This window comes from Trichomycterus rosablanca, chromosome 18, assembly GCF_030014385.1.
Source record: "Trichomycterus rosablanca isolate fTriRos1 chromosome 18, fTriRos1.hap1, whole genome shotgun sequence".
Taxonomy (NCBI): domain Eukaryota; kingdom Metazoa; phylum Chordata; class Actinopteri; order Siluriformes; family Trichomycteridae; genus Trichomycterus; species Trichomycterus rosablanca.
The window spans coordinates 9865680-10009858 of record NC_086005.1 but is presented as its reverse complement, the minus strand read 5'-3'; the positions used below and the strand labels follow the sequence as shown (position 1 = coordinate 10009858).

General features: G+C 40.3%; 2 protein-coding genes across 2 annotated transcripts; both read left to right on the top strand.

Moving 5' to 3' along the window:
- The first annotated feature begins 7943 nt into the window (after positions 1-7943).
- On the top strand, positions 7944-18612 carry smfn (small fragment nuclease). The gene is made up of 7 exons (XM_063014739.1): positions 7944-8192; positions 11388-11471; positions 12077-12154; positions 12245-12356; positions 15428-15536; positions 16525-16578; positions 17780-18612. The coding sequence occupies exons 1-7, from the start codon at positions 7944-7946 to the stop codon at positions 17904-17906; spliced, it is 813 nt and encodes a 270-aa protein (XP_062870809.1). The 3' UTR covers positions 17907-18612.
- Positions 18613-44292: 25680 nt separating this feature from the next.
- On the top strand, positions 44293-117735 carry LOC134332738 (CXADR-like membrane protein). Its single transcript, XM_063014513.1, has 7 exons — positions 44293-44341; positions 104262-104416; positions 105470-105662; positions 110818-110985; positions 111664-111786; positions 114402-114543; positions 117396-117735. Exons 1-7 carry the CDS (start codon positions 44305-44307, stop codon positions 117733-117735), a joined length of 1158 nt encoding a protein of 385 aa, XP_062870583.1. The 5' UTR covers positions 44293-44304.
- The last annotated feature ends 26444 nt before the right edge of the window (positions 117736-144179 follow it).

Genomic DNA, 144179 nt, shown 5'->3' with positions numbered 1-144179 from the left:
ATGGGTTGAAATGGTGGATGGATGGATGGATGGATGGATAGATGGATGGATGGATGGATGGATGGATGGATAGATAGATAGATAGATAGATAGATAGATAGATAGATAGATAGATAGATAGATAGATGGATGGATGGATGGATGGATGGATGGATGGATGGATGGATGGGAATGGTGGACGGATAGATAGGTAGGTAGGTAGGTAGGTAGGTAGGTAGGTAGGTAGGTAGGTAGGTAGGTAGGGAGAGAGGTAGGTAGGTAGATAGATAGATAGATAGATAGATAGATAGATAGATAGATAGATAGATAGATAGATAGATAGATAGATAGATAGATAGATAGATGGATGGATGGATGGATGGATGGATGGATGGATGGATGGGAATGGTGGACGGATAGGTAGGTAGGTAGGTAGGTAGGTAGGTAGGTAGGTAGGTAGGTAGATAGATAGATAGATAGATAGATAGATAGATAGATAGATAGATAGATAGATAGATAGATAGACAGACGGTTAAAAATGCAATTTAAGGCACTCAGGTGGCGCAGCGTTAAAACACGCTAGCACACCAGAGCTGACATTTCAAACTTATCGGCTCGAAACTCAGCACTGCCATCCGGCTGGGCTCGGCACCTACAATTGGCTTGTTGTTCATACAGGGTGGGAAGCCGGATAGGGACTGTCTCATGGCTAATGCAGTTACGGCCACTGCTGGCTGCTGGCGCCTGCACAGAGACAGGGACAGAGTGCGTTGATCAGGGTGTGGCTCCCCGTACACAAAGCTGTTCCACATATGAACTCGCCTAGTGCAGGTGAAAAGATGCAGTCGGCTACTGCACACGTGTCGAAGGGGGCGTGTGTTAGTTTTGTTCTCCTCAATCACAGCGGGGATCGGCATCAGTGGAGAGGAAGTATAATGCAATTGGGCAATTGGATGCGCTAAAGTCAGGAGAAAAAAGGGAGAAAATGTATAAACAAAACATAAAAAATAAAAATAAATAAATAAATAAAATGCTATTTAAATTCTGAGTGGGTACAGTGCCTGTGCAAAGATGTGAAAAAAGTGCAGAATGTACATTTCTGAAGGGAAGTGGTAATCAATCAGTGTGGTGTGATGGAGGCCGCAGCTCTTGGTAAGAAGCTGTTTCTCCATCTGTTTGTGTGTGCTCGGCTTGCCCTGTACCGCCTGCCAGAGAATAACAAGTCAGACAGTGTCCACGATGTGTTACATCCATGCTAATGCTGCCAAACATTTTCTCCTTATACCAAAACATCCCTTTGCTGTCCTTTCATTTACATGTCGGTGGCACTGCAGTGCTAAGAATGGTCCACCGTCCAAACATTATCTGGTCAGTCGAGGTCCTATGAGGAATTGAGGGGTTCCATTTATGAATGGTGCACAAGTGCATGACAAAGTGTACAGAGCAACAGCTGGGCTACAGTCAGTTATTGTATATCTACAAACCCTCTTGTGTACGGTAGGTGTAGCTTATAAAATAGTCAATAAATATATGCATGAGGGCCGTACTGTGGTTCAGTGGGTAGCACTGTCATCTCACAGCAGAAGGTCTGGGCCTGGGTTCAGTTCCCAAGTCAGGGTCCTTTCTGTGTGGAGTTTGCATGTTCTCCTTGTGTCCTTGTGGATTTCCTCTGGGAGCTCCGATTTTCACCAACAAGTTCAAAGACGTGCATTCAGGCCTATTGGAGTGTGTGTGTGTGTGTGTGTGTGTGTGTGTGTGTGTTGGTATGTATGACTTATGGGGACAATATTCCTGAATACATACCAGCATTATGGGGACTCTGGGTTTATAAGGACACTTTTGGTGTCCCCGTAAATCCTGCATGTTTAATCCTGTTTTTTTTAAGCCTTTAGTGATTTTCACTTTATAAAAGTAGACTGGATCTGTAGGTAGTTCTGAGACACAACTACTACAGTAGTTAGATATTATAAATGATAAACGGTTCCATGGTTACTGGTTTATTTAAGAACGGTCCCGGTAAACCTCAGACCGGTTTTGTGTAAGCGCTTGTGTATCGACAAAATCGTGAGTTAGAGCGTCAGCTGGATACACACTCCCGCCAAAATATACACACAGCCGCGCGCCCGGAGGAGCCTACACACATACAGCGGAGCTTCAGAGGAGTTTCTCAGGAGGTGAATCTCCTGGTATGTATTTTATTTTGAATATATCCTCTAAAAACACCTATTTGTAAAAATAATACACATTAATTAGTTTGAAATGTGGTGATTTGCGTTTCTTAAAAGTACATGAAGCAGAACGCTGATTAACAGAACAGAAACAAAGGCGGACACTGCCATTTCAGATCTCTTCCCTACACACTCGCTCCATATACCCCTATAGTGCACTTAACATTCTTAAAGGGCCAGACACTATATGTGTAATTCACATAACATGGCAGGTGAGACGTTAGAAAACAACTTTCTTTCTTAGAATAGCCCCTTTTTAAGGAAAAATACATACATATTACATACATTATATATATAATTTTATATATTATCTTATTACTGTGTGGAGTTTGCATGTTCTCCCCGTGTCCGCTTGGATTTCCTCCCACAGTCCAAAGACATGCAAATGAGGGGAATTAGAGACAATATACGTACATATATATATATATATATATATATTGTGAACTGTACTATATATAACTTTTGAACTGATGAATCTTGTGTAATGAGTAACTACTGTTTCTGTCATGAATGTAACCCAAGTGTAAAACATGACATTAAAATCCTATTAAACAAGTAGTAAATAACAGTACAAAACCTTTCTCTTTAAATTATATTTGGCCAGTTGATTTCAAAAGGGTTCTTAAAAGGATTTAGGAATTAAGATAAAGATGGTTAGCTTTTTATGCAAAAGTCAAGTAACTAACAACAGAATGAGGTAAGAGTAGTATTGTCAGAATATCTGCTTGAGGAAATGTCACCTAATTTTAATTTTATTTATTTTTTGCTGACCTCTTTCAGGTCGTAGCATATTTGCAAAAGTAAATATCGAGAAAGGAAGTTTTATTTTACAGTACAAAGGACGGCTAATCACAGGAAAAGATGCTAACTCTTTTGGGGAACAAGATTTCAAACACAATAGAGAAATTGTTTGGTGAGCACTCAGATTTTTTTCAATGTAGGTTTATAAAAGTTCTGTTTCTTGCTTTCACAGAAAGTGTGAAGGTTAGATCATTTGTAGTTTTAAGGTTGGAAAAATTAATTGATTGATAAATTTTTTTTTTTTAATTACTACTAATTCTTTTGTTTTCAACAGCATTGATGCCACTGATGATGATGGATCCTTCAAGAAACGTAACAATTCAAGACCATCTTGAATCAGACATCCCGATAAATAAATATTTCACTCATTGCAGTCTATTCATAATTAGATCAGCTCAACATTGTGGCAGTTATGAGGGATATGTGTTTGTATACCTGACTTGAGACTGCTTTATAAGAACACAGTTTGGTTTGTGAGGACTTGGTACAAAAGTCAGCACAGTTTCCTGAAGCACAGAAACAGTGATCATTACAGTACTTGTAACACTTTGAGGAGTGATTTAGATGTCATTTCATATTTGTATTCATTATGTTTAAATTGTGCTCTGTACGATCTATGTACAGTCAGTAGGCTAAGTAGTTTGTGTATGAGTAGACGTGACACATGGCTGGTTTGTGAGGACATGATTGGGTTTGTAAGGACTGAACACGGCTTTGTTTATAGTGTATTTGTAGATCAAGTTAGTGACCATTAACGTTTTGCATGGTTTCATTAAGGATGACTTCCTACTGGTTTGTAAGAGCAGGGATTGGTTTATAAGGGGTTAATGGGGAACCTGAAGAGGTATAATGACATTTTGTCAGTATTTAAGAACTGGGTATAAATCAGTTGTGGTGTGCTCTACAAATAGACAAACATCCATTTCAAGAACATGGAGGATTTGATTTTAAATTCCATATTTCACTCAGACAGAGCAAATACATAATTATATGCCTTGGTTTATCAATAAATACTGACTGTAGGTTTAAATAATGCATGTTAGGGTTAATGTAAATTTAACTCTTTTACGTATTCAACAAATATGTTTTGTTGTTTATCTCTGTAGATGCCATTAGAAAAGCCTCTTGTAACATTGTTCTCTGAAAAGCTCTTTAATCCGCATTTACATGTAACTCTTAGTGCAACAGAGACATCTAGCAGCTCACCTAATGAGCTAAAAGTTATTTAACTTAATAATAATTGTGTTGTGTAGTTGTCTGAATCAGCCAAGTAGTTTGTGTATGAGTGAACGTGACTGATGGCTGGTTTGTGAGGACATGATTGGGTTTGTAAGAGCTGGATGTGGGATTGTTCAGAGTGTATTTGTAGATAGTCGGTGATCGTTACTTGGTTTTATTTAGGATTACTTCTAGCTGATATTTCTGCAACAGTCATGTTGGTGTACTCTACAACAATTGTGTTATCTCCTTTTTCTTACTAGATAAACGATGACCTTGTGTTTGCTTCAAGTAACGTAACAATTCAAGACCATCTTGAATCAGACATCCCGATAAATAAATATTTCACCCATTGCAGTCTATTCATAATTAGATCAGCTCAACATTGTGTGTGGTCCTATTCTGTACTTGACTTGGGCAGTTATGAGGGATATGTGTTTGTATACCTGACTTAAGACTGCTTTATAAGTAGTTTGTGTATGAGTACACATGACAAATGGCTGGTTTGTGAGAACATGACATGAGTCACGTCCACTCATACACAACTACTTGGCTGATTCAGACAACTACAGAAAATAGTTATGTTGTGGTAACCCTTATAAACCAATCCCTGCTCTTATAGACCAATAGGAAGTAATCCTTAATGAAACCATGCAAAACTTTAATGGTCACTAACTATCTACAAATACACTATAAACAAAGCCGTGTTCAGTCCTTACAAACCCAATCATGTCCTCACAAACCAGCCATGTGTCACGTCTACTCATACACAAACTACTTAGCCTACTGACTGTACATAGATCGTACAGAGCACAATTTAAACATAATGAATACAAATATGAAATGACATCTAAATCACTCCTCAAAGTGTTACAAGTACTGTAATGATCACTGTTTCTGTGCTTCAGGAAACTGTGCTGACTTTTGTACCAAGTCCTCACAAACCAAACTGTGTTCTTATAAAGCAGTCTCAAGTCAGGTATACAAACACATATCCCTCATAACTGCCACAATGTTGAGCTGATCTAATTATGAATAGACTGCAATGAGTGAAATATTTATTTATCGGGATGTCTGATTCAAGATGGTCTTGAATTGTTGCGTTACTTGAAGCAAACGCAGGGTCATCGTTTATCTAGTGAGAAAAAGGAGATAACACAATTGTTGTAGAGTACACCAACATGACTGTTGCAGAAATATCAATTAGAAGTAATCCTAAACAAAACCATGCAAAACGTTAAGTAACGATCACTAACTTTATCTACAAATACACTCTGAAGCTCAGCATTGTGTATAATTGTGTTGTGTAGTTGTCTGAATCAGCCAAGTAGTTTGTGTATGAGTGAACGTGACTGATGGCTGGTTTGTGAGGACATGATTGGGTTTGTAAGAGCTGGATGTGGGATTGTTCAGAGTGTATTTGTAGATAGTCAGTGATCGTTACTTGGTTTTATTTAGGATTACTTCTAATTTATATTTTTTTACAACAGTGTCGATGTTCTGTGTAAATTTTATTTTGTACTTTTTTGCTCTTCATAAATAAGGGGATGGATCAAATGATTATTGCATTTGCTTCTCAAAGTGTCTTGTGTCATGACCATCTGGAGTTAGACATCCCAGTAAATAAATATTAGATTTTTTAAAATCTGTTCCTAATTAGATAGGTTGAGCGTTGTGTCCTATTCTGTGCTCGACTAAGGCATTTGTGTGTTTTTGTATACCTGACTTAAAGCTGCTTCATAAGGTTTGCTGATTTAGTATTTCAGGATACTGTGTGTACTAATACAGTGATCATTACAGTACTTGTAACACCTACAATATAGATACATACATCCACATGATTTATCACCATTATTTGTTATCCACATGCCACTTTATTATGCATGATTTATATTTGATTTTTTATAGACCTAGCAGGGTTTTTTTAGGGGTTCTTAATTGGAGACTGTAAAAGGTATAAGGACATGTTCATCAGCACTTAAGAACAACTGAAAACATTAGTTTTGGTGATTTTGAAAGTGGATTTTACTATTTCTCTAGTGTGATTGGCGAATTTTTAACCTGATGACCAGGATGTTATTTGCCATATTTTTGAACTTGTCTACACAGTAGATAACAGTTTATTTTAGTTATGGAATAACTAAAGCTATAGAATAATGTTATTTGGTTCAAGTATTGAACCAGCTTTTAATACAAGAAATGGGTGTTACAGGTGTCTGTGGATTCTATATTCTGTTTGACTTTTTGGCTTTTTCATTGGTAGATGGTGTACCTGATACTACAGTGACAACAAGGAAAGTAGTTCGGAGGCCATGGACAACAAAGGAGGTCCTTGCTGTAATGAGGCACTTCAAATATCGGTCGTTTTCAAACCACAAAGGGTCGTTTGGCTTCAAAATTGGAGTGCGAGAAATGCAAGAAAGCAGAATTTCCCATTTTAGAAGGGCACATTTTTTTGTTTAAAAAGTGTCTTAGATACTGTTTTTAAGATAGTTGTTCCTGTTGAAAACTACTTCCAATAGTCTCCTCACAAAAATCCCTTTTGATGGTTTTGAGTTCCATATCAAAGGGTGTGAATACTTATGTACCTATTATGTTTAAATGTTTACATTTTTAAAAGATTTACAAAAATGTCTGAAAACATGTTTTCTCTTTGTCATTATGGGTTATTTCGTGTAGATTTTTTAAAAAGAAAACTAAACTCAAATCGGATTTCGAATATGTCTGTAACGTAACAAAATGTGGGAAAAGTGAAGGGGTGTGAATACTTTCTGATGGCACTGTATATTTATATATTGATGACAGATTGGCAAAAACAAAGCTGTCTTTAAAATATTGGTTACATTAGATTGAAAAGACAGGCAGATTATGTGTCCTTTTATGCCTTTGATTGTCCTCTTAAGACAGTATCTGCTCATGTTTGTGTTTGTGTATGTGGTGTGTGCTGATAAACCATGCGTGTCCTTTTAAACACTCTTCAGGTCATGTCTCTCTAAGGCTGTAAAATGTCAGGTATATGATATTTCCATGATTTTAAAATAAAAAGGTGATTCTAATTTGGATGTATCTTTAGCAGGTTTAAATACATTTTTGGCAGTTACTTGCACATTGATAGCATATGTGGAAAGTGGTGTCCCCATAAAGTAGGTACTGAGTCAGGTGTCCTCATATACCATAATTACCAGTATGTGTGCGTGTGTGTGTGTGTGTGTGTATGTGTGCGCGCGCGCGTGCTCTGTCCCAGGTGTTTGCTGCCTTTCCCAAATGATTCAGACGCACCGCGACCCTGACCAGGATAAAGCAGTGGTAAAACAGACATTGAGTAATTATAAGTAGCAGTGTGGTGTACATAATACATGGTGCGTATAAATGTAAAGGGTTTGAAATAAAGCGCTTGCGTTTTAGTGCACTACAAGAAGTGCACTGTTGTTTACTAGGCTCGCGGTTTGGAATACCGCCATTGACATGGCGACACCGCGACCCTGAACAGGATAAAGCAGTGTTAACACAGAATAATTAAAAGTAGCATTGTGGTGTACATAATAAACTGCACGGTGCGTGTAAATGTTTAAAAAACGGGTTTGAAACAATCACTTGTGTTTAGGTGCACTACAAAAAGTGCACTACTGTTTATTAGACTCGCGGTTTGGAATACCGCCGTTGCCATGGCGACCCACGGAAAGTTTTTACGACAGTTGGGACGTGAAGTGGGCGGCTATGGCGGCACTGGGGAGGATAGCAGCGTGTCCATACAGAAGCACTGTATTTACCAGAGCTCTTCTCGTTCGCACGTGTAATACTAAAATTAAAGAATTATATATTAATCCCAGAGCATCATATCATTATTATACACAGTGCCTGATTAATAATAAGAGCTTGGTGTTAAATACAGAGCAGTACAGGAGAAGAATGTCTTCATTATCAGTTAGCAAGATGAATCAGAGGATGGTGTGGGTCGATCTGGAGGTAAATAATTCAACTTTACTACGTTTATGTATCATATTGCAATTTATATGACTTGCTGACTCATTTATAAACCACATATGTTCACATATTGCTGATTAATTAGGTCAAATGCTTTTTATTTGCATTTATGTTACATGTTGGCAACGTACTTTCATAGAAAGCTAGATCACAGTGTTCCGCACAGTGCAGTTTTATTGCTGTATTTTTATTTGGAATAAAACAAATCAATGAAACGAATTAACATTACTGTTAAATGTGTCTCTTTTTAAATGTTGTCGAAAAATAAAGGGACTGTTTCACCAACCTTGAGGACTTTCGATTGTACGGAACACAGTGACAGTACTCTAGCTTGCTAATTCATTTACCTGGTTACTTAACATTTATACCCAGTTAAATAGGGCAGCTCATTCAGCTCGTTTTTGACAGTCTTGGGCCTTTGATGCATTCTGCAACTGTTCTTTTCTCTGACTGAATGACTAAACACATTACTACTGTGTTCAAAAATTTCACAAATATACACTGATCAGCCATAACATTAAAACCACCTCCTTGTTTCTAACCTCACTGTCCATTTTATCAGCTCCACTTACCATATAGAAGCACTTTGTAGTTCTACAATTACTGACTGTAGTCCATCTGTTTCTCTACATACTTTTTTAGCCTGCTTTCACTCTGTTCTTCAATGGTCAGGACCCCCACAGTGCAGGTATTATTTAGGTGGTGGATCATTCTCAGCACTGCAGTGACACTGACATGGTGGTGGTGTGTTAGTGTGTGTTGTGCTGGTATGAGTGGTTAAGACACAGCAGCACTGCTGGAGTTTTTAAATACTGTGTCCACTCTTGTAGATGTAAAGTCAGAGACGATCGCTCATCTATTGCTGCTGTTTGAGTTGGTCATCTTCTAGACCTTCATCAGTGGTCACAGGACGCTGCCCACGGGGCGCTGTTGGCTGGATGTTTTTTTGGTTGGTTGAATATTCTCAGTTCAGCAGGGACAGTGAGGTGTTTAAAATTGCTGTGTCTGATCCACTCATACCAGCACAACACACACTAACACACCACCACCATGTCAGTGTCACTGCAGTGCTGAGAATGATCCACCACCTAAATTATACCTGCTCTGTGGGGGTCCTGTGGGGGTCCTGACCATTGAAGAACAGCATGAAAGGGGACTAACAAAGCATGCAGAGAAACAGGTGGACTACAGTCAGTAATTGTAGAACTACAAAGTGCTCCTATGTGGCAAGTGGAGCTGATAAAATGGACAGTGAGTGTAGAAACAAGGAGGTGGTTTTAATGTTATGGCTGATTTGTGTATGTTTTTCCTGTACACTATTTATCCACATACCCCATATAGTACTGTGTATTGGTCATTGACTCTGTTCTTGTACTGTCCTACACACATTTGCTCATGCATACTTTATGTAGTATTAGATGGTTCTATGTCGTCTCTTGCAGTTCTGTGTTGTATGTAGCATATGTACTAGGGAGGCCTTTTTCATAACCCCAAAAAGAAGGATGTCAGACCCCAAAAAGGAGGGCATGACAGTGGGTAATTAAGATAGTGTCTACAGCACACAAAAATGAACCCTATTATTTGTCATATATACATATACACGATTACAGTACAATAAAAAAAATAATAATCCCAGCATGTATCCCAGCTGGTTTGGAAGCAGGGGTCAGAGCGTTGTGTCATCCATGGTACGGCAGACAGGGTTAACGGCCTTGCTCAAGGGCTCAACAGTGGCTGCATAGCAGAGTCTGGATTTGAACCAACAATCATCTGATTGATAGCCCAAAGATCTGCCCAGTAGACTACCACTGTACCACAGTTAGATCAACCTTAATTGGTCTAATTGTGATTCAACCAAATAAATGAGAACATTGCTATATACAGTATATTTTTTTTATGTATACTTTTTCCCCTCTTTTTTCCCCCCAATTTTTATCCCCTAGTCTAGTCGTGTCCAATTACCCTGAATGCGTCCTCCATACAGACTGCATTTTTCAACTGCACGAGTCGAGTTCATATACTTGACGGGCACTGTGCGCGGAGGGCCACACCCCCATCAGCATCATTCCTCAGCCCTGTGCAGGCGCTATCAGTCAGCCAGCAGGGGCCGCAGTCGCACCAGTTATGGGGACCTATGATCCGACTTTCTTACCCCTAAGAACAACAGCCAATTGTTGTTCATACTGCCGCCCAGCCTAGTCGGAAAGGCAGAGCTGAGGTTCGATACGATGTATTCGAAACCACAACTCTGGTAAGCTGGGCCGCTCAGGTGGCGCAGCAGTAAAGTACGCTAGCTCACCAGAGTTGGGTTTCTAGATACATAATATCAAAACTCAGCTCTGCCTTTCCGTCTGGGTTGGGCGGCAGTATGAACAACGTTTGGCTGTTGTTCAGGGGCTTAGGGGTAGAGTCGGAGCATAGGTCCCCATAGCTGGTACAACTGCGGCCCCTGCTGGTTGACTGATGGCGCCTGCACAGGGCTGAGGAATAACATTGAGCGGGGTGTGACCCTCCGTGCGCAGTGTCTCTCGGTGTATGAACTCGGCTCGTGCAGGTGAAAAATGCAGGCTGTACTGATTGCGTGCCGGAGGGGGCGCAAGTCAGTTGAGTGGCGTCCTCAGTCAGTGAAGGGTCGAACCAGTATAGAGGACGCATTCAGGGTAATTGGACACGACTAGAATAGGGATAAAAATTGGGGGGAAAAAGTGGGAAAAAATAGATAATTTAAAAAATAAAAAAAAGTGAGCTAGCGTACTTTACCGCTGCGCCACCTGAGCGGCTGAACATTGCCACATTAATGAATTTTCTACTCACTACATTTAGAGTCTGCATGTGATACTTCAGTATAGAAAGCATGAAATTCATCTTTCCTGCTCTTTGAAATGAAAGGGTGGTGAGCCGATCACTCACATTAAAACTTTCAGTGCTGGACGTTTCATAATAAAGTGGTGGATGGCCTATGTACTGTGTACATAATATGTACTCTACCTGTGTGTGGTTGAAATGGCAATACAAACCCACTTGACTTGAGTCTAAAAGAGTTAGGAAGAGTGGTGTCATACAAGGTCAAGAGTATTTGGTTCATGACTGAATTCATGTTTACTCGATTCTCTCATGGTACCGATGCACCAAGAATCTTAATGGTTACGATAGAAGTTTTATTTGCTTTTATTTCAGATGACTGGACTGGACATAGAAAAAGACGAGATTATTGAAATGGCGTGTATCATCACAGACTCAGATCTCAACATCATAGAAGAGGTAAGAACTTCTTACTGAGCTGGGGTATGACAATCATTTTTGGTGTATAATTAATGCTGACTCGTTTAACATGCTAATTTCATGCCGGCGGTCAGACTGCCACTACGGTTGCAGCCTCTGCTGGCTGGTGAAGCGGCTCGGACTGTAAGTACGAGTTACTGCGCTCTGTGTGACTCCGCCTCTGGCAGGTGAAAAGAAGAAGTCGATGTCTGTATCCGTGTGATGGGGAACATGATTGTCTGTGGCTCTCTTGGGTCAGGTCGGGGGTCTGCAACAGAGGAAAAAGTTACATTTGGGGATTAGGATACGACTAGATCGGGATGGAAAAGCATGTCATTTTGTGGCAAGAAAAGTGTAGATGTTCACTACTATAAAGCGGCTTAGGATTGTAAGATATGGCCAAAAGTAAGTGGACACACCAAGCGTTTGCTGCTCCTTTACTTCTATAGGAAAGCCTTCCACAGGATTCTGGAGTGCGTCTGTCAAGATTTGTGCTCATTTGGTGAAAAGACGCTCACATAAGCTCTTCGATAAACAGGAGTGTCCACTTTCTTTTGCTTATCCAGTGTATATTAATGCTCGTCTTTTTGTGTGTTGATTTTTAGGGTCCTAATTTGATCATCAACCAGCCGAACGAGCTGCTGGACGGCATGTCCGATTGGTGCAAGGAGCATCATGGGAAAGTAAGGAACAGTGCTGATCATCCCTGCATGTTCTATAGTGTGGTTTGGTATGTTAGATTTTCTGTGATACCCTGTTGTTTTGTGTGGCAGTCTGGACTAACACAGGCAGTGCGGGACAGTAAGATCACGCTGCAGCAGGCCGAGTACGAGTTCCTGTCCTTCATCAGGAAACACACCCCGCCCGGGCATTGCCCCCTAGCTGGTAACTCACATAATTACCATTACCTGCTTTGTGTAGTTTGCTCAGTATCACTACACGCTAGCCATCGAATGCTGAAATCTCGAGCTATTGAGTTCAAATCCCAGGCAGTGCTTTTGATTTGACTGGTTTCTAAAGGGTGATGTGTCGAACGGGTTTCCTTCCCAGTCCACAGTGACAGCTTCTATTTACCAGTGATGGGCTATTCAAATGGAGAGTTCATAGTATAGTCTCCACCCTTTGCAGGTGAAAAGATGTGGCTGGCAAGTGCGCGTGTCGGAGGGGGCACGTCATAGCCTCCACCTTCCTCTGCCAGCAAGGGGCTGGTACAAGCAACACAAAGAATTGAATCAGGGGAATTGGAAACTCTTCTCTGTTAATCCTGCACAGCTGCTAGAACCCACTAGTTCTAGGTAATGTTCCAAAACACATTGCTAAAATTTGGGATGGAACTTTTTATTAATTATCTAAATTTCCAAACCAGTACTATTAATCTGGGCTCCCAGTAAGCCACATTTTAACTGAAATAAACTAAGTAGAATGAAATGTACACACTATAGACCACTGAAGTCGTGTCGTCATTTTGTAGGCCACGCCATGTTGTTATGCCCATATATGGTAACCCGGGTCTAAGAGAAATTCTGAATGGGAAATATGAATGGAGATTTCGCAAATTGCCTCTCTCGCATCCTGTAGTCATAAAAAATGTTTCAAAGCTGTTACGTTTTGTTTTATGGAGATTCTTCTGTCTATTATCACTGGATCCTCTGAATTATGAAGTCGTTAAAGAGTCAAAATATTAGGGGTGGGTTTATAAAATCGATTTTTCGATTCAAATCGATCTTTATTTGAACGATCCGATATCGATTCATATAAACGCGAGATCGATCTTTTAAATACGCCCCTTTTTACGGTGCACACGGAAATCTGTTACCCCCTTTAATTTCGCATGACCAGCCAGTGTTTTTTCATGCAACGAGATCTGACCTGCACATCAGTTTAGCATGGCAGAAGCTCAAGTTATGACCACTACACAACTTCTTGCACTGATATTCGCTCGGCGACGGGTCGGTGCTGGATTCGGGAGGAACTCGGTGTTCGCTCTGCGATCAAAACTCGGCTCTCAATCAATGTGAGAAACAGCGAGGGGAAACACAGGGGAGAGGTTATAAACAGGTGGTGGAGCGCAAGACAGTTTCTATCAGAATACATCAGCACACGTGAGTTTTACAGTATTTCTGACCTGATCGTTCTCTACAAAACAAAATATTTATTAACCTCCAACTCACTATAGAACAAGCCATGCTGCTCGTGTTGCCAAATCCACTCAGATTCATTTATTTCATCAGCGCACAAACTTTGATTGCTCGCTACTTGTTGATGTGCATGTTTGGACGTGGTATCATTAAACCTTTCATCACTTCTCACGTGTGTTTTCGTGACAAAACGTAGTTTTGGAGACCAGAGAAGCTCGCCTGTGATCCCCCCTGGTGATAGATGGTGTAGTGTAAAACCCCCATCGCCGATCAGTCGTGTAGTGTGAACATTACAGCGACCAGGTGTTAATCAGAGTGTCGTGTAGTGTAAACTTGGCATAAGCTGTTCAACAGCCAGGTGTATGTTTACATTACATTTACAATGTTGTAGCGTGTCAGACATATAAAATAATAATAAAAAATGAATGTTACTGTTTTCTGTTTTGGATTAATTATTTATGTAAACAAAATACACAAATATTTGTAATAATAAGTGTACTTTGTACAATTATCACATTCGTTCTCTGAACATCTGTACATATTTAAACAAAACCTGTTAATGTAACTCAAATATGCCTAAATGTGTTGAATCGAAATTGAATCGAGAATCGAATCGGGACCTTGTGAATCGGAATCGAATCGATCCAGGAAATTAGTGGCGATACCCAGCCCTACAAAATATGAATATTGCTACATGTAAGCTAATGCTACTGCGCACTGAATTGACGTCACTAGACTGGAAGCCTCTTAATGTTTTCTTTTTTTTTTCTTTTATAAGCCTCTTAAATGAGCGCACGAAGCAGCACGATTCACCAGAGTAACAGTGCAGTGATATTCACAAGTTTTACTTAATATTTTTAGTAGGTAGCTACATTAAAGTAGAAAGCAAGGATGGTCGGGTGTTACGCCTTTGGTTGTACTTACCAAAACGAGCCGCTCGTTCCGTTGATTTGATTGGTTTAGTTCAGTGACGTCTAATTAATGTGCAGTAGCATTAGCTTTCGTGTAGCATTATTAGTATTACGACCCTTTTACAACCTCGTAATTCAGAGGATCCAGTGATGTACAGGAGAAAAATGTACACAGGACAAAACGTACAGGGTTCTGAACATGTTTATTTAGCACAGGATGCGTTAGAGTCGATTTTTTTAAAAACCCCGTTCATTTTTCCTATAGGAAATCTGAGTTAGTCCCGGGTCTCCAAATATGGGCATAACGAGGACTACAGAATGACGCACGACTTCAGTGCTCTATATGACCTTAGGTTTTCCAGCCACATCCTTTGCTACCGGCTGCATAAAATCAATTATGTCAAATAAAGAATGACATGCCTTTGTCTTTGTGGCAACAGTTTGAGGAAGGCCCTGTCCTGTTTATAAAGTCCATAAAGTTTACATTTGACAGGTTTAATTTGGAGGAACTTGGGTGCCTCAAAGAGTCTTGATCTCAAGCAGGCTGAACAATTTTGGGATAAATTGGAACATGGAATGTGTCGAGTGGACCCAGCTTCCCACAGACACACTCCAAAATCTTGCCTTTCCAGAGAAGTTAAGGCTGTTCTAGTCTTAAAGAGGAGACATGCTTTTGGAATGGGATGTGTAACCAGCTGATGGTCCGGTGTTCACTTACTTACGGCCATATAATGATTTGTCTGTCTGGTGAGGCTGGGTGGCTGGAAAATATGGACGCTTTGTAGAAACCATCATCTGATCACTCAGGTTTAATGCGGTAAAGGGTTTTTTCCGGTTCCGTTTCTGGGAGTGGAACGCTATTGAAATTGTCTGGCTGGTGTGTGATTGATCGAGCGTGTTTTCTCAGGGAACTCGGTACATGCTGATAAGAAGTTCCTGGATAAGCACATGCCCCAGTTCATGCATCACCTGCACTACCGCATCATCGACGTGAGCACGGTCAAGGAGCTCTGCAGGTACGTGTGATAAACCAGCTTCTCACGCCCGGGATCACATGACCTTCCGACCTCAGTTTCCGAACTCGTGCTTGGAAATTTGCATGTACCAATCACTATAAAACACATCCTAAATGAATACCCAAAGTACAACAGTGAAAGAGAAAGACTCTGTATGTCCAATACATTAAAACAAACTCTCACACAAGATAATACAGAAATAATCCTCAATTTTTTTAATATACACCGACTAGGCATAACATTATGACCACTGACAGATGAAGTGAATAACACTGATTATATCTTCATCATGGCATGTGTTAGTGGGTGGGATATATTAGGCAGCAAGTAAACATTTTATCCTCAAAGTTGATGTGTTAGAAGCAAGAAAATTGGGACAGCATAGGGGAGTGAGTTTGACAAGGGCCAAACTGTGATGGTTAGACGACTGGGTCAGAGCATCTCCAAAACTGCAGCTCTTGTGGGGTGTTCCTGGTCTGCAGTGGTCAGTATCTATCAAAAGTGGTCCAAGGAAGGAACAGTGGTAAACCGGCGACAGGGTCGTGGGCGTCCAAAGCTCAGTGATGCACGTGGGGAGCGAAGGCTGGCCCGTGTGGTCCGATCCAACAGACGAGCTACTGTAGCTCAAATTGCTGAAGAAGTTAATGCTGGTTCCTATAGAAAGGTGTCAGAATACACAGTGCATCACAGTGTGCGGTCATAATGTTATGCCCGACCGGTGTAAGAGCAATACAACTAGCATAAAACACCAGTTTCTGCCATGAACAGCATAAATATGATAACATGGCGTTATAAAAACAAACCAATCAGCTTCACCTGTCATAGCCATGTGCTGAATTCATCACACTGTCTGGCACTGGCACCCCCTGCTCGCTGTGTTTAAATGTGGCTCCACTGTGCATGTTGTAGATAGTCACATTATAAAACCATGTCTATGATCAGTCTGAAGATCTGAATGACTGAGGTGTCTTATTTCTGTTTGACCCAGACGCTGGTTTCCACAAGAATTCAAGCAAGCACCACAGAAGAAAGCTTCACACAGGTCAGTAAGTGTGTTCTGTAGCCAGATCTGTCGATTTTAGGGTTCTGAAAATATTAGCTATGAGGTGCATCTCCCGCCGGGAGTGTATGCTGCAACAGCCAAATGCATTAGCTACAGTATCTTTCGGCCAGGCAGAATGTAACTGCTGTAATTGCCGCCCCTGCTGGCTGCTTGAGGCGCCTGCAAAATAGATGGGTTATTCACAGATAGCAGTGCATAACTCTTATACGTGATGATACATGAAGGGTAAAAAGATGCAGGGTGGGGACACGTGATGGTCACTATTAGATTGGTTGGTTTGTTTGTTTATTAGGATTTTAACGTCATGTTTTACACTTTGGTTACATTCATGACAGGAACGGTAGTTATTCATTACACAAGGTTCATCAGTTCACAAGATTATATCAAACACAATCATGGACAATTTAGTGTCGCCAATTCACCTCACTTGCATGTCTTTGGACTGTGGGAGGAAACCGGAGCACCCGGAGAAAACCCACGCGGACACGGGGAGAACATGCAAACTCCACACAGAAAGGACCCGGGCCGCCCCACCTGGGGATCAAACCCAGGACCTTCTTGCTGTGAGGCGACAGTGCTACCCACTTAGCCACCGTGCTCTTAGATTGGCGGAGCGGGGGAAAGGTGTACGTGTGGATTTGTACAACAAGCTTAAGAAAGATCGGATTCTGCATTAATGTCTATGGTTTGGAACAGAATGTCCAGCAATTTTATGGTCAGGTGTCCACATACTTTTGATCATATATTTATCAACTAATATTAACATTATTTGCGCATCTAGGCTTGAAATGCAGCAGTTAGCGTGAGTCATTATGGCCTGGGTTTGATCCCTGCCTCCAGCTGTTTTATGTAAGGAGTGTTGAATGTTCTCTATGTTATGGTCAGTCAGGGTGTGAATGCGTGGGTGTGTGTTTCCTAACAACAGATTGCTGCTCTGTTCAGGATGTGCAGCCAGTGTCTGATTCACAGCAATCCTGACCAGAATAACGTGGTTGGCAAAAATGAAGACTAACGATGGGTCAGTCTAGTACCTTAGTTTTAATAAGTGACAATCAATGTCACCGCTTTATCCTGGTCAGGGTCACAGTGGGTCCAGTATCAGCAGATACTGGGGCACAATGCAGTATCACACCCTGGACCATATAAATGCCCATGATTTTTTTGTTCTTTGTATCTCTAGAGCGCTGGATGACATTCAGGAGAGCATCAAGGAGCTCAAGTTTTACCGAGCGAACATCTTTAAATCTGAAGACGACGACAGGAAAAGAAAACTAGTAGACAACGGAGATGCCAAACGCACGACTTAAATTATTTGCCCAGCACGATGGTTCATGATGGCAGGTTTTCATGCAAACCAGCCAAGAGCTTCACCAGTTTCCCACTCGCTTAATGACTTGGACTTGGTCTTCAGAGTACTGATGGTTGACCAGAAAAGCAGCAGCCAATCGGGCTCATCCTGGAGCTTGAGGGACGGTTTTTAGAGGGACTGTTGAGTTCCTGGCATGTAAACCCATTCCTCTCTTCTTGAGACCATGCGTTCACTATATGGTCAAAAGTATGTGGACACCCCTCTTAACGATTGAATTTGGTTGTTTCTGACACATCCATTGCAAATAGGTGTATAATAATGATAAGATAAATAATGCTTTAATATTGTGGACTCAACCCAACTGAACACTTTTGGGATGAATTAAACTTTTAATAATCTCTTCTAGCATCAGTGCCTGAACTCACCCACTCTACAGACAGAATGGGCACAAATTCCCACAGACACACTCCAGTAGAAATTGCACTAATGCTTCACTGAAGACTGATTGATATTAATGCTACAAAGAAAACAATTAAATATAAATGCACATGGTTTTGGAATGGGATATCCACCAAGCTTGCGGTCAGTGTCCCGATACTTTCGTCCATATAGTGTAAGAAGAACGTTTGTTTGTTTCTGTGTTCTGCCTTGTTTGTCTGACCTTACTGCTAAACCAAAAATGCAAATACAGGACTTTAAACTCGCTTCTCTTGTTGCTCTTCTTGCTTTGTTCTTCACTGTTTGAATTGATCACGGTGGTAGTTCTGCCATGTTCAGATTGATCCAGCAGGTGGCGCTGTAGGGACATCATGTACTGTAGTCCTGTTCCATTCTCTAAAACGATGATTCTCAATCAGTAGGCTATTGGCATACAGGGAATCTGTGGTGATGTCATATTAGTCTATTTTAAACCATATATAGCCTGTTTGAGAATGGACAAATTTAATTCACCCACATCAAAGTGCAAAGGTCAACAGGTGGCGACTACGAATGATTCCGATCCCAGTTGTTGATGCAGATCCTGCTGAAATAGACCCAGGTGATGAAGTTCCCACCACCAGTTCACCAGAAGTAAACCCACTACATCAACCAAAATCAGAGAATACCAAGATATTGTATTCTTTATCATGGGTTCATTGAATTTCCCATGAGCAAGAAGCCAGGTTCTTTTGTCATCCTCACTGAAAGTGTAAGAATAATATAATTAACTGTGTCAAGTGGGTCCCAGAAAAATTTTATTGAACACAAAGGGGTCTAAGGAAAAAATGGTTGAGAACCGCTGACTCTAAAAGTCACATGTTTAAATAAAATATTTTAAAGAACATTGTTTATGTTCTAAAATGTGCACAAACCTCCTGGTATTTAACAGAAGTAAAAACTTAATTTATATAAAATTATAACTGAAGTTCATAGGCTTATGCAAAAGTTTGGACACCCCCACCAGATTCATTGTTTTCACTGCAGGAAACGAACATCTGCACATTTAGATATAAAATTCTGAAAACCTTCACATAAGAGAGGTTACAAAGGGCTCCATATTAATGCCCCTGTCCAAGGTGTGATACCGCAATGTGCCCAATGGTTCTGGTGGACCCACAGTGATTCTGTTTGAACCTTTTCTTGATGCAGTTATTGAAACTGAGGTTCTACACGGACCCATCATTAAACCTCATAGCTGAACAAATAGCTGTGTAGATCAGAAGTGACAACACCCACTCTCTCATCCATCATATTTTCACCAGCATCTGTAAATGAATCACAACTACATTAAGCAGCAGATTGAATCATTCCAGTGAATAATTATTGACTCTGTTGAACAGAGACGTGAAGTTACAAATGAAAAGCGTCTGTGATACAGAACTCTTCATGTCTGCTCAACCATCACAAAGAGGTTCTTGAATTATACTGACACCAAAACATTATACAGTATTCATGTTTATCTGCTCGATGCTGTTATTCAACAACATACAAGTGAAGTATCGACAAACTAGTCTCGTTCAATCACAGATTCAGCTTCTTTTTTCTTTATTATAATTATATTCATTTCACTGTTAATTGAAGTAATATATATGCAATCTTTATAAGAAAAGAGATTAAAAAAATAAAGACTATACAGTGTTCTTAAACCCTGGAATAATGCTAATTATTATTAATACTGTTTTATTATTATTTTATTATTATGATTATTATTACAAGATGGATTGGACGGTGTTTGAACAGCCGTTGAAAGGTGCATGTTAGTTCGCTTTTAGTGCTGGTCCCAAGTCCAGATAAAATAAGGAGAATTGCTTCAGGTAGGGCAATAACAACTGTACTTGGTCTGGTATGCTAACCAGGATGATCCGCTGTGGTGACTCCTAAATATGGGAGCAGCCAAAAATTTATTATTAGTATTATTGTTATAAGTGTATTGATAATAATGTTTATTATTATCAATGTTGCTAATATCACTTTATTATTGTTTTATTAGAATTATAAGTATAAATAATATTACTATTATTCTTATTAATTTAATGTTTATTATTGTTACAGTTTTTTTATGCATTTTCTCCCCAATTCTCCCCCATCCAATTTTTACCCAATTGCGTTATGCTTCCTCTCTACTGGTGCTGACCCCCGCCCGACCGAGGAGAGCGAACTGACACGTGAGCAGTATCCGACTGCATCTTTTCACCTGCACGAGGCGAGTTCATATGCAGATCAGCTTTGTATACGGAGAGCCACACCCTGATTGCATTATCCCTCAACTCTGTGCAGGCGCAGTCAGTCAGCCAACAAAGGTCATAATGGCATCAGTTATAAGGTCCCTATACAGCTTTTTCCTCACTGTATGAACAACAAGCCAATCGTTGTTCATGTAGCCACCCAGCCCAGCCGGATGGCAGAGCTAAGTTTCAAACCGATGAGTTCGAAATGTCAGAGCTGGTGTGCTAGCGTGTTTTACCGCTGCGCCACCTAAGCGGCTCCTATTATTGTTACTGTTAACGAATATTTATTATTATTATTATTATTATGACTATTGTAAATGTATATTTATTACTATTGAAACTATAGATTTTTTTAAATTATTATCATTGTAATTATTTTAGTCTGCTATTTGTTTTTAACATGTATGTATTGCTGTTGTTATTATTCATATATTATTTTAAAGTGAATTAATATTTATTTTATTATTTATTTATTATTTATATATTTATTTCTTTTTTAATATTAATATTGCTATTGTTGTTGTTAATGTATTATTTCAATGTTTACTGTTTTATTTATTTTTTTACTTTTATTATTTTAATCTTTATTGTATTATTTTAATGTTATTTATTATTTTTTATTTTATTTATTATTATTATTATACTGTTAAAGTATTATTTTAATGTTTATTATTATTATTATTTATTTATTTTTAATATGTATTATTTTGATTATTTTTGTTTATTATTGTAGTTGTTATGTTATTGTAGTCACTAAAACAGGTATACAGATGAGATTAAAAGGGGTGTGTTTTTTGTTTTGTTTTGTTTTTTGGCAGTCTTCGGATTTCAATGCTTTCTGCACCGTTGAATTTTTGAGACTGAATGATTAAAACACAAAAACAAGTGACAGCAGTGATTATGCAGTGACTTTGAACCAAAACACATTCCTGTCCTGACCTGAACCATTAGGAAAATACTTGGGAAAACCCCAAAATTCGAAATTAATATGATAAACCTGAGCAGATTTTGGACGTCCAGTTCCAAATCTATGGACATCAGTGTGTTTTTACACAGGGGCGTAGTCATGCTTAAACAGGAAAGGACCTTCCCCAATTGGTTGCCACAAAATATAATTACATTGATATGCTGTAATTGATTTCTATAAAATTTTTTTTTTTACCTTTTATCCTGTACATTGAAATTATGGAGCACTGCCTCCTTCACACATGGCTAAATCTGAAGCTAGCAACCTAGTGTCCAGTCATCTATAAATATATGATGGAAATTGTGTATGTTTAGCATTCATTACTTTCCATGATGTTAGTGATGCACCTGTCATGCCGTTTTGTATCCACTGTAATGCTGATCTGAATTCCATTCATAGCTCATAAGGCTTCAGAGGGATATAAAGGTTCATTCTGGAGGTATTTATGGCACAGATGATATGAGGGGTTTTAAACTGTACTTTGACTCGGAAAGGTGTCAGATATGAGTTAGCATTACTGTAACGATGATTTTATTAGCCCTGATGGCTGCAGAGGACAAAGCGACACTCATCACTCACCTGTCTGAGGTCAACCAACATGTCTGACAGTTCAGACTTCAAAATCTTTAGGGCCACCTGACAACAGGGTTCTATAATTGGCATCTTGGATGGTGCATGTGCAAAATGATTATAATTACATGTTTGTTCTTTGCAAAATGTGTTCAAATGCTAATCAGAGGGTTGGCGCAATTAAGCTTCATTAAACATTTCTATCATTGATGTGTGAATTTTAAATTACGTGCTGCCACCCATGAGTCCTGGGTCCCTACAGTGTTTAGTAAACACACGTCGCTGGAGAATCAGTCCTGCATGATGAGGATAGACAAGATTAGGAATGAGTTTGAGGATGTTTTGGAGACAAAGTTTGGAGTTTGTGAGGGTAGATTGAGATGGTTTGGGCGCATGCAGAGAAACAATGAGAGTTCTATGGGGGGAGGGTGCTGAGGAGGACAAGGAGGCCAAAGAGGAGGTTTATGGATGTGGTGAGGGAGGACGTGCAGGTAGTTTGTTGTGACAGAAGAGGATGTTCAGGACAGGACAATGTTATGATGAATGATGAATCTCCTGAGGCGACCCCTAACAGATTCTTCAATGTTGTATTTTATTTAGGGTGACCATATGTCTCCTTTTTCCCCGCACTTGTTCTCTTTTCGAGACCTAAAAAATGCGTTTGGTTGGGATTTCGAAATCACTAAAAACATCTTATGCATCTTATCATCTACACTTTGACGAGTGCAGTGCAGCTCAGCACCGTGTACAGAGAGACACACCCTGATCCGCACTCTTTTCTCATCTCTGTGCAGCCGCCATCAATCAGCCAGCAGAGGCCATAATTGCATTAGTCATGAGAGAGACCCTATCCGGCTTAATCCCACCCATATCTGAACAACAGGCCAAGCGTTGTTCATGTGGTCACTCAGCCTAGCCGGCAGGCAGAGCTAAGATTCGATACGATGTATTAGAGATTCCAGCTCTAGTTCCAGCATGTGTTTTTACCTCTGCACCACCTCACCTATGTTTTTAGGTCTTTTTAGGAGTCTTTGCATTTCACCAGAACAGCTGCAGATCAATAGACTGCACATCTGTCTTGTTAAAAAAGTCTAACCCTGATTCTAAAACAGCACGAAAATGTACATGCACACGTACTAACACAGACGCTTTTATCAACACTGTGATGGCACTGCATTTGGTAGAAATTGCTTAGCAAGCACTAGAAGACACACCTTACTGTGGGGTTTCTACTGATGGGGGCAGGTAAATTAAAGTAAATTAAAGTTGGGCGGTACGGTGGCATAGTGGGTAGCACTGTCGCCTCACAGCAAGAAGGTCCTGGGTTCAATCCCCAGGTCCGGGTCCTTTCTGTGTAGAGTTTGCATGTTCTCCCCGTGTCTGCATGGTTTTCCTCCGGGAGTTCCGGTTTTCTCCCACAGTCCAAAAACATGCAGTCAGGTTAATTGGAGACACTAAATTGCCCTATAAGGGAATGTGTGTGTGCATGTGTGTCTGCCCTGCGATGTACTGGCATCTCGTCCAGGGTGTTACTATGTGCCTTGCGCCCACTGAAAAACTGGGAGAGGTCCAGCACACCCCCCCCCCCCCCCCCCCCCCCAATCCCCCGCACGTCCCTAATTGGATAAGTGGTTAAGACACTGAGTGTGTGACAATTTGTCTTCTGCTGCTGTGGATCCCTGATTGTGTTCGAGGAGGGTATATTGTTGCTCAAGTGCCTTCCGACGAGTGCACAGTCCTAGCAGACACCTTCTTTACGCCCATGCTTCTGCACAGACACCGCTAACCAGGGTCCTTGCACAGCATTTGAAGACCACACTCACTTAGTCTGGTCATTTCCCTGCCCAGCAGACACGGTGGCCAATTTGTGTCTGCTGCAGGCACTGCTAATTGTGCCCACTAGATGGCGCCTAGCCAACCTGGTTGTTCAGAACCTCGGTGCTGGTGTGCTAGCGGAAAATCCTGCTGCGCCACCTGGGCGCCTGGATTTTTGTTATCATTGTTTAGGGCTAAACATTGGGTGTGTTCGAAAACCTAGTGAGCTCTCTACATAGACGGCATTTTACGTCATCCTAGGCGTGCTCTAGAGGAGTAGGCTGTTTGAAATCCTAGATGTCTTAAAATCCTCTCTAGTAAGGCATCTTAAAATTTGAACGGTATTTTCAGTGAATAACGAGTGAGCATCCGATGCTGCTTTAGCGGCGAAGGCAATCCCACGACTTTCCTTACAAAAAAATAAAAAATATGGCGGACGATGCTGGGCAAAGAACGAGTTATTTTCAAATGTAAATAAATATTGATTTTTAATTTGTTTAAACGTGTACAAGTGTATTTATTTGCAAGTTCTGGCTTGTCAATGACAATTTAACTGTTTTCGGTACATGGAGAGAGATGTTAGTTGACATGCTAGCGCATTGTGTCACCTCATCCTCATGGTTTGAATGGCATGATGCTAACTGTGCTAGCTTAGTAAGCAAAAACTGATAGAATCACAGTCTAAGTAGTGCGTTCGAATAACCTGCTGTATAAGTCGATGACTTATTAGAATCCTCTCTACTGAGGCAGCTGCCTATGTAGGCAGTAAGACAGCAAGGTAGCTCACTAGGTTTTCGAACACACTCATTAAATGGAAGGGAATAGTATTACTTGGCCATAAATGCATTTGTTAGTTGCATTTGTCTTGTTAAAGAGTAGCTAGTTCAATAACATGAGTGCGTTATTGATGCATTTGTCAAATATTTAAACATCTACCCCATACACATTGCCATGGTGCTACCAATTAACCGACCAAGCGTACTCTTTTTTTTGAAAACCAATACACCAATATAGTCACCCTAATTTTATTGGCTCTCTGTGCAGATGGGGTAGTGACTCAGAACTCAGAATGAATGAATGAACGAATGAGTCCTGATATTTGCTTAATTTTTAAGTATTTGTAATGATATTGGCTGATATTACCACAAAGCAGATTAATATGGGTGTTAATGGTACATTTAACATAGCAGTTGGGTCCTAATGGCAGTAGAGATTCTGTTCATCTCTGCTCCATCGTTCTTCCTCCAGTCTCCAGATCTTAACTGGATGTAACCACAGACCAGGCTTGTCCAGGCTTGAGGACATCACAGTAAACTTAATGAGCAGAGACAGGACGCTCAAGTGGAAAGAATGAACTCCCGGTGGGAAAGACTCAATGTAAATGCTTTCATGATTAGCAGAGACAAGTGCTACTTGGCATCAAGCCTTAATGTTCTTCCATTATTTAATTTTAATACCAGCGTGATGGGGTGTGAGGAACACTTCATTCAACGTCTCAGACTAGCCTGTTTGTTTACAACGCGCTACTGAAGACCATTATTAACACTGAATTAATATCTACAGTGTTGTGTTCAGCGTTTAGCATTTTTCATTTATTGCTAAATGGTGAAGGTGTTAATTAAACGTCAGAAATGTGAATGTGTTATTGTGTTCACCTGAATACGCCAGAAACTTACTGTATGCTGTTTGTATTCTCTGTAAAAAGAACTTGGTCAGATGTAGACTGGAAGATTTAGCAGGAAACTGTCCATCATTGCGGCTCAGTTAGCTGTTTAGCCATGATTAACATTTTGATTGATTGATTAATGTAAGGTGTTAGTTACTGATATACACTGATCAGCCATAACATTAAAACCACCTCCTTGTTTCTACACTCACTGTCTATTTACTTACCATATAAAAGCACGTTGTAGTTCTACAATTACTGACTGTAGTCTATCTGTTTCTCTACATACCTTTTTAGCCTGTTTTCACCCTCTTCTTTAATGGTCAGGATCCCCACAGGACCACTACAGAGCAGGTATTATTTAGGTGGTGGATCATTCTCAGCACTGCAGTGACACTGACACGGTGGTGGTGTGTTAGTGTGTGTTGTGCTGGTATGAGTGGATCAGACACAGCAGCGCTGCTGGAGTTTTTAAATATTGTGTCCACTCACTGTCCACTCTATTAGACACTCCTACCTAGTTGGTCCACCTTGTAGATGTAAAGTCAGAGACGATCGCTCATCTATTGCTTCTGTTTAAGTTGGTCATCTTCTAGACCCTCATCAGTGGTCACAGGACGCTGCTCACGGGGCGCTGTTGGCTGGATATTTTGGTTGGTGGGCAGTGACAGTAAGGTGTTTAAAAAACTCCAGCAGCGCTGCTTTGTCTGATCCACTCATACCAGCACAACACACACTAACACACCACCACCATGTCAGTGTCACTGCAGTGCTGAGAATGATCCACCACCTAAATAATACCTACTCTGTAGTGGTCCTGTGGGGGTCCTGACCATTAAAGAACAACATGAAAAGGGGATAACAAAGCATGTAGAGAAACAGATGGACTACAGTCAGTAATTGTAGAACTACAAAGTGCTTCTATATGGTAAGTGGAGCTGATAAAATGGACAGTGAGTGTAGAAACAAGGAGGTGGTTTTAATGTTATGGCTGATCAGTGTATATATATATATATATACAGTATATACAACGTTCACATTATAGTTTATGAATTGATAAGAATTGATAATAAATTGATCACTTTGATTTGTATTTTTTTAGTCTGGGATTCCACTGCACCGGTAGTCCAACGTTCTCCCCACATGTGTAGATGGCACACACCAATCTCCTTGGTGGAAGATCAGAAGGAACAAAGTCTCATTGATTTTGCAGCTCTTGGTGAGTGAAGTTCAGGCTGAGTAATGAAGCACCAGAGCTCAGTGGGCTGAGTACCAACAAGCCGGCAGCTCGGAGAAAAGTGCTGATGCCTAGCTTTCCGTTTTATGTGATTGTCTCATCTTGTAAGTGAGGTTATGGATTGAATATTGACGCGCGCTCTCTGCCAGCCTGGAAGCGACGGAATTGAAATGGCACGGCTAGGGTAGCGCCGATGCTCTCAGAGCTGCAATGCAGGCCTCGGCCTCGGCTCGGGAGGTGAGGTGTTAAGAGAATGATGTGCCATGTTGGTGAATTTATCACACAGGAGAACCTGAGGTGACAGGAGGCCACAGCAAAGTCTTTTCGTTCAGACCCTTCCAAAAACTGCTGTCAGAGCATGTAGCAGGTTCACGGTTCAGGCAGACGAGGAAGATGCAAAGAGAATTTAAACCTTGAACCTCGGAATTTAGCTAGGAATCTTCATTAATCAAACTATTTGAAAATGGTTTATAATTAATGTACAAACAATGTCAGTCCAGCTCTCTTTATAGTCAAAATGTTAAGAAAATATTATGATTTAATAAAATATTAGTATTATTAATAATTGCAATATTAATTTCATTATATTAAGATAAAAGATATATAAAAGCACTTTGTAGTTCTAGAATTACTGACTGTAGTCCATCAGTTTCTCTAGATACCTTTTTAGCCTACTTTCACCCTGTTCTTCAATGGTCAGGACCCCCACAGGACCACTACAGAGCAGGTATTATTTGGGTGGTGGATCATTCTCAGCACTGCATTGACACTGACATGGTGGTGGTGTGTTAGTGTGTGTTGTGCTGGTATGAGTGGATCAGACACAGCAGCGCTGATGGAGTTTTTAAACACCTGAGAATAGTCCACCAACCAAAAATATATCCAGCCAACAGCGCCCCGTGGGCAGCGTCCTGTAACCACTGATGAAGGTCTAGAAGATGACCAACTCAAACAGCAGCAATAGATGAGCGATCGTCTCTGACTTTACATCTACAAGGTGGACCAACTAGGTAGAATTGTCTAATAGAGTGGACAGTGAGTGGACACAATATTTAAAAACTCCAGCAGCGCTGCTGTGTCTGATCCACTCATACCAGCACAACACACACTAACACACACTTTAATGCTAAACTTAAAAATGGTCCCTAAGTCAAATAAAAGGAAATTCTTGGTTCTGGTCCTGCTACCGGAACTGAACAATTTGGAACTGGAACTGAAATGTTTGGTGCTTTTACTGGTATTTTTGTATTAAAAATAAAAATATGTAGTACTGAATGGGGCGGCACGGTGGCTCGATGGGTAGCACTGTTGCCTCACAGCAAGAAGGTTCTGGGTTCGATCTCCAGACAGGCGGTCTGGGTCCTTTCTGTGCGGAGTTTGCATGTTCTCCCCATGTCTGCGTGGGTTTCCTCCGGAAGCTCCGGTTTCCTCCCACAGTCCAAAAACATGCAGTCAGGTTAATTGGAGACACTGAATTGCTCTATAGGTGAATGGGTGTGTGTATGTGTGTCTGCCCTGCAATGGACTGGCGCCCCCGTCCAGGGTGTTACCGTGTGCCTTGCGCCCATGGAAAAGCTGGAATAGTCTCCAGCATCCCCCGCGACCCTCATTAGATAAGCGGTTAAGAAAGTGAGTGAGTGAGTACTGGATGGGTAGTTGTGATATTGCAACTAGAATTTTTGATGCTGGAACCGATATTTTTGTCACTGGGACAAAGGTTTTTTGTACTTTAGTGTATTTCAAATGAAAGCACAGTTTCAGTTTTCTACCAAAGAAACTTCTGGAACTTTTCAGTGTAACACAAACTTGTTTACTCAGTTTAAACATTAACAGGATTGCAGACAAAACAAATGAGGGAACATAAACAAACCCAGTAACACGAGTAAAAAAGCAAAAGCAACAGTAATATCCAGAGAGTCATGAAAGCCAGAGCTGAGAAAAAAGAAGCTTGAATATTTTGATGAGAACGGCAGTGATGGCCCTCGCTGGAGACTCGGAGGCTCTAAATAATAAAGGTTTAGCGCGGTGGGTTTGCTTTACCTCTGATGGAATGTGGAGAGACAGAAGTGGTGGTGGTGCTGTGTGGGCAGGTGGAGGAACGGTCACTTCTACAAGTGCACTTCTGACTTTGACACCTCGTGCCATCTAAGCAAAAGCCAGGTCTGAAAAAGAAAAGCTTAGCGTGCTACCTCAGCAACCTCTGACTACATTGTTCTATTATTATCTGGACAAGCCCAGTGCTGGAACCAGCTAAGCAGAACATATTAACTGCAGTTCTGATTCTCAACTCTCAATTCTCAACTTTAGCTTGGAGGCTGTAGCTTTGTTTTCGTTGAGGAACTCGATGAAGAACAATCTGGTGATAACCTTCAGTGGTTTCCTCTTTGTCCAAAAATAGTCTTTTAACAAAAGTATGTAGACACTCGTTATCATTGCCCCTGTGCACAAAGTGAGGTCCATAAAGTCATGGTTGAATTCATTTGAACCAGCACAGAACCACAAAATCACAAACTATTCAACACCTTTGAGATGGTTTGGAATGTTAATTGCTAGCCAGGCCTTTCTTATTTAACATTACTGCCCAACCATACAATTGTTTGACTGATTGAGCAAACATTTCCACAATCACACTCCAAAATCTTTTAGAAAGCCTTCCTGGAGGAGTGGAGACTGATATACACTGATCAGCCATAACATTAAAACCACCTCCTTGTTTCTACACTTACTGTCCATTTTATCAGCTCCACTTACCATATAGGAGCACTTTGTAGTTCTACAATTACTGACTGTAGTCCATCTGTTTCTCTGCATGCTTTGTTAGCCCCCTTTCATGCTGTTCTTCAATGGTCAGGACCCCCACAGGACCACTACAGAGTAGGTATTATTTAGGTGGTGGATGATTTTCAGCACTGTAGTGACACTGACATGGTGGTGGTGTGTTAGTGTGTGTTGTGCTGGTATGAGTGGATAAGAGTTTTTAAACACCTCACTGTCCCTGCTAGACTGAGAATAGTCCACCAACCCAAAATATATCCAGCCAACAGCACCCCGTGGGCAGCGTCTTGTGATCACTGATGAAGGTCTAGAAGATGACCAACTCAAACAGCAGCAATAGATGAGCGATCGTCTCTGACTTTACATCTACAAGGTGGACCAACTAGGTAGGAGTGTCTAATAGAGTGGACAGTGAGTGGACACGATATTTAAAAACTCCAGCAGCGCTGCTGTGTCTGATCCACTCATATCAGCACAACACACACTAACACACCACCACCATGTCATTGTCACTGCAGTGCTGAGAATGATCCACCACCCAAATAATACCTACTCTGCTGTGGTCCTGGGAGAGTCCTGACCATTGAAGAACAGGGTGAAAGGGGGCTAACAAAGCATGCAGAGACAGACTACAGTCTACAGACTACAGTCAGTAATTGTAGAACTACAAAGTGCTCCTATATGGTAAGTGGAGCTGATAAAATGGACAGTGAGTGTAGAAACAAGAAGGTGGTTTTAATTTTATGGCTGATCAGTGTATCTGCAAAAATAATGCTTATAGTTCTTGAATAGGATAGGATGGTCAAATGTCCACATACTTTCAGAGCAACGCCAACACCATAACTCACCACAGCGAGCACACAAACACTGATAAGTTTTTGCCATGCAAATACCATTCGCCTTTGAAGGGGGGTACACCATCGTACCCAATGATAAAATGTCTCCTCATTTCACCCAGACTTGAAGGAAACAAAAAAATAAATAGTTAAAATTCTCAAATCTATCCAGCCCACTGCAGTCTTTGGTCAATTCCAATAAAAATCTGATTCTATTAGTCGCTTGTGACTTTCCCCAGCCTTCACTAAGCTTCTAACTTTCTCTCCCCTATCTGAATGAATAAAAGGTTAGTTTATTTATAGATGCCTGCGCGTTGGTGGCACCACTGGAGCTGTGGTTAGCAGACAGGCTTTCTGTTCCAGCCTCTGTGGGTGAAGAAATGCCCTCCAGCTGCTGAAACTCCTATCAATATTGGATTGGATGCAGAGACCACCTCTGCTCAATTTCTTCCTGCTAATTTGTGCCAGTGCAGTTACAGGACCAAACGCCCACTAGTGTGAAACCATGTGGTGACAGCAGATGAATGAAAGTGGCCTTATTTTAATTGCCATGTCAGCAGCCTGAACACCAGAACTCCAGAGTGTAAACTATATGGCCAAAAGTTTGTAGATGCCTGACTAGTAGCTGGTTTGAATTTCCATTCCAAGATCATGGGCATTGATGTAAGATGTCCACACACTTTTGGTCATATAATGGGTGTGTTTCTGTCAACCATCTCTTTTACAGTGTGTCCTTCAAGATTCTACCCACAAATTCTCTCATGAGTGTTTATACAGTGCTCTTTTCTTTCTGTCCAGTTCCGATGCCAGTGTGCACATTGCAGGTGCTTTCGATGGTGGACAGGAGTTAGCATGGGCGATTTGACTGACCTATGACTACTCAGTCTTGCACGCAGAAGGGTTTGATGGACATGGTGTTGTGAAAATCATCTGCAATTTGAGCTTTTCTGTGGTCTGTACCAGACACCATAGGCTTCATGTCTTCTGGCAACAATGAGTCCTGGTTGCCCAACAACCTGTCGGCGGTTCTTAGCTCATACCTCCTTGGACCACTGCTGGTGGACAATTACCTATAATTAAAGACCTTTGTTTCTATGGTTAAACCACACAAGCAAGGGTTAAACTACATACCCAAAAGTATCTGGACACTCTCCCAATTATTTAGTTATACCCATGGATTAAAGGTCTATAAACTCAGTCTAAGACAATGTTTTGATGGTTTGAGTTTGGTGCACTGGGACTCCAGTAGTGTGTACAAAGTCCTGACGTGTAGGTGGAAAATAACAAGCGAATGAGTTCTTGTCACCCCCAACTTCACTTTAATTTACTTAGAAATGTGTAAGCTGCATCTATAATCGAAATGGTGGACAAACATCAGTCCAGTGCAGCTTTTAATATTCTTTTTCATCTTTTTGATGCTTAAAGCGGTGACAAAAGCTGAAATAAGGACACGGTAATTTCAGTATGGCTCACATTTTAATTTGCTTCGGGCTCTGTGGCATTACTCTGGATTCTGAGTTATTTTTAAAGAGGATTTGGGTCGTCTTTGATTTGTGAGTGTCCTTTGTGTGACAGAAATGTCTTGAAGCTGATAGAAGTTCTTGCCGTTATTATTATTTTACTTTGCCTTTGTAGATTATTTTCTACTGTCTCTGGCAGAGAGATGATTTTATTCTGACTGCCAAAAGTGGGAGGATTTCAAACACTTGGTTGGTTTGCATAGATTTATAATGTTTTATATATGTATATACCCCGCTCAGGAATCGTGATGTTGTGGTGAAGGAACTTGTGTACTTCAGGGAACCTCAGGAACTTAATGCTGATAGAGGGGTCAGCTGAACATGAGAGGTCAGTCAAGCAATTCTGTAAACCCCTTATTAAAGAAACAGATATGATCATGTGTACATTGTCTGGTATAGGGTTACTGAGACTCATCCTTGGAGCCAGGCCTGGGGGGTGGTGGTGTTCTCAGTTTGGCACCTGATAACCCCATGTGGTTTAGCCAGAAATGGTGCAATGAGATCATCTTTTGTTCTGACCGCCAGTCAACCAGTAAAGAGCAGAGGTTGGGTTTAATGCCAGTCAGATGGTGGCATATGTTGGATAGGTTTAGACAGGCTGGACCTTGGCACCAATATGTATACACACAATATGGCCAGAAGTATGTGGACACCTGACCAAAAGCCTTTTAGCCAGTCTAATTTAAAACCATGGTCGTTATTATTGAGTTGTAGTGCTGCCTTGAAATTTTAACAGCCTCCCCTGTGTGGGAATTTGTGCCCAAGCTGACAAAAAAACATGTTTTTGGTCAGGCGATAATGTCGTTCAAGAAAACCTGGCTCGCAATCAACATTCCATTTTATTTCAGAGTGGTGTTGAGGTCTGGGTTTCATGCAGGCCACTTCATCCATCCATCTTAAAACATAACATTGTTTTCTATTGGTTTCATGTACCTGTTAGCAATGAATGCAATGGACAATTACTAGGGGTGTCCAAATACTTTTGGCCTAAAGTGTAACTTGTGTTTCCTCTAACCTAACAAAAACAAACAGAAGGTGGCCTGGCCTCTGTAATCTGTCCCTCTTTGTGAGTAAATCAGTGATGGTATGGGATTAGTGCCCAGTCCACCTGAGTGCATTCCTGCCTTACACCCAGTGTTACTGACTGTAATGCCAGACTCACTGTGACCCTGACCAGGATGAACTAGTTAGTACAAATGAGTGAATTAGGCCCAACGTTTGTGCTGTTGCTGCATGCCGGTGGTCGGAGTGTAACTGGTTGTGTTTCTAGATCAGAGAAGTGGGGTGATAAGTGGGGCACTGCCTCTCTTACTCCAAACGTGTAAAATCTACCCACATCGGTACCAGATACTTCTACAGAAACCGCATTTGCAAATCTAATGATGCGGCGGTCCCCGGCTCTGTGCCGTTTAATGAATTTTAATAACCCGTTTTAAAATGTAAGACGCAGTGCTGAATGATTGATGTAGCCATGGAACTGATACGGATGATCACGTGTGGTGTGGTTTGTGACGAGGCCGTGCTCACTAAGGAGGAACTAAAGGTTGAAATGCTTAAGGTTTCATACCATGTAACATTTACACAAGCTGAAGCTTCTGACATGCACACGCAGAACTTAATCACTGGAAGAACTGGTAATCCAGATGTTTATGGCTAATTAGTGCAAAGCCTCCGATGGCTGGAAATAATCCATGCAGGGTATTTGCATGTTTACTTCAATTAAATGGTTTTCACTCTAATCGGTTCTTTTTAAATATTTGTATATTTAAACATGAGGAAATACATGGAATATCAACTGCAAGTGAGTTCGTGTGGCATAATGCTAAATGCCGCTCTGCGTAATGGGAACCTAGTCAATAAGATGACACATTTAAGAAGTGTTCCAAATCACATAAATGGACAAATGATCCACTGTGGCAACGTTTAACAGGAGCAGCTGAAACTACAAACAGTAATACATCAAAGTTGTAGCCCTGCCTTGCAATTTTAACAGCCTCTAGTTGTTGGAAGGCTTTTAACATGGATTTAAAGAGTATGCGTGGGGATTTGTGCCCAAGCTGATAAAGGAACATGTTTTTGGTCAGGTGCTAATGCTGTGATTGGTGTTGAGGTCGGGGTTTCTTTTTTGGAGCTTGCTTTGTGCCCAAAACAGGAATCATCAATCTTCTGCTACCGGCAAGCTGGGCGCCTACACGAACAATGATTGGCTCATTCATAGGGTGGGTGCTGATGAGGATTCCTCATAACTGATGCAATTTCGACCTCTGCTGGCACCTGCACAGAGACGAGGAATAATGTGTGATCAGGGTGTGACTCTTCGTGTGTGAATCTGATCCAAATATGAACTCGTTTCGGGCAGGTGAAAAGATGCAGTCGGCTACTGCACATGTGTCGGAGGGGGTTATGTGTTAGACATGGCTCTCCTCATCAGGGATAGCATAGATGTTGGACAAGAAGGCGTGGCTTCTTTAGGCAATTTATCCTAAAGGTGTTTAATGACGCCGTTGTTCCTCCAAAGAGAAATTGATTAACCTTTTTTTATGAAGCACACTTAGAGTGAGCAGGAACACAGTCATTCATCCTGTATCAAGAAAGGTCAAAAATTTGTAAGGTGAGAGGTCATACTGATATTCTTTCTTGAGTTTATTTTGGGGTTTCTGAAAATATGCTGGGCAGCACTGTGGTTCGGTGGGTAGCACTGTCACCTTACAGCAAGAAGGTCCTGGTTTGGTTCCCAGGTGGAACGGTCCAGGTCCTTTCTGTCTGAAGTTTGTCTGTATGGGCTTCCTTTCATTGCACAAAGACATGCAGTCATGTAAATTAGAGATACTAAAACTGCCCTATGTGGGTGTGTTTGCTCTGTTATGGACTGGCAACCTGTCTTGGGTTCTTCACCAAGTGAAATGCTCCTACTAAGGCCCTGCATAGGATAACACAGTGGTAAAACAGACAATGAATGCATGAATTAATATATACTTACAATCTACGCTTTAAGCCCATCCTGGTGTAATGCTCTACCTGTGTTTCTAAAATCTTCTAATTAATAGCAGACCTTTTCTATGCTGGTTTTTGAATTACCGCTGACCAGCCAGACTTTTTTTACCTCAGCGCAAAGAGACCACTGTTCCATTTATATGTTGGGATTGCTAATTTAAAGCACCCATAGGTGTAGGTGAGTACGTAAACGGTGATGGTATACCACTTTGCAATGTTCTTGCCTTGCACCTAGTGTTTCCCGTTACTGCATTTAGTAAAAATGAGTGACGGTTTAAGTTTTAATTAGATTTAAAAAAACGTGTGGATGCTGTATTAGATCTTAAAGCAGCCATAAGCGTCAGTGTATAGAAAAGTGTCTGCAGCACTGCAGTGTGCTGTAGTAATAAATGCAGATGAAGTAAAAACTGCTGCATCGCGCACAAACAGCTGTGCAAGCAAACAGCATCTGCACTGCGCGAGCTGAAACCAGTTGATATTTCGACTGCTTTCGTTAACCTATTCTCAACTGGTTTCTATACATACAGTGACCGAAGCATGGTAACTTGATCAATTAAACACATACTTAATTGTTTAAAAGCTGTGCAACAGTAGGTGTTACTGTTTACAGTCGAGTAAGCTTAAAATGACTGCGTTCAAGGTTTAAGAAGCCTCTGATCCAGCATCAAAGCATCAAACTTCAGGCAAGCTTTAAGATGCCAATTTGTAATCAGGAACTTTGAAGCTTATGGTGATGGAAAGCTTGCTTGACTGTGGACAGCGTCACTAATGTTCCAGCGGCTTCTATTTCATGCCAGACCTACAGTATACTGTATATGTATCTTAGATTTTTATCAGACCATGGGAGAAATTTTTTCTTCGGAAAAGATGACAGTTTGGGTTTTCTGCCTGACATTGTATTCAGTGCAAACTAACTCCGTTTATATGGGCACAGCGAAGACAGCAGCTGTAGTCAATCATACTTTAGGAAGCCATGAAGGAGCCACAAACTTTCAACACCACTGAATGAATAATTTTTATATATATATATATACAGGGGTTGGACAAAATAACTGAAACACCTGGTTTTAGACCACAATAATTTATTAGTATGGTGTAGGGCCTCCTTTTGCGGCCAATACAGCGTCAATTCGTCTTGGAAATGACATATACAAGTCCTGCACAGTGGTCAGAGGGATTTTAGGCCATTCTTCTTGCAGGATAGTGGCCAGGTCACTACGTGATGCTGGTGGAGGAAAACGTTTCCTGACTCGCTTCTCCAAAACACCCCAAAGTGGCTCAATAATATTTAGATCTGGTGACCAGGCCATGGGAGATGTTCAACTTCACTTTCATGTTCATCAAACCAATCTTTCACCAGTCTTGCTGTGTGTATTGGTGCATTGTCATCCTGATACACGGCACCGCCATTGGATGCACATGGTCCTCCAGAATGGTTCGGTAGTCCTTGGCAGTGACGCGCCCATCTAGCACAAGTATTGGGCCAAGGGAATGCCATGATATGGCAGCCCAAACCATCACTGATCCACCCCCATGCTTCACTCTGGGCATGCAACTGTCTGGGTGGTACGCTTCTTTGGGGCTTCTCCACACCGTAACTCTCCCGGATGTGGGGAAAACAGTAAAGGTGGACTCATCAGAGAACAATACATGTTTTACATTGTCCACAGCCCAAGATTTGCGCTCCTTGCACCATTGAAACCGACGTTTGGCATTGGCACGAGTGACCAAAGGTTTGGCTATAGCAGCCCGGCCCTGTATATTGACCCTGTGGAGCTCCCGACGGACAGTTCTGGTGGAAACAGGAGAGTTGAGGTGCACATTTAATTCTGCCGTGATTTGGGCAGCCGTGGTTTTATGTTTTTTGGATACAATCCGGGTTAGCACCCGAACATCCCTTTCAGACAGCTTCCTCTTGCGTCCACAGTTAATCCTGTTGGATGTGGTTTGTCCTTCTTGGTGGTATGCTGACATTACCCTGGATACCGTGGCTCTTGATACATCACAAAGACTTGCTGTCTTGGTCACAGATGCGCCAGCAAGACGTGCACCAACAATTTGTCCTCTTTTGAACTCTGGTATGTCACCCATAATGTTGTGTGCATTGCAATATTTTGAGCAAAACTGTGCTCTTACCCTGCTAATTGAACCTTCACACTCTGCTCTTACTGGTGCAATGTGCAATTAATGAAGATTGGCCACCAGACTGGTCCAATTTAGCCATGAAACCTCCCACACTAAAATGACAGGTGTTTCAGTTATTTTGTCCAACCCCTGTATATATATATTGGTTTATGCATTTCTCCCGACTTTTTAGTGCGTCCAACTGCCCGATTGCGTCACGCTTCCTCTCCACTAATGCCGACCCCCGCTTTGATTTGAAGAGAACAAAGCTAACCCGCGCCCACTAACCCACTAGGCGAGTGCATATATGCGAATCAGCCCTGCGTACGGAGAGACACACCCTGATCAACGAACTTTTTCCCCATCTCTGTGCAGGCACCATCAATCAGCCAGCAGAGGTCATAGTTGCATCAGTAATTGTTTTTATTTTGTTTATGTTTCTCCCTTTTTTAATCAGTCACAGAAAAAGAAACTTTTAACGTAAAGTGTATGTGGCCCCTTTGCTGTTATACCCAGGCTTTTGACTATATTTTGGAACACAACTGCAGGAATTTACTTTCAATTACCCACAAGAGCAATAGATGTTAGAACAGTCCCAGTTATAACATGTCCAAACTGCAGGTGTGATGACACCAGTCCATGACTCCCCACCCAACATCAATCCCACAATGCCTTATGGAGTGTTTACTAAGGATTGTTTTATGAACAGGAGTTCATAGTTGAGCTGTTGATCCCCACTTTACAGTAACAACTTTGAATGGCAATAGCAACCACTGGATTAAAAATGCTGTGTAACATAAACTTGAGTCAACAAAAAGTAAAACAGGCAAATTAAAATAAATTAAGAAAATGAAATAAATAATAATAAATTAAATTTAAATAAAAAATAATCAAAGAATAAATTAAAAGGGGCAAAAAAGATTAAAAACAAAAACATAAAAAAACATTCAATCATTTTATCCTGTTCAGGGTTGCGGTGGGTACAAGTCACTGGGCGAAAGGTGGAAACACCCTGGACAGGTCACCAGTCCATTTAATTAAAAACTTTATTTAATTTTTACTATCAATTTATCCTGGTTTGAATTCCCTGAAATCACTGGGTGCAATGCAGCAACACCCTGGACAGGATGCCAATCCCAGGGTTTCAGCCCCCCACCCAGACATAGCCAATCATGTCTGTATGTAGACACCCAGCAGATTTGAACCCTGGATTGCAAAGCTATGGAGGTGGGCTAGAGCTGTTCACCACTGCGGAACCTGAGTTCCTAATAAAAACTTTTAAAAATCCTAAATATAGCAACAAAAATCCACTTGTCTGTATTCAAAAATCCATGTTTGTTTAAGGGAGCATGTTTGAAATGATTGATTCAATTCTTGATTCAACTCTTTAATGTTCGCTTTCATGTTCATGTCACGAGCTTTTTAGCCCACTTGAACTAATTGATCCGAGTTCTGATTTAACACACATCGCCATTCTGGATTTTTACTAAAAGCAATCTCCTTAATTAAAACAGAGGTTAAAGTAAACAAACTCAGAACTCAGTGTTCTGGAATCTTTCAGTGTCTCTAAAACAGCCGACACTCACGTTCTGAGGTAGCGAGCATCATTAATGTGGGCTTCATGCACACTGGTTTCTCTTCTGAGAGCCTCATCAAGTGATCTCAGCTGCTGAAGGTTACAGCCCAGTGGAAACTGTCAACATCTCAGACATCAGCCCTGATTTTCCCATCAGTGCTTCCAGTTCTTCTGTGATTCATTTGTATGTTGATTCAGAAACCTACTGGGGTTGCGCCGTCCTCTTTTAGGACATTCACTCACACTCCTGTTCTGAGACTGGCTTTTGATTGGTCCTGCAGAATGCATTAGGAGAAAATACAAAGTGGTACCAGAGGAAGAGCTGCTTCTTTTATCTGCAGGAATCCAAGCAAGAAAAAATAGGCCACAAAAAAAGTGGAACAGTGCGGAGGTCCTAAACAACAAAAATCAATGTATTAAAAAAGAGGGGACAAGAAATTAACAAATGCAAATAAAATAATTAAATAAATAAAAACAAAAAAACAACAAAAAGTAAATTATTTACTAAGTCATTCAGTAAATTATTTAACAAGTTATTTAATAAATCAACAAATAAAAAATAAAGTAAAATTTTAATGCAAAACTGAAATGCTAAGAAAACAGGGCGACAAAAATAAATGCAGGCAAAACATGACAGCAGTCAAAGCAACTGGGTTATGTGAGTGTGTGATGATTAATCAGACATGAATCTTCACGTCAGGATCAGTAATTAAAGTTCTTTATTAATGAACACTTGGTGGTGAGTTGTTGCTATTTTTTAAGCTCAAGTGCCTAAAGATTTATGTCTACTGTGTGTGTGGTTTGGTGTGTGTGTGTATGTGTGTGTGCGTACTCACATAGGAGTGAGAATGTGCTGCTGGTTGTTGTTCTCATCACAGCAGTGACACTGACATGGTGGTGGTGTGTTAGTGTGTGTTGTTCTGGTATGAGTGGATCAGACACAGCAGTGCTGCTGGAGTTTTTAAACACCTCACTGTCACTGCTGGACTGAGAATAGTCCACCAACCAAAAACATCAAGCCAACAGCACCCTGTGGGCAGCGTCTTGTGACCACTGGTGAAGGTCTAGAAGATGATCAACTCAAATAGCAGCAATAGATAAGCGATCGTCTCTGACTTTACATCTACAAGGTGGACCAACTAGGTAGGAGGTAGGAGTGGACAGTGAGTGGACACTGTATTTAAAAACTCCAGCACAACTCACACTAACACATCACCATCATGTCATTGTTACTGCAGTGCTGAGAATGATCCACCACCTAAATAATACATGCTCTGTGGTGGTCCTGTGGGGGTCCTGACCATTGAAGAACAGGTATGTAGAGAAACAGATGGACTACAGTCAGTAATTGTAGAACTACAAAATGCTTCTATGTGGTAAGTGGAGCTGATAAAATGGACAGCGAGTGTAGAAACAAGGAGGTGGTTTTAATGTTATGGCTGATCGGTGTATATCTGCCACATTCTATAGTTCACCATTTAAAATTATATGCATCCATCATACACTGCTGAAACTTTCAGCATGACATTTATTTCATGTAAATGTGTTGCTCTGTTTTTTGACCCAAATTAAATTGCTAAACTTAAATGACTGCTAACTGCAGCCATGCTAAATTAATCCTTTTACGCAGCCAGAACTTTGTCCTGTATCCTCGCCCAGAATAGGCAACTAATTACACTGCGAGGGGGAGAAAACACTTCCTGCTGTATTTTTTTAATCTAAAAAAGACCATACAGATGCTGCCACTCACCAAACAACAAAAAAGAAGCCACACCAGGATCCAAACCCAGCCTTTGTGTGGGTTTTTAAACACCCCAAGCTGACATAACCCCTGACTATGATTTGGAGACCGTCTTCCGCTTGACGCATTAGCTCGTTCTCCTCGTGCGCTTGTTCTTGAGACCTTCATGAATAATTGGTGAGAGAAATAAAAACAGGCCAGTGTGATCGTTTGAGATCGTTTGAAGTTTCTCTTGGTGCGACTGAGATGAATCACACGGGGCAATAAGATAAATAATTACTACTGAGTTACTGCTGCCATTAGTGTGGCTTTCATTTATTTAAGTATTAAACGCTATATGACCAAAAGTACATCTATCAACCATAACATTAAAACCACCTCCTTGTTTCTACACTCACTGTCCATTTTATCAGCTCCACTTACCATATAGAAGCACTTTGTAGTTCTACAATTACTGACTGTAGTCCTTCTGTTTCTCTACATACTTTTGTAGCCTGCTTTCACCCTGTTTTTCATGGATATAAACCAACCAAAAATATATCCAGCCAACAGTGCCCTGTGGGCAGTGTCCTGTGACCACTGATGAACATCTAGAAGAGGACCAACTCAAGCAGCAGCAATAGATGAGCGATCATCTCTGACTTTACATCTACAAGGTGGACCAACTAGGTAGGAGTGTCTAATAGAGTGAACACGGTATTTAAAAACTCCAGCAGCGCTGCTGTGTCTGATTCACTCATACCAGCACCATGTCATTGTCACTGCATTGCTGAGAATGATCCACCTAAATTATACCTACTCTGTGGGGGTCCTGATCATTAAAGAACAGGGTAAAAGCAGGCTAAAAAAGTATGTAGAGAAACAGATGGACTACAGTTTTAATGTAATGGCTGATTGGTGTATTAATAGGGAGAAACTATTTATATCTCTTTTAACTTGCTGCCTCACTGATTCTAAAGAGCAGAGTTATGACCCAGCAAGAAACTCTAAATGTCAATTTTCTCTTTCTTTGTTACGTCAGTGCTGGTTTCCTGAAAAGATCACACAGTTTTCTCAAAGCTTTGGCATTACAGAACTTGTCCTGCTCAAAACCATAGAAAAAAAGTGACTATTTCTCTTGTGTGATAAAAATTGCTTTGGGTTCTTGGTATAGATTTTTTTCCCTCACCTTTGTTTCCGTCACTGATGTCCTGTTAGCATTTATGTTTTTGGGCTTTAGTGGCATGTACCTGCTGAGATATCCCCTGTTTTTCACCTTCCCTTACTGTTTTCACTTTGTTTACTTCAGGTTCATCAACACTCCATATTCTGCACCACTAGCACAATATTTATCTTCACCCTGACGTCTGCACTTGGTCTGAGGTGGGTTTTTTTTTTAATGCATTTTCTCCCCTTTTTCCTCCCGACTTAGCGCACTCAATTTTGTCTTCCGCAGCTGAGAGATACCAGATTGCAACCAAGGAGAGCACGTCATTGTACACGCCTCTTCCAACACATGCACAGCCCTCCTCTTCTCGCCCCTGCTTTCTGCACAGGCATCTCTTCCGCCAATCAGGGTCCTTACACAGCGTATGAAAACCCACCCACCCACACATCGTCCAGCCCACACCCTGCAGATAAGGTGGCCAATTAGTATCTGCTGCAGGCACTGCCAATTATGCCCGCCAGATGGCGCCCAGCTGACCGGTGGCAACGCCGAGTTTCGAACAGAGGAGTTCAGAAACTTGGTGCTGGTGTGCTAGCGGAATATCCCACTGTGCCACCTGGGCGGGGTTTTTTTTATACATAAGAGATCTTTATAAGTTATGTCTTTTTTATATTTACACACATCTTTAGCACAGTCAAAAGTAAGTGGACATCTGAACATTACATGCATATGCTTTCCTTGTGTTGCTGTATTGTGTGGCTATAATTTTCCAGGAGGCTTTTAGATTTTGCACCATAAATTCAAGCATGTAATTTCTTTTCATAAACAAGATAATTAGTGAGGTAAGTTAATCAAGGCCTGGATTGCCATCAGCATGCCAATTAATCCCAAAGCTTTTGGATGGGGCTAAAATCTCAGGATCCTCTGCACTATCTGTGGTTTTAGACTTTGCATTGTGCACTGTTCATTGCTATGCTATGAAAGGAAAACATTTTAGGAAGGCCCCTCTCCTGTTTCGGCAAGAACACACCTCTTTACACAAAGCAAGTTCATGAAGACCTGGTTTGATGAGTAGTAGCCTGCTCAAAGCTCTGACCTCAACCCCACTGAAAGCACTTGGGATGTAGTAAAATGCTGATTGACAGTCAGGTCTTCAGTGCCTGACCTTATGACTTGGTTATGTGGGCACTGAGAGTGTGAGGCACAATCCAAAACTCTTGTGAAAAGCCTTCCCAGAAAGGTGGAGTGGAGTGATTTGCTGAAGCAGCAAGGATGTGATGGCCTATCACACCTTCTTTCTTTGAGACACGGCTATTTATGACTGTCAACCGGCCGCTCAGGCTAGTGTCGCCACTGAGCCCGGTTCTCTTTGATGGGCCATCATATTTGATTGCATGTATGTATTATATAAAATATTATATACAATTCTTATCAATTTGTATATTTTTTTCTTTTTGCTGCTCCTCAATTTAGACGGCACTACATCCACCTACCTGATTTGGTACATTTTTACTCTGGATGCTTTCCTGATGACACCTTCTTTTTATCTGAGTTTGCAACTGACACTGGGGTCCAGGGTTTAAATCTTAGCGGTAGTGATCTAGTATGTTTTATCACTGTGCCACCCGAGCACCCTCCAAATCAAATAAGAATAAAAATAAAAAAATTCAAAAATGGGGGGTGTGTTGGTAGTCAGACAGAACTGGTGTAAGTGGGCAAAGGATAACGAATTGCGCATAAATTATAAAAATATGATAATTTAATCAGTCATTGTTTCATTCTGAATGGAATTGCTGTAGGTCCACATCCAATCTAGAATTCAAGGGCATAAGATGGAAACACATTTTTGACAAGGTGCCAAGGCCTGGCAGGGCGCTGCACACCCACTCATTCATTCACACTCTCTTCGACTTACTTCTATAGGTTCAGTTTACTGCCATGTGTTGAAGGGTGGAGGATTAACTGATTCACTGACTGACTGACTTATGCATAGATTAGTTAATTAATAAATTATATATATATATATATATATATATATATATATATATATATATATATATATATATATATATGTGTGTGTGTGTGTGTGTGTGTGTGTGTGTGTGTGTGTCTGTGTGTGTCTGTGTGTGTGAAATGTAACTATATAATATTATTTGGTATTAACTGATTGATGTATTGGTTAATGAAATAATTGCCTGACTGATTAACGGTTGAATGATGTGGGTACCCGGGTGGCGTATCTGTAGCACACTGTTCCTGAGGTCCGGAGTTTACATCTCAATGGTGCTATCGGCCAGTCAGGCGTCAAACATCTTAAAACAGTGACCTGAGGCGAACATCGAACCCATGTCTCCAGGTCTGTGGTGTAGTGCAGCATCAGCAATACCTGCTGCAAAGTACAGTGCAACTGAACAGGGGTGTGTTTGCACCTTCGGACTGTAGAGGTCCCCACATCTTCATCCGTCTACACTTACACACACTAGCACAGACACACACACCGGTCTTGTGCTGGTGTGTATTACCAGGATCGCAGACCGGGTGGAGCAGCATCTCTGCAGGACGAAGCGCAACTTTTCCACCACACACCGGCTTTATTAAGGACATGAAGCGCGCAGGAAGCACCGGAGATTCTTCACGAGTTCAGCTCTGATCCGGTCCACATGATCCGAACTGGCTTGTTCTGGTCAGAACAGATTTGGGTATTTTTGAGGACTCCAGCGATGTTCTTCACAATCAGGTCTCTGCTTCTGCTGCTAGGTAAGTTTCAGTATGCATCTCCGTATCACTAGTATTTTATCTGACTCTGTTACACCCGATATGAACCGATTCCCTTCAGACAGGGAGTGCTGGAGGATGCTCGAGTTTTTCTGCAGTGTGAGTTGTAGTGGTGGATGCGGACTGAAGCTGCACCGGCTTCAACTTTAATGCGCATTGTAGCGACTCTGCTGCGTAAAACTCACCGGCTTCACTGAACGTGAGGAAATCACTTCATTCTGGTCACATACAATTCTAAAGTTTATTCTATTTAACTCACATTTCATCTTTATTACTTCTTTATATGGGCACCAACAGAAAAACGTGACTTTTTAATGACTAATTAAATTAAAAAACAAACAAACTCTACATTCATTTTCATCTAATTCTATTATTATTATTATTATTATTATTATTATTATTATTATTATTATTATTATTCCTATTATTATTATTATTCCTATTATTATTATTATTTTCCGATAGTCTTTACGGTTACATGCTTTTGAAAATTGTTACTTTTATTTATTTGTATCAAGTTATTTGTTAACATCAAATTATTATTATTATTATTATTATTATTATTATTATTATTATTCCTATTATTATTATTATTTAAATATTCCTTGGGGTTACAGATTTTTTAAAAAGTGTTTTTTATTTATTTGTCTATTTTATTAAGTCATTCATTTACATCAAACTATTATTATTATTGTTATTATGTTCTTTATGGTTACATACCTTTTAAAAGTGTCACTTTTATTTTTTATTTTTTTATCTACTTATTTTTTATCAAGTTATTTGTTTACATCAACATGTATTATTATTATTATTAATAATAATAATAATAATATTAATAATAATAATCTTCTTTTCTTCTTTTTCTTCTTCTTCTTCTTCTTCTTATTAGTATTGGCTATTCTTTAAGGATACATGCTTTAAAAATTGTTACCACAATTTTTATCAAGTCATAGGGCAGTTGTAGCCTAGTGGTTAAGGTTCAAGCCCCACCACCACCAGGCTGCCACTGTTGGGCCCTTAAACAAGGCCCTTAACCCTCAATTGCTTAGACAATATACTGTCACAGTACTGTAAGTCACTTTGGAAAAAAGCGTCTGATAAATGTCGAAAATTTAAATGTAAATGTAAATCATTCATTTTCACTTACCGCCTCAGGATCGTGGTGGGTCCTGAGCCACATGAAAACTCTTGGCGCAAAGCTGCAGTATACTGTGTGTCATTCCACTACAAGACAATTGTACATTTACTTATTTTTGCTTGTTCAAAACTTGGCACAACCTATTGCAGCAAATCCAAGTGGAGAAAGATTACCACACATTGTACATTACTGTGAACCCAAGTTCTTGGGTAAACATACTAAAGTAACTGAGGTTGTAGTGTGTGTGTGTGTGAGTTCAAATCTTTGTATTTTCCTTCCATTGGATTTATATCTGCAAGCTTGCATACACCAAATGGCAAAGTGAAACTGCACAAATGATCATTTTAATTCCAGTCTTTATTAATTACCATTAATCAATTAGTTAAATAGAACAAGTGCAGCATACTTTTAAAAGTGTTGATTCTCTCCACCAGTGTTTTTTCTTGTTGATTGCATCTGTGAAGATGTTACAGTTCATGTCGGCAGCATTGTGTGTCTATTGTAAGAATTGTCTATAATGGCTGAAGATGGACTCTTCATCTGGTTCAGTAATTTAATTGCTTTATTATGCACTCCTAAAGACTGTGAGTTTCTGTTATTAAATCATGACTGAACTCAGAAACTGAGCTTCATTGTGTCTGTAAATTGAATAGGAAACAGTTTTCTTTAGGTTCCTTAAGTGTGTGATGCCCTATGATGGACTGTCCAGTATGTACCTCTGTCTTGCAATAAGTGTTTTTGACTGATGCCAAAGCCACTGCAGTCCTGATTAGGATTAAAAAAATCTTGATGGTAAATAAAGACGAGTGAAGGAATGACTGTTCATCTTTGTGCTGGGAGTTCAAGTGGAGTTTGGTTCTGTGTGTACTTGTTCTATATTTAGATCAGGTCTTCAGGGGCAGCCCAAGTATCTTTCAAACAGTGAGACGACCCATCCAGAGGTTAGGAGGTGTCATCTCAATGCTCTCTCTCTCTACCTCTCTAAATTTCTATCAAATTCTACCCTCTCTCCCTATCTCAATTTCGTTCGCCCACACTCTCAGGGCCCACGTAAGTGTATTAGCTTGGCCTTTTTGACCACACATGTTCATGAGGTGACCTCTCAGTGCTGATTAGCATTGGGTGCAGACAGAGGTTGGCATGCTGAACAGCCTGGCATCTGACCTCTCATTACATATTCATTCAGTTTTTGTTCACAAAGCACTTGGCATGTTTTGTATGCATACAACTGATCTATATGTTTACACTCTCCAATACGTAAAGCTGATATGTATGTGGACACCCCTCCTAATTTTTGACTAGGTCAATCAGCTGTGTAATGATATGCTTCCAACCTTTGTGGTAACAGTTCCTATTCCAGAATGACCACACCTCTGTGCACAAAGCAAGCTCTTTAAAGACATGGCTTGACCAGTTTGAGCAGGCATTATGGAGGAACTTCAGTGGCCCACACACACAGCCCTGAACTCAACCTCAATTAAGATCTTTGGGATGAATTGGAATGTCAGCGGTGAGCCAGGCCTTCCTGTATATCATCAGTGCCCGACCAATGCCTGTGGTTTTGGGATGTTTCAAAATTGGAATCAACCTGACAGCACTAATGATAATAATAAGCCTATGGCCAGGTGTCCACATAATTTTGACCATTTAGTGTAGATTTGGGCATTTCTAACAAGAAAGAGGGACACAGTTCCACATCTTGTAGAGTAGGTGCCGCACAACAATATGGGTTCTGGAGACCTGGGTTCAGTCCCTAATTTCAATAAGTTTGGTATACTCATTGGGTTATTTGGTATACTTCCCTCCTTAAATGCAGTAGGTGATTAGACTGCTCTAGAGTCTAGGGTGGTGCCAGATCAACCACATCACTAATCTGGATGAATTGGTTTATAAAAATGAATTTATAAAGAATGGACATCTGCCAGCATTGAATTTTCTGTCTCAGTATTAGTAATACTATGACGAGCTCAGTTTTGTGTGTGTGTGTGTGTCTGTGTCTGGTGGGAGGACGTGGATGCCACTTTGATTTTGCTGGGATCTCTGACATGACTCTCTGCAAGGGGCGTCCCCTACTGCAATGTGCTCTGCTAATTAAAGACAGCAGCGTTCCCCTCTGGGGACGGGACCGAGTCCTCAACCCCAATGATCCTCATAGTGGTGTCAAACTGTCAGATCTGGATCCAAAAATGTCAGAACTTTTGTTGGCTGATTTTGGTTCCAGCAGCGTCAAGTCAGTCAACAACGACCAGGTCACACTGTGCATTCCAAGACCAGTGTAATCTCAGGTGTCATCTATGCTCTTGTGGACTCCTGGCAACAGATTTCCAAACAAAATAATTTACTGTTGCATTAGAGATGGTCCACATCTTTTTCACTGGTGTTGAAAGGTAGAGGGGCAATTGGTCCATCACTGATACTGACAGGTCACTGATCTGTTACTGGGACTGACAGGTACACAGGCCACACCTCCTTTACTAGGACTGACAGGTACACCTACTACTCCTTTATTACTGGTACTGACAGGTACACAGGCCATACCTCCTTTACTAGGACTGACAGGTACACCCACTACTTTATTATTACTGGGACTGAGAGGTAGTACACAGACCACATCTCCTTCTCCAGGACTACTACCTGTCAGTCCCAGTAATAATAAAGTAGTGGGTGTACCTGTCAGTCCTAGTGAAGGAGGTGTGGCCTCTGTACCTGTCAGACCAAATACTTATTACTGGGACTGACAGATATACACCCACTGTCTCTCTAACTTTTATTTCTGGGTCTACTTTATTATTACTGGGTCTGACAGGTACACCCACTACTTTATTATTACTGGGACTGACAGGCACACAGGCCACACCTCCTTCACTAGGACTGCCAGGTACACCCACTACTTCATTATTACTGGGACTGACAGGTACACCCACTACTTCATTATTACTGGTACTGACAGGTACACCCACTACTTCATTATTACTGGGACTGACAGGTACACAGGCCACACCTCTTTCACTAGGACTGACAGGTACACCCACTACTTTATACACCCACTGCCTCTCTACCTTTTATTACTGGGACTGACAGGTACACAGACCACACCTCTTTCACTAGGACTGACAGGTACACCCACTAGTTCATTATTACTGGGACTGACAGGTACACAGGCCACACCTCTTTCACTAGGACTGACAGGTACACCCACTACTTTATACACCCACTGCCTCTCTACCTTTTATTACTGGGACTGAGAGGTACACAGACCACACTTATTTCACTAGGACTGACAGGTACACCCACTACTTCATTATTACTGGGACTGACAGGTACACCCACTACTTCTTTATTACTGGGACTGACAGATACACAGACCACACTTCTTTCACTAGGACTGACAGGTACATCCACAGCTCCTTTATAAGTACTGGGACTGACAGGTACACAGGTCGCACCTTTTTCATTAGGACTGACAGGTACACCCACTACTTTATTATTATTGGGACTGACAGGCACACAGGCCACATTTCCTTCACTAGGGCTAACAGGTACATCCACAGCTCCTTCATTATTGGAACTGACAGGTACACCTACTACTCCTTTATTAGTAGGACTGACAGGTACACAGGCCACGCCTCATTCACTGTGACTAACAGGTTTACCCACAGCTCCTTAATTAATGGGACTGACAGGTACACAGGCCACACCTTTTTCACTAGGACCGACAGATACACCCACTACTCTATTATTACTGGGACTGACAGGTATACAGGCCACACCTGTTTCACTAAGACTGGCAGGTACACCCACTACTCCTTTATTACTGGGACTGACAGGTATACAGGCCACACCTGTTTCACTAAGACTGGCAGGTACACCCACTACTCCTTTATTACTGGGACTGACAGGTAAACAGGCCACACCTCCTTCACTAAGACTGACAGGTACACCCAATACTCCTTTATTACTGGGACTGACAGGCCACACCTCCTTCACTACGACTGACAAGTACATGGGCCACACCTCCATTAACAGAAACAGATGTGATGCCTCCTTTACTGGGACTGGCAGATACGGAGAAACGGTGATCAAATAAATGTATTAATTAAAACTAGTACACCAGTAGAGGTGGTGTAATGCTAAATCAGCTCTAAGAAAGCCAGGTTCAGTCCTCACCTCTGGCTACTGTCTATTTAGATCATTTAGGTGCCATAGGAACATCAAATCGCAAAAAAAATACACAACTGCATACAGTTGAAAGGCTCAATTTTATTAAGCAGTTCTGTCTAACGACCCGGAAAGTAACCGAAATAGTGGCACCATCTGTTCAGTCACGGACAAGAGGGGAAAGAAAGAGATAGACTGAGGAGAAAAGTGCTAACATGAGCTATTTTCTTCAGGCTCGGGTTAATATAAAACTTAACGTAACACCACAAACAGCAATCAATCACTGTTTAGCATTTTCAAGCTGCATAAAAGCTTTTAGCAATTTTTCTTTCCGAAAAACAAGCATCATTGAGGTACATAGTGTAGTTTTCTTCATCTCAGAGTCGCACAAGACCTTCACCTGATCATTTCTGGCACTAAAACACTTTCAGTCTTGATTTGACATGTCTTGTAGTAGACCACTCTCATTTCTGCCATTTCTATTTTTTTGAGAAACACAATGCTAACTCCATATTCAGATTCAGGGTGGCCAAAAGCGAGCATATGTTTTTAATAAGGCTGTGTGTTTTCTCTGCAAACATTCCTCACAGGTAGCCTGGAGCTAGCACTCCCTTTATCCGAAGTTGGCCTGCTGAGCTAGCATCTGAATCCAGGAACAAATATTTTTGTCTGGCATCTAGAATGCTACAGTTTAGTGCTAGCTATTGTATACAGTGCAGAGTGAATGTATTAGCGAGTTTGTTTACAAATGTGTAATACAATAAAGCAAATAGTTAGCTTATGCTATCTATCATTAATTAGCTAATTTAGTGAACTGAGACCTGATCCCAGCAGCCTTGCTTGTAGAACATACACAGATCAGCCATAACATTAAAACCACCTCCTTGTTTCTACACTCACGGTCTATTTACTTACCATATAGAAGCACGTTGTAGTTCTACAATTACTGACTGTAGTCTATCTGTTTCTCTACATACCTTTTTAGCCTGTTTTCACCCTCTTCTTTAATGGTCAGGATCCCCACAGGACCACCACAGAGCAGGTATTATTTAGGTGGTGGGTCATTCTCAACACTGCAGTGACACTGACACGGTGGTGGTGTGTTAGTGTGTGTTGTGCTGGTATGAGTGGATCAGACACAGCAGCGCTGCTGGAGTTTTTAAATACCGTGTCCACTCACTGTCCACTCTATTAGACACTCCTACCTAGTTGTTCCACCTTGTAGATGTAAAGTCAGAGACGATCGCTCATCTATTGCTGCTGTTTGAGTTGGTCATCTTCTAGACCTTCATCAGTGGTCACAGGACGCTGCCCACAGGGCGCTGTTGGCTGGATATTTTTGGTTGGTGGACTATTCTCAGTCCAGCAGTTACAGTGAGGTGTTTTAAAACTCCATCAGCATTGCTGTGTCTGATCCACTCATACCAGCACAACACACACTAACACACCACCACCATGTCAGTGTCACTGCAGTGCTGAGAATCATCCACCACCCAAATAATACCTGCTCTGTGGTGGTCCTGTGGGGGTCCTGACCATTGAAGAACAGCATGAAAGGGGGCTAACAAAGCATGCAGAGAAACAGGTGGACTACAGTCAGTTATTGTAGTCAAATCAAATCATCAAAGAGTTAAACAAGATCCCAGACATTGCTAGCCTCAGATAAGGTCAGTGTTTGTGATTTTGGATAAAAAACAACTACAATGGCTGACTTGTTTACATTCCTGTTGCCAGTCATGTAGCAGAGATGCCTTCAAGAGCCCCAAACTTTACTGCTCACAAATAAAATAACTGGAATTTGATTCTTTTCTGCTACCATTCACTTTTTTGCTTCAGACCGACACACTAGGTAAATACATGTGGTTTGAATTACAGAAAAATGAACCCATTCCACGAGGGTTAAGTCAAGTCGGGTCTTCCAGTTCTTTTTCCCCTCTCGGTCTGGTAGTAATTTAGGTGCTCATCACACACACTGTGTTTTTGCAGGTCTGTGGACAGACTTCAAAGGAAAAATGACCATCATATTGAACGTACACACACGTACACACACATACACACAGGAATCTAAAGCACATGGTTTTTTTTCTCTTTTTGGCTATGATGCTTGCTAGCAGGGCAGCATGGTGGCAAAGCTTGTGGAATGGAAAACTGATTTGGAAATAATGGCTCTGACTGTGGTTCTGTGGAATCCTAGTGGCTATGACGTGGCATCCAGGTTTTCATCTGAAATTTCATTCCTGTGGAAACTTTAAGGCGACTGTTTGACTTCATTCTTGTCCATTTGACTTAAATACTGGCTCTAACTGTGGTTCAGTGGAGTGCTAGTGGTTATAACTTGGTGTTAATTCCAGTTTTTCATCAGAAATTTCATTCTTGTCCATTTGACTTAAATGGTGGCTCTGACTGTTGTTCTGTGGAGTCCTAGTGGCTACAACTTGTCATTCATTTTAGGTTTTCATCTGAAATTTCATTCCTGTAAAAACTTTAGGGTGACTGTTTACTTAAATGATGGCTCTGACTGTGGTTCTGTGGAGTCCTAGTAGCTATGACTTGGCATTCATTCAGGTCTTCATCTGAAATTTTATTTCTCTTGATATTGAATGTGACTGTTTGACTTAAATGGTGGCTCTAACTGTGGTTCTGTGCAGTCCTAGTAGCTACAACTTGGCATTCATTCCAGGTTTCCATCTGAAATATTATTACTTTAGAAACTTTAAGGTCACTTTTTGACTTAAATAGTGGCTCTGATTGTGGTTCTGTGGAGTCCCAGTGGCTATGACTTGGCATTTATTCCAGTTTTTCATCAAAAATTTCATTCTCGTCCATTTGACTTACATAATGGCTCTGACTGTGGTTCTGTGGAGTCCTAGTGGCTATGACTTAGCATTAATTCCAGATTCAAATCTAAAATTGTATTCCTGTAAAAACTTTAAGGTGACTTTTGACTTAAATGGTGGCTCTGACTGTGGTTCTGTGAAGTACTAGTGGCTAAGACTTGGCATTCATTTCCTTTATTTTCTAAAATGTAATTCCTGTAGAAATTTTAAGGTGACTTTTTGACTTATATAGTGGCTCTGACTGTGGTTCTGTGGAGGCCTAGTGGGTATGACAGAAATTTCATTCCTGTAGAAACTTTAAGGTGACGGTTTGACTTAAATGGTGGTGTTTCAGGAGGAGTGAGAGTGATATTGTACAGGGTTGGCTGGAATCAAGCCATGGCTGTGTTTCATTAGCTAAATTGGATTCCAATTCAGTAACATATTTGATTGAATAACTAAGAGGAATCACAAGGGTAATATATTTTTTGTCCCTTACCAAACAAAATGATCTAAAATCCTTTAGCATGAGAAATATGTGTTATTTTTGACAGCACTGTAGCATCCTATGCAATTACTAAGATTTATGCATCACTCATTACACTTCTCAGATATGTTCCTGTTTCCAGTAAGGCAGAGAAAATTCCCTTTAGGTATAAATGGCCTGCACTAGCCTAGCATTCAGCAGCAGACACTGGCTTCCTCCACACTTCCTGCTCTGTACATTTAGCAAGTCTCTGAAAGCCTTTATTTTAGCAGACAGACTGGTATTATGTTGAAGCTGCTGGTTAATGCAGGTGCTGCTGCGTGCTCCAGGTCCTGTTTATTCCGGTTTTCTTTACCTTGCCATTCATTCAGCCTGACAGGGTAACTGCGGGGTCGGGAATGGCCAAAACCGCAGGTCCCTGTGAGTGACTGTACCCACTCTGTGTGTGTCCATGCTTGGCATTTAGAAAGTCAGCATGTCATTTAGGCTGCTGAATACAAACGTGAGATCAGTGAGGTAAATTGTGATTAACAATAACAAAATTTGGTCCAGCCTTAGGGTGTCGGTTTTGGAACATGGCGTTTCTGCCTGCATGTGGCCCTATTAGTGATTTCTATGGGCATTAAAATTAAGTTGCCCCCCTTTGCAGTTATACTCCACTTATGGTAAGGCATTTTATAGTGCGGAAGAGGATAGTTTGTGCCTATTCAAAAAGGCAAATGTAAGGGGTCAGGCACTGAAACGGCCTGAGATGACCTGATCAGTCTCTCTTTTTCTTTCTTTCTTTCTTTCTTTCTTTCTTTCTTTCTTTCTTTCTTTCTTTCTTTCTTTCTTTCTTTTTTCTTTCTTTCTGTCTTTCTTTCTTTCTTTCTTTTTCTTTCTTTCTTTCTTTCTTTTTTCTTTCTTTCTTTCTTTCTTTCTTTTTCTTTCTTTCTTTCTTTCTTTCTTTCTTTCTTTCTTTCTTTCTTTCTTTCTTTTTTCTTTCTTTCTGTCTTTCTTTCTTTCTTTCTTTCTTTCTTTCTTTCTTTCTTCCCTTTTTCTTTCTTTCTTTCTTTCTTTCTTTCTTTCTTTCTTTCTTTCTTTCTTTCTTTTTTCTTTCTTTCTGTCTTTCTTTCTTTCTTTCTTTCTTTTTCTTTCTTTCTTTCTTTCTTTCTTTCTTTCTTTCTTTCTTTTTTCTTTCTTTCTGTCTTTCTTTCTTTCTTTCTTTCTTTCTTTCTTTCTTTCTTTCTTCTTTTTTTCTTTCTTTCTTTCTTCTATTTTTTCTATCTTTCTTTTTTTCTTTCTTCTTTTTTTCTTTCCTTCTTTCTTTCTTTCTTTCTCTTTCTTTTTTCTTTCTTTCTTTTTTTTTCTTTCTTTCTTTTTTCTGTCTTTTTTCTTTTTTTCCTTCTTTATTTTTCTTTCTTTCTTTCTTTTTTCTCTGTCTTTCTTTTTCTCCTCTTACTTTCTTTTTTTCTTTCTTTCTTTCTTTTTTTCTTTTTTTATCTTTCTTTCTTTTTTTTTCTTTCTTTCTTTTTTCTTTCTTTTCTTTCTTTCTTTCTTTTTTTTTTTTTTCTTTCTTTCTTTTTCTTTTTTTTCTTTCTTTTATTTCTTTCTTTCTCTCTGTGACTCATTATTGAGGCAGAATCCAATCCAAGCACACAGATATTCATATTAGAGTCAATTAATATTCACTTTAGTGGTTTAAACTTACACTCACAACCTTCTAGTCAGTAGCGCTGAGCCCCTGCTGCCCTTTTGGATTGTACAGAAAGCTAATGAGGAGCTCTGATTGCCTGAACGCTCATCACTGTTAACATGTAAGCGTCTGTTTCACGCTCTGGTAACCTTCCAGCTTCAGACACTGAGTGAAGATAAATAATGTCAATTTTCTTTTCATTAATCTGCTCATTAACATGCCAGTTAAATCCAGCTAGGCTGGACGTGGCAAAGGAGACGAGAATGTGACTAATTGAAAAGCATTAGTGTCTAAGATGCTTACCCTTCTTTTGCTTATCGGCTCCTGGGTTGGTCTGATCTTCGGAGAAACTGGACGGAGCTCATGCTGTGAGATCATGCTTGGTGTGGACGATGATTGCCCATGTGTGTACTTAAATCGTTTAATAACACAAGCGGCTTTGTGGAGCATCGTTATAGCAGTGGTGAACCACTCGCTAAATATTGTGGGTTTTGTCTTCTTTCACACAAGAAGTCCTTTAACCTCACCGCTCTGTTCATTACTCAACAATGTTCTGATTCATTCAACAGCCATTAGAATGCCCTTATATGCAACACAGAGCAAACTAGACCAATTATATTCCCAGTGCTAGACAAGAACAACTGTTATTGCTTAGCATGCATGAACTAACAAGACAAGCTATTTCCTGTAACACAACAGCTAGCCTTGTCACTCGCTCCGATAGGCCTGGTACACATAGGCACTGTGTTGAAGAGCACTGTACTGCCGTTTTCCACCTTCTCTACTCTAATCCAGGTTATATTATAGACATTTTTCATCCACCTCCTGCCGTCTCTATGGACTCGCACCGTATTTCATTTCGTCCTCACGGAGGGGCAGCAGGTTCTCATTCCTGACACTTTTGTTTTCCCATTGCTCTTTCTGTGCAAAATAAAAAGCACCAATTCCAAAGGATGTCATTTTCATAGACGTAGACTTCCATCCACGGTCACATTTCACTGTAAATGCCCTGAACGCATGAGAGATGAGAATATTGCATCAACAGCAAAATCTTAGTGATTGGGTTTTTTTTTCTTTTTGAGGTGCAGATCAGAACCAAACCAAAAATTGTGTGTTTGTGTGTGTGTGTGTGTGTGTGTGTTTATAGAGCAATTATTTATTCAGACCTCCAGACGAAGAAATGAAGAAATCAATATAGATTTTTATTGTCACTATATTAAGTATGGACGACAATAAAAGGATTTTAATGCAGGGGAAATTTTTTATTTACATATATATATATATATATATACAGTATTCGTATATAAATTAAACATAAAAACGAAAATGTCATCGCCGGCTACAATCATTCATCAAAACCCCTGACATTTGCATGTGTAGCATGAACACTTACTGATCACAGCATCTCTCTGTAATGTGGCTTAGTAAATAAAATAAAATAATATGAATATAAGCTGAACAATGGCAGAGAGGTAGAGTAGGTGCTGTGCAAAAAAGTAGGTCCTGAAAATCTGGGTTTCTTCATTCTTTCTTTTTTTTTCCTTCTTCCCTTCCTTTCTTTTTTTTTTCTTTATTTCTTTCTTCCTTTTTTCTTTCTTTCTTTTTTCTTTTCTTCTTTCTTTCTTTCTTTCTTTTTTCTTTCTCCTTTTTTTCTTTTTTTCTTTCTTTCTTTCTTATTTCTTTCTTTCTTTCTTTTTTTCTTCTTTCTTTCTTTCTTTCTTTCTTTCTTTCTTTCTTTCTTTCTTTCTTTCTTTTTTCTTTCTTTCTTTCTTTCTTATTTCTTTTTTCTTTCTTTCTTTCTTTCTTTCTTTCTTCCTTTCTTTTTTTTTTTTTTTCTTTCTTCTTCCTTTCTTTCTTTCTTTCTTTCTTTCTTTCTTTCTTTTTCTTTCTTCTTTATTTCTTTCTTTCTTTTTTTCTTCTTTCTTTCTTTCCTTCTTTATTTCTTGCTTCCTCTGTGAATAGACTGAATAATGGCAGCGGGTAGAGTAGGAGTAGGTATCATGCAACAAAGTGAATCTGGGTTTAATGCCGACCTCTTTATTTCTTTCATTCCTTCCTATATTTCTTTCTTTCTTTCTTTCTTTCTTTCTTTCTTTCTTTCTTTCTTTCTTTCTGACTGAATAAATGAATAAGTGAATCAATGAATATTGTGAAATAGTTCATTAAATGTGTTGTTTTTGCTTCCTTTTTTTCTTATGTATGTCCAGTGTTTCTTAGTGGAAGTGATTATTAATTAATTATTAATTATTTTTAATAATTTAAAAGAAGTTATTATTAATGATTTTAACCACTTATTAACATTCTTTGTTTATAAAAAAAAACAAAATAATTTTTGTTTAGTTTTTATCATTGATTAGCTTATATCATTTATTTCAGGCAACCCTGATCATTCCAGCACTCACAGGTTTAGATAAGGAAAGACAAAAATGCCCCAGTTTTTGTAAACTGAATAATACTGAATGCAGTGTGAACGGATGTTGCAGTGGCAGATTGCGCTCACTGCACCTCACCACCTTAGTACATTCAGCCTTGAGTCTCCTTTATATCTGATTACTGCATGTCCTGCAGTGTATTGGATCCTGTTGTATCGAGCGCAGTCTGTTCTGTACAGAGCCAGTAATATAACCCTCTTATCACCTTACAGTACACACCACTGTTCACTCTACACTGTGTGTGTGTGTGTGTGTGTGTGTGTGTGTGTGTGTGTGTGTGTGTGTGTGTGTGTGTGTGTGTGTGGCCGTCTGTGCTGTGGATGAATGCTGCATCTCTGTACTAATGGGAGTGATGACTCAGCGTACGCGGTGCGATCAGGCTTCTCACATCCAACACAATGCTAACATGGCAGAATGAGAGAGTGAGCGAGAGTGTGTGAGAGTGTGAGAGTGTACATTCATGCTGTGATCTGAAAGAATGATGGAATGAAGAGGTGCAGGTTCAACGTGAGGTTACATTTAAGCCCATGAATCTGTACTGTAGGGTTTCATGTAGGGCAGAGGTAAAGAGGTAAAATAGGACAATCAGAAATAAAGCTGGATATGCTGGATAAAGAACTTTATTCATTACTGTTCTCATTCTTTCTCAGACCTTACATTTGTTTCTCTCAAGCATCCTTTCTTGCATTCTACCTTTTATCTGTCTATCCATCCATCCATTCAGCCATCTATTCATCCATTGAAACACCATCCATCCATACATCCATGCAGCTATCTATCCATCCATTCATACATCCATCCATCCATCCTTCCACAAATTTATACAGTCATCCATCCTTCTGTCTATATACATACACCCATCTATTAATTCACTCATACATACATACACTCCATTTACCCATCCATCCATCCTTTTATCCATCACTTCATCCATCCATACACCTTCCATCCATCCATCCATGCATCTATCTATCCATCCATCCTTCCACACATTTATACAGTCATCCATCTTTCTGCCTATATACATACACCCATCTTTCAAGTCACACATACATACATACACTCCATTCACCCGTCCATCCATACATTCATCCATTACTCCACCCATCCATACATTCATCTATCCATCTATCAATCCATCCATACATACATCCATACATACAGACACTCATCCATCCATCCTTCTATCTATATATACATACACCCATCTATCCATTCACACATACATACATACACTATTCATTCATCCATTCACCCATTACTTAATCCACTTTATCTATCTATACACTATCCATGCCTCAATCCATCTATCCATCCATTCATACATCCATACATCTATATATCCATACATACATACATACACTCATCCATCCATCCACCCATCACTTAATCTACTTTATCCATCCATACACTATCCATGCCTCAATCCATCTATCCATCCATTCATACATACATACATCTATATATCCATACATACATACATACACTCATCCATCCATCCACCCATCACTTAATCTACTTTATCCATCCATACACTATCCATGCCTCAATCCATCTATCCATCCATCCATACATACATACATCTATATATCCATACATACATACATACACTCATCCATCCATCCACCCATCACTTAATCTACTTTATCCATCCATACACTATCCATGCCTCAATCCATCTATCCATCCATTCATACATACATACATCTACAGTATATATCCATACATACATACATACACTCATCCATCCATCCACCCATCACTTAATCTACTTTATCCATCCATACACTATCCATGCCTCAATCCATCTATCCATCCATACATACATACATACATCTATATATCCATACATACATACATACATACATACATACACTTATCCATCCATCCACTATCCATGCCTCAATCCATCTATCCATCCATACATACATACATCTATATATCCATACATTCATACATACATACACTCATCCATCCATCCACCCATCACTTAATCTACTTTATCCATCCATACATACATACATACATACATCTATATATCCATACATACATACATACATACATACATACATACATACACTTATCCATCCATACACTATCCATGCCTCAATCCATCTATCCATCAATACATACATACATCTATATATCCATACATTCATACATACATACACTCATCCATCCATCCACCCATCACTTAATCTACTTTATCCATCCATACATACATACATACATCTATATATCCATACATACATACATACATACATACATACATACATACATACATACACTCATCCATCCATCCTTCTATCTATATATACACACACCCATCTATCCATCCACACATACTGTCCATCCATACACTATCCATGCCTTAATCCATCTATCCATCCATCCTTTTGTCTATATATACATACACCCATCTATCCATCCACACATACATACAGTGTATCACAAAAGTGAGTACACCCCTCACATTTCTGCAGATATTTAAGTATATCTTTTCATGGGACAACACTGACAAAATGACACTTTGACACAATGAAAAGTAGTCTGTGTGCAGCTTATATAACAGTGTCAATTTATTCTTCCCTCAAAATAACTCAATATACAGCCATTAATGTCTAAACCACCGGCAACAAAAGTGAGTACACCCCTAAGAGACTACACCCCTAAATGTCCAAATTGAGCACTGCTTGTCATTTTCCCTCCAAAATGTCATGTGATTTGTTAGTGTTACTAGGTCTCAGGTGTGCATAGGGAGCAGGTGTGTTCAATTTAGTAGTACAGCTCTCACACTCTCTCATACTGGTCACTGAAAGTTCCAACTTGGCACCTCATGGCAAAGAACTCTCTGAGGATCTTAAAAGACGAATTGTTGCGCTACATGAAGATGGCCAAGGCTACAAGAAGATTGCCAACACCCTGAAACTGAGCTGCAGCACAGTGGCCAAGATCATCCAGCGTTTTAAAAGAGCAGGGTCCACTCAGAACAGACCTCGCGTTGGTCGTCCAAAGAAGCTGAGTGCACGTGCTCAGCGTCACATCCAACTGCTGTCTTTGAAAGATAGGCGCAGGAGTGCTGTCAGCATTGCTGCAGAGATTGAAAAGGTTGGGGGTCAGCCTGTCAGTGCTCAGACCATACGCCGCACACTACATCAAATTGGTCTGCATGGCTGTCACCCCAGAAGGAAGCCTCTTCTGAAGTCTCTACACAAGAAAGCCCACAAACAGTTTGCTGAAGACATGTCAACAAAGGACATGGATTACTGGAACCATGTCCTATGGTCTGATGAGACCAAGATTAATTTGTTTGGTTCAGATGGTCTCAAGCATGTGTGGCGGCAATCAGGTGAGGAGTACAAAGATAAGTGTGTCATGCCTACAGTCAAGCATGGTGGTGGGAATGCCATGGTCTGGGGCTGCATGGGTGCAGCAGGTGTTGGGGAGTTACATTTCATTGAGGGACACATGAACTCCAATATGTACTGTGAAATACTGAAGCAGAGCATGATCCCCTCTCTCCGGAAACTGGGTCGCAGGGCAGTGTTCCAGCATGATAATGACCCCAAACACACCTCTAAGACGACCACTGCTTTATTGAAGAGGCTGAGGGTAAAGGTGATGGACTGGCCAAGCATGTCTCCAGACCTAAACCCAATAGAACATCTTTGGGGCATCCTCAAGCGGAAGGTGGAGGAGTGCAAAGTCTCAAATATCCGCCAGCTCCGTGATGTCGTCATGGAGGAGTGGAAAAGCATTCCAGTGGCAACCTGTGAAGCTCTGGTAAACTCCATGCCCAGGAGAGTTAAGGCAGTTCTGGGAAATAATGGTGGCCACACAAAATATTGACACTTCAGGAACTTTCACTAAGGGGTGTACTCACTTTTGTTGCCGGTGGTTTAGACATTAATGGCTGTATATTGAGTTATTTTGAGGGAAGAATAAATTGACACTGTTATATAAGCTGCACACAGACTACTTTTCATTGTGTCAAAGTGTCATTTTGTCAGTGTTGTCCCATGAAAAGATATACTTAAATATCTGCAGAAATGTGAGGGGTGTACTCACTTTTGTGATACACTGTACATACACTATTCATCCATTCACCCATCACTTAATCCACTTAATCCATCCATACACCATCCATGCCTCAATCCATCCATCCATCCATTCATACATACACTCATCCATCCATCCTTCTATCTATATATACATACACCCATCTATCCATCCACACATACTGTACATACATACACTATTCATGAATCCATTCACCCATCACTTAATCCACTTTATCCATCCATACACCATCCATGCCTCAATCCATCTATCCATCCATCCTTTTATCTATATATACATACACCCATCTATTAATCCACACATACATACAGTGTATCACAAAAGTGAGTACACCCCTTACATTTCTGCAGATATTTAAGTATATCTTTTCATGGGACAACACTGACAAAATGACACTTTGACACAATGAAAAGTAGTCTGTGTGCAGCTTATATAACAGTGTAAATTTATTCTTCCCTCAAAATAACTCAATATACAGCCATTAATGTCTAAACCACCGGCAACAAAAGTGAGTACACCCCTTAGTGAAAGTTCCTGAAGTGTCAATATTTTGTGTGGCCACCATTATTTCCCAGAACTGCCTTAACTCTCCTGGGCATGGAGTTTACCAGAGCTTCACAGGTTGCCACTGGAATGCTTTTCCACTCCTCCATGACGACATCACGGAGCTGGCGGATATTCGAGACTTTGCGCTCCTCCACCTTCCACTTGAGGATGCCCCAAAGATGTTCTATTGGGTTTAGGTCTGGAGACATGCTTGGCCAGTCCATCACCTTTACCCTCAGCCTCTTCAATAAAGCAGTGGTCGTCTTAGAGGTGTGTTTGGGGTCATTATCATGCTGGAACACTGCCCTGCGACCCAGTTTCCGGAGGGAGGGGATCATGCTCTGCTTCAGTATTTCACAGTACATATTGGAGTTCATGTGTCCCTCAATGAAATGTAACTCCCCAACACCTGCTGCACTCATGCAGCCCCAGACCATGGCATTCCCACCACCATGCTTGACTGTAGGCATGACACACTTATCTTTGTACTCCTCACCTGATTGCTGCCACACATGCTTGAGACCATCTGAACCAAACAAATTAATCTTGGTCTCATCAGACGATAGGACATGGTTCCAGTAATCCATGTCCTTTGTTGACGTCTTCAGCAAACTGTTTGCGGGCTTTCTTGTGTAGAGACTTCAGAAGAGGCTTCCTTCTGGGGTGACAGCCATGCAGACCAATTTGATGTAGTGTGCGGCGTATGGTCTGAGCACTGACAGGCTGACCCCCCACCTTTTCAATCTCTGCAGCAATGCTGACAGCACTCCTGCGCCTATCTTTCAAAGACAGCAGTTGGATGTGACGCTGAGCACGTGCACTCAGCTTCTTTGGACGACCAACACGAGGTCTGTTCTGAGTGGACCCTGCTCTTTTAAAACGCTGGATGATCTTGGCCACTGTGCTGCAGCTCAGTTTCAGGGTGTTGGCAATCTTCTTGTAGCCTTGGCCATCTTCATGTAGCGCAACAATTCGTCTTTTAAGATCCTCAGAGAGTTCGTTGCCATGAGGTGCCATGTTGGAACTTTCAGTGACCAGTATGAGAGAGTGTGAGAGCTGTACTACTAAATTGAACACACCTGCTCCCTATGCACACCTGAGACCTAGTAACACTAACAAATCACATGACATTTTGGAGGGAAAATGACAAGCAGTGCTCAATTTGGACATTTAGGGGTGTAGTCTCTTAGGGGTGTACTCACTTTTGTTGCCGGTGGTTTAGACATTAATGGCTGTATATTGAGTTATTTTGAGAAAAGAATAAATTTACACTCTTATATAAGCTGCACACAGACTACTTTTCATTGTGTCAAAGTGTCATTTTGTCAGTGTTGTCCCATGAAAAGATATACTTAAATATCTGCAGAAATGTGAGGGGTGTACTCACTTTTGTGATACACTGTACATACATACATCAATCTATTCCACCAGCTTTGCATTATCTTCTACTTTCTTTATTTATTTATTTCATTTTCTTCATCCATGATTTCTTGCTTTCTCCTTTTCTGCTGCTTTTTTTCCTGTTTATCTTTCTGCCATCTTCCCCCACCCCTTTTTTTGCTCCCCCTCCCTTTTTACCTCTATCTGTACCTCTCTGCAGTGTTGGCACATATTGTATATCTCATAGCTCAACCTGGTCCAGCACTGCTGCTGTACTGTCGTCATACCTACAGAGTACCCCTCTCTCTCACTCTCTCACTCTCTCTCCTATTCTTTCTCACTGTCTCTCTTCCATTCTCTCTCTCTCTCTCTTACTTTCCCCCCTCTCTCGTGTTCACACTGGTGTATGATACCACCGGCGTTTGAAGGCCTCATCAGTGCCGCATAATCTCCTTCCCCTGTCTCTGACGTTTTTATGAGTGTGGATACACTCTGCCGTAACGTACTCCGCAATCAGCAGCACCCTCACCGACCCATTAGCGTAAAGCATGGCTACTGTAAAATTCCAGTGAGCAGAATGACACAGAGCCTGCTCCGCCTCCCGGAATACCATCCATCTCTCCTCCTTAAGTCAGCAGCTTTTTTAATCACTCACTCTTTCCCCCTGCTCCATTGATTGTTTAAGCATCTTTACTGAATCGATGCCAGGCTGCTGGGTTGGTTCAGTGCTTTTCTCCCAAACATAACACACTGCAGCTACACAAATGCATTATGTAGGTTGCCAAGTATTTCCTAATTTCATCCATTTAGCAATATCAATTACCATTTTTTTTCAATCGACACCCATCAGGTACCCAATATGGCTTCATATAAGTTTTCCAAAATTATAAAGCACTGATGAACATTTTAAAGAAGCAAATCATTTGAGGTTAGAGTACATGACTGTGAAGTTTACACACACCTATCATATAATAGCTAGCTAACTATTAAACTGGGGAGGCACGGTGGCTGGTCCTGGGTTAAAATCCCAAGTGGAGCGGTCCAGGTCCTTTCTGTGTGGAGTTTGCATGTTCTCCCTGAATCTGTGTGGGTTTTCCCCAGGAGCTCTGGTTTCCTCCCACAGTCCAAAGACATGCAAGTGAGGTGAATTGTCCATGACTGTGTTTGACAATAAAGACTTGAACTGATGAGTCTTGTGTAACTAGTAACTACCTGTCCTGTGTAAAACATGTTAAAATCCTAATAAATAAATAAATAAATAACAATTAAACTAGACCAGGGGTGTCAAACTCATTTTCACAAAGGGCCGATTGTAAGGTATCCTGCTGTGATTGCAGTCTGCCTTTTAAGTCTTGGACAATTTGTTGTTTTTCTTGGAGGCTAAATTCTGTGTTTGGTGTCAAAATGCCAAATTTATACTGTATTTTATGTATATCTACATTTATATTGTACTCCTTTACCACAGACACGGCCTCATAAAACAAGACCTTTTTACCGTTTTTTCTTCTTGAAGCACAAACTTGTATTCACTTTCCCATCTTTCATTAAATTCTCTTCCTTCTGCTTCAATTTTCTCTTCTTGTACATTTTGGGATTATTGGTAAATATTTCTCAACATCACTTGTTGGAAAACCGCCTCAGTTAAGCACTGATGTGGAAACACTGCCATCCAGTGGCGGGATGCGGTCACTTTGGGGGTCACAAAATCGGCATGCATTGTGGGAGATGCAGTTTATGTACGATTTTACGGTATATTTTAAGACAATCATACATCTTTTAATCTCTTGTTTTGACACACAGTTTGACACATGTGAACTAGACTATATGGTGAACACCTGCACTTGTGTATGGTTAACATCCCATTCCCACACCATAAGCACTGATATTGAGTCTTAATTAGGATTTTGGACTGTGTCTCTGCAATTCGTCCACATTCAGCTGAAAGGTCAGGATCTGATGGAGTAGAAGATCTGGCTCACATTTGGAATCCCAGGTAATTCCTGTATGTGTTTAGTAGGGTTGAGGTAATGCTCTGTGGGGTTTATTCTAGCTTATTTCTTTATGGACCTTGCTGTGTGCAATGATTATACACACCTTTTAACAGTTGGTTTATCAAAAACCTAGTAATTAGAAGGGGTGTGCACATGCTTTTGTTCATGTAGAGTAGCTTGAGTGTTGTTGGTAAAAGAGACTCAGTCGCATTGTCATATTCTGAGTGACTAATAGCGTGACACCCTATTTACAGTATTTTTTGCCCTGTGCTTGGTATTTTAGGGTAGACTCTGGGCCCACTGTGACCTGTTTCACGATTTGGTGGTTGCTCAAGATAAACAAATGATATTCTTGGGAAAAGATTTAACAGGAGGCAAGATGTTCAGGAAATAATTCTTCAGGGGATCTGGGTTTGAATTAGGAGAGTGATGTTGGTGTAATAAAGGATCATTTTTGCTTCTTCTCATTAGAACCACTGTAAGTTCTCCTCCTCATCTCTGGTGCCCGACATTTCAGACCTTTGAAGTTCCATCACATTATTGCTTCAACGTATTTTTGTTCACTCCATGAGAAGCTGAATGTCTGAACGCTAATTAGCTCAGGGGCTCATTAAGAACTGGATAGGAGGAGCATGGAACGGAATGTGCATTCTTAATTAGAATTACTGTTTTGAAGGTTTCTATTTTTAAAAGATTACCAAAAGTATATGGACACTGCTCCTAACTGTTGACTTGACCTGACTATTAGCTTGTTAGGCACCCTAGTCCAAGACCATGGCGTTATTATGAAGCTAGATTTTTCTGTAAAGACTTCCACAAGATTTTGGAGTGTGTGTATTTGAGTTTGTATCTAATCAGCAAGAAGTACATTTGCCTGGTCAAGCACTGCTATTGGACGAGAAGGTCTGACTTGCAATCTACGTACATTCCAATTCATTCCGAAAATGCTTAATGGGGTTAAAGCCAAGACTCTGTATCCAAATAAGGTCGTGTTGGGGGGGGGGGGGGGTGCTGGAGCCTATCCCAGCTTTTCAACTCTAGATGGGACGCCAGTCCATCACAGGGCGGACACACACACACACACACACACACACATATTCACCTATAGGGCAATTCAGTGTCTCCAATTAACCTGACTGCATGTTTTTGGACTGTGTGAGGAAACCGGAGCTCCCGGAGGAAACCCACACAGACACTGGGAGAACATGCCAACTCCGCACAGAAAGGACCCGGACCGCCCCGCCTGGGGATCAAACTCAGAACCTTCTTGCTGTGAGGCGACACCCACTAAGCCACTGTGCCGCCCCATACCAAATAATGTCTTTGTGAAACCTTTTCTAGGTACAGTCATGCTGGAACAGTAAAGGTCCTTCTCCAAACTTGCCTCTAAGTTAAAGCATATTTATTTCACTAATTTTATACATGTTAATAGTGGGTGTGGCTAAAACACCTGAACGTAGCATTTAGGAGGGGTGTCCACATAATTTTAGCCACAGTGTATGTTCAATGCCTAGTTTTTAATGTTACTTTGACTTTTTTTATTTGACTTGTCTTTGCCATACTGCTAGACCTATTAAGAAGCCTATTATTAATGTGTTTTTTACTGCACACGTCACTTTTTTTCTTGGCTGGTGCTAGCGTCCATCACCGGTGTGGTGCGTCATATCGGAATTCTAAAAAAAAAAATAAGCACAGCTTGCATTGGCTTGAATCTAAATGAAGCACAAATCGTGAGATCAGCCGTTTCTGAGCCAGGCTTCCATTCCTCCAGCATTTGAAGATGATGACTCCTGGCTGACCGAATGTCTCCTCCGGACTCCTAGACCACTGCTAAGTTCATTTACTCTCAGATGTTAATGAAATGCTACAGATTTACATTCATCACTGTTCTTTCTGCTCGTTCAGTGTGAAAGCACTTTGTCCAGTCACATCGTCTGGTATCTTCTGCATCAGCCATGATTAATCGACCACCCAAATCTGTCCTATTCAGAAATATGATTCCACTGACTTCTAATCAATGTCTTGAAAATAATCCGATTCCCAACCACCAATTAACTGTCATGCTTTGACACTGGTGAACTTGACTTTGGATTTGTAGCCTCATTGTTCTCCATGAAGATTCATTGTTTGTTGAAAGTCAATGCATCTTTATAAATGGTTGAGATTCATTATTTTTGCAGTGAACCTATTCCGTGAATAGGAAAATGATCTGAGCTGAGCTGTCCTTAGTGGGAAACATTACGTCCTGGCAGAGGACAGCAGAAATTTTAATCTGTCCAATGTTTTTGTACATATTAATTGAAGTTTTGAAGATATTCTGTGCAACAGCTTCAACCCATCAATTTACTGCCAGTTTGTTGGATGTTTCAACCAGTGCATGAATCCTTGGAAGACAATCCAAACAGATCTGATAATCTGAGCTTCCATCTAATGACCATCTTCTGGTCATTACGCAATACATGGGCTTACCTGGCACCAAGAGCTGGTGGGTTATTGGCCACTGTTGTTTGTTCTACCAAATTTTACAATGTCACTTGATCCACCGTGAGATTAGTGCTCAGTCATCGTTGGTGGATCGTCACCAGATCGTCTTTTGAACTTGCGCAAGACCTGGAACAACTAGCTAACAAATCGTCCAAATGAATCTCAAAAATTCTTAAGCAACCATGTAAGATCCTATTGGATACATTGGGTGTGTTCGAAAACCTAGTGAGCTGCCTTGCTGTCTTACTGCATACATAGGCATCTGCCTCAGTAGAGAGGATTCTAATAAGTCATCGACTTATAAGGCAGGTTATTCAAATGTGCTACTCAGACAGCGATTCCATCAGTTTTCGCTAACTAAGCTAACACGGTTAGCCTCATGCCATTCAAACCAATGGGATGGGGTGGCACAATGTGCTAGCATGTCAACTAACATCTCCCACCGTTAAATTCGCTGACAAGCCCGAATTTACAAATAGAAACACTTGTGCAAGTTTATACAAATTAAAAATCAATAATAATTTATTTACGTTTGAAAATAACTCTGTTTGTTTCTCCACACTGTCCGCCATGTTTTTTATTTTTCTGTGAGAAAAGTTCTGCTGCACTGAATGCTGGAATTGCCTTTACCGCCAAGGCAGCATCTGATGCTCACTCGTTTTTGAGTTAAAGCATGTATTTATTTAACTAATTTTATACACCTGTTAGTAATGGGTGTAGATAAAACACCTGAACTAAGCATTCAGAAGGGGGTGTCTGCATACTTTTAGCCACAATGTACTTTTAATGCCAAGCTTCTTTGACTCTTTTTATTTGATTGTCTTTACCATACTGCTAGACCTACTGAGAATACCGTTGAAATTTTAAGATTCCTTACTAGTGAGGATATTAAGGCATCTAGGTTTCGGCTGAGATGCTTTTGTATTGGCAGATGATCTTCACATCTGTTAAATGCTGTTTGTTCATCAGTTGAAAATTTGTGGACATAATCTGATTGGGCTGAGCTGTTTTAAACCAGCAATTAGCTTTTATTATGTCACACTGTTGTTCACATTAAAGTTTTCATTTGAGATCTTTTGGTGATCCACCATCTGTTGGTAAATGTTGGTGTAATTGGTTAAGTTTCACCATTACTTTATACGGTCACCACTCTTGCTATTGGATAAACTGGTGATGATCTTTGCTTCTTTGTTTAATGCTTTTGTACATACTTAATAATGTCTTTGAGAAAATCTGATTGGCCCACAGTTTCAACCCACAGTTTGTTTTATAATGGTGTGCTATGTTCTACTTTTAGCTTTATTATTCTCCTAGATGAATCACCATGTGTCACCATGTGTGCTTTTTCATTGTTTCACCATTATTTTGATTGCTCTACAGTTTCAACCCACAAATACTGTTGTTTTTTGTTTGCTTTCTGAGTTCTGATGTTTTAGCTGCAGAACTCTTTCTGATGTTCCAACCCTTCATGATGTGCCATCAGTAGCCGAGCACTGCTATAGTTATAAAACATTGCATTGTTTTGGACTTGTCAGTGCCATGAAATTCAGTATGAGAGTCTCTAGAAAACCTTTGAGATGCTGGTTTTAATGCAGATGACGTCCATCAACCGTTTCTACACTCACTGTCCATTTTATCAGCTCCACTTACCATATAAAAGAACTTTGAAGTTATACAATTACTGACTGTAGTCCATCTGTTTCTCTACGTACCTTTTTAGCCTGCTTTCACCCTGTTCTTTAATGGTCAGGACCCCCACAGAGCAGGTATTATGGTCATTCTCAGCACTGCAGTGACAATGACATGGTGGTGGTGTGTTAGTGTGTGTTGTGCTGGTATGAGTGGATCAGACACAGCAGCTCTGCTGGAGTTTTTAAATACCATGTCCACTCACTGTCCACTCTATTAGACACTCCTACCTAGATGGATTAGTGGCCATGATTTCTTATTGTTTTTTTGAATTCTACGTATCTACAATCATAATACTCCATGATAATTTACTACCTGATTAATTACCTAAATTACTGGTCAGTTATAGTTGGTGGATCATTATTATTATATAAAGAAATTGCAGTTTGTGTGGATTTGCCATTGATCACTAACAGTTGGGTTTTAAAGCGCCCTCAGAGGCACAAAGTCTCCCGCAAGTCTGTGAGATGTTGCTGGGGATCAGCAGTTCTTCAATAAGGGTAAAAGTGTAATAATAAATTTGATGCATCACCATTTTTCTGGACTTGTCATAAATTGGAAAAATATATAGTAGAGAAGGGTTGTGTTATTTACCAATTATCTAGCAGGCCTTTAAGATGGTACTGGTTCCACTGGGATTGCAGACGATTTCTCTTTGGTGCTCTGTGAACAGCCTAATGCTCTAAAGATAATCTGGTTGACTAGCAGTTTCAATACACAAATTACCAGTCATTACTTCATATTTTGAGTTTTCCTGCTGATCCTCATTTTCTTTACAATGATACTCAGATAGTTGGAGAACACTGCTTCACTGTTGGTTTAATGTTAACTGGGTCATTCCTACAATTCGGTGCCTTTTGTGTCCCCAGTACTGATCATTGTATTTATTAAGTACATTTTAAACAATACAACATCTAACTGAAATAATTAACACTTTCAAATATTAAACACAATGTCCCCCCCCCCTCAAATTTACTGTATACATTTATACTGTTTTTATCTCTTAGATACCAGAGGTTTTCCCATGTCCCCAGTGTTGTACATTCTGATTTAGTGATGGATACAGTGTATCACAAAAGTGAGTACACCCCTCACATTTCTGCAGATATTTAAGTATATCTTTTCATGGGACAACACTGACAAAATGACACTTTGACACAATGAAAAGTAGTCTGTGTGCAGTTTATATAACAGTGTAAATTTATTCTTCCCTCAAAATAACTCAATATACAGCCATTAATGTCTAAACCACCGGCAACAAAAGTGAGTACACCCCTAAGAGACTACACCCCTAAATGTCCAAATTGAGCATTGCTTGTCATTTTCCCTCCAAAATGTCATGTGACTCGCTAGTGTTACTAGGTCTCGGGTGTGCATAGGGAGCAGGTGTGTTCAATTTAGTAGTACAGCTCTCACACTCTCTCATACTGGTCACTGAAAGTTCCAACATGGCACCTCATGGCAAAGAACTCTCTGAGGATCTTAAAAGACGAATTGTTGCGCTACATGAAGATGGCCAAGGCTACAAGAAGATTGCCAACACCCTGAAACTGAGCTGCAGCACAGTGGCCAAGATCATCCAGCGTTTTAAAAGAGCAGGGTCCACTCAGAACAGACCTCGCGTTGGTCGTCCAAAGAAGCTGAGTGCACGTGCTCAGCGTCACATCCAACTGCTGTCTTTGAAAGATAGGCGCAGGAGTGCTGTCAGCATTGCTGCAGAGATTGAAAAGGTGGGGGGTCAGCCTGTCAGTGCTCAGACCATACGCCGCACACTACATCAAATTGGTCTGCATGGCTGTCACCCCAGAAGGAAGCCTCTTCTGAAGTCTCTACACAAGAAAGCCCGCAAACAGTTTGCTGAAGACATGTCAACAAAGGACATGGATTACTGGAACCATGTTATGGTCTGATGAGACCAAGATTAATTTGTTTGGTTCAGATGGTCTCAAGCATGTGTGGTGGCAATCAGGTGAGGAGTACAAAGATAAGTGTGTCATGCCTACAGTCAAGCATGGTGGTGGGAATGCCATGGTCTGGGGCTGCATGAGTGCAGCAGGTGTTGGGGAGTTACATTTCATCGAGGGACACATGAACTCCAATATGTACTGTGAAATACTGAAGCAGAGCATGATCCCCTCCCTCCGGAAACTGGGTGTCAGGGCAGTGTTCCAGCATGATAATGACCCCAAACACACCTCTAAGACGACCACTGCTTTATTGAAGAGGCTGAGGGTAAAGGTAATGGACTGGCCAAGCATGTCTCCAGACCTAAACACAATAGAACATCTTTGGGGCATCCTCAAGCGGAAGGTGGAGGAGCGCAAAGTCTCGAATATCCGCCAGCTCTGTGATGTTGTCATGGAGGAGTGGAAAAGCATTCCAGTGGCAACCTGTGAAGCTCTGGTAAACTCCATGCCCAGGAGAGTTAAGGCAGTTCTGGGAAATAATGGTGGCCACACAAAATATTGACACTTCAGGAACTTTTACTAAGGGGTGTACTCACTTTTGTTGCTGGTTGTTTAGACATTAATGGCTGTATATTGAATTATTTTGAGGGAAGAATAAATTTACACTGTTATATAAGCTGCACACAGACTACTTTTCATTGTGTCAAAGTGTCATTTTGTCAGTGTTGTCCCATGAAAAGATATACTTAAATATCTGCAGAAATGTGAGGGGTGTACTCACTTTTGTGATACACTGTATATGAGGTTTAATCATGAAAATATCTCAGTCTTTCAATACTGTTTAAAAGGTTTTGCTTAAGACCTGCTAAACCTTGGGATTTTTTTCTTTATTTTTTTTTATTTTATTGCTGATTATAAGGGTGTTTCACACGTCCCTCAAGTTGCTGTCTCTTACTACTGTCTCTTAAAATGAAGAGCTGTTTTGCATACTGACTTCATTTCCTGGAGCTCATATGATCTTTTTGGAGAGAAAACAACTGTGGAAGATGAGTGGCTAACTCCTCATTTTAATGTTTTTTACACATTTTATCCTAAAAGTCTTATATGGTCAACCATAACATGTCCACCCTGTTATGGGATATATGAGAAAAAGCTATACGATTTGATCATTTTAAAAATTATCATACTAAAAAGCAGAGAATTCTTTGTCTGAATTCACTTTTATGCTAGCATGGCTTGCTCACTCGCTAGCTAATGGCTAACTTTATGTCAGAATGTCCACCCTGTTATGGTCCACACTGTTACAACCACGTAACAGGTGGACGTCACAGTGTATTTGAGGTGTGCATGTGTAATTTAGCTTGACCAGTATTAGTTTGGAAAAGTATAACATGTCCTTTTTATAATAAAACATGAAAAATAGATTAAAACAGTGTTTCATTTTCAAAAAGTTTTAAGGTCCAAAAGGCACCCACTCCCAGGAATGACCCAACTGTGTTTTATTGTATTATTGAGTAGCAAATTAAACTAGAAAGGATCAGTAGGAGGTGATTTTCTTAGTCTGCAGCTTAAAGTCTTTAAAAGCCTGTAAGTCGCTAAGAGAATGTTCGTCTTTTCTGTGTTTACTAGAAGTCTTACAGATTATCTGATTGTTCATAATAATGTTCTACTAACTCCCTGAGTTCAGAAGTTCAGGCGTATTTATTCTTTGTACTTCATGATGATTAATGATTTCTTGGAAATCATCTTTCCGTCAGCATCAATGGGGCATCTGTGTTGGTGAAGCTTCCATATGGTGCATGATTGTCCAATTGGATTTGCTTTTACTTAGCACATGTGCTTTCATGGCACTGTTTTCAGTTAAGCTGGAGGGATGGATTAGTGGTTATCAGCGGGTAGCAGGATGTATACAGCAAGCTCCTGAAATGCTGCAGGTGCCAGTGGCAGTGGAGATGATGTCCTTCAGTCTGTTCTTCGCTTCATGGTACTTTGTTAGCCTTTGTTAGGCAGTCTCACCCCGCACTTCCACCCAGTGATCATAGAGACCAAGACCGTCATGACCAAGGCCTTATACCAACCAACAGTGCATGCTGCCAAAATGAGCTCTTTCAGCAGCCCTCATTCTTCAGTGACTGGCTCCCAAATGTTGTTTAGATGCCAATGGTTTGGAATAAAGGGAAAAAAGGAAGTTTGCTGAGTTTTGCTGACTGTTCCTGGTACCCGCAGGGAATAGTCTGTTTCAGCACCAGTGTAATCCATTTTCTCAGCCGTCTGGAACGACATATGCTGTGATGCCAGGTCGTTTGATAAGCAATGGCTTGCTTAGTCTAGTGGAATGGTAGAACTCCATATGGAGGTCTCACGAACACTGAAGATCACTTTGGATAATTAAGGACCACAAATCTGCAACAACTGAAAAACTGCAAAACATCCAAACTGTATTGTAATACACAATGAGACCAAACGTTCAGATGTTCCATCATGACTGTTACCCCTTGCACATAGTGAGGTTCATAAAGACATGGTTAGATGAGTATAGTGTGGAGAAACATTAGATTAAATACCTTTATGATAAATCAGAACATTAACAGTGAGTCAGACTAGATAAGTGTTTGGCATTGCAAACTGTGGAAAAAATGTGGAACAAATATGTGCTAGTGGAAAGTTCTCCCAGAAAATTGAGGACTTTAAAGGAGCAAAGGGAAGTGTCTATGCGACTTTGTGGCTGTTTAGTCAAACAAGATTTTGTGAGTTTAGACTTTAGTGTTCATTCATTCATTTATATTTAAACCAGTAAACTGTCTACTAAGGACAACCGGTAGCATGCAATAATTAATAAGGCTTGTTACATTTGCATAATTCTTTAACAAACTTCACACTCAATAACGTATCAAGTCTGAACATTTTAGCTGGCATTGTGCATCATGAGGCTAGTTTAGATCTTAAGCAATTCCCTTTTCCCTCCCTGAGCGTATTTTACCAGATCAAAGCACCTGTCCACATTTTTAAACTCCAATATTATTATACAGACTTGCTGGCTCAGAGCTCAGAGGGCTTCTCCAGCATTACAGAAATGAATTGTTATAAAGCTCAGAGTTAATAAGACATCATGGCTTGTGTATCATTATATTGTAACAAGCTCAGACACTTACTCATTGTTTAACTGGGACTCGGACATGAATCAGCTGAAGCCTAAACATCAAACTGCAGTGAAGCTGCTCCTCTGTACAGTTAAAGTCAAAGCTTTGTATACAGTTGTAAGGGACGTTTATGTCACAGCACTTCTGCATCTTTTATTTGTCTGTGACTGAATGATCAGAACACATACTTATTGTGGGTTTTCTAATATGACAGAATCTTCTGGGTCATAAATATGCATACAACAATTGTGTAAAAAATTTATTTCATTCATTATGATTGAATAGCAGGTGATTTCTCTTTAACCAGTTTTTTTCTCTTTCATTCGGCTGCTCCCGCGTTTAGGAACTGTGACAATGGATCATCTTCCACATTTACCAACGCTACCAACATTTTATTACTGTGATGAAAGTTTTTTTTACTATCACTATACCAGATTTTTAGCTTTACTAATTCAGATTTGGAGTTAGTGAACTTGGAGTACAGAAAGTCCAAGTCCAATTGTCTTCAAAAGTCTCCAAACCTTTCAAATAGGGATATTGCACAATAGTATATTGCACAAAAATACATTTATTTGTATTTTATAATGTCATTATACAATACACTTGTTGTTTTCTGCTTCTAAGCCCTCTATACCCTATACACGTTTAATCCCCTCATCTTTTTTACAGCATAGCGTCAAATGATTCAGTGTGATTCAATTCACAAACGACTCTGTTCGAACGAATAATTCATTGGAATCGAATCACAGAGCTGTATTCCTTTAACTAGAAAAGATTCATTCATTTAACTCTGTCTGATTCAGAAGGCTGAAAGACGTTATAAACTAGTTTGAGCGTTCGAATTCAGTTATTGGCGGAGTTATTAGAAATTTAGAAATGCTAATTTTGTTTGCTTGTCTTTGAGTTTGTGTCAGACTGAAGGCATGGTAATGGAATACTCGGGCTGTTGTTTTGTACAGACTTTATTGCGTTTTTCTTTTTTAACGAATTAGAGTTTTAACTTTCAATTAGGAAAAGTTTTAACGTTTTTCTTTACAGTCTCAAGTAAAAATTTCTGAACAACCAAGGGTTGGGTTTTTTTTTCGTTAAAAATCCAACATGGCCGCCAGGGCAGAACACGTTTACAAACTAATGGAATATATTGCTAATGGAAGAAAGCACAGATATACATTTGGTGTTATTTTAGAAGAACTGAAACTAAGGTAAGAAGCGGTTATAATTATTTGTTTCTGTGTTTACTGCTCGTCGTTTTGCAATAAAAACAAAGCATTATTAAATATTGAACTTTTTTAAATGCTCATTTATTTGAAGCAGAATGGCCAGCATGAATGTGCTTGTGAGGGTTGGCTTGTTTCTTCGATATAAAAATTGACAATATTGATACAAATACAGCCTTGCTATATTACGAAAACATATTAAAAATATAAATAAAATAAGCTAATTTTAATTTTGAATATTAGACATTATAAGCTTTCAAATGGTACCTTGTTTGCCGGGATTGTATATGCTAATAATACAGAAATTAGCTTCATTTGCATACAGACCAGTATACGTGACCAGTGAAGTAATGAGGTTTATTAACAGTAGGCTTAATGTTTTACTTGGTAATTAAAGAGGCTTATATTCTAGAATCTCATAAAGGGTCTAGGTTTAATTCCCTGGCTGTGCAGCGTTTGCATATTCTCCCTGTGTCCAAGTGTCCAAGTGGGTTTCCTCCTGGTGCTCCGATTTTCACCCACAAGTTCAAAGACATGCAGTCATGTTAACTGGCACTATTAAATATAACCCTAACAGTGTGAGTATGTGTGTAAGAACTGGCAACCTGTTCAGGGTATTTCCTTCCTTGCCCAATGAGTTTGACCCACCGCAACCCTGACCAGAATAAAGCAGTGGTAGAACAGACAGTGACTGAAAGAATGTTCTAGAATTAAGAGCTGTCCAGATACTTATGGCCATGTAGTGAAGATGCTTTTACCTTGAAGTGGATGTAAACAAATCAAGATGTAAAATGAAACTGTAATAAATGTAATACCTTCTGACACTAACTAACAGATCTATCAGATTTATGGTCATGCTGAGAGGAAGTGATCCCGGTGGGGTGTTCCAGCACACAGTGATGTGTCCTTTATTAAACAATCAGACAATCAGACTTGTTAATAAAGGGAACTCACAGAGGAGAACTGTAGAGGTAGTGAGATGGGGTGAATGTGGATGGAGGGAGTGATTGTTGGTAAACGGTGCTTGATGTGAAACGGTTGCAGTAATGAAGAAGATCAGTGAGAGTCCAGACATTGATTACGATAGGAACATTTTTCATCAAAACAACCCTGCTCCTGTTACATTTGTTCAATTACTGTGTCTGGTCATTTTCTCCTTCCCAGTCTCCATATTGTACACGGTATACTGGAATTGGTCTGCTGTTTAAACAAGCTGGTGTTGAAGTAATCAGGAACATTACTATAACAAGCACTCCTGCTGTAGAGATTAATTATAGAATCATGTCATTCTGCTTTTTTAAATTTGGCTGGCAGAGTGGGAATGAAGGTGCAAATGACTGACATCTGTTCTTTTTTACTGACGTTCACCTGCGCTTTGTTGAGCATTAATTTGTATGAGGTTGAAGGACTTCTAGTTATCAGGTTTTAGCTCACTGATTTGCCAGCTCCTCATATGGTAACCTGCTTTTTCTGGAAATGTGATGCTGGGCTCGGTCTGGTCTAATCTGGTCTGGTTTTCTGCTCATGTATGAGGTCAGCACATCTTAATCTTTTCTTTGAACTCACCTGGTGTTGCAGCACAAAGGTCTCAGGAGTACATGTTCTTACTTTAGGCTTACTATTTGACCCATGAGTTTTTGTTTGGACCATTAAAAGGAATTTTGGGTTTGGCCCATTTTATTGGATTATTATTATATAGACCGAGTATGCAAAGGAAACGACTACATATTTAGAGTTATCCAGCTCCCATATCCTAAAGAAAAAGTATACGAGAGACGTCAATATAGCCTTATTTATTTTATTTTCCTATTTGTTCTTAAAAGTGACTAAAACCAGACTATTTATTTATTCATTTATTTGTTATGTTATACACAATTTGGTTACATTCATGACACAACAGGTAGTTACTCGTTACACAAGTTTCATCAAGTTTAATGTCAAACACAGTCATGGACAATTTTGTATCGCCAATTCACCTCACTTGCATGTTTTTGGAATGTGGGAGGAAACCGGAGCTCCCGGAGGAAACCCGCATAGACACGGGAAGAACATGCAAACTCCAAAATCTACTAAAACTGAAAATGAAAAAGTCAAATAAAACTTGAAAAACCCAATTACTTACATTTAAAACCTTAATAACCCTGAAACATTTATTAGCAAGGGCTTTATTTTGTCTAAAGACATGCTGTTTACATTGTCAAGCCTCATCAGTCACCTCATTTATTTTTTTCAGTCTGAGCCAGACATGAGCGGTTCTTGCTATTGAATTATTGAGAGTAAATAAGCTGACCTTTACTCGCTCTATAAATCAAACGTTAGCAGGAACGTGGGGGTGTGGGTTGTTAAATTTACAGAGGCTATGTGTTATAAATGCAGGCCAGTGTGGGGAGCAGAAGCGCTGATCCATTACCCCATAATTCAGCAGAACGGTGACCAGCAGGAGATTCAGGACGCGCTGTCACCAGACTTATGGACTAGAAAAGTTTGAAGAAGTTTTTTGCATCATTAGAAATAAAGAGCCCGAAGAAAGCAAAGCAATCAAAAGTAATAATGACTAATTAAACGTCTGCTTCAGTGTGTTATCAGTGCTAATGACTGTCCACATTAGATTACCATCATTAAACAGATAAATCCACACCTCGAGCGCCAAAGGAGCATAAAGTGATGGTTACGCCAAATTATGCAACCAGGTATAGCATTTGATCATCAATGAGCAAATGATCCAGAGAAACTTTCAGTTTAGGCCAAACTTTACACACACTTGTATGGCATACATAGATCGCCACCATATGGCCAAAAGTACACGGACACCCCTTCTAATTTTTTAGTACAGGTGTTTTGGTCACACCTATTGCTAATAGATGTAAAATTTGAATTTATCAAATAAGTAATGTGCTTAAATTTTTGGTTCCAAACACACCCTTAAATCTTGGCAATAGTCTTCATAGTAGAGTGGAGGCTGTTATGGCCACAAAATTGTGCCCACAGTTTTGGATAAGACATCCAATAATTTTGGTACTCGCAAATATATAGATGATTAATATAGTGGTGAGGAAGGATAGACAAGTCATTTATCTTTGTTTTGTTTTGTCCTAACTTCTTCATTGTGATCTTTTTCAACTACAGTTGGTGACTCCTCTGTGTCTATATAATTAGGGCTAGTTTGACTATTGACACTATCTAAAGTATACAAATATACCACAAACAAAAAAGGGTATGATACTAAGTATTCGTATCCCCTCGCTGTTTATCCAGCAGGAACTTTTTTTGTCTCACTTTTTTTACTGTCTTGTTTTTAATGGACTGTTTGTTCTGAGCTAAACTTCTGTCAGCCAGTGAGATAAACTGCTCCTCTGCCATCAAAGCACAATTCTCAATAATGCCTGTATAAGGCCTGAACGTGCAGCTGCACGAGGGTCACGTCGCACTAGAGACGTCTCGCAAGGTCACAACCCTCTTCTGAAAACCCAAACAGTGCACTGAAACGTTTACCGCTGCATCACAGTGAATATTTACAGCATCAGGACTTGAATATATGTGAGCTAGACTCAGACTTGTACTGAGGAGAAACTTAAGATACAATTATGTAATCATTCATACATTTGTTTAATTATTAATTAATTTTCAATCATTCTGATTCTGATCAGTGTTGGGGTGGGAAACACTGGCTGCATGGAAAAACACAGGACAGGGTCATCATGCAGTAACCCATATACTAACTCTCTTCATATACAGTTAATTTTGAGTAGTCAGTCCATCTTCCTCATGCTGAATGTCAATTTTTCAACACTTAGATTTAATGATAACAGCCGCATGCAAACATGCAGCCATTTTTTCATTTTCATCAATTTCATCAACCGCTTTACCATGACGCAGGGTTACAGCAGGTCCAACAGGGCATCAATCCATAGCAGGACTTTGTCTATGTAACAGACACAGCTACCGTAATCACGTCTGTGCAGCTGTATAGGCACCATTGGGATTCGAACCCAGATCTCAGCACTGGTGGGTTAGCACAATAAACCGCTGTGCCACCCTTGCGTGTCAAACACACACATAAATGTTTTCTTTTTTATTTTCTTTCTTCAATTTCTTCCGATATAAGATGTTTCCAATTCCCTACAGTTTCTTTGCTGCTTTCAACAACCTGAACACTAGTCGAGGAGTGCTGAAGACTAGCACTGGCTCTTCGCCAGCCAGTGGTGGATTCTCACATAGAGCCAAACCACACAGTCACACTTTATTCTCTTTTGTCTTCCATTTCTTAAGCTGGCACCTTAACCAAACAGTAGGAGGCTCTGTTAAAGCAGCAATGGGTAGAAACCCCTAACTTTCCTCCCTCAGACTCGGTCACAAATATTTTACACACCTGTGCATGGGACACTTTAAACACGCATCGAATCCCAAATGTCTTTTTTGCACTATACAAAGGGTTCAAAATAACAGTAGTGATCACAAGCTTCATAGTCATTTCATTCCAAAAAACAGGGCATTGTTATGTTTTTCTGAAATTTACTATCCTACCCCGGTTGCAATCACAACAGCCTACAATCTACATCTGGGAACATTTTGAAATGTAGGACTTTGTGCCTATTCAGTCATCGAAGCATGTCTTTGTGGACCTTCCTTTTCTGGACAGGGAAAGAGCCTTCAAATTGTAAGGATGTCCTTTAAGTAATGTAAATAATTTTATAAATCTGCAAGCAATAGATGTAATTGAAACAGCTCTAATTCGGATGGGTGTCTTTATACTTTTGCTCATAGTGTTTGTCTCAAAGTTGGAGAGACTTTTCATAGAAAACCTATAAATTCCTATCAGGTGTCTTTAAGCAGATACTGGAATTGGGAAACGAGAGATGTCCCAATGATCTGTCTACGACCTTAACGTACAACCTCTATAAGCAACACAACGTGGGCAGGAAAGTGCTGCGTTTTACCAGCTGAGTCTTCACTTCTGGACGGAGGAGGACACACATCTGATCTGTTGGAATGCAGGAAGGCGGGGGATGTAATTTACTTCTGAGTGCTAGAACGAGCCGCCTGCTGGACTGCTTCTGATCGCTGCTGCTGCACAAAGACGGTTTGGCAATTTGTTGTAAATAAATGGTAGAAGAAATGCAGTGATGTTGCTGAAAAGAAGCTGAACATGCAAAACTCTTCCATCATTCTTCAGCACTCTCAGACTCTCTTGGCTGAGAACAAAGTTTAATGCTAACCTTTGAGTTTCTCGGTTATGTTAGAAGGGTAGTGGACGTAGATAGAGTAGGAAAGTATATGGACACCCCTCCTAATGATTGACACCTATTCCTAACATGTAAAAATCAATTATTCGTAAGCAATTATATGCTTTCAACTTGGTCACCAGTTTGGGGAAGGCCATTAAAGGTACATTAGGTTCATAAAGACAAGGTTTGAGTTTGGTGCGGCACAATTAAACACTTTTGGGTTAAAGTAGAAAATAGATCAACATCAGTGCTTGAACTTACAAAAGCTCTTTAAATCAGTAGGAACAAATTCCCACATGTACACTTTTAAACCAACAGGAAGCTTTTGCATTTTATTTTCCATTGTTAAAGAAAACTGTAAAATGCATCGTGTAACTTAATAATAGTTAACATATGTGTAAAAACATATCAGATCATTTGATTTTAATTACTTCCGAAGGGTATGAAAAATTAATGACCCCCCCAAGCCTTAAAAGTGCTTGCTAAAATGACTACTGTGACACAAAGCATAATGCATTTTGCAGCTATTATCGAAAGGATACAATATGCAAACACTAAGCCATGATTACAGACTGCACACATACAAAAGAAGTCATGGATTTTTCCCAGTTTTATTAGACCTGATAAAAAAACATGACATCTTTTTGTTATTGTTGACAGTGACCTTTGCTTTTTTTTCTATTTTATTTATGCATTTTATCGCATTTAGTGTAATCAGTTTGTCTTCTGCTGCTGGGGGATCCCTGATTGCAGTCGAGGAGGGTATATTGCTGCTCACACCTCCTCTGACCCGTGCGCAGCCCTTAGCGGGACCCTTTTTTCACCCGTTCACTCTGCACAGGCGCCTCCTCTATCTGCTAATCAAGGTCCTTACTTAGGGATGTAACGATACACATTTTTTTAAACAAAATTAAGTTAAAGACAAATTATGACAAAGTTTCCTTTTATCGTTTCTCTTTAAAAAAATAAAATATAATACTTTGTGTGCTTATCTTTTATTTATCTAAATAAAAAACAAAATCAAAACAATGCTGCACATTTCCCCTCACATTTCACATTTTGTGTAAAAAACAAATGAAATTTTAAAACAAATCCCACATTGTATAAATAAACAAATAAATAAATAATACAAAGAAAGTAAACTTAAATAAATAAACTAAGGTTTTGCCTGTGCTCCTTCCAAGCTTGGTAAAGTGCTGGCATTACAGTATGGCTAAAGTGCGGGCGTGATGGAATGCAGTATTTAGGCTCCAGTGTGTTTTCAGCTACTGAAAATTGCCTCATATCTTTTGCCATGAAAATACCAATGCACCTCATGTAAACGCGCTTGTCAGTGTGGTTTTCCCTTTAATGAATGTTTTTCGCTTACGTGGGGTGACCGGAGCTTCTCACTGTGGTGCCGGTTTATATGTTTATTATGTTCGTTGTGCTATTTGTGTAGTTCAGTATCCTGTTGTTTTTGTTTTATCCATTATCTTCTTTCATTTTCGGTCTTGAGGAAGCCAAAATACTGCCACACATTTGATTTGAAAGAGGAGGGGGCATCCTCAAGTTCTACATCTTCACCTGCGGTCGCCTTTTTTCTAGAACTGTGTAGTGACCGGGTTGCCAAGTCAGGCATAAATCACCACCACAACCTTTGAATTTTCACCCATTTTGAATAAAGCTTGATGTGGCAACCAGGCGAGGTGGTAGCGCAAGTGCCCTTTGCTGTTTAAAGTGAATATCGATTCACTTTACTTGAATTACCGATTTAAATCGTGGCAAAAATGCATCGATTTTTAACTCTGTATTGGTGCATCGTTACATCCCTAGTCCTTACACGGCGTTTGTAGACCCCACCCCCATAGTCTGGTCATTCTGGCCTAGCAGAAACGGTACCCAACCAGTGTCCACTGCAGGCACTGTCAGTTATGCCTGCTAGATGGTGTCCAGCCGACCGGTGGCAATGCCAAGTTTTGAACCGAGGAGTTCAGAATCTTGGCACTAGTGTGCTAGCGGAATATCCAGCTATCTTTGCTTTTGAAAAGAAAAAAATGTTTTTTCCCCAGATGTGACACATTAAAACCTATTTGTGACTTACAGTCTCACAATGTTATGAATGCAGAACTGATCCAGTCAGATTTTACTCTAGCAAAAGTAAGAAGCATTTACTTTTGGAATGTGTCACCTATTTACCTGTTTTTTTGTGTGATCTCAGGTGTTTAAGTTACTTAATGATACTTAATGTCTTGTATGCGCTGCAGAATAAATACAGTTGAAATAGTAGTAATGTCTAGGTAAAGCGTTATGTGCAAGTATTAGGTGGCACGGCTGATAAAAATTGATTTCTGACCTTTATTTCCTATGAGTTGGAAAGTAAAATTTTGCCCAGGGTGTCTCAAATATTTTTATTTATTTATTTATTTACCTTATTGAATCTTCACTGGGTAAAATGTCTGATTTGAGAACAATAGCTTCTAGTCTAATAAAACAAATCCCAGGTTGGAAAAAAGGGGTGGGGGCTGAATACTTTTTCAACACACTGTAATTGTTATTTTACCCCTTTGCAGTTCTTCTTCCCCTCCCATGCTGTTAAGTGCAGTGGCATTAATCCTGCGTCACTGACTTCATTAATAAATGAATCAGCGTAGCAGATTGGTCCATTAACTCTGCGCTAAAGGTCAAGATGAAGTAGCTTCACCGAATTTCACAATCTTTATTTTTACATTTTAAGAGAATGCATAAGGATTCATTTATCCCCAAGACTCTTAAACACAATAATCCTGAATTAAGTGTGTGTATGTGTGGTTGATTTTGTTTTTCTTCAAATAATTAATATATTCAGAAGGTTTTAATGGAGACAGGAGAGATCTCATGAAGTCATGAATGATCCAGGCATGGAAGTTCAATTCACTGCAGGAAAGAATGAGAACTTTGGTTCAATTATTTTCATAAATTTTACTTCAGTTCTATTAAATTGAAAATGTTTTTGCTAAATTAATTAATTTTTTAAAGTGAGTAATCATGATACACTAAATGTTCAAAAGTATATGGACACCTGACTACAAGCTTGTTGGACATCCTGTTGTAAACCGAGGATGCTAAAATAGAGTTGAGTTTCCATAATATTTTGCAGTGTGTCTGTGGGAATTTGTACTTATTCAGATAATTTGTGAAGTCAGGCATTGTTATTAGACAAAAGAAGAAACTAGGGATGTAACGATACACTCTACCCACGATGCAATGCGATTCATGATACTGGGTTCACTATACGATTTTTTTTCCCGATTTTTTTTTTTTTTAAACAAAATAAAATTGAAGACAAATTATGACACAATTTCCTTTTATTATTTCTCTTTAAAAAAAATAAAATACTGTATTTGTGCTTATCTTTTATTTATTTAAATAATGAATGTTCTTTTATTTCTGATGTAGGTACAAACTATGCAAAACAATGCTGCACATTTCCCTTTTAGTGTAAAAAAAAAAAAAAACTAAAATGAAATTTTAAAACAAATCCCACATTAAATAAATAATTGAATAATACAAATAAAGAAAGTATCCTCACATTAAATAAATTTGGCTGGAAAATTCCAAACCTGGCAACCCTGTAGTGACGTCAACCAGGCGAGGTGAATAGCGCCAGTGCCCTCTGCTGTTTAAAGTGAATTTTAACTGTCTTGTGGTGCATCGTTACATCCCTAGAAGAAACCGTGTGGCAGCCAGCCGGGCCATTACACAACACGATGTAATGGTCCAATCTATATGAGATGTTATGGGAGTCTGCGCTAGTTTAACATCTTAATGTAGGGATAGCTTAGGTCTTGTTTTTGTTATTTCTGACCACAATATGCCATTTTAGCCATTTTAATTCTACAGCTTCAGCAGCTTTACTGAGCGATCATCAAGCTCAAGGATAAAATAGGTGACATTAGTTCTTTTAGCTTTATTGCACTTTTTATTGCGCCATATTACACGCTATACAGTTCCTTTATTGTCTTCACTAAAGCACATAATAAGAATGACCCGGAAGATCTAAAACCTTTCCAATGAAACGTATTGAGCGGTGGTATCGAATGATTTACATGGGTTTAACAAGAACTGAATGGAAACACAACCAGTAGGTCATTAATCACTTTAGCTTGGGCTTATTCAATACCAGCATGTTTCCAGAATGCTGATTAAAATACAAAGTTATTTTCTTTGTTTTTCAAGAAACGGCGCTGTTGGTCAACATTTTTTTCTGAAATCTAGCTGTATTTATTATCCTGCTAAGAACAGCAAAATACCCATAATTGCCCCCCCCCCCCCTTTTATGTACACACTTCTGCTTAGCTAAAAGGAATTGATAGTGGACAGAACACCAAACAAGTCAGAGCAGAAATGAGATTTTACACCCCGGTGTGAGGAAAAAAATCCATTTGTTTTAGACTCAGGAGCTAAAAGCGGATGCACATTGATTACATCTGAAGTGCCTTGAGTGCTCGTCTGCAGCTCAAAAGTCGAAACCAGATAAAAGCAGAAGCTGGGTATGTTTTCAGTCGAAGGTGCTGTATTGAAAGCACGGAAAAAATAATGGTGTTAGAGCCATCAAAAGAAATCACCCTACTTTTGTTATGACTGATGTGTTCATAAACCTCATTATATTGGTAGAGTAAAAGCAGTCCATAACATTGGTGAGATTATTTTTACCTTGGTGAGGAGTTGAGATATCTTGTTTCGGAATCTAGCTAAAGCTAGGCTGGTGCATTAAAACAGCGTAGTGATGTTCTCAGCACGTTTCTTTTGAGTTAAACTTAAAACACTCGTCCTTAGAGCCCTGTTTCGGCTGCTTTGTAGTGACATCCACTGTGAGGGAAGTAGAGTCCTTGGCCCAGTTTCTCACATTGTTTTGATCTAACAAAAGGAGGTTCAGTTTAGGCCGGCAAGGGTGTAAAGCAGGAAAGGATCATTCATCTGCTTCTAACAGCAGACCCTGTACATATAGGTATGTCAGGTGGGTAAAATGTGAGCTATCGGCTACGGTCTGACACCAGGGCTTGTCAGGAGTAAAGATTCTCAACATTTTAAACTGTAAGGACCAGACTGGACTTTAACAACCTCTTTGACAACAGAATAGCCTGTAATATTTTTGATGGACTGGTCTTGGCAGTGAAAGGAAGGAGACAGAAGGTCAGTGTTCTGGACGGTATTTATGGACTCTTTTAATGTTGAATGTAAACCAGGTGCTTTACAGGTAAACTCAGGTCTTTGGGACCCGAGTTTAAACTTTGGCCAGTATGCCAGTGTGGTGGTTGGCCAAAGCAATAAGCCACGAGAGGCCGTGCATTACTGTGATTTTAGCACGGGGATGACGTTTTTGGCACGACGCGAAGCGGAGTGCCTAAAACTTCTTTCCCCGTGCTAAAATCATAACAGTAACGCACGGTCTCGAGTGGCTTATTGCTTTTATAAAACGGCGGTCAACATAAAATATAATAAATACAACAATGTTTAATTCATAAATGTATTTATTGTGTATAAACTTACAATAAAGCATTCTTCCGCGACGCAAAATAGTTCGATTAACAGTGTTGCTAGGCAACATGAGGGCGAAAATAACATTATTTTTTTCTATTCAGTGGCGTATTAATATGGAATGATGTGAGGTGGTCATAGGTGTGCGTTTATCGGGGATTTTACAACGGCTTCGAACGCGGCTCAGCCAATCAGATTTTAGGACCGGAACTATCCGTTTTATAAATGTTATTTTACCTTAAAGAGACCCTCAAACTGCTGGTTTGTCCACTAATTAGGTGTTTATCATTAGGTGTTAGTTTCCAGGTGAGTGTATGATGACCTGTGATGGACATGCAAGTAGTATAATTGTGCCAGTTCACAGTTGTTTGGGACTGCTCCTCTTAACATCATTTTAAGGGCTGCTTTTATAACATTAGTGAGCATTGCCTCTCAGTGGCCACTAATCACATAATAAAGTATGCAGATGACACAACAATTGTGGGACTCATTCTAGACAACAATGAGACTGCATACAGGGAGGAGGTGAGACTCTTTGTGGAATGGTGCGGCAATAACAACCTGGTCCTGAATGTTGATAAAACCAAAGAGATGGTGATTGACTTCAGGAGAAAACAGCCCATTCACACCCCGACCTACATCAATGGCACGCCGGTTGAAATTGTCCAGAACACGAAGTTCTTAGGGGTTCATGTTACGGACAACCTGAACTGGTCCTTACACATCTCCTCTCTGGTCAAAAAGGCTCACCAGCGATTGCATTTCTTACGCCGATTGAGGAGGGCCCATCTCAGTCCACCCATCCTCACCACTTTCTACAAAGGCACAATAGAGAGTGTTTTAACCAGCAGCATCTCTCTCTGGTATAAGAGTTGTAACATCTCAGCAAAAAAGGCCTTGAGGAGAGTGGTTAGGGCAGCAGAAAAGACCATAGGGGCCAGACTCCCACCATTGAGGATCTGGCTCAAAAGCACCTCTTGTCGAAAGTCAGGAGCATCATTAGTGACTCCACTCACCTGAGTCACAGACTGTTTACCCTTTTGCCCTGCACGCTGCAACACGGACCGTTTCAGAAGTAGTTTCTACCCGACTGCCATCAGACTTCTGAACAGAACAAATTAACCCAAATCTGATAAATTTGAATATAAAAATAAATATCCTTATATCTTAACATGCAGTAATGAAATGTGCAATAACAAAATGTGCAATAATTATCTTTATTATTATTATTATTTTTATAATTATTATTATGTACAGTATAACCACTGTGAATTTTTCTGCATGTGCAATACTTAACTACAATGTGCAATTTTCATAATGTCAGTATTATTTTTATTATTTAACTTTTGATGTACCTTTTTAATCTTACATATTTTTCTTCATTACTATTTTATAAATATATATATATATACAGTATATACAGTGTATCACAAAAGTGAGTACACCCCTCACATTTCTGCAAATATTTCATTATATATTTTCATGGGACAACACTATAGAACTAAAACTTGGATATAACTTAGAGTAGTCAGTGTACAACTTGTATAGCAGTGTAGATTTACTGTCTTCTGAAAATAACTCAACACACAGCCATTAATGTCTAAATAGCTGGCAACATAAGTGAGTACACCCCACAGTCAACATGTCCAAATTGTGCCCAAATGTGTCGTTGTCCCTCCCTGGTGTCATGTGTCAAGGTCCCAGGTGTAAATGGGGAGCAGGGCTGTTAAATTTGGTGTTTTGGGTACAATTCTCTCATACTGGCCACTGGATATTCAACATGGCACCTCATGGCAAAGAACTCTCTGAGGATGTGAGAAATAGAATTGTTGCTCTCCACAAAGATGGCCTGGGCTATAAGAAGATTGCTAACACCCTGAAACTGAGTTACAGCATGGTGGCCAAGGTCATACAGCGGTTTTCCAGGACAGGTTCCACTCGGAACAGGCTTCGCCAGGGTCGACCAAAGAAGTTGAGTCCACGTGTTCGTGCCAAACACAACCTCCAAGATGACAACTGCCTTGCTGAGGAAGCTGAAGGTAAAGGTGATGGACTAAACCCAATTGAGCACCTGTGGCGCATCCTCAAGTGGAAGGTGGAGGAGTTCAAGGTGTCTAACATCCACCAGCTCTGTGATGTCATCATGGAGGAGTGGAAGAGGATTCCAGTAGCAACCTGTGCAGCTCTGGTGAATTCCATGCCCAGGAGGGTTAAGGCAGTGCTGGATAATAATGGTGGTCACACAAAATATTGACACTTTGGGCACAATTTGGACATGTTCACTGTGGGGTGTACTCACTTATGTTGCCAGCTATTTAGACATTAATGGCTGTGTGTTGAGTTATTTTCAGAAGACAGTAAATCTACACTGTTATACAAGCTGTACACTGACTACTCTAAGTTATATCCAAGTTTTATTTCTATAGTGTTGTCCCATGAAAAGATATAATAAAATATTTGCAGAAATGTGAAGGGTGTACTCACTTTTGTGATACACTGTATATATATATTGATTGTTTAAAACCTGCAGTGTTTTTAACGTAAACCAATGCACGTAATTTCGTTTTTTCTGTACACTTTGGTGTACAGTACAGTAAAATGACAAAGTGAATCTTGAATTGAAATCTTGAATGAGAATATTAATAATCTCAATATACCACAGAACTGATGGGCTTTTATTAATTTTATGACTATGTTCAGAGGAATGGCTATTTATCTACAGGTGTGGTGTAAAGCATTCCACCATTGGACTCCGGAGCAGGGGAAAAGGTCTCGTGTGGTATGATGGTCAGTCATGATGAATCTGAGTTTTGTGCACATCAGGATGGCAGAGCCTGGATAATAACTGTTAGGTTTGGTGGTGGGTTAATTATTGGTAGGAACTGGACACTGAAAAATGATGCCAAGCCACGACGAACCTGTGGCCAGTGGTTGACGGCAGTCCATCTGATATCTGGCTATGTGCATTTGTATTTACATTTGTATTTACAGCATTTAGCAGATATTTAGCAGATATTTTATTAAAGTGCAATTATTATGCTCGTCTAGCAGGGGTCCACCTGTGGCAGAATAAGTATACACAATACTTATTCATTCATTCAAACATAAGTATACACATGTTTGCCATGTTTAATGAGGTTAAGAAGTAGAAGCATTTGTGTCATTTGACGACCGTTTGTATAAAGACAGATTCAGGTTGATAAATGGGCAGAAAGAACTAGAATCTGGCTGCCTGTGGCCTCTGACATTTAGATCAACAGAACCTGGTCAGGCTTTCGAATGAAAAAGGGGAAAGCAATCTATGTTCATGGACAAATTGAATATACGTAGATGACAAAGTGTGTACTTGTGAGGACAGGGACAGAATCTACATACATACTCACAGTGGGGTAAAAAGCAAAGGAATCTGCTCAGTCATTAAACAAGTCATGTGGTGGATTGATTTATCTCAATAAATGACCTGGGAATTGTTTGTCTCTGCACTGAGTAAGAGTTTGTTGATGATTATATCACTGTAGACAGACTGCATTGATCTGCTGCAGACAGTTTTCATTTTTATTATTGAGCTACACTATGTAGCCACATGTACAGTCAGTGTATCACAAAAGTGAGTACACCCCTCACATTTCTGCAAATATTTCATTATATCTTTTCATGGGACAACACTATAGAAATAAAACTTGGATATAACTTAGAGTAGTCAGTGTACAACTTGTATAGCAGTGTAGATTTACTGTCTTCTGAAAATAACTCAACACACAGCCATTAATGTCTGAATAGCTGGCAACATAAGTGAGTACACCCCACAGTGAACATGTCCAAATTGTGCCCAAAGTGTCAATATTTTGTGTGACCACCATTATTATCCAGCACTGCCTTAACCCTCCTGGGCATGGAATTCACCAGAGCTGCACAGGTTGCTACTGGAATCCTCTTCCACTCCTCCATGATGACATCACAGAGCTGGTGGATGTTAGACACCTTGAACTCCTCCACCTTCCACTTGAGGATGCGCCACAGGTGCTCAATTGGGTTTAGTCCATCACCTTTACCTTCAGCTTCCTCAGCAAGGCAGTTGTCATCTTGGAGGTTGTGTTTGGGGTCGTTATCCTGTTGGAAAACTGCCATGAGGCCCAGTTTTCGAAGGGAGGGGATCATGCTCTGTTTTAGAATGTCACAGTACATGTTGGAATTCATGTTTCCCTCAATGAACTGCAGCTCCCCAGTGCCAGCAACACTCATGCAGCCCAAGACCATGATGCTACCACCACCATGCTTGACTGTAGGCAAGATACAGTTGTCTTGGTACTTCTCACCAGGGCGCCGCCACACATGCTGGACACCATCTGAGCCAAACAAGTTTATCTTGGTCTCGTCAGACCACAGGGCATTCCAGTAATCCATGTTCTGGGACTGCTTGTTTTCAGCAAACTGTTTGCTGGCTTTCTTGTGCGTCAGCTTCCTTCTGGGATGACGACCATGCAGACCGAGTTGATGCAGTGTGCGGCGTATGGTCTGAGCACTGACAGGCTGACCTCCCACGTCTTCAACCTCTGCAGCAATGCTGGCAGCACTCATGTGTCTATTTTTTAAAGCCAACCTCTGGATATGACGCCGAACACGTGGACTCAACTTCTTTGGTCGACCCTGGCGAAGCCTGTTCCGAGTGGAACCTGTCCTGGAAAAACGCTGTATGACCTTGGCCACCATGCTGTAGCTCAGTTTCAGGGTGTTAGCAATCTTCTTATAGCCCAGGCCATCTTTGTGGAGAGCAACAATTCTATTTCTCACATCCTCAGAGAGTTCTTTGCCATGAGGTGCCATGTTGAATATCCAGTGGCCAGTATGAGAGAATTGTACCCAAAACACCAAATTTAACAGCCCTGCTCCCCATTTACACCTGGGACCTTGACACATGACACCAGGGAGGGACAACGACACATTTGGGCACAATTTGGACATGTTCACTGTGGGGTGTACTCACTTATGTTGCCAGCTATTTAGACATTAATGGCTGTGTGTTGAGTTATTTTCAGAAGACAGTAAATCTACACTGCTATACAAGCTGTACACTGACTACTCTAAATTATATCCAAGTTTCATGTCTATAGTGTTGTCCCATGAAAAGATATAATGAAATATTTGCAGAAATGTGAGGGGTGTACTCACTTTTGTGATACACTGTATGTGGACACCTAACCATGCATTCCATTTCTTACAGGCAGGATTAAAGAGCTGTTGGTCAGTCCTGATGAATCTGGGTTTTGTGCACAGCAGGATGACACAGCTGGGATAATAACAATTAAATTTGGTTTAAACACCTGTCCACCATATTTAAAGTGATATACAAATACTGACTTTTGAGCCAACAACAGTGCTTGACCTGATTAACACCCATTCTTTTGGGATAAGATCTTCAAAAAGCTCATATGGATACAATGTTTAGGTGTACACACACACACACACACACAGTGTATTTCGAAGCATTTTCCAAGTCATGATCCAATTTCTCCTTTGTTCTCAAGATGTATTTACACAGCGGTTTCCAATAGCTGCATTTTTGCGCCAAGTTTTCTCCAGCTTCGGCGTAATTCCAGTCTGTTTTTAATTACCTTGGAATGTCTTAACATTTACTCAAACGATTTTATTTCACTAGACTTCAAACCCCCCAAACCTCAAGACTCTGGCACTGGGCTTCTTAGCTTTCCAGTAAAAGACCCACAACAACAAATTGTTTCTGTTCTTGAAGTGGTGAGTTCGGGTTTCTGCATCCAATAGCTGGGTTGTATTTTAGAATCTGGATCTGCAGTGGGATCCAAACTGCTGGTTTTAATTTTGCCTACATTAGCATTTACGGCTGTAGGGTTCTTGCTTGCAATTAGTCTTGTTTTATACGCCAGTGTGTTTAGGTATGTGGTAGTATTTTTAGGAGCATGCTGTCCAACCTTGAGGCCATGGTTTTAATAAAAGAAAAACCTGATAAGATGCTTTTTTTCTGCTGTATCAGATGTATTGAGACTAAACTCTTGGCTGAATAATGAATACAGGCTAAAGAATAAAGTCATTACTGAATTCTGAGGGAGGCAGTGGTATGAAGCAATATTTTGTGTAAGAAATGAGTGTGTGAATGGAACCACTTCACATTTTAGAAAGAGGAACATGTTCATAATATTTTAGAACACATCTGGAGAGCATGACAACAATAAAACAGCTCTGAAAAGTGACACTGTCTTGAAGTTATTGGTCAGTTCATTGGTCAGCATTAGTGGAGAGGAATCATGACGCAGTCAGGCGTCCACATGAACGTATTGAATCTTAGCAGTGCTGTGCTTGCATAATAAGCAAGCCACCTGATTGCCCAAAAAACAATTATTTAAAATTTATTAAATGTTTCCAACTTAGGAGCCCAGGTGGCACAGCGGGATATTCGGCTAGCACACCAGCGCCGAGATTTTGAAGTCCTCGGTTCGAAACTCTATGTCGCCATCTAACAGGCATAATTGGCAGTGCCTGCAGCAGGCACGCTTCTGCTATGGCGGGATGACCGGACTATGTGTGTTGGGTCTTTAAAACGCTGTGTAAGGACCCTGATTGGCAGATAGAGAGGCGCCTGTCCAGAGTTCATAGGTGAAAAAGGCTTCCCCAAAGGGCTGCGTGCAGGTCGGAGGAGGCGTGAGCAACAATATACCCACCTCAACTGCAATCAGGGATCCCCCAGCAGCGGAAGACAAATTGACTACGCTAAATTGGGAGAAAATGCATAAATAAAATAGACAAAAAAAATGTTTCCAACTTTGCAACAATGATTTAGGGAGGATCCTTTCCTGTTCCAGCATAAAGCGGGTTTCATAATCACATGGTTTGATGAGCTTCTGGATAAACTGAACGTCAGGTCTTCTCATCCAACATCAATGCGTGACCTAACAAATTCTGTATTAAGTGAATATTCAAAAATTCCCACATACACACTCTAAAAAGTCTTCCTAGAATAATGATGGTCACCTGCAAAGGAGGGGCCAACTCCATATTAATGTGCATGGTTTTGCAATGCGATATGTACATACATTTGGTCTTATAGACACAGTTTTCTGTTCTGAATACGTGTATTTTTAGAATGATACGACCCTGATTGTGTATCCAGTCTGCATCAGATTCTGGAAGACAAGGATACATTTCGTCTCTTCCGCTGCGCTACCTAGTCAGCTACATTTTCTACCTAACAGGCATAAAAGTTGCACATTGCAGCAGTATGGACTTGGCTGGAGCAGGCCGGAGCATTTTATATATCGATTTGTACGGGTCAATGCTGGACCTTGGGCTTCAAGGCTATAGTAAATGAAAAAAAAACAGAGCAGGAATGGAAGCTTTGAGCTGTGTTGTTTTCTTTTGCACTCCTCCATTGATTGCCGTTGACGGAATAGAGCATTTGTATTGATTGTGGAATGAAACAGATGCATTTCTATCAATTCCCTTGGCTGTAATAAGTAGGAAATCTCTTGGATGATACAAATTTGTTTGAAATTCCAAGTTGTTTGATGGATAAAATGTAAACCAATACAAACTTCATTCAGTACTCGACGTACCGTAAGAACAGTGCAGATTTCACATATGGATGTTGGAACTAGGGCTGAAACGATTCCTCGAGTAACTCGAGTAAATCGATTACTAAAAATCATCTATTCAAATTTTTTGCATCGAGGAATCGTTTAATCCGCACAACCATATACAGCTCACGGTGTTTTACACGGACGACTTTCACTTTTGCGCAGCGTGTTTAACGCTGTGTGCAGGTGACGTGAAGAATCTGAGGGCTGCGTCCCAAATATCTTAAACATAAACAGAACTTAACAGGACTTAATCCGGGTTCTTTTTGCGGACAGTTTAATGAACACTACGTATTTGGACACGTTCGCCGCTCCTGTGAACTGAACGTATCAGTTTAGGACGCAGCCGAGATTTGATAGCGCGGACTGCAAAATATAGAGAGAAAATAGCGAACAGGAGGAGACTGGACAGAGAAAACCACAGAAAGTTTGAGATCATTTTAAGCTGATAAAACTAAAACTCAGTATAACATCCACACCATCAGAGTGTCGTGTTTACTTTACTCATGTTTACTGACTTTACTTCGTTTCAACCACCACAGGCTTTTATGAAGATTTAGGCAAACACACACATACATACATACACACACACACACACACCAGATCTACCTCATCTAAAGACACAATCCTGACAGATTTTTATCCCCCTACAAACACCACAAAACCTCCCAACAAAATATTAAAGCTTTATGTTCTGCGTGAGCTGTAGCTGAAACTTTGAGTTTTGAAAGTTGCACAAATTACAGGCTTATGTTCATGTATTTTTGTTTATTATTATTTATGACTTGATGACCTGATGTTTCAGGTTGCCTGTTTACATTGTAAAAGTAAATTGATTTATTTTTGATTTATTTATTTTTGCATTTAAAAAATGTTAAACTGTCCTGTATGCAAGGAATACAAATGTACAGTTTGGTTTAAGAAACATGTGTTATTTAATCTAATATGTATTTGTTTTGTCTTTGTTAAAGCAAAAGTATTTCTTATCCGATTACTCGATTAATCGCTGGAATAATCGATAGAATACTCGATTACAAAAATAATCGATAGTTGCAGCCATAGTTGGAACTGAATAGTGGTAATGTTTTCCTTCCTGATGAAAGACTCCCACTTCTTATAATCAATCCTATACACTGATGAGCCAAAACATATGACCACCTTTAAAAATGTGATGAGCAGCGCCTAGTCGTATTATTTAGGGCTGATGGTAGTTCCTCATAGTTCATGTCTTGAATGTGACTTTATTACGTCTCAAATTGTTAGGGCCACACAACTGGGTTCAATTATCTCAAAAAAAGCAAGGATAGAACACGGGCAGCTGTGGTGAGTCCCCACCGACAGTGGTCCAAGGAGGACCAGGCTACAGATGATGACAGCGGGTGGCCAAGACTCATTGATGGTGGACATGGACAAAAAGTCAAAATACCCAGGCTAATTCCTTCCGTGGGCACAAATGCAGCAAAATTGGACAGCAGAGCAATGAAAGGAGGTCATCTGGTCTGATGATCCTGGTTGTGGACAGCTGGGCACGTGTGCATTGTTTATCCATGGTGGGATGTTGGAGATGGTGTTCTCCTTGGGGGATGTTGGAGATGGTGGTGTTCTCCTGGTGGGATGTTGATGTTGGAAATATTGTTGTTCTCCTGGTGTGGTGTTGGAGATGGCGTTGTTCTCCTGGTATGATGTTGGAGATGGTGTTCTCCAGGTGGGATGTTGGAAATGGTGGTGTTCTCCTGGTGTGATGTTGGAGATGGTAGTGTTCTCCTAGTAAGATGTTGGAGATGGTGTTGTTCTCCTAGTGGGATGTTGGAGATGGTGGTTTTCTCCAGGTTGGAGATGATAGTGTTTTTCTGGTGGGATGTTTGAGATGGTGGTGTTCTCCTGGTTGGAGATGTTGGTGTTCTCCTGGTGTGATGTTGGAGATGGTAGTGTTCTCCTGGTGGGATGTTGGAGATGGTGTTCTCCTGGTGTGGTGTTGGAGATGGTGGTGTTCTCCTGGTGGGATGTTGGAGATGGTGGTGTTCTCCTGGTGTGGTGTTGGAGATGGTGGTGTTCTCCTGGTGGGATGTTGCAGATGGTGTTCTCCTGGTGTGGTGTTGGAGATTGTGATGTTCTCCTGGTGTGATGTTGGAGATGGTGGTGTTCTCCTGGTGGGATGCTGGAGATGGTGTTCTCCTGGTGTGGTGTTGGAGATTGTGATGATTTCCTGGTGGGATGTTGGAGATGGTGTTCTCCTGGTGTGATGTTGGAGATGTTGGTGTTCTCCTGGTGTGATGTTGGAGATGGTGGTGTTCTCCTGGTGTGGTGTTGGAGATTGTGATGTTCTCCTGGTGGGATGTTGGAGATGGTGTTCTCCTGGTGGTGTGTTGGAGATGTTGGTGTTCTCCTGGTGTGATGTTGGAGATGGTGGTGTTCTCCTGGTGTGATGTTGGAGATGGTGGTGTTCTCCTGGTGTGATGTTGGAGATGGTGGTGTTCTCCTGGTGGGATGTTGGAGATGTTGGTGTTCTCCTGGTGTGATGTTGGAGATGGTGGTGTTCTCCTGGTGTGGTGTTGGAGATTGTGATGTTCTCCTGGTGTGGTGTTGGAGATTGTGATGTTCTCTTGGTGTGATGTTGGAGATGGTCGTGTTCTCCTGGTTGTTTAACATTCACTGCACGGTTTCTTTCAGACAGAGCTATTGATGCATTCGATTCTCTGCTGAGGACAAATCATGCAGGATTTAATTGCCACAGATTTAAATGAGGTGCACACATGCACACAAATGTGCACACAAATCAATACACACACACACACACACACACACACACACACGAACGAACGATGAACATAAACATGGGTGGACAAACACAGAAATGCATGCATTGGCATTATTATAGAATCATCCCCCTCTGCTGATGTACCAGCCTCCATTAATCTGGGATTCTATTTTGACTGCATTGGCACAAATTTGCACACTTCATAATCTTGTGGAAAGCCCTCCCAAACACATGGATTGTCTCATGTCTCAAATATTTTTTTCCATTTGTCTTGACTGGCTTCATATTTTTCTATAGCAGGTGTTGGTAAATTAATCTCATCCAGAATTTTGGGGAGTGTGGGGTTGTTGGCAGATATCGTTTTATTATTTACCTTGAGCACAGAACTAAATCTTGGCACTGGCAACAATGCAGGGCTCTAGACTAACTTTTTGCACTGGTTGCACTGGTGCGCCTAACTTTTTTTCTTAGGTGCACCAGCACAAAAGTTAGGTGCACCCAAATTTTCGACCGCATCGCATTTAACACCGCAGTTTTACAGGTTCACTTTTTTTTTTTAAATCACTGTCCACACAGGCAATATTGACTTGTAAATAACTAACAATCTGGTCAACATGGCCTTGTCTGATGATCTGTTTGCTGCTGCCTGACAATGAAGGGCAGTGGGGAGAGGGGACACTTGGGCAGTGCATTTATCGCGGCATGTAATGTGTTTTATAGATGCATTGGGCTTTTTCAGCCTTTCAATTCAAAATTTATTAGAACCAGTCACAAATATACTATTGCCGGCCATGGTCTTCCCATGCTCTTTACAGTTAATATACTGTAGTAATTATACAGTTAATACAGTTAATTATAGTATTATAGACTAATTATAGCACACTTATAAAAATTATAAAAAATAATAATAGAGTAAATGTGTATGTATGTGTGTATATCTATTTATGTGTGTGTGTGTATTTAAAATTATATGTATATGTTTGTGTGTGTTAGAGTGTAATCTTAAATGCAGTGCATTATATTATCGGCTTTACTGTATCTTTTACACAGATTCCCAAAATCGCTTGCGGTGCACTCACTGTGTATTTTGACTACATGTATTGTAATATATTTTGGTCTTTTAGTTATTTTTATATTTTACTTAACGAAAATATTGTCGTGTTTTTACTTTCACTATCGCCACACTTTACCGCTAGCATTAGCCCCTTGCTACTGTAGAGGGTCGGCTCACCTAGCCGCTGTCCGGTGGGGATGCTGCGGGTCTTTTGCTGTGCGGTGGTGGAGGTGTGGGAATAAAGGCACACGACAGGGTCGAGTCACTTTAACTGTTTAGTCAGGACTTCAGTGAGCGTTACAACACTTTACACCGCCGAGCTCCAGAACCCGAACTTTCATTCTGGGGACATCCGGCGAGTCTCATATACAAAACTAAACTTACTGCAGAACATCCGAACGCACATGTAGAAACCTGGTGCTGCATTCTGATTGGCTGAGCTGAATGTCGCTCACATATCACCGCTACAATAATGTCCCGCCCTTCGCTATCTCTGATTGGTTTAGACCATGTTATTGGCCTAATGTGTGTCTGGTTTTTTTCTCCCTCGGATGCCTGGTCGCACCGGTGCGACCTGAGATTTTTTTTAGTCGCACCATTGAGAAATTAGGTCGCATGTGCGACCAAATTGGTCGCACTCTAGAGCCCTGCAATGGTTTCCAGTCCAAACACCTTTCATGTTTGGCTTTGTTTGTTGTGTAGTGCATAGATGAAGGAACAGAGGTTCCAGCCCTCTGTGTATGTGCCATAAGTCTTTGGAGAGCCCCACCCCCAAAAACTTCTATTTTGTAGCATCAACCATCACGGTCAAGATTTGTCGTTTGGCAGCTCAAATTAACAACAACAATAGAGGTGAATATCTAGCAAAAGTGATTTGTTGGGATATGAATTAAAAGCAAAACTATCTGTTCTAATTAATCCTAATCTGTGCCAAATAATCAAAACCTCCCACAGACCCCACCAACACAGGTCTGATCTAATTTCAGATTGCCGGCCTACATTTAACCCACTTACAGCCTTAATGCACATCTGATATGCAACAGAGAACAAATAAAAGCCCATTAAAGACACCTTGTAAATTTAGCTGACCATGTAATGGCAAGGAAACTCCTAAATGTTTTAATTCAAGCTACTATGTGTACAAGCATCCATTTCCTTTAGACAGTCAGAGTGGCGCTTTGTTTGGGTGGGGCGAGGCAATTTAGAAAATCACTTTATGAATCAGAAGCATCTTATATCTAGGTCCAGTGCAGAAGGTTAGTAATGATGTGTGAATGGACAAGGGTGGAGCTTCAACTCTGCTGCTCGGCTGACATGATCAGTCTGTACGTGAGTACATTGGAATCTCAGACTACCGTAGTAAATAGGAGTAAAATACACTACATGGCCTAATATTTGTGGTTGTGTAATTAATTTAATGTGTTTTAGCTAGAGATGAATGAGTACCGATACTAGTATCGGGTATTAGCCCGATACCGCGCTCATTAACTCGTACCCGATACTAAACATCCGATACTGTGTTCCTAGTGCACGTTGCTGCGTTAACGCAGGGATTTTCAACCTGTGGGGCACGAGTGCTTGTCTGGGGGGGGGGGGGGGGTGTGACATTACGAGATTTTTTCACTTCTAAAACTAAAGCAATTCATTTTTCACCCACGGGAGACAGATTGAATTATTCTCACTGACCACACTCACACGCACGTTTAATGTTATTTAGTTCCGTTTGACAAAAAAAAAAAAGATAAAGCTAACAATAGAGCTAACAGCGAAGATAAACCGGTTACAAAAGCAGCAACCGCTGTTACAGGACGTGTTTGTGTTCAATACTCTGTTCACAGTGTCGATACAAGTGATTCAGGAGTCGACTCATTTCGTCAATCGTTTACGATTTACCTAGGTGAACCACGAATGTATGTGCTGATAGAATCGGCTCAGATGGGATCGGACTGTATTATCTTTTTAAAGTAAAAATTCCAATCAGCAGAATCGCATCGCATGTACGATGTGCACAACGTTAATTACGTGCGTTTATTAATGAACGTTTACGTTAGCTTGTCAGAAGCTTTCTCAATTATGTCTGTGTGGTGTTTTTTTGGGTTTTTTTTACAATTAGTGAGGGCAACCCAAGCAACTGTTCCACTGCACTATTTTACACTAAAAACTACACTATTCCATAATGCTCCAGATTGCATCATTCTAAATAGGTATTGGTATCGGCGAGTACAAAAATAAATGTACTTGTACTCGTACTCGGTTGGGAAAAAATGGTATCGCTGCATCCCTAGTTTTAGCCACACTCACTGGTAACAAGTGGGTAAAATCTACTATATCATAACAGCTCTCTTTAATTAATGGGCACAAATTCCCACAGATGCATTTTAAGATTTTGTGGAAAGCTATCCCAGATGAGTAAAGGATGTTATGGTTATTTCACTGCCCATGGTTTTGAATAGGATGTAACAAGCCAATAGACAGCTGTCCACCTAGTATTGGCTATATAGTGTATACAGATCAGGTATGGATGTTTACTAATCACTAACTAATTCCAAAGTAGTGAAATAATAAAATACATTTTTTGCAATGGATGGTTTGTTTTGAATTCAAATTAAATTCTGTTTAATTGGATCATTTGCAGTAAATGGCAGAGAAAGAGACAAACTGTTGTGTCCCTCGATCCCACAGTCATCTGTTTTTAGCCGAGCATGATCAGAGCAGTAATCTGATCCTCTGATGCCGAATCAGACCTCCAGTGAGACTGAAGCTACAGCCAAAACTGACACATCCATTCCATCTCCCAGTTCTTCATAATTATAGCCAGATTACTAGCACTTACTAGCATCAGGCAGTAAAACCAGTCCAAGAACTTCAGGTGGCACAGCGGTCTAACGCTTAAGCTCATTAATGCTGAGTTTCCAAGCTTTTAAATTTAAATCCCAGCTATGCTTTCAATTTGCATTCAAAAGACACAGTTGGCTCTGTCTGAGGGAGGGAGGTTGACGGGGTTCCCCTTTGCTACTGCAAACCCAGTCTCTGTTGGATGGTGAATTCACCTGCATTAGAAGTGGATGATCACAGCAGTATAGTGTGTCTCTCTGTATGTAATACGACTGTCTGAAAGACTCTGGAAATTGGCTGGCACTCGTGGACTAGCAATCGATCACAGATCTCCATCCGTGTGTGGTATCCAAGTGCCCTAATACAGTAGTGTGTGTTATCCATGAGCCCTAATACAGTAGTGTGTGTGTTATCCAAGTGCCCTAATACAGTAGTGTGTGTGTTATCCATGAGCCCTAATACAGTAGTGTGTGTTATCCATGAGCCCTAATACAGTAGTGTGTGTTATTCAAGTGCCCTAATACAGTAGTGTGTGTTATCCATGAGCCCTAATACAGTAGTGTGTGTTATCCATGAGCCCTAATACAGTAGTGTGTGTTATTCAAGTGCCCTAATACAGTAGCGTGTGTTATCCAAGTGCCCTAATACAGTAGTGTGTGTTGTCCAAGTGCCCAATACAGTAATGTGTGTCATACAAGTGCCCTAATACAGCAGTGTGTGTTATCCATGAGCCCTAATACAGTAGTGTGTGTGTTATCCAAGTGCCCTAATACAGTAGTGTGTGTTATCCATGAGCCCTAATACAGTAGTGTGTGTTATCCATGAGCCCTAATACAGTAGTGTGTGTTATTCAAGTGCCCTAATACAGTGCGTGTGTGTTATCCAAGTGCCCTAATACAGTAGTGTGTGTTATCCATGAGCCCTAATACAGTAGTGTGTGTTATCCATGAGCCCTAATACAGTAGTGTGTGTTATTCAAGTGCCCTAATACAGTAGCGTGTGTTATCCAAGTGCCCTAATACAGTAGTGTGTGTTGTCCAAGTGCCCAATACAGTAATGTGTGTCATACAAGTGCCCTAATACAGCAGTGTGTGTTATCCAAGTGCCCTAATACAGTAGTGTGTGTTATCCAAGTGCCCTAATACAGTAGTGTGTGTTATCCATGAGCCCTAAAACAGTAGTGTGTGTTATCCAATTGCCCTAATACAGTAGTGTGTGTTATTCATGAGCCCTAATACAGTAGTGTGTGTTATCCATGAGCCCTAATACAGTAGTGTGTGTCATACAAGTGCCCTAATACAGTAGTGTGTGTCATACAAGTGCCCTAATACAGTAGTGTGTGTCATACAAGTGCCCTAATACAGTAGTGTGTGTTATCCATGAGCCCTAATACAGTAGCGTGTGTGTTATCCAAGTGCCCAATACAGTAGTGTGTGTTATCCAAGTGCCCAATACAGTAATGTGTGTCATACAAGTGCCCTAATACAGCAGTGTGTGTTATCCAAGTGCCCTAATACAGTAGTGTGTGTTATCCAAGTGCCCTAATACAGTAGTGTGTGTTATCCATGAGCCCTAATACAGTAGTGTGTGTTATCCATGAGCCCTAATACAGTAGTGTGTGTTATTCAAGTGCCCTAATACAGTAGCGTGTGTTATCCAAGTGCCCTAATACAGTAGTGTGTGTTGTCCAAGTGCCCAATACAGTAATGTGTGTCATACAAGTGCCCTAATACAGCAGTGTGTGTTATCCAAGTGCCCTAATACAGTAGTGTGTGTTATCCAAGTGCCCTAATACAGTAGTGTGTGTTATCCATGAGCCCTAAAACAGTAGTGTGTGTTATCCAAGTGCCCTAATACAGTAGTGTGTGTTATTCATGAGCCCTAATACAGTAGTGTGTGTTATCCATGAGCCCTAATACAGTAGTGTGTGTCATACAAGTGCCCTAATACAGTAGTGTGTGTCATACAAGTGCCCTAATACAGTAGTGTGTGTCATACAAGTGCCCTAATACAGTAGTGTGTGTTATCCATGAGCCCTAATACAGTAGTGTGTGTCATACAAGTGCCCTAATACAGTAGTGTGTGTCATACAAGTGCCCTAATACAGTAGTGTGTGTCATACAAGTGCCCTAATACAGTAGTGTGTGTCATACAAGTGCCCTAATACAGTAGTGTGTGTTATCCATGAGCCCTAATACAGTAGTGTGTGTCATACAAGTGCCCTAATACAGTAGTGTGTGTCATACAAGTGCCCTAATACAGTAGTGTGTGTCATACAAGTGCCCTAATACAGTAGTGTGTGTTATCCATGAGCCCTAATACAGTAGCGTGTGTGTTATCCAAGTGCCCAATACAGTAGTGTGTGTTATCCAAGTGCCCAATACAGTAATGTGTGTCATACAAGTGCCCTAATACAGCAGTGTGTGTTATCCAAGTGCCCTAATACAGTAGTGTGTGTTATCCATGAGCCCTAATACAGTAGTGTGTGTCATACAAGTGCCCTAATACAGTAGTGTGTGTCATACAAGTGCCCTAATACAGTAGTGTGTGTCATACAAGTGCCCTAATACAGTAGTGTGTGTTATCCATGAGCCCTAATACAGTAGCGTGTGTGTTATCCAAGTGCCCAATACAGTAGTGTGTGTTATCCAAGTGCCCAATACAGTAATGTGTGTCATACAAGTGCCCTAATACAGCAGTGTGTGTTATCCAAGTGCCCTAATACAGTAGTGTGTGTTATCCAAGTGCCCTAATACAGTAGTGTGTGTTATCCATGAGCCCTAATACAGTAGTGTGTGTTATCCATGAGCCCTAATACAGTAGTGTGTGTTATTCAAGTGCCCTAATACAGTAGCGTGTGTTATCCAAGTGCCCTAATACAGTAGTGTGTGTTGTCCAAGTGCCCAATACAGTAATGTGTGTCATACAAGTGCCCTAATACAGCAGTGTGTGTTATCCAAGTGCCCTAATACAGTAGTGTGTGTTATCCAAGTGCCCTAATACAGTAGTGTGTGTTATCCATGAGCCCTAAAACAGTAGTGTGTGTTATCCAAGTGCCCTAATACAGTAGTGTGTGTTATTCATGAGCCCTAATACAGTAGTGTGTGTTATCCATGAGCCCTAATACAGTAGTGTGTGTCATACAAGTGCCCTAATACAGTAGTGTGTGTCATACAAGTGCCCTAATACAGTAGTGTGTGTCATACAAGTGCCCTAATACAGTAGTGTGTGTTATCCATGAGCCCTAATACAGTAGCGTGTGTGTTATCCAAGTGCCCAATACAGTAGTGTGTGTTATCCAAGTGCCCAATACAGTAATGTGTGTCATACAAGTGCCCTAATACAGCAGTGTGTGTTATCCAAGTGCCCTAATACAGTAGTGTGTGTTATCCAAGTGCCCTAATACAGTAGTGTGTTATCCAAGTGCCCAATACAGTAGTGTGTGTCATACAAGTGCCCTAATACAGCAGTGTGTGTTATCCAAGTGCCCTAATACAGTAGTGTGCGTTGTCCAAGTGCCCAATACAGTAGTGTATGTCATACAAGTGCCCTAATACAGTAGTGTGCGTTATCCAAGTGCCCTAATACAGTAGTGTGTGTCATACAAGTGCCCTAATACAGTAGCGTGTGTGTCATACAAGTGCCCTAATACAGCAGTGTATGTTATCCAAGTGCCCTAATACAGTAGTGTGTGTTATGCATGAGCCCTAATACAGTAGTGTGCATAAGCACAGCATAAAAACATCTAAGTAACTAACTCAGTTTGTCTCTGGTTCTCTGTTGGCAGTGGTGCATGTGCTGTGTGCGAATGGGCAGACGGAGATGAAGCGGGTGGTGGGTGATAACGCCACTCTGCCATGTTACCATCAGCTCTGGCAGGGTGACACCTCACTGCTGGACATTGAGTGGCTGCTGGTGAAGCCTAACGCCAAACAGAAAGTGGTAAGGATGCTTTTTACTACCCTTTTAGTACCAATATTGTGATGTCAATGTGCTTTTTGCAGGTACTGATAGCATTTCAAACTCTTTTTAACATTACTAATCAATAGGTGCCATAGAATACTGATAATTATACCTGGTGGTATGTTTGGTAAAGGCAAAATAAATAAAAGCCATTTGTAATAATACTATATTATTAATATTATTCAAACTTAGTATGTTTTATATTCTGACTGGTGTCAGACCTGGTGCAAGACCTCTGATCAGGATGAACCATTTAGTAAAAATAAATGAGTAAATAGTACAAATCCTTTGTTTCTGTACCAGTGATATTTAACAGATCTTTAAATTGGCACCACCATCTAACCTACACCCAGTTCCACATTTCTGCCTGCCCTACACATGCCTGATGTTGATGCTGAAAGCTTCTGGCTTGATCATGAGTCACTCCTGACTAAGATTTGGGGATCCGGGGTTTGAATCTCTCTTCTCAGAATGCATTACACAAGATTTTGACATGTGTCTGTGGACATTTGTGCCCATTCAGTGAAAAAAGAGCAGTTGTGAGGTCAGGCATTGGCCTGCGATCAACATTCCAATTCATCCAAAAGATGTTTAATAGTCTTAGGCTGGTCATTGTGCTGGCCAATGGAGTTCCTTTACACCAAACTTACTCAATCATGTGCTTATGGACCTATATGGCTTTTTTGCACCTGGCTTTATTTATGCTGGGCCTTTTCCCAGACTGATGCCATCAATTTGGAAGCATATTACTCATTTTATACCAGTTAGTAATGGATGTGGCTAAAAGTATAACTCAAAAACTCAGTAACATACAAACGTACATGTATAATGACTGTATAGTGTAGCTGTGCTTCTGTGTGTCCGGGTAATAAAACATGATGTATTACCACAGATTCTGTACTTATGCTGGCCCAGAGTACATAGACGGTGTGCATTACACGTCCATATGATGTATGACATTACACATTGTGAATTTGGATTAGGTGCAGCTAGACATGAATGGAATCCATTAAGTTCTAAATCGTTCTGCAGCTGATCACCTACTTTGCTGGGCGGATCTTCAACCTGAGCAATGCAGAGAGGCTGGCACTAGCGGGGGATTACCTGAAGGGTGACGCCTCACTGATGATCAGCGACCTCTCACTGAGTGATTCCGGGGAGTACAGCTGTAAGGTGAAGAATGGAGGAAATTACCTCTGGAACACCGTCAGCCTCATCGTACTCGGTGAGTCCATTACAAAAATCACTTTTGATCTTTTTTTTTTTTTTTTTTTTGCATTTTATTGTGGCAGTATAAACAATATGAAGTAGAAGATAAAGAAAAGTGTCTATATTGTCTTTATATACACCGATCAACCATAACATTAAAACCACCTCCTTGTTTCTACACTCACTGTCCATTTTGTCAGCTCCACTTACCATATAGGAGCACTTTATACTTCTACAATTACTGACTGTAGTCCATCTGTTTCTCTTCATGCTTTGTTAGCCCCCTTTCATGCTGTTCTTCAATGGTCAGGACCCCCACAGGACCACTACAGAGCAGGTATTATTTGGGTGGTGGATCATTCTCAGCACTGCAGTGACACTGACATGGTGGTGGTGTGTTAGTGTGTGTTGTGCTGGTATGAGTGGATCAGACACAGCAGCACTGATGGAGTTTTTCAACACCTCACTGTCACTGCTGGACTGAGAAAAGTCCACCAACCCAAATATCCAGCCAACAGCGCCCCGTGGGCAGTGTCCTGTGACCACTGATGAATGTCTAGAAGATGACCAACTCAAACAGCAGCAATAGTTGAGTGATCGTCTCTGACTTTACATCTACAAGGTGGACTAACTAGGTAGGAGTGTCTAATAGAGTGGACAGTGAGTGGACACGGTATTTAAAAACTCCAGCAGTGCTGCCGTGTCTGATCCACTCATACCAGCACAACACACACTAACACCACCACCATGTCAGTGTCACTGCAGTGCTGAGAATGATCCACCACCCAAATAATACCTGCTCTGTGGTGGTCCTGACCATTAAGGAACAACATGAAAGGGGGCTAACAAAGTATGCAGAGAAACAGATGGACTACAGTCAGTAATTGTAGAACTACAAAGTAGGGCTGGGCGATTTTCACGATTAATTCGGTTAATTCGCATGAACGTTTTCACCCGATGTTAGAATGTGACAATCGCGATTGTTTACATACTTTATATTTTAATTAAAATACCAACATGTCACGAGGCAGAAACTGACCAGACGCTCGCGGAATATAAATCAGAGAAAGTTTAATATAAAAAGGGCAAAAACAGTGTACAAAATCAGGTAAAGTCCAAAACCAGTGGATAAACTAAAACAGTAAACGGAAGACAACAAGGATTATACACGGTAACGGTTAGATTCAGAAATAAAGAGCGCAAACATGATCGGCAAAATGAGACACAAACAGAAGAGTTTAATTAAGGTTCACTGAATCAAACACCGCTGAACTGAATCAAAACTCCGGAGACAGTGAGCCCGATCAGGATTGGCTGACCGGGACATGTGACAGTCACGTGACAGTCCGTGAGAGCATGGGATTTGTAGTCCATATTGTTAGAAGCAGAACTGGCCCCCTCCATCCACCCCCCAATCACAAGAGGACAAAAGCTGAGCTGAGTGATTACTTGATGCCCCCCAATGTAGATACTGATACAGACTCACTTAGTGGTGGAAACAGCACAGTACAGGCTTGTGTTCCTTTTAAGAAACCTGTAAAGAACTTTTTGTAAGGTGGTTCTGCTGCACAATATTTAAAACAAGAGTTGTTTGTGAGCTATTCTTATAAAGCATATAGATAATTTAGATTTCTATTTTGTTTTAATTATTGTGATATCGTTATTGTTATAAAGTTTGAGTCCCTTACAAGGATAATTATAGGTGGTGCTGTTACTATTTTTGCACTTCTGCAGTCTTTTAAATTACAATGCAAAAAAAGAAATTTAAGTCTTATTTCAATTGCATTATACAAAAAAAAAAAAAAAAATCGAAATCGTAATCGACAATCGGTTATAATTTTAAAATTATCGAGATTTTTTTTTTTTGGCAAAATCGCCCAGCCCTACTACAAAGTGCTTCTATATGGTAAGTGGGGCTGATAAAATGGACAGTGAGTGTAGAAACAAGGAGGTGGTTTTAATGTTATGGTTGATCAGTGTATAACTATATATTGCTGTGTGTAAAACATGATGGGTTAAAATCCCAATAAATAAATAAATTATGTTGTGTAATAATATCTACTTTTACAAAAATGTAATCTCCAAAATATTATGGGGTAAATGTGTTTTTAATACTTTTGTGTTATGGATTCGTCCAGATGTGTGGATGAACCAGATAAGTTAAAGTAATCGTTTATTAGTCCCACAGTTGGGAAATTCACAGTGTTGCAGCAGCGAAGGGATAGTAAAGCACTCAGTACAAAAAATAGACAATAAAAAGTACAATGTATAACAATAATAATAAAAAAGTCAGAAAAACTGAAATAACTTTGAAAAAATATTTACAAATAATTGCACATGGGAAATAATATTGCATGTTGTAATAGTTACACCTGGTTCAGGACTTTGTGGAAAAATTATTGCACATTGTAATAGTTACACCTGGTGAGGTAAATAACCAAATAAATAGAAATATTATATAATTAATACTTAATAAAACAAAATAGGTCATTTTGACTTGTTGAGAACATCAGTGTTAATGAACTCCTCTTGCCGGAAGTGACAGGCCTGCGTCACTCAGTTGCTAAGCTGAAAGTAGAGATTCTGACATGTGGCGTTGCGTGACATGGCGGTGGAATGTCATTATGATTATGGTGAGATGTTTGAATCATGCTCGTCGTTTCAAAGCCCACTACAAACACAAAATAACCTCTCCTAACCTGATATGAAACTGATAACATAGTGCTTTATTTAGTATAGCAGGGGAGGGTGGGGGGTCGGCAGACTTTTACTTGATGAGATTTATTAGTCTGGAGAATCTGTCAGATGACTTTAGGAACAAACTCGGATTGAATTGTACAAGCCAATCGAAGTCATCCTGGATATAAAGAACACGGTTACAATGGCATTAGAAGCAGATTGCATACTACTGTACAATATACTGTTTTAAATAGTGCACTGTGACTTGTATAGTTGGTGGCATGGTGGCTCGGTGGGTAGCACTGTTACCTCACAGCAGGAAGGTCCTGGGTTCGATTCCTAGGTGGAACAGTCCGGCTCCTTTCTGTGTGGAGTTTGCATGTTCTCCATGTGTCAGGTTTCCTCCAGGAGCTTCGGTTTCCTCCCACAGTCCAAAGACGTGCAGGTGAGGTGAATTGGAGATACAAAATTGTCCATGACTGTGTTTGACATTAAAACTTGAATTAATGAATCCTGTGTAACCTGTGACTACCGTTCCTGTCATGAATGTAACCAAAGTGTGTAAAACATGATGTTAAAATCCTAATAAATAAATAACTTGTATAGTTACAAACTAGGTAGGATGTAGGATGTCATTTGGAATGCAGCCCAGAAATAGAATGTCCCATCCATCTGGCACCACTATTATGCCTTGTATGGACTCCAATAGGGTAACACCTTACAAATTATACAGGGGTGTGCGTTCCCAAGCCGACCCCCTAAGGAAACGCCACTTCATAATCAATTTACATACTGCTGTCCCAACTTTTGGCATGTCGATGTGATTTCTAATGCAAACAGTAGCATCAGAATAGCAACAGTGCATCGAACCCTTTTGTACTGGGCTGCACATTTGCAGGCCAGTCAGAGTGCCCATCATTAAAACCACTAGAGCAAAGAATAAAGGTTGACGGGTCCCATAATTCCTGTTTTTTCCAATATTATGTGAACGACTTGCCACATGTGAAAGAGACACCAGGATTTACTGAAGGCTGATCCACTTATAATGTACAGAAGTTAAAGCACCTGCTGGTTACGTCCTAGTACCAGATGCCAGAGGACTCCTTCAGATGTCTTGTGGAGTTCATGTCTTGGACTATGGTTTTCAAAACCATTGGCTGTATTATGGTGCCTCATTCTAGAGTAGTAGCTACAATAAACTCCAGGCTAGTTAACAAGATTTTGCTTGAAGGGTTGGTGGGAATTTGTGACCGTTATATCATTCTACCATATATTATCAGAGCATTTGTAAGACCTGACTCACAGTTGACATTCCAATTCATTACAATTGTGTTTAGTGGTGTTAAGGCCAGATCTTTTGCTTCAGACCAACTTGTCAGACCACTTTCTTTATGAACCTTCTTTTTCCTGGCGCATTTTTCCTGTGTTGCATAATCATCAGGTGAGCTCTACTTTCATCTCAGCATGCACAGCATTATGGGTCAGTGTAATAAGCCTCCTTCAGGTGGTTGAGGTGTCGCATGTATGAAGACGTTTTTTAAAGAGCGCATTAGGAAAATTGCACATACGTTTCTACAAATTTCTCGAGGCCTCGCGACGACACTTTCGATTCGGCGGGACGGGCATTAGCATTCGTCTTGTTCAACACAGGGATAATGGGCTTGGCGCGGGCCGGAGCGGCTCCTCTGTGTAACCGATCCTGACGGCAGAGGAAGATGGAACGGCTGCTGCCGCCCCGTTCGGCTCTGTTAATTGCATCCTGCAGCGATTGCCTGCGAGCACAGGCCTCCACATTCTCCACACTCAGCACAAACTGCCTGCTATCGCCTTGGTGCAGGGGTTTATGGGTATGCAGGGGGTGGGGAAATCTGAGACTAGTGCTGCAGAATGGGCTAGCAGGGAGCTAGAGATCATGGGGAACATGCAGGTTCATGAGAAGCTTTGAAACTGGCAAAGTAGCAAAAAAGACTTTAGAGTTAATGGTGCACTGGCTAATATTTTATTATTACAAATGTAATAATATCACAAATGCAAACATGGAGGACTTCTGTGCTAAATGCTAAGTGTCATTAGAAACTATTTCTAATCTGCTGCAAAAGTTTAATGAGAAGATAAAAAAACCTTACAGCCAAATTACTGGATTTTAAAATCTCCCAGTAGCTTCTCCTCCAGAACACAGTAGAAAGGTTTTTTTTCAAACCTCTCTTGGTTGCTGATTTTCCTACAGCAGTTGTGTCACCACTTGTACCAACCCCATGCTGGTCAATGAGAGCCAAGACTATCATAGCCCCCTCCAAAAAGTGAACAGTCGCCAGCTGTTTTAGTTTAAGTGTAAATTTAGTTTTAGTGTAAGTTCAGGGTTAAGTTTATGTTTGGATTTCCATCATCTCTCTTTTTAATGACGTACTCGTCCACACTTGACAGCCTCATGTTCCCAACCAAACGGTCATTTTGGTTTTAATACCAGTATCTGTCTTATCTGTCTTTCACAGTGAAGCCTTCAAAGCCACGCTGCTGGATGGATGGCCGGCTGCTGGAGGGCAGCGAGGTGAAGATGAGCTGTAAATCCTCACACGGTTCTGACCCCATCCACTACAAATGGGAGAGAGTCCTGGACAAGGGCAGATACATGGGGAAGCTTCCACCTTTCGCTCTTCTGGGTAAAACATCTGCTGACTAAACTATAAAATTAAAACTGTAAAACAGAAGCTTCTGATATCTTGAGTTTTAGTGCGGCAGTGAACGGTCAAGGAAGCTGTGGGTCTGATCTCTCTTGGAAACTCTGGGTGCATGGCACAAATACACACTGGACAAAGTGCCAATCCATCACATGGCATCACACACTTTCACATTCAGTCAGTTACTCACATCCAGTTGCAGTTTAGAGCAGCCAATCCATCTTCTGCAAAGTAAAGCTGTGCTGTTATTATTCATGTCAGCAGCAAGACATACACTATATGGCCAAAATTATGTTGTCAGCGCTTCTAATTATGGAGTTCTGTTTTTTTTGTAGTCACACTTACATCTATTATCCAAAATATATGTTTTCAGATTTCATGGCAACAGTTTGGAAAATACCTTTTCCTGTTCCTGTGCCACTATGTATATAGATATGTCCATTAGTTCATCATTAGTTGTGGAGTAACTTCAGTGGCCTGAACATTGCCCTGACCTTAAGCTTATGTTATAAATTCCGGATGAATAGGAACGTTGATTGCAAGCCTGTATAGTGGCTGTATTGTGTACTGTTAAAAAAAAAAAAAAAAGTGATACTTGGTTTTTGTATGAATAGTATTTATACTACATTCCTTACATGAAATGTGTGTTTGTGTGTTTAGACCTGAAGAACCCAGAGATCGTGACTCTGAAGAACCTGAGCCGAGAGAGCGCGGGCGTCTATAAATGCACAGCCAGCAACGATGTGGGGGAGGAGAGCTGCACCGTCGAGGTCAAAATCCACTGTAAGTGTGTGTGAGTGTATGACACTAAGGGCTAGACGTACAACCTTTTCCAGTCTCATTTTGAGTGATGAATACCACTGCCATGCAGCCTTAATGTGTATTTTTTGGGGGTGTCTTTCTTTCTTTTTTTTTCTTTTTTTTTTGTTGGATAGTCCACATCTGGATCTATATAATTGTACACCAGAACCCCCTTGCCAGTCACACTAGAGCCTCAGCAAATACAGAGGATTGTGCTATACACTCTGTATTTCTCCATTAATTGTGTCAACGATCTCAACCTGACTAGGAATTTGTATAGAGTTGGTACCAACTGGGACTTCACAGCTGTGGACTAGCATGTTGTACAGCTGTGCCTCGCCTTAGGTTTGCTAATTTCACACAGATTGTCAACTTACTTTAGTTTAATATGTAATAATTTTTTAACTCTTTGTAAATATTACAAATTTATAGTAATTTGTCATGCAGTATCTGGCAATCATACACTATAATGTGGCTTGCAAGGTACAGGTCTTTGCTAGTAACATATGAACAATGTGTTAATCAAATCCCTAATTCTTGTTGTTTTCTAATTGATTCTGTTTTCTCAACAGTTGCTTCATGCTTCCTTGTTTAAGATGCAGTGGATAGAAAACAAGCTGCTGTTTGTGCTTTATTTAAAACAGTAATTACAAGTAATACATCTTTAAATCCATTAAACTAAGGAGTTATATGCACAAAGTTTAAATTGTGTTTTCAAGACTCCTGTCTTGTTCAGGGCTCGTATAATTGTTTCTGACCTACTACTACCTACGGAGCCTCTGCGCAGCTTCACACTGACACGCACACAAAACACTTGGCAGTCAGAAAATGCAAATGTCTGAGCTTTTTAAATAAAGACACTGCTGATCGTGTTCCACAAAAATGCTGATTAAAAACCCAACTGCAGAATTTGTTTTGTTTGGTGTTTTGCGGGCTTCTCATTAGGAATTGGTAGCAGGTTGGTTTAGGCGGCTGAATGCATATTTTTAGCATTTCTGAAGAGTATGATTGTTTCATCAGCATAGTTGAATTCCAAATTTACGTTTTTTTAACAGCCCGGCTGCATAATTGTGTTGGTGAGGTTGGCGTGGAAACGTTAATTGGCAGGGGAAACTTAGTCAGGCGCAGATTTTTGCTGCTTTGTGGCCCTGGGTGATTAATGGTTTGTTGTGTTTGCCGTGTATTCTCCCGGTACTGCTTGACGGATTGCTTTAAATCGTCTATCTGCAGTTTGCTTGTTGGATGGTTTTACACTTCTTTAACCCAAGCTGCTGCACCTCTCCTAGGATGGGTTTAAATTCACATTTGTGCACAAGCTGGTGTCCGTCATGCATATTCAGTTCTTTTAATTAGTGTGTGTTTTTGCACTGGAAACTCGGCAGTTATATATTCTGCTCTGTTGAAAATCCCCACGGTGCTTTAAAGACGATTCTGCACCGTTGAACAACCCGTACACATTAATTGATGTATGCTGGCACTGCATCATGAAAAATTTCAGACTTTATGGTGTCCATGAATTAATTAAATAACTTGTTGTGGTTTTATTTATTAAATTGTATTTTTGCATATAATATTTCGAAATAAATTATTTAGAGCCTAGTACTGAACTTTGTGATTTACAATAATCATTCTTTAGCTTTGGTAATTATGGTAAAGTAGAAGTGTTGTTATAGTTGGTAAATTATGTGAATCAATTAGTATGTTTACACCAGTATTTATGGTAATTTTGAGCACTCCGGTAAATATAATAGTTTTTAATTAATCAAATCAGTGTTTATTTAATGCTGGGGCAGTTGTAGCCTAGCATTAAGGTACTGAACTAGTAAGCAGAAGGCTTGATTGTATGTGACTAGATTTGGATTGGATACATCTAGTCTGCGAAAGAGAAAAGGGAAAATGCATAAAAAGAATTAATAAAAAGACTGCTTATACTCTATTCATAGCTTCAATGCAAAAACAATTTTGCTCAAGGGCCCAACAGTGGCAACCTGGCAGTGGTAGAGTTTAAACCAGCAGCCTTCTGCTTACTAGTTCAGTACCTTACCATTCTACTGCAGTAGTTTTTGTTTCCATTCGAGTGAGACTTGATTTAGATTTGATAATTCCAGCTAAATAATTAATATTTTTAGATCCTCTGTTGTTTTTACAACCGTTTTTAAACTGCTGATCCATGTTGTTGTGTAATTTTTAAAAAAATCGATCGCTGTCTAGATTTGTATGTTGTCTTTTTTTATAAATTGCACGCAGTTATCTTTCCATATTTGAATATCTTTTTCAATTGTTTATACGCATAAACAAATTAATCCAGTGCATAGGATTCCATTGCTGCTTTGTCTGGAGACTTGTATCCTGGTCTTTCTGACATGTCAGTGATTCAGGATCAGTTTTAGAGTGTTAAAGATCTGACCTTAGATCAGCTTTAATAAAAATCTACCTTTTAGACATTATTACTCAGTGCTATACTGACAGCTGCCACATCCAGCTATACACAAACACTACCTATGTATGCGGCCTACAGCTAAGAACCATTGCTCTAGACCTTTTGGCAGAAACACAGTGACATCCTTGATGTTTTTTTTACCTTTGTTCTTTTCCAGATGTCCGTGGAATGGGAGTGGTGGCCGGGGCCGTAGTGGGCGTGTCCTTAGGCGTACTTCTCCTTATCCTTATCGTGTGGCTGGTCTTCCGCAAGAAAGAGAAGAAAAGATATGAAGAGGAGGAGACGCCAAATGAAATCAGGCAAGCACTATATTATAAGTCTTTGCTTACATCAGTGTGGTCAGGGTTCCTGAGATCCTGCCATGGCCGTCTATAGACAGGAGTTTATGATGACATACTGTAGTTGCTGCTCTGTGTATAGAATAGACAGATTTCCTTATCCTGTATTTATCAGACCGACAGTAATAATAATAATAAATCTCAGGTTTTGATACGTAATTGATAGAATGTGCTTCCACCTGGTGGCATCAGGTGTCTGAGAGGAAGCACATGCTAGCCATCACCCTAGCAGGCAATTACTATGCTGGAAGGCAAACGTGGCAACATTACGCATTAAGAACATGCAGATGTTGCCCAATTGCTACTCATTGTGGTTCTCTTATTCCAAGTGATGCCAGACTTCAGTCCTGACCAGGATTAAATAAATAAACAAACCAGTAAATAAATTATGTGAGCTTTTAGATTTTTGCATTCTTTATACGAGTAAATCTGTGGAGATGTTCTCCTTCCAGTTTTAGTAGCTTTATAGACATGATAAAAAAAATATTATTTACCATCAAACCTTCAGTGGTACTAAAGCTCCCGAACTGTCGAAAGCCTAGCACAGCAGACTATTCTTTAGAGTTATTAAGTGCCTTAAATCCAGACATGTTATGAGAATGAATAATTCAGTCTGTGAGATTCCCGAACATCAAAAATGCAGCTGTCCAGCAGGATGAGCCCCCAGCGTTCACTTCCTCTCCACGTTTATGTACTTGACTTTACTGCATCAGTGTTTTGGCCCATTGATGATGAAATGCACCAGATTTGAGTGCTGGCGGAGGAACCGCATCCCATAAGCCCTTTTGACCTATCGTCCTCTGGGCTTTAAAGATATTGGGTGATTTATAGCGATATATGGTGAAATGCTGACGCTGCCATGTCCAGACGCTGCTTCTTCTGCTGAGTGCAGAGGTGGACTGGCAGGATTCCCTTTTCATTTAATCTCTCCCGCTCTCTCTCTCTCCCTCTGTCTTTCTCTTGTCCTCTCTATAAAATGCTGCAAAATGAAAAACCACAAACAGTATAAATAGTGTTAACTAGCAATTTGTGATCTCATCCCCTTTGGTCAGTGGAATTCCATGAGGAAAATTAGACACAAAGCAATTCAATCTGAATTGCCTGAATTTGTTCACAACAATAAATTGCTTTGGATTAAAGCACCTGGTATATGATAATCTTATACACTGATCAGCCATAACATTAAAACCACCTCCTTGTTTCTACACTCACTGTCCATTTTATCAGCTCCACTTACCATATAGAAGTACTTTGTGGTTTTACAATTACTTTTTTAACCTGCTTTCACCCTATTCTTCAATGGTCAGGACCCCCACATGACCACCACAGAGCAGGTATTATTCGGGTGGTGGATCATTCTCAGCACTGCAGTGACACTGGTGTGTTAGTGTGTGTTGTGCTGGTATTAGTGGATCAGACACAGTAGCGCTGATGGAGTTTTTATACACTGTGTCCACTCACTGTCCACTCTATTAGACACTCCTACCTAGTTGGTCCACCTTGTAGATGTAAAGTCAGAGACGATCGCTCATCTACTGCTGCTATTTAAGTTGGTCATCTTCTAGACCTTCATAAGTGGTCACAGGACGCTGCCCATGGGGCACTGTTGCTTGGATATTTTGGTTGGTGGACTATTCTCAGTCCAGCAGTGACAGTGAGGTGTTTAAAAACTCCATCAGTGCTGCTGTGTCTGATCCACTCATACCAGCACAAGACACACTAACACACCACCACCATGTCAGTGTCACTGCAGTGCTGAGAATGAGCCACCACCCAAATAATACCTGCTCTGTAGTGGTCCTGGGAGAGTCCTGACCATTGAAGAACAGCATGAAAAGGGGGGGTAACAAAGCATGCAGAGAAACTGATGGACTACAGTCAGTAATTAGAACTACAAAGTGCTTCTGTATGGTAAGTGGAGCTGATAAAATGGAAAGTGAGTGTAGAAACAAGAAGGTGGTTTTAATGTTATGGCTGATCAGTGTATCAAACAGCGGCAGGAATATGTGTCTGGGCTGAGGTCTAGATCCAAAATGGAGAAAGCTTTAAGATAATATATGATACTATTTAACCCAGCTGTAATCCAGCTGTAAAAGACAACTAATCGCTTTTACTGTTTTTATTCAGCGCCCTGTAATATGTTTCATTATTCTTTTTTACCAGCACATTTTGTTATTTATTGTAGGATTTGTCATTCCCCCCTAATTTGCATAAAAATCTGTAGAATATATAATATAATGCATAAATTAAACAAAACAGCTTGCAAGCAACTAATTTGGAGTTGGCAAGAAGAGCTTTACTCTGCAAACTGTGTATTTGTACAGTAGGTTTTTAATTTAGTACCACTAATTAATATTCAGAAAGTCAAACTGCAATTATGATGAGAGAAAAAAAAATGCAAGGCTACTTGGGTTTTATATGCTAATCCACCACCACAGATTTCTTGAGTCTTTTTGGGATACCAGCCTGTTTGGGCGCTCCACAGACAGAGTTGTCCATCTTCTCATTGCTGCAACAGTGACACTTACAGGGACATCTTTAAGGGATAGTGGTAGCCTAGTGGGTAGAGCTTTGGGCTATTAAAAGGTTGAGAGTTTGAATCCCAGCTCTGCCGTGCAGTCACTGTTGGGCCCTTGAGCAAGGCCCCTAACCCTCTTGGCTCCAGGGGTGCCGTACAGTGGCTGACCCTGCGCTCTGACCCCAGCTTCCAAACAAGCTGGTATATGTAAGAAAGAATTTCATTGTACTGTATACCTCTATATGTGTACATGACAAATAAAGGCATTTTATTCTATTTTATCTTTGTCTTACAGAGAGGATGCAGAAGCTCCGAAGGCCAAGCTGGTAAAGCCCAACTCTCTCTCTTCTTCTCGCTCTGGAAGTTCTCGATCAGGCACCTCCTCCACCCAGTCCATGGTTCCCAGTGGCGCCCCTCGCGTACACAAACCTCATCCACCCCCTTCCATACAAGCGCCCTTGAAAGATGCCATTCAGCCCTCAACATTGCCTGCCATGCCCCCTGCATACACACAGGTTACCCCGAACCTCCCTGAGCAGCATGCCAGTCCCAAACTGAACCCAGGCAACCTGACACGCATGGGCGCTATGCCGGTCATGATCCCAGCCCAGACCAAGGCCTTCCAGACTGTATAGAGATGCGTAGACACAACCTCACACACACACACACACACATACACATACACCTAAATGAGCCTGCCTGACCCGGTCTGATCTGACTGGAACACCAAGCTGGGGATGGTCACCTGGCATAGATGGGAGGGCAAAAAGGGTTGGCCAGATGTAATATATGGGCAACAAGTCACTGAACAACCCAGCTCTCTAAAAACTGACCAAACAGGTCAAGGCTCTCCAGATTGTCTACAGATTCCACACACACTGTACATACATACACACCAATAAACAGGTTAGAACCTAGACAGGTTAATGTACCACATGGCATTAATTTGCACCTCTAGAAATGATTGCTGGCCTTCCAAAATAAGCCAAACCAGGTGAAGACTCTCCAGATACACTCTGCCTTCAACAATAATACTTAATACTCAGCTTCTTAAGCCAGTTCAAACCAGACCAAGGACTTCTAGACTGTCTAGAGATACCCAGACACTTTATACTGACCAGAGATACCCAGACACTTTATACTGACCTGGTTTAAGTTGAAACTCACAGGGACCAAGCCGGTTGTGAAGCCAAGCTTTTAAAAACTAAGATGAACCAGGTCAGGTCCTTCTGGTTCATACACATCACTCTGCAACGGACTTGTTTTGTGTAATCCAGGTTATAACACCAATTTGAGGCAGGGCTTCCTAGATTCCAAGCTTTTCTAATCTCAAGCTTTCAAATCCTAGCAAGGCAAACCATCTTACTAATGACCCCAGACCCCCCAAAAACGGCGCACACTACGTAAACTCCTTTTTAAATTAGAGATACACCAAACTCAGACACACTTATAGAATATACCAATATTGCTTAACCCAATCAGTTTGCCAACCTGGGACCAGCCATCTGGCATGAGTGCTATGCAAATTCTTTGAAGCACTTCGCCAAACCAGGTCAAGGTCTGTCCAAAGATATTTAAACATGCTCTTATAGACCCACAAACATATCTACAATAATGAGCCTGCATGACCCAGTCTGTTTTGACTCAGAGCGCAAAGCTGGTGCTGCCCACCTGGCACACATACCAAAAAAAGAGTCAATCTAGGCTAAGGACTGTTTAGACCCAGATACACTCTAACAGATACATATACACCATGCTGAGCCTTTTTGACCCAATCTGATCTGACTCTGGGCAGCAAGCCTTGGGCAGCCACCTGGCTTGGTTGAGTGCCATGGTCAACAGTGGACAAGTCGACAGTGTTCATCCTTTGTTCCAAAAAAACAGATACATAAACACACGTGCATACACAACACTCTGAACTTTGTACATCACATTCAGTTTGCGGCAAAATTTGAGTCCAACCACCCAGCAAAATCTAAGCCGATCTAGGTGTGGACGTGATTAGACACTTGCTCATACACTCCAGGATTACAGTAAACCTGTTACAGCTGGTCCGGGCTGCACCACCAAGTGGAGACTGACTCTCTGGCACAGTCGGTGTACTATCTCAGCCCAAACCTACTCTTCTGGCATGTTCCAGTCCCACTCAATTCATCTAATGAAATAATGACTTTGAATGAAAGAGAAATAAACAGACCAATAAAGGCTGAGGTTTCTTGAAGCATCCCTAATTGCTCTGCCAATAAAACATCACACATGGGAAATAAGAAGTGATTGCTCCCTTGATGCGGACAATAAAGGAAAGTGGCATCAAGGCTTCATTTTTTAATACATCGCTTGTTTCTTGCTTGGAGGGCAGTGCCGGGATTTCTGCATGGCTAGGCAGGATGCTTTTAATTTTTAACCAAAAAAAAGGAAGCATGACCGAGGATGGCACGTTCTGCCTGTTGACATCCAGGAACTGCGGAACCCACTCTAGTGCAAACCAAACAGACGGACCGTGTAACCAGCCAGGCATGACAGACTGCCACCACTTCAAACACTTGGTCCTGTGCTTCCAAAAGCTTTTCCTGTACAACCGGTCCAGAATCTGTTTGCCAGTGGGTGAAATCATTAGATCTGAATCTAATCTTTTTTTAATTAAGCAGATTTAATGTGTAAATTATGAGACCTTTAACCTCACCAGGACCTTTTACTTCATAAAGAAAACAAACCTAGCAATGTGTAAATAGCCATGTATTTGAAACATTAGGATGGGGCAGGTTTGATCCAGTGAAGTAATATATGCTTAGTAGTAAACGGGCTTCAACATGGGGGCAGCAGTGGGTTATTGGGTTATTGGTTAAGAGATTAGACTATTGATTTGAAGGTTGAGGGTTCAAGCCCAACACTGTCAAGCTTCTAATTTTGGGCCCTTAATCTATACCTTTACCCTTTGATTGCTTTGATTTTATCATGACTTAGCTGAAAGTCAATCTTGATAGCTATGAGCTAAGTTGTGTGCTGACATGTCAAAATGCAAATTCTGTAAAATCCATGATGTCATAAAAACAAGTTTCTAAATAGACTTTTCAATGATCGTTTATTTTGGGTTTGGCACAGAAATCCTAGAAAGAGAAAATTCTAAAGTAGGAAAGCATTTAAATCAAACTGGTCCATGTTAGAGGCCTGTATACGGTCTGTTTAGAATAAAATAAAAGTCCTATTTTCCCCACAATGCATTAAAAATGTTCCTGAACAATCTTTATTTTAATTTATTTAATTTTTAAGTTTGTGTATGCATTTTCTCCCATATGCATTTTGTCACCTACACTTTGACGAGTGCAATGCGGATCAGCACTGTGTACGGTGAGACACACCCTGACAGCACCCTGACTCTTTTCCCATCTCTGTGCAGGCGCAATCAATCAGCCAGCAGAGGTCGTAATTGCATTAGTTATGAGAGTCCCTATCCAGCTTTTAATCTCCCACCCCTGTCTGAACAACAAGCCAATCGTTGTTCATGTGGCTGCTCAGCCCAGCCGGCAGGTTTACTGTAAATATTGGTCGCCCAGCCGGCAGATTTACTGTAAATATTGGTCACTTGCCGGGGTACAGATGTGGATAGGCGGTTTCACACGTGTCCATGGTGGCGGGTGCTAACCAGAAGCAGGCCTTGGGCCGGCATGACTATCATGCAGTATGCATATCTTAACCAGAGTGCAAATGGAAAGACCAGTTCCAGCTAGTTTTAGAGGTTTATAATTCACACTTACGACCAAAGGGTTGTGAGTTTACATCTTAAAGCTGGAATATAATTAAACACCTACATTTTATTCGGAATCACTCTTTAGTAACTTTGGAAACATGAAACAATCCTCTTAAATCATGCAGAAGGTGAATTGGATTTTATATTTGTAAAGGCGAGATAGTTACATTATATTAATTCCTATGGCTTTGGAATGGGATATCCAACTAACTCTTGTCTAGATGTCCACATACTTTCGGCATTGTAGTGTATTTAAAGAGAGTAAGACATAATGCTCAACAGTACAGTGCTAGCTTGAAGTTCAAATTCCAAAACCGACCCACAAAACTTGAATCTGACCCACCTAATTGGCTGACATCCTGTCCCATAATATATTCCACCATGTACCCAGTGTTTCAGAATAGACTCCAGACTCCACTGCAATCCTGATCAGGATACAACACTTACCGAACTTTTTCCCTTTATCTAATAGAGCAGGTTAAATCTATCCTGCTCCCTGATGCCATGATTTAATAAAACTGAGTGCTTGCTGTAATAAAAGTGCTTCCCCAAGAGGCACGTCTGTTATTTAAATCTTGTACCTTTGTTTGATGACATGAGACTAGAATAAGTTGATATTTTGAGTGAGCAGGCCAGGAAAACCTATTAGATCAGCACAGGATGGGAAAAAGGGGTGGATATACCTTAAGTACAGTTGAATTACAGGTTCATTAGGGTGGCACGGAGGCTCAGTGGGTAGCACTGTCGCCTCACAGCAAGAAGGTCTCGGGTTCAATCCCCAGGTGGGGTGGTCCGGGTCCTTTCTGTGCGGAATTGGAGACGCTAAATTGTCCATGATTGTGTTCGATATAACCTTGAGATGAACCTTGTGTAATGAGTAACTACCGTTTCCTGTCATGAATGTAACCAAAAGTGTAAACATGATGTTAAAATCCTAATAAACAAACAATCATTTTAATGATCAGTGATTATAAAGAGCTCTGCTGAGCTGAACTGAGCTGGAAATCACATCACGTCAGTACACTGTTATCGCTTTGTGATGGTTGGCTGCAAAGATGGGTCAGCTTTCTCCAATGCCATGTGTCTCGTGTCGCTTGTAGCAGACTAGCCCCTGATAATGCAATCCACATTGTAATGTCATGTTTTGGTGTTCCTGTCATAACACTAACACACAATAATCATTTATTCTGTTAAATGGGTTAATAGGGAGTCAATAATTTAAAGCCTGGTGAGCTTTAAAAAGTCAGGTGTGACTGCTGTGAATTTCGCTGATCAGTCACTAGGAAAATGTGATTGTTGAGTTGTGCTCACACAAGCGCTTGTCGTTGTTATTTGCTAAATCATTGCCATTTAAGTGGAAGTTCTGACATCTCCCTATTTGACAATTGACAAGCTCCTGACCTTTAAACTTGAAGGCTTTGGTTGCTTTTCCAAGCCTTTTGTCATTAACACATGCAAGCAACTAGGGATGTTAACGATGCACCACAAGACAGTTAATAACCGCTTCAAAAATGCCACGATTCGGATCGATTTGACATGTAAAATGAATCGATATTCACTTTAAACAGCAGAGGGCACTGGCACTTAAACCTCACTTGGTTGACGTCACTGGCGCTATACACCTGGTTGCCAAATTTGGGGTTTTTCAGTCAAATTGGGGTTAATTCAAAATTGTTTTACATAGTTTGTACCTACCTCAGAAATAGAAGGACATTCATTATTTATATAAATAAAAGATAATCACAAATACAGTATTTTATATTTTTTTAAGAGAAATAATAAAAGAAAACGTTGTCATCAGTTTTCAGTTTAAAAAATCGGGAAAAAATCGTATCGTGAACCCAGTATCATGAATTGCATCGCATCGTGAGTAGTGTATCGTTACATCCCTAACAAGCAACTAGTTAACCCTTCAATTAGTCCTGCAATTTCTCCTTCCTGTTACCTCTCATGCTAAACTGCATCCCATGTACTTCAGTAACATTTTAAAACTAATTTGTTTAATTCATATTGTAAATTATTCCAATTCAGTATAGAAACATGGTACTGTTTTTTGTTCCATGAGTAAAACATTCAAGAGGGAGAATTGCCTCCTTTTAATGACCCGTAAGTCTAATGTGCTCTAAGGAGCGCCACCCTGTCCAGAGTATACTCCCGTCTCAAGTCTAATGTTTCCACAAAGGGTGCTATCATGACCCTGACCAGGAAAACCCTTTTTTTGTTAATGGAATGACTGAATGATGCAGCATATAGAGCTTTTATATCTTGCATTTGCAACTTTGCATTGAAAACAACGGGACTGCATGTTAGATTTTAAAAGCGAGTGCTTGTTTTGTCTCAGCTTTGATTCTAACTTCAATTTATTTTACTGTGAATAAGAGAAATTTTATATTTTACATTTAGGTTTATGTTGAATGATGACTGAAATTTTAAAACTGAGAAAACTAGAGATGTCTGAAATGTCTCTGAATTGCTTCGTTTCGATAAATACCAACATGTATTCTGTATATGTACTGTATATTTGTACAATGTATGAATTATTTTGGTTTGTAATAAAGCATTCAATTACCAGGAAAATGCTTTAAAATGTGTATTTTTTTCTGAATTAATTCTGATCACCAGTAATGGAACGTGTTTAATTATCTGCACCTCAGCTTCCTTTTGTTCATACAAACATCTGTACTGAATTGATTTGAAGTGCTGTGCCCTTGAGGAAATCCGACCTGAATTGTTACTTGTATAAAAGTGTCCTATCTATACAGGAACACTCATCCATTCTGCTAAAATCAGCTCAAAGCTGTTTGAATATTCAGTCTGGGAAGCCCCATGGGTCAAAATGTGCTTTTGTTATACACCCTGTAATTCTACAGCAGTGAAGTCCTTGTTATGTGTCTGAGCTGTTAGTATCAATGTGTCCTCTGCACATACTGATCAATAGCACAGTGTAAGAGGCTTTAAACCATGTTAGAACTGTATTGAGAAAGCATATCCTAGCGATTAGGATTTTAATACAGTTACAGAAAGTCAGGGATTATTTAGAAACACAGAGAGAACACTATCTTTATTTATGATATATTTATGTATTTATTTTTACAGTATACAAAAGTGAAAGCACCCCTGTTCAGCATTGAGATTTAACATAATTAAATTTATAGAAAGGTTTGACTAGTTAAACTGTAATGAAGAGCTCATACATTACAATGAACTGCAGCAAAAGTAGGTACAGCCTTCACTAGTGGGTTCTGTTAGTTCATTTAATATTTTGTATATCCACCATTGTTGGTTATGACAGATGCAGACCTCTTTGGCATAGATAATACCAGTGTAGCATACATCTGTGGAACGATATTCTGTTCTTCTGGCACTATCTTGTCAGCTCTTTTGGTTACATTCATGACAGGACAGGTAGTCAGTCACTGGTTACACAAGATTCATCAGTTCAAGTCTTTTATGTCAAACAGTCATGGACAATTTCGTATCTCCAATTCGCTTCACTTGCATATCTTTGGACTGTGGGAGGAAACCGGAGCTACCGAAGGAAACCCACGCAGACACGGGGAGAACATGCAAGCTCCACACAGGAAGGACCCGGACCGCTCCACCTGGGAATCGAACCCAGGACCTTCTTGCTGTACAGCAACAGTGCTACCCACTGAGCCACCGCCTCCACACAGAGAGGACCTGGACCGCTCCACTTGGAAATCGAACCCAGGACCTTTTTGCGGTAAAGCGACAATGCTACCCACTTAAGTATTCCGCCTTAAGTATATCTGACCTAATTAGTTTAATTCATTCATTAATATGTATTGTGTTATTTTAATGCAATACTATTTTGAATCCTTTACCATTTAAGTGATATTGATCAGGAGTGTGATCATTTTTGTACCGTATTTAATTGTGCTGCATGACCTGCAAATGTTGAGTGAGTGCGCCCTCTACTGGAAAAATAAATAACTAGGACCAACCAACATTACGTTTTCAACCTTTGAATGGCACTGTGGCCCTTCTGTATGTAAAAGCTTGTGATTACTACAGTAATGCATGGATGTACATATACTGATGGATAGATGAGTTGATGAATGTATGGATGGATTGGTGGATGGATAAATGGATTAATGATGTAAAGAAAAATAAAAGGAAAAAATGAATTGATATATGGTCTTCATCTTAATCTATTGTAAAAGGGCAGTGATAGTTCAGTGGTTAAGGTACTGGACTAGTAAACAGAAGGTTGCCAGTTCAAGCCCCACCACCACCAAGTTGTCACTGTTGGGTCCCTGAGCAAGGCCCTTAACCCTCAATTGCTCATCGTGTTCAGCTCATTGTGTAAGTCGCTTTGGATAAAAGCGTCTGCTAAATGCTGAAAATGTAATCTTTAATTTATATTTACAGTATATGTGTTGTTTTTTTCAGGATAATAATAAAATGTATTAACCAAAAATATATATACATAATATTTCAGTGTTTTGTTATAAAAACTACAATTATTATTGCTGTAAGGGAAGTTTATCTTCTTATTTATCTTATTTATCTGCGCTATTTTAGGGCGACCAATTCCCCGTTTGCGTCATGCTTCCTCTCCACCAATGTCAATCCCTGCTCTGATTGAGGAGAACGAAGCTAACCCACGCCCCCTCCGACACGTGGGCAGCATGCCGTATGCATCTTATCACCTACACATTGCTGAGTGCAGTGCAGCTCAGCGTTGTGTACGGAGAGACACCCTGACAGCACTCCTTTCTCATCTCTGTGCAGGCGCCATCAATCAGCCAGCAGAGGTCATAATTGCACCAGTCTTGGGAGAGAGACCCCATCCGGCTTAGTCCTGCCCATATCTGAACAACAGGTCAATCGTTGTTCACATGGCCGCTCTGCCTTAGACGGCAGGCAGAGCTGAGATTCGATACGATGTATTCGAGATCCCAGCTCTGGTTCCAGCGTGTGTTTTTACCGCTGTGCCACCTGAGCGGCAAGAGAAAATGTTTTATTTGTTGACAACATTTTATTAGCGGCGCTCGGGTTCTGCAACGGTAAAATACGCTAGCCCACCAGTGCTGAGATCTCAAGCTCTTCATTTCGAATCTCAGCTCTGCTATCAGTCTGCTGGGGGCCTACACCAACACACGATTGGCTGTGTGTCTCTAATGGACGGGCAATTGCTGAACAGGGTTCCTCATAACCCGATGGTGATCGATGGTGCCTGCACAATAATACGGGGGATAGTGGAGACTGGTGCGTGCAATACAAATCGCCATAAAAACCCACCACGTGCAAGTAAAACGAACAAAGCGGTCTGCTCTTGCTCATGTGTTGGAGGGGGTGTTAGGAGTGGAGTTCTGCAGCAAGGTAATTGGATATGACTAGATTGGGAGAAAATGTAACTCTTTTTTTCTTGTGAAGTTTAAAAATAATGTTCTGAAGAATTGATTAATTTATTTTCATTGCTGGTACTGACTAACACATCAAATCCACTAGAGTCATCCAAAAGCCTAAACATACAGACTTTAAATGTTTCATTTTTTCGTGTAAGTAGTTCATGAGTTTCACTCTTCAGACGCCTGATTTATTTATTCAGACGCCTGATTTATTTATTCAGACCCAGTTCAGGGTTCCAAGTTCGATTTCCACTGAAGCTGATTTCTTAGTTTTTCAGTTCATTAAAACCTAGCCTACAGACATGGCTTAACAAGCATCTAGAAATAATTCCACATCGGTGCAGACGTGACCACATTGTTATTAAATTATGAGTCTGAACAGAGCACAGATTGCAGATCAATCAGCTATTGCATTGCAGGAGCGTCTGAATGGCTAGAAAGAGCTAATGCACATTACACTGACGGTGCTGCAAGCCAAGCTGGCTTTTCTACAAGAATCATTTGGAGCACATTTTAATTGAATCAACTAAGAGCCCATTTCTATAATTAAACATGTCCATTAAACAAATGAAATAAAATGCAGATGAAAGCATGACCTCTTTAATGAATGCTGATTTTCTTTCACTTTTCTTATTTTTCTGCCAACTCAACACCCATAAAGGGCGGCACGGTGGCTCAGTAGCACTGTCGCCTGACAGTAAAAAGGTCCTGGGTTTGATTCCCAGGTTGGACGGTCCGGGTCCTTTCTGTGTGGAGTTTGCATGTTCTCCCTGTGTCTGTGTGGGTTACCTCTGGGAGCTCCGGTTTCCTCCCACAGTCCAAAGACATACAGGTGAGATAAATTAGAGATACAGAATTGCACATAACTGTGTTTGATATTAAACTTGAACTGGTAACTACCTGTCCTGTCATGAATGTAACCAAAGTATGAAACATGACGTTAAATTCCTAATAAATAACACCCATAAACCCTTGCTGCAGTGGTGCCATGGTGAGTTTCCAGCACCCTTCAATTATGTGTTATTTCATACACTGTTTTAATCTCTGTAATGCTCTTAATCTAGCTGGGAGTCTGACAGGCACAATCGACTGTCTCTGAGGGGGAAAGGGGTCAGTGCAGGGGTGGTGCAAGCAGTGGAAGGATTGTAAGCTGGAATTGGGAATGATTAGCTTGGCAAAATCCTTTTAAATGATCTATACCTCTGAGTCCCAGATTCTTCACCTATTGGAGAATGCATGTTGTGAATACATGATTTGAACACAAACTTGACGAAAGCTACAGTATATGTGAACACCTTATTATGAGCTTGTCAGACAACCTATTTCAAAATCTGGACCATTAGTATTAAGTTGCCCACCTTTCAACTTTAACAGTCTCTACAACCAGATTTTTAATGATGTCTGTTGATGTTTGTGTCCATTTAGTCAAAAGAGCATTTGTGAAGTTAAGGCATGGATGTTGGACGAGAAGGTCTACCTCTTAATCTACAGTACATTCCATATTATTCCAAAGTTGGTTCATGGGGTTGGGATCAGGACTCTGTGCGGGCCACTAGAATCCATTCACAGCATACAAAGTAGTGAAATGAACACAGATATTTAAATAAACAACGGTAATTTGCCAACTGTAAGCACATCTTGAACTTTTCTGGTGAGACTGTTCTAAATCTTCTGTTATATTATTCCAGACTTCTTTCAGCGCTTCCCAGAGTTCTTCTGTAGATATAGGCTGTCTTTTATTACTTTTTCTGTCCATGCTTGTTATCATGCTGAAAAATAAAACCCTTCCCAATCAGGCACTTTCCAGAAGGAATGGCATGATAAATTAAACCTGTCTGTAATTTCAGCATTCATGATCCCATCAATTCGAACAATATCGGCAACAACACTGGCAGAAATGCGGCCCCAATCGAGGACAGACCCTCGACCATGTTTCAATGAAATCCACAAGCACTCATTCTTCCATCACTCTCCAACTTTTCACATAGTGTCAACAACTGAACCAAAAAATTACAAACCTGGATTTGTCACTGGTTAACACTTTTTTTCAGTGATGTTTATTTCAATTTTTGTAAGCTTTAGCATATCTTTACCTTTTCACCTTGTTCCCCTTTTGTAAAAGTGGTTTCTTGGCTACTACCCTTCCAAAAAACAGATTAAGCTTCTTCCAACTGGAATTTTGAGACTGCAGTAGTCACTAAAATGGCATTTTGTGTTGAATTTGAAGAAATTACTAATACTGTGTTGGTCCCCCTTTTTCTGCCAAAACAGCCCTGCAACTGTGATGCACTGTGTATTCTGACACCTTTCTATTGGAACCAGCATTAACTTCTTTTGCAATTTGAGCTACAGTAGTTTGTCTGTTGGATCAGACTACAGGGGCCAGCCTTTGCTCACCACGTGCATCAATCAGCTTTGGCCGCCCATGACCGTGTTGCCGGTTTACCACTGTTCCTTCCTTGGACCACTTTTGATAGATACTGACCACTGCAGACGGGAAACACCGCACAAGAGCTGCAGTTTTGGAGATGCTCTGACCAAGTCGTCTAGCCATCACAATTTGCCCATTTTTCCAGCTTCTAACACATCAACTTTGATGATAAATTGTTCACTTGCTGCCTAATATATCCCACCCACTAACAGGTGCTGTGATGAAGAGATAATCAGTGTTATTCACTTCACCTGTCAGTGGTCATAATGTTATTCCTTATTGGTGTATATACACACTCTCACACACACCATTTTCCAGATTGCAGTTCTGAACATAATGTGTTGCTAAGCCTGTCCACTTTTATACAAACTTTTACCGTGTTTATGACCCTTTTCGCCTCCCAGTCACTTTCTTCATCACATTTGGCACCTCTGGCTTTCCATATCTGAGCGCACCGGCTTGCTGTCGGTCAGTGGTGACTTTCGGCAACTCTACAGCAGATTTCTGCTCTGTAATCCGAGATTAATTTTAAACTGTATTTTAAAACCTGTACACAGGCTTCAGATTCACCCATTCACACCAGTAACATCATGGCTTATACAGTGAATGGAAGGATTATTCCGCTGGTGCAGGTGGAGGATGAGGAGAATGCAAACACGATGAAGACAGGCTCATCATCATCATCAACATCCAAACATAAGAACTTCATGATCGGTACCCACAGAAGGCACCACAGGTACGAACACGGTATTAATCTAACCTTTTAAAATCCTGCATAAATGTAGCGTTTTATATCTGTTATTAACATGTTTCTACTATCATTCTGATATATTTGGAATAACCTGGAGTGGTTAAAATAAGAATTATATTCTGATATTTATAGAAACGTGAGCTACCAGAAGTTTAATTTCACCATACAGAATACAGAGTTGATTTATTATACCTGTCTAAACTTATTTACATTAATGATACCCCCCCACACACACACATCTTCCATACCCCCCCCCCCCCCCCACCCCACCCACACTCATGTTTGTTTACATTTCTCTCCTCTATTCATATGTTCAAATTTCATGCATAGTATAAAAAAAATCTAATATCTTCCTTTACTATTTTACCAAAGAGCTTTGCTGGATGCTTGATTCTTTTAACTATGTGCATTTAACTGTAGAAGCAGCTTGTTTGTTTACATTTCTCTCCTTTATTCAAATGTTCAAATTTCATGCATAGTATAAAAAATCTGTCTAATAAGTTCCCTTACTATTTTACCTAAGAGCTTTGCTGGATGCTTAATTCTTTTAACTGTGTGCATTTAACTGTAGAAGCAGCTTGTTTGTTTACATTTCTCTCCTCTATGCAAATGTTCAAATTTCATGAATAATATAAAAAAAAATCTAATATCTTCCTTTACTATTTTACCAAAGAGCTTTACTGGATGCTTAATTCTTTTAACTATGTGCATATAACTGTAGAAGCAGCTTGTTTGTTTACATTTCTCTCCTTTATTCAAATGTTCAAATTTCATGCATAGTATAAAAAAATCTAATATCTTCATTTACTATTTTACCTAAGAGCTTTGCTGGATGCTTAATTCTTTTAACTATGTGCATATAACTGTAAAAGCAGCTTGTTTGTTTACATTTCTCTCCTCTATGCAAATGTTCAAATTTCATGCATAGTATAAAAAAAATCTAATATCTTCCTTTACTGTTTTACCAAAGAGCTTTACTGGATGCTTCATTCTTTTAACTATGTGCATATAACTGCAGAAGCAGCTTGTTTGTTTACATTTCTGTCCTTTATTCAAATGTTCAAATTTCATGCATAGTGTAAAAAATCTGTCTAATAAGTTCCCTTACTATTTCACCTAAGAGCTTTGCTGGATGCTTAATTCTTTAAACTGTGTGCATTTAACTGCAGAAGCAGCTTGTTTGTTTACATTTCTCTCCTCTATGCAAATGTTCAAATTTCATGCATAGTATAAAAAAAATCTAATATCTTCCTTTACTGTTTTACCAAAGAGCTTTACTGGATGCTTAATTCTTTAAACTATGTGCATATAACTGCAGAAGCAGCTTGTTTGTTTACATTTCTGTCCTTTATTCAAATGTTCAAATTTCATGCATAGTATAAAAAATCTGTCTAATATCTTCCTTAACTATTTTACCTAAGAGCTGTGCTGCTTAATTATTTTACTATATGTATATAACTGCCGAAGCAGCTCTCCTCTATTCATATGTTCAAATTTCACAATACAGAATACAGAGTTGATTTTATTATACCTGTCTAAACCTATTTATATTAATGACACCCCCACACACACCTTCCGTAGCCTCCCCCACCCACCAGAACCTTAAATCATGTATAGTATAACCTAACTGCATGCTTTTGCACTGTGGGAGGAAACCGGAGCTCCCGGAGGAAACCCAGGCAGACACGGGGAGAACATGCAAACTCCACGCAGAAAGACCTTCTTGCTGTGAGGCAAGAAAACTGTATAAAAAATAGAATTAATGTTTTACTGAAGCATCATTTCAGAAGCTGTGTGTATATGTGTGTGTACGTGTTTGTATATGTGTGTGTGTTGGCTCCTGTCGGTCATAACAAGGTCGTCCTGTTGTCAGCTACAGTCATTTTCTAAACACTCAAGTGTAATGAAGCAAAAGCTTATTCTGAATCATTTCATTGTGCTCAGCCTGTCACAGTGGGAAAATATTTACTGACAGTTGAAATTCTTACTGTAGATAGACCATACATCCACTTTATTCCAGACTTGCTTTGGGAGAAAAATGCATCAGAACAGGTCTTTGAAAATGTCTAAATAGTCTGGGATTTGGGTTTTGCCTTCATGTTACTACATTATGTTTTCATTTTTGCGTGGCTTTACCCCTTTTTGTACACTATATTGCCAAAAGTATTCGCTCGTCTGCCTTCACATGCATATGAACTTGAGTGACATCCCATTCTTAATCCATAGGTTTCCACAAGGTTTAGGAGTGTGTTTATGGGAATTTTTGACCATTCTTCCAGAAGCGCATTCATGATCAGACACTGATGTTGGACGAGAAGGCCTGGCTCGCAGTCTCCCCTCTAATTCATCCCAAAGGTGTTCTATCGAGTTGAGGTCAGGACTCTGTGCAGGCCAGTCAAGTTTTTCCACACCAAACTCACTCATCCATGTCTTTATGGACCTTGCTTTGTGCACTGGTGTGCAGTCATGTTTGAGGAACAGGAAAGGGCCATCCCCAAACTGTTCCCACATAGATGGGAGCATGAAATTGTCCAAAATCTCTTGGTATGCTGAAGCATTAAGAGTTCCTTTCACTGGAACTAAGTGGCCGAGCCCAACTCCTGAAAAACAACCCCACACCATAATCCCCCCTCCACCAAATTTTACACTCGGCACAATGCAGTCAGACAAGTACCGTTCTCCTGGCAACCGCCAAACCCCGACTCGTCCATCGGATTGCCAGATGGAGACGCGTGATTCGTCACTCCACTTTACACCACTGCATGCTTGGTGATGTAAGGCTTGGATGCAGCTGCTTGTGATTGGTTAGCCTGTCAATCAAGACTTAAACCATGATGGGCAAAAATGAGATGCTTACATTTTTGTAATGGTACATGGTAATTCCTGATTTTATACAACCAGAATATTTGTGTGTGTGTGTGTGTGTGTGTGTGTGTGTGTGTGTGTGTGTGTGTGGACAAAGGTGGGAAAAGGGGCACTAATGACACTTTCAGATTTTCAGTATTTTTAGTTGCAACAAAATTAAATCAATTTGTACCTCAATTGTTCCTTAATTGTTCACTGGCTTTTGATTTAAAAATGTAAATTTATTTTTAGCTTTTTAATTTTAGCTTTTTGATTAAAGTATAAATAAGATACATTTTTTCAATATATTCTATATGTTACATTTAGCAAATAAATGAGTGGTTGATAGTAGTTGTTGTATGAAAGTGTGCAGAAGTTCTCTGTTGACAGTGAGCTGTTTATGAACTGAACATGCCAGTTAATCAGTTTGTCATTGAAAATAAGAGCCTTGCTGTCAGTTATCCTTTAGCTTTGCTCTACTTATCTGTTCCCCTTAACCTTGAAGGACGTCTAGATCTTGAGCAACATATCTGGAATATCTGTCCCATCGGCTTACGTTTTCTGCAAGGATTTTGCTAGACAGTTAAAGTTTATACATCACTTATTTTGCTTACCAGGAAAAAAAAAGAATTTGCTTAACACTGCGTTAGTTCTTTATAATTATGTGTAATTAAAAAGGTGTATAAAGGCCTGCGAGCAACACATTATTTAGCAGAAAATGAAACCTGCTCAGACCGATTTTCTTTTTCATTTCAATGCAGGCATGTTTTAGTTCATGCTGTTCTTAATGTCCTTAATCTTCATGTTTTGCATTGTCCTTATTTGGATATATCCAATTTTTATGAGCACTTTCATACCCTAGTCACAATACCCTTTCTGTCCATGGAGTACCACAAACATCCCTAACGTGCATGCTATGCTCTCTGTATTTCTCCATCATTTGTACTTCAATCTTCAACCAGACATCAGGAGTTAATTTCCCCTCTGGCCTTCTCTCCCTCAGACACTGGTGCCACCGCTGAGATTTGAACTAGCTCCTTTTCAATGTTCTATTTAAACCGAATGCAACAATCAGCCGTAATATTGTCATGTTTTTTTTGCCATTTAGATGCTTTATCTAAATGCTTTATGTAATAAGAGATGGTTTCCTACTTGCTACCCTCCCAAAATCATATTCTGCCTTCCCTAAACTGTTGCTGCTATTTATAATTGATTTGTTACACCTGTTAGCAATTGTTGAAGCTGAACCACATGCATTCAGTAATTAAAAGGGGTGTCCCAATACTTTTGTCCATATAATGTATTTAGAATAAATTATATACTGTACTTCCAACTATATAGGGTTAAAAACATATAATGTCCTTTCCTGCTCCAGCTTGATTGAGTTTGATGTGTAGGATTGTCAGTGGTCTGCCTCTGGGATGAATAAAAGCATTGCTGAAATGTTAATTGGACTGTCAGTTGGTACATCTATTTCTGACCTAACAAATGCTTTACTAAATGGGCAGACACTTTAAAATGCTTTTTAGATAAGCATAAACTGTAAAAGGGGAGGTGATGGGAAGTTGTCAATTCCATTTTGGTGCTGATGGTTTTGGAATGGGATGTTTAACAAGCTCATGGCCTGTTATTCACATACCTTTGGTCATTTACTATATCTTGTTTTATATTCTTCTATACGTCTATATCCAACAAATGTGTAATGTTTATTAAGTAGAGGCTAAACTGCAGGAGTACAGGAACCTGAAAGCGCTGTGATTTATTTTAGTCCACCAACTTAATTAGATATGTTGTGCCAAACCAAACCCCCGATCGGTATTTCCCAAAGTGTCAGTCCTGTTTAGCTCCTAAATTCCCGCACTGATAACCACTATCCTCTCTCAGACATTACTGAGTGTGGACGTGCTTTATCTTTACCTTCTGGGAGATCGAGTACACCTAAAATTAGATTATTCTTAGTTCTGGATTGGTGTCGTATATCAAACACGCTGCAACAATGCTCCACAATTGTTCCTCCAGCTTTATATTAAACTTTTAGCTCTTAAGGGATTAGTGCAATCTTTTAATTGTCCCTTGGCAAAAATAAAGTACATGGCATGGTAACAAGAAGGAAACTAGTGCAACCAAGAGAAACGTCAAAGCTCATCTGACTTTTACAACAAAATGCACCTGGATGATCCACAAGCCTGTTGGGATAATATTGTATTATTACTTTTTTTGTGTATTTATGTGTTGTATACATATTCCTTCCAATTTAATAATGGCCAGTTTACTTTTTGAAATTCTCTTGCTGCACAATGGTCAAAGAGACTATCTTGCACCTTTTCAACACACTGCATCTTTTCACCTGCCATTGGCACAGAGGGTCCAACATTAAGCTGTATCATGTACAGAAGTACAAGCTATGAATTCCGTGAAACCCCCACCGCTAGTTTAGGGACCTTAACCAGACAGCAGAGGTCACAAATGTACAGTGGTAGTCAGGCCCAGTCAACCATCCTACTTCATAGCCCGTGCAAGGTCAATAGCACCACCTGGGATTCAAACTGTAGAGCTTGAGATCTCTGCAGTGATGCACTACTGCATTAGTCCGCTGTGTCACAAAGATTGCGTTTTTGGAATGCCTGAGGCTGTGGGCACACGGGTGCTCCTCAACAACTCACGGCACCCAACCACATCTTCAGTCATCCTGACTTTGTCTGACCACTTAAATCAGATATGGGAGGGAAGATGGAGTGAGGTAGAATCTGTGCAGGTTTGCATGTTCTCCTCACTGTAATCATCTACATTCTTGATAAAGGTGGACATTGTCAGATATGACAAATGAGCTGGTGTGTGTGTGTGTCACAGTCTGTACTGTTGTTAAGAAGATAATAATCATTATCTCAGTCTTTTTGTTTCTTCAACATCGACTTTATTCTGAATTCATTGCTAATTTTTTAGCAAAGTGCTAATAAGCTAATGAGTGCTAATAAGCCTATCTGTGAGTAAGTAAACAATGTCCTAAGCAGGTCTGTGTTTACATGTGCTCATTAGAATAGCTATATACGATTTTTACAGACTATTTGGAATTTAATTTTGTTCATTTTCTTTTTCATCTAGAGAGCTTGCTCAATCACACTATTATTTTTTATTATTTTTTTAATTTTAGCCACATGAGGGCAGACTTGGGACACACACTAGCTTTCAAAACAACGCAGCACTTCTACTTTAGCATAAAAAAGCTTTATTGTGTGCCGATGCTAAGCTCTTCTAGTGATATAATAATGTATTTATTACAATAATTCACACATATGAATAAATGGTTTTGGTTAAGTTTGGACACTTCTGCTCAAATTCCATGTTTTATAAAATTTTTGAGTTGAAAACTACACAATATTTTCTACAGTGGTTAAACGTTCAGTGCACATTTGCTATTTCTGTGCTAAATTTAACATACTGGAAAATCAAAATAAAACAAAGAATTTTTTTTTCACTTTCAACAGCTTGTGGCTTTTACTTATTCTCTGTCAGAAAACCAGAAAAAAAACATGGAATTTGGGGATGGGGTGCACAAACTTTTGTATAAGAAGGTACAGGTACAGTATTCATTTTTTTAATGCATATTGGTCATAAGGTCTGCTTTATTTTGATTAGTGTTGTGTTGGACCCAGATACGCTGTGCAAAAGGCAAGAATACACCCTGGCTGAGACTTCAAGCCAACAGACACTTTGACTTACTCACTTATTCACACTTACAGTTAAGAGCATCCACTCAGAATACACAGAAAAAACTTTCAAATACTGGAAAAACAGGCCAAAATAAAAAATATTAAAAAAAATATTTAAAGCTTTAGATATTGTTTCAAAAAGAACGGAAATGTGCAAAAAGTCTGAATCCGTTAAAATATTTTCTGATGTATCTACACAGTATTCAGTATCTACAGAAAGTATTTGAGAGTTCAAGAGAGGCTTTATTGTCATTTCAGCTATATTAGGGTTGCCAACCGTCCTGTAAAATACGGAATCATTCCTTATTTGGAAACTATTCCATATTGAACTGATACGGGACGTGCTTTGTTCCGTATTTTTATCAGTGGGAGAGAAATGCTGCAGATTAGACTGAGACAGGGCGATATGTATAAAACAGAAGGAAACTGCTGCTACCGTGGGAATTAGAAAGCGTTTGGTTATTGTTTTAAGTAGTGTTCACTTTTAGTTTTAGTAACGTCGTGTGTGCGCAGGCATATCAGCATAACAACCTGTTTATTACTCCGCTGTTTGAGTAGCGCAATGGGCAGAGCGCATATTTTTCCGCCCTAAACTAAAGTAACACAGGCAGGGCCGGCGCTATGGGGGCGCAGATTTTCTCACTGCCACCCTAAGCAACGCAGTCCAAAACCGGGGCTGCATGTCAGTGTGAAGATGGATTATGTAAAAATGTTGTTTGCACTATTGAGATAAAATGTTACATGATGTTCTTTTGCATGTTGTTTTTCAAAAATATGGTTTTGATTTATTATTATAAAGAATGAAAATAATATAAAAATAAAAATGTTAAACAGCCTAAACAGCCCTAACCTAGTGCAACCCTAGACCGCCTACAGCCCCCCCCCCCCCCCACATCCCGCTCAGGTAAACAAACGCTATGCCACCCCCCACCCTATGCCTTCCGCCAACCTGCAAGCCCAGGGTGTTCCTTATTTCCAGTTCTGAAAGTTGGCAACCCAAGGTACAGTATTCAATTGTTTTAATGCATAATGTTCATAAGGTCTGCTTTATTTTGATTAGTGTTGTGTTGGACCCGGATACGCTGTGCAAAAGGCAAGAATACACCCTGGTCAAGACTTCAAGCCAACAGACACTTTGACTTACTCACTTATTCACACTTAAAGCTTTAGATACTGTTTAAAATCACAGAAATGTGCAAAAAGTTTTCAGTATCTACAGATAGTTCAAGAGAGGCTTTATTGTCATTTCAGCTATATACAAGTACATATTAAAATGAAACAACGTTCCTCTAGGACCAGGGTACAACACAGAACAAAAAGTGCAAGACAATACAATATACACAGTGCCGCTAAAAACAGTACAGTAAATACAAAAAGGCCTTCAACAAATACAAAAAAAGTGCAAAAAAAAAAAGCCAGTGCATGTTCTGATATACAGTTAGCAGTATAGGGTTTTTTTTAATATAAAAAGAGTAAAGTGCAAATAATGCAATATTGTGCAAAGATTCAAGTAATAGAGTCACTAAGTAGTTGTATGTGTTGGAGTTGTCAGAGTCCAGGGAACAAGACTGTGTTGGTTGTGTGTGTGTGGTCGTGTGTGGTCATGTGTGCATTGTATGTGCATGTAAGTTTAAGTGTGTGTATGTTTGTATGAGTGTGTATATGTATGTGAGTAACTGTGTGTGTGTGCATGTATGTGTGCAATTAAGTATGTGAGTGTATGTTTGTGTGTGTGTGTGTGCGTACGTGTGTGTGAGCATGTGTATAAATGCGTGTGTGTGTATAAGAAGGCATGATTGTGTGTCAGAATCTAAGTGTGTTAGTGTATGTATGTATATGTGCAAGTGTGTGTGACTATATGTATGTGTGTGCTTGTGGGTGTGCATAGGTTAGTGTATGTAAGTTTGTGTATGAGTGTGTGTGTGTGTATGTTTGTGTGAGTGTGTATATACAGTATGTGAGTAATTGTGTCACAGTCTAAGTGTGTGTATGTATGTATGTGTGCATGTGAGTGTTAGTTTGTGTATGTGTGTGCGTATGTGTGTATATATTTGTAAGAGTAATATGTGTCAGGATCAAACTCCTTAACTTCTGTAGACACTTTATTGTATCTTTTTTCAACTTTCCTTAGTCCAACAATGCATTTTATGGCCTGATATGATTAGATGTAATAAACATTCAATAACAGAGACAATAAGTAAGGAGGCATTTACTTTTACCCAGCATTCTGTGATGATCCCACCTGTGTTAATGAAATTGTGGGATAGAAAGTGGGACGATTCGATTCAGTCTCATCATGTGCGCTCTGCCTGATGCTGTCATATGTTATTTTTGTCTCTATAATGAAAGACTGTGGGAATAACTGTCTTTCATTATAGACTGTGGGACTCGCTGAATCTCTTTTTTTCAAGTCCAAGTTTCAAGTTTTTCTTACTTCTATCTGCCTTACCAGTTAGGGGTTGCCGCAGCATATTATTCGTCTCCATCTTCACTGTCCTAAACATCCTCCTTTGTTACACCAACCACCTGCATGTCCTCCTCCCTTACCACATCCATACTCTTCAGCATCCTTTCCTCCTTAGCACCTCTCTCCCCACAGAACTCTTATCCTTCCTCTGCACATGCCCAGACCATCTCAATCTGGCCTCCCTAACTTTAATGATTTTTGCCCAAACCGCCTTAATCTGGCCTCTCTAACGTCACTTCTACTGAGAATCTCAGCGTCTTCATCTCTGCCACCTCCACCTGCCTCTCCTGTTTGTCAGTGCCACTGCCTCCAAGCTGTACAACATAGCCGGCAGTAATGATTGCTTTAAATTGATCACCATACAGACACAGGAGTTGGTTGCATTTATCACATGTGGACTGATTATGAGCTTTTGTCCTTGGACAGATCCAACAAGTGTCAAGCTTTCCTGGAGGCACAGATGTTTTCTCCACATCATAATCTAAACATAACATAATTCTGAGTTAAATTAAAACCAGTATAAGTTCAAGTTGGTTGCACAGTGGTACAGTGGGTACTGCTCTTCCCTTACAGCAAGAAAAGCTAAGTGGTCAGGGTCTTTTCTGTGTGGAGTTTGCATGTTTTCACTGTGTCCATGTTCTCCGGTTTTCTCCCACAAGTCCAAAAGACATGCAGTCAGGTCAACTGGATCTACTAAAAATTACCAATGGGTGTGTCTGTGTGTGCGTCTGCCCAGTGATGGACTGGCAACCTGTCCGGGGTGTTTCCAGTTACCCAGTGGTGGTAAAATAGACAATAAATAAATAAATTCAAGCAGCTCATGTCACAAATGAAAACTCATGTATTAAGAAGAAAGACAGTGTTGCACATGTGATGTCTCACTTGCTTCCCATATCCGAGTTTCCTAAAGATGCAATACTGTCATATCACATCACTAGTTAGAGATCTTACTTTATGTTTCACGTTTAACTGTACAGTTATAAATTCTAAAAAGTGTCGCTCTTTTGATGGTTCCTGAATATTATTTCACTACACGTTCCTGGATAATTAAAGGAAGCGGAGCAGTGGGTGGTCACAGCATGGGGCTTTCTAATAGGCTGCATGGAAAATCCTCGACAAACTCACTGTGCCCAGTGATAGAATCCATGTTCATAGTGTAGCTCCCCCTAGTGTTCATAGTATGTCTTGTCAAGGGTTAACGTTGTTTTCTTTGGTCGTAGTACCTGTCTTGTTCCTTGTTTTGTGTCTCTGCACATGCGTCCTGTTTAATAATCTGTCTTAGATGGTCAGACCCTGCATTAGCACTACAGCTCCTGGGATTTGTAGTCTGTTCAGGACTACAATGGGCTGATTTAAGCTGTGAAATTCTCACTCACTCACTCTCTTAACCGCTTATCCAATTAGGGTCGCGGGGGGTGCTGGAGCCTATACCAGCTTTTCAAAGGGCGCAAGGCACACAGTAACACCCTGGACGGGGCACCAGTCCATCGCAGGGCAGACGCACATACACACACCCATTCTCCTATAGGGCAATTCAGTGTCTCCAATTAACCCTGACTGCATGTTTTTGGACTGTGGGAGGAAACCGGAGCTCCCGGAGGAAACCCACGCAGACACGGGGAGAACATGTAAACTCCGCACAGAAAGGACCTGGACCGCCCCGCCTGGGGATCGAACCTGGGACCTTCTTGCTGTGAGGCGACAGTGCTACCCACCGAGCCACTGTGTCGCCCTGATTTTTGCTGTGAAATTGACAATTTAAAACATTATTTCTTGATCATATTTATGAGTTTTAGCATAAATATTCTTTTATTTTTTCTTTCATTTTCATTAACCACTTCATTCTGGTCAGGTCTGAGTGAGGTGCCACTGGGAAACATGGTGCAAGGCAGGAATACCCTGGACAGGATGCCAATCCATTGCAGGGCTTTGGCTATCCCCCACTCAGATATAGCCAATCATGTCTGTGTAGACGCATGGCCGATAGCACAGCTGAGATTAGAATCTGGATCTTAGCAGTAGTGGGCTAGTATAATAGACCGCTGCACCACTTGAATGCCAATGTTTAAATACATGATGTACAAACACAGAACAAAAGTGGTTAATGACTTCTTTATCTCACTGTTTAAGAGCACAACTGCCTTAATCTGCCTTTTCCCCCCACTTTAAGCTTAATTATGCATTTTATTCATTTTATGTCCCTCATTTTATAGCATAACTTAATAAAAATCATTCTGCTAGAGAGATCTTGATGAACTGTTTTCAATAACAGAGCATTCCTACTAATGAGTCGACACTAGCACAGATGCTTTTGTGTTCTCGTATACTGAATAATGAGATAAAGTGTCCACTGTGTAACAAACAAGCTGGCACTACTGCTTGGCAGCCTGACATAGCCATCAGATCCAGTGGTGCTTTACTTCTGATCTTCCTCTAGGAGTCCATGTTACCCATACGAGCAGACATGCAGCTATAAATAGCTCGCTCAGAATTCAGCCTCAGTGGGTCTGACAGTAAAAACTGGTGCACCAAAATATGAAACATTTACAGCTGCTATGGGGAAATGGATTGAAGTGGTGGTGGTTCACTGTTTGACTAGAAATATTTGGACAAATCGAGGCCCTTAAGGACTTGGTTTGATGAGCTGGGTGTGAAGAAATGCCCACACAGTGCCCTGACCTCAGCCCTAATGAACATCTTAAGGATAAACCAAAATGTTGATTGTAATACAGGACTTCTCGTCCAAAATCATTGCCTTACCTTATAAATGCTATTTTGACAGAATGGGGACTAAATGGCATGAAATTCCCACACACCCACATTCCAGTATCTTAAAAGGCAATGGAAAGCCTACCCAGAAGAGTGACAAATGAATGCCCATGGTTTAGAATAGATGTCAAACAAGCTGATAGTCAGGTGTTCACAAACACTCTACCCACATATAAAGCTGATTCTCATTCTGCTCAGGACTGTGAAACAGGGACATAAAATCTCCAGAAAAATCTATACACACCCAGAGACCATTTCTCTCAGTCAGTTTTAAATCCGTTCTGTCTCAAATAGCTTGCTAACATAAAAGGATTTCTTGCAGAACATGACTGTAAGGCTAAGGTAAAACTGCAGAGGGTTGAATTCAACCGATGTGCTGATTCAGCGAGATTTGGAGGGGTGCGTTAGGGAGTTATATTTGGCTCTGCATCTGTCTAGTGAGGCAGAAACAGCAACTTTCGGCTGTTTTTAGCGACCTCACAGAGGGTTGGTGGGATTCTGCAATATTGATGCGGTCAAGCAAGCCTGGAGGAGCTGGGCAGGGAGGAGAAGATGGATGAGATGTTGTGTTTACTAATGAAGTTGACAGGACTTTTGATCAATTTTCTAGGATCTTAACCACTCAGTTTTTCTTATGATGTAAGGGACAGTGATAGCTCAGTAATTAAGGTACTGGACTAGTAATGATTTCCGTATCAAGCCCCGCCTTTTGCCAGGTCGCCTCAAATTGTATTCAGTCAAAATTGTAAGTCGCTTTCGATAAAAATGCTAAATGACCTAAATAAAACTGAAATAATGGTGAGGTTCTCGAATTCCTATTCTTGGTGCCTGAAATCCAGCTTCCAACTATATTTACTAAACCTTGAAGTTTAAACATGTTATTTGCATCAGGTGTGTTTACGGAGATCTTCAGTACCAGAAATATACACAGGTTTACACATGGCACTTTCAGTGCGCTTATAAGACCTGTGTGTGATAATTTAACCAAATGTTGTCCAATTATATATAAAAATAATTAGAATTAAATAGAATGAAATGCCTTTATATATATATACAAGGGTTGGACAAAATAACTGAAACACCTGTCATTTTAGTGTGGGAGGTTTCATGGCTAAATTGGACCAGTCTGGTGGCCAATCTTCATTAATTGCACATTGCACCAGTAAGAGCAGAGTGTGAAGGTTCAATTAGCAGGGTAAGAGCACAGTTTTGCTCAAAATATTGCAATGCACACAACATTATGGGTGACATACCAGAGTTCAAAAGAGGACAAATTGTTGGTGCACGTCTTGCTGGCGCATCTGTGACCAAGACAGCAAGTCTTTGTGATGTATCAAGAGCCACGGTATCCAGGGTAATGTCAGCATACCACCAAGAAGGACAAACCACATCCAACAGGATTAACTGTGGACGCAAGAGGAAGCTGTCTGAAAGGGATGTTCGGGTGCTAACCCGGATTGTATCCAAAAAACATAAAACCACGGCTGCCCAAATCACGGCAGAATTAAATGTGCACCTCAACTCTCCTGTTTCCACCAGAACTGTCCGTCGGGAGCTCCACAGGGTCAATATACACGGCCGGGCTGCTATAGCCAAACCTTTGGTCACTCGTGCCAATGCCAAACGTCGGTTTCAATGGTGCAAGGAGTGCAAATCTTGGGCTGTGGACAATGTGAAACATGTATTGTTCTCTGATGAGTCCACCTTTACTGTTTTCCCCACATCCGGGAGAGTTACGGTGTGGAGAAGCCCCAAAGAAGCGTACCACCCAGACTGTTGCATGCCCAGAGTGAAGCATGGGGGTGGATCAGTGATGGTTTGGGCTGCCATATCATGGCATTCCCTTGCCCCAATACTTGTGCTAGATGGGCGCGTCACTGCCAAGGACTACCGAACCATTCTGGAGAACCATGTGCATCCAATGGCGGTGCCGTGTATCAGGATGACAATGCACCAATACACACAGCGAGTCAGGAAACGTTTTCCTCCACCAGCATCACGTAGTGACCTGGCCACTATCCTGCAAGAAGAATTGCTTAAAATCCCTCTGAGCACTGTGCAGGACTTGTATATGTCATTTCCAAGACGAATTGACGCTGTATTGGCCGCAAAAGGAGGCCCTACACCATACTAATAAATTATTGTGGTCTAAAACCAGGTGTTTCAGTTATTTTGTCCAACCCCTGTATATATATATATATAGGTGTACAGTACAAGTTCAGAGAGGTCATTGTATGGCACCCCTGGAGCAGAGAGGGTTAACAGTGGCTGCAGAGCTGGGATTCGAACTCTCAACCTTTCAGTCGATAGTTTGTCCAACGCCCTACTCACTAGGCTACCACTGTCCCTAGTCAGCATTTTATTGTAGATTATTTAATGACTGATGATTTGCGAATCCACCGCCATGTCACGTCATCAAACCCATTGGCATAATGTTGACATAATGGTGACATGATATTATGCCTAAATAAAAGGTGATAAAAGGAAGTTTGGAGAATTTGTAGCTGGTAAAAGAGGACGACATGGAATATCCATTCCTTTAAGAAAACATAAGACAATAAGGATATTCCCTCAGCTATTAGTATTTGTGCTAGCTGCTCTACTAATGTAAGAAGGGTCTTCCGTGCATTAATGGGAAGAAATAAATTGGTATTTTGATTTATTGCTTTTTAAACAAAACTGTTTAATATAATAAAGTCACAATCCATGGTCAGCTGCTTGGAAGATCTCATTAGATCTTAAAAGTTAAAGATTTAAGGAATGTATTACTCATTAGAACTGTTACCAGCTAATAATTCCTAAATAAAATAATTCTTAAATACGTTTCTTGACTGGAGTCAGTTAAGGTGTACCAATTTAATCTTCTTCTGAGGCTTTACATTTATGTCATTTTGCAAATACTTTAATTCAGAGTTGCTTGCTCAGGGGCCAACAGTGGCAACTTGGAAGTGGTGGAGCAATGTTTTGGACCCTGCGATCACTAC

What these genes read in the sequence shown, in the direction of transcription:
- smfn (XM_063014739.1), top strand. Translation starts at nt 7,944, where the DNA reads ATGGCGGCACTGGGGAGGATAGCAGCGTGTCCATACAGAAGCACTGTA. An exon ending in TGGTGTGGGTCGATCTGGAG is followed by an intron (nt 8,193 to 11,387) that starts GTAAATAATTCA and finishes CTTTTATTTCAG; the next exon opens with ATGACTGGACTGGACATAGA. An exon ending in GCAAGGAGCATCATGGGAAA is followed by an intron (nt 12,155 to 12,244) that starts GTAAGGAACAGT and finishes TTTGTGTGGCAG; the next exon opens with TCTGGACTAACACAGGCAGT.
- LOC134332738 (XM_063014513.1), top strand. Translation starts at nt 44,305, where the DNA reads ATGTTCTTCACAATCAGGTCTCTGCTTCTGCTGCTAG. An exon ending in GTCTCTGCTTCTGCTGCTAG is followed by an intron (nt 44,342 to 104,261) that starts GTAAGTTTCAGT and finishes CTCTGTTGGCAG; the next exon opens with TGGTGCATGTGCTGTGTGCG. An exon ending in GAGACGCCAAATGAAATCAG is followed by an intron (nt 114,544 to 117,395) that starts GCAAGCACTATA and finishes TTTGTCTTACAG; the next exon opens with AGAGGATGCAGAAGCTCCGA.